The sequence below is a fragment of the Monodelphis domestica genome, chromosome 6, assembly GCF_027887165.1.
Source record: "Monodelphis domestica isolate mMonDom1 chromosome 6, mMonDom1.pri, whole genome shotgun sequence".
Taxonomy (NCBI): domain Eukaryota; kingdom Metazoa; phylum Chordata; class Mammalia; order Didelphimorphia; family Didelphidae; genus Monodelphis; species Monodelphis domestica.
In genome coordinates this window covers 13,544,115-13,688,293 of record NC_077232.1, presented here as the reverse complement: position 1 = coordinate 13,688,293, position 144,179 = coordinate 13,544,115, and the positions used below count along the sequence as shown (strand labels likewise).

At 37.3% G+C, this 144,179-nt stretch overlaps 1 protein-coding gene and 1 pseudogene across 2 annotated transcripts; both read right to left on the bottom strand.

Moving 5' to 3' along the window:
- Positions 33,278 to 33,397, bottom strand: VN2R649P (vomeronasal 2 receptor 649 pseudogene; annotated as a pseudogene).
- Positions 37,178 to 141,139, bottom strand: VN2R650 (vomeronasal 2 receptor 650). 2 transcript variants are annotated; one of them, NM_001102434.1, is given in 7 exon segments: positions 37,178 to 38,082; positions 49,959 to 50,082; positions 55,472 to 55,690; positions 78,214 to 79,020; positions 94,980 to 95,291; positions 95,294 to 95,303; positions 140,955 to 141,139. In NM_001102434.1, coding segments are annotated over 7 exon segments (2,562 nt in total).
- Between the last annotated feature and the right edge of the window lie 3,040 nt (positions 141,140 to 144,179).

Below are 144,179 nucleotides of genomic sequence, written 5' to 3'. Positions count from 1 at the left end.
AGAGGATATTAGTGAATGGGAAGTCCTTTTGGGCCTCTTTTTGCTTTGCAGTAAGCATGGTGGTTGGTGGGAAGGTGGGGGTTTTGAAATGGCTAATCAGCCATGGGCATGTGGTCTTTATTTTGTATCCTCTTTATTCCTTGATTTCTAGTGATCATTAATAAATCTCCAAAAATATAATATTTTTATTATTGAGACATTTTAATTTTTACACAAGGAGGTATGATCCTGGAACATTTTAGCAGCCCTCTCTTTTCTTGGGTGAGGTCTCCTAATCTATTTTCCATCAAATTGCTTTGAACCCTAAGGAACATTTCAAGATATCACAGAAACAAATAAGCAGAGTAGTATGCTTGCTCCCCAACAAGGGTATGTGTTAAATAAATAATATCACCTCTAAAACATTTCAAATGGCATATGTTTGTGAAAATCTTGGCATCAGACACTAATAAGTACAGTTTTCCAAATACTCCAAAGATGAAAATAATCAGCCATTATAAGAGGATTGTCAGTCTCCTATTCAATAATGATTGCAGCATGGCTTTGGACCCAAACAATATACAAGCAGGTACAAATTTAAATCCAATAATCATTGTTATAAAACAAAGATAGCCAGCAAATATGCACTGCAATTATCATTATGTTTAAAGCATTGTTGAAATAATATGAAAAAACAAGTGCACCCCTAAAGGGATCAAAGAAAAAAAAAGATCCTAAGTGTACAATGATCCAAGACAATTGTGAGGGACTTGTGAGAAAAAACACTATCCACATCCAGAGAAAGAATTATGGGAGAAAAAATGCAGAAGTAAAACAACTGCTTGATCACTTGGGTCAATGGGGATATGACTGGGGAAGTAAACTAATTGATCACCCTAGAGCAAATATCAATAATATGGAAATAGGACTTGATCAATGACACATGCAAAACCCAGTGCAATTGCTTGTTAGCTATGGGAGTGGGGTGGTAGGAGGAGAGGGAAAGAACATGATTCATGTAACTATGAAAACATATTCTAAATTAATTAAATAAAAAATAAACAAAAAAAATTGAGGCCCCAATTCTCTGACTCAGCGCCCCCCCCCCCAATCTTCCTCATACTACAAGTGATAACAAGCAATCTAACAGATTTTACATGTGCAGGCTTTTAAAATATTTTCTGTTAGATTTAAAATGGTTGAAGGCCTTAAACTGTAACAGTTAAAAGAGTGATGTTGTAAACTGTAGTGAGTTAAAATGGTGGAAGATATAAATTGTGATAGATATAAGACAGGGTGAGCAAATTTGACCACAGAAAATATGTTTCACTACAGTGTCCTGGTTTTTAAATCAAATATAAGGTGGTCGCCAGCAAAATATTCCCAATTATTCAAATACCCAAGTCAACTGGGTTTTATAGAGATGTTAATTAATACAAATGTGGAATTAAAGAAAAGAGAGAAAGAGAGAAAAGGGAAATAAGTATGAAGGGCCTTAAGCCAACATGGCCTAGACATGAGTCTTAAGAGAGAGAGATCAGTCAGTCAGTCTTTTAACACTCACCACAAGGTCTGTCTAAGCAAGGATTCTAGTGACACCAGGCCAGCTCCATCTCAGCTGACTTCACCAGAGAGAGTTCCAGCCAGAGTCCTCCTTAAAGAGCCTTCCAGCCAGAGACTGTTCCAAAGGGCCTCTCTCCAGAGCCTCCAGAGGGACAGAGTCCCCTCAGAGGAGCTCCAGCGAGACCTCCTTAGAGATTGTCCTCCAAGAGCTTCCCTTCTCCAGAGCCTCTCTCAAGAGATTCTTCCCAAGTGATCCTCGTCAGAGATCCTCCAAAAGGATTTTTTTCCAAGAGATTCTGCTTTTTCTTATATAGGGGTTTTTCTCCTATGTCACCTCCCCTAAGTCCTAAATCTACCAATCACTATAAACATTTTCCAAAGGACTGCCCATCTGAATTCCTGCTAAGTCGACTAATCTCCTCAGTAAGTCTGAACCAGTGAAAACACAGCTGAGTCAACTAATCTCATCAAGAGAAAACTTGCCTGACCCTTTTATGTACCTAGCATCTCATTGTATCAATTCTAAAAAACAGGCATGGCTCAAAGAACTCCTTGCCTTATTATAAGCATGAGTCCAAGTACTTTCATTGTTTAGCAAGGAGTTTTCTCCCCTAAAGCAATCTTAAGTATGGATGGAGTAGAGGTCCTCCCATTTCTGATCCTGGCGAGTTCTCACATCAAAATGGGGAATGTTTCCCAGTAGGGAATTTGTTCCAATGGAGGATTCCTTAATGTGGAAATTTTTAACATTCACAAGTCTGAGAAATTTCAAGATTTACATTTCCATATTAGTTCTTTGGTGGAGGAAAATCCAAACAAAAAATTTAAAAAGAAAGCAAAATATAGAATGTTTGATTTGGATTCAAGACCTCATTAGTTCCTTCTTTGGAGGTTATTTTCTTTTTATATTACTTTCATTTATTTTTCCCATTTTTATTCCAACTCTGTTATTTGATTTTTTTTAATCTCTTTTTGAGCTCTTCCAACATCTGAGACCAATTCCCATTTTTCTTTGAATCCTTGCATATGGCTGCTATGTTCTCTCTCCCCTATTGAGGCTGTGCCTTAATCTTTGTTTCCATAGAAATTTTCTATGGTTAGGTGTTTATTTGGGTTTTTTTCTCATTTTTCGAGCCTTTTTCTTTTTTACTTACTTACATCTAAAATGTGGGGTTTGTTTTGAGTTAGAGAAGATACTCTCTCAAACTTCAGTTTTTTCTAGCTGTTACCATCTTCTCTAGTTACCGTTTTCTGCAAATTTCAGTTCTTCCAGGGTCGTAGCCTGAATGATCTGAAAACTACTAATTTAGTTTCCTCTAGGAACTTCTTGTGGATTGTAGGACTCAGTGCAGTGTCAGTTTTTTTGCCCAGGGATTAGAGGCTTCACTGGAGGTTTGAATGGGCCAAGTGCTACAGATTTTGAAGCCTCCCTATAGGCTTGTAACAGGACTTGAGACTTCAAGAGTTTGGTGTGGGATGCTTTGCTGCTGGCTTTGGCAGAGTTCAGGCATCTCAAAGTTGATTTGTGGCCAGGTTTGGAACATGGCACAGTAGGTGGGAAGTGGGTGGTCTACACTCCTCTGTGCACAGTTTTACTTCTGGTTCCTCCTTATCCCATGAAAATAAACCCTCTCTGTCCACCTTTCAAATGGTTTTCCATAGGAGAACCACTTCATTCCATCCCCTTGTTGGCTTCATGACTCTAGTCATTTAAAGGCACTATTTTAAGGTTGGTTTGAGAGGATTATCAGAGCAGCTCCAACTTTCTAGTAGTAATTTCCAACTACTACTAAACCACCATTCTGACTCCTCTCCCTGTCTTTAATATTTTAAAATCCTATGGATATAGTTCCAAATTCCTCTCCAGAATGGTTGAATCAATTTCTAATTCTACCGATATCGCATTAGTGTCCCAATTTTCCCACTTCTCCATCAATCTGTGTCAATTCCCTTTTCTATCTTCATATCAAATCTAATAGGTATGAGGTGGTACCATAGAGTTATTTAAATTTGCATACATCTAATTAATAATGACTTAGATCATTTCTCCATATAATTATAGATGACGTTAGTTACTTCATCTGAAAAGTGCCTATTCATTTCTTTAGACCATATATCAATTAGGGAATGATTTAGATTCTGATATATTTTCAGTCAGTTCTCTTATGTATTTCAGAATTTAGGCACATATTAGAGAAACTTATAAAATAAATTTTCAATATTATGTATGCTGTTTTAACCTCTGTTCTAGTTTCCCTTTGTTTATCTTACTCTCTCCCCTTTTACCCTGTTCATTCTCAAAATTATTTTACTTCTGGCCACTGCCTCCCTCAATTTGTCCTCCATTCTATCCTCTCCCTTCTCTTATCCCTGTCCCCTCCTCCATTCCTCTAGACCATCTTGGTGAACCTAAGGCACCCATGCCAGAGTATACCAGAGAGAGTTGCTCCCTTCCCTCTTCCCATGTGCACTTGAGGACATTTTTCACATGATGCCCCTCTGCCCAGCCGCCCAATGGGAGTACTTCCTCCCTGCTCCATCTGGGGCACAGCATGGGACTCACATGCCATGTGAGGGTTACAGTTTGGGCACTTGGTATCTAAGGTTTCTAAAAGATTCACCATTAGAGATCTATGATAAGATGGATTTTTATACCTAAATGAGTCAATTCCAATGAGAGTAAGGTTCAAACATTCCCCTCTCCTGTTCCCCCACATTTCGTCCCACTGTAAAAGCTCTTATGCTTCTCTTTTGTGAGTTTATTTACCCTGTTCCACCTATCCCTTAACCATTCACCCACTGTGTTCCTCTTTCACACTTTAGTTAATGATTTTAGATATTATCCCATCATATTCAACTCACATTCATATAATTTGGCAATGTATTCTCTCTCTAACTGCCCTAATAATGATAAAGTTCTTAGGAATTACGAATATCATCTTCTCATGGAAGCACTTTAACCTTATTAATCCCCTTGTGAGTTCTCTTTCCTATTAACCTTTATTCATTCTCCTGGTGCTTATATTTGAGAGTGAGAATTTCTATTCAGTTTTGGTTTTTCTTCAGGAATATTAAAAGAAATGAATTTTGATTCTGGAAAGGGAAGACACTACTATTTCATCATTACCTATAACATTTTATTTCAATCTCTTCAATACTTCTTGGATATTTTTCCTCTCTCATGTGATAAGTGGCATTGTGTAGTTCTTCACCCAAAGGCTGTAGCTCATGACTAAGAGCAGTGTTCCCCTTTCCAGAACAAAAGGTCATTTCCTTTTGGGCAAGATTCATAGCTTTTATTACGTCTCCTGGAATGGTCAAATATTGTGGTGTTCTCATAGGAGCCTCACGATACAGGCACTGAGAATGAGTGTGATTGGATAAGCATAGTATTTTTTACCCCCACTGTTTACAAATGAATGAATGATTGAAGCTGGTGTGCTTATAAACCAGCATCAAATAGGTTAGTCAGCATACAGTTGTCAGGATGCAAAATTAAATTGATCAATTAGAAATCCCATTTAGGCCTCCTGGCATCTGTAGGACTGGGACCGAGGCCAGCATTCATACTATAGATTGAAGTTGATTTAATAAAACTCTCCTACGACGGAGACTCATAGCCAGAGGGATGTGTTAAAGGAAGAACACCAACAATTGCACCAAGGTTTTTATACCAGAATTTCAGAGGAAGAGAGTAAAGAACTAGGCAGCTGTTGACAAGCACAGAAACAGTGTGGTATCATAGTGGGGGTCATGAGGGGCATCCTTTCAAGGCCATATAGAAGAGGCGTCCCATGTTTAAAGGATAGTCATTAAGTGAAGTTTGAAGTTGGTAGAAACTAAGACTGTGCAAGTGATTGGATGCATCTCTTCATCAGGCCAACTGTGGAAATAGTCCATTGATATAAAGAATAGATAAGGAGCAGATCAAAGTTACAACTTCTGTTTTCTCAGGATATTTTAAGGTAATTTCCTCAACTGAGAAGGAAGAGAATGAGATGATATTGGAAGTTTGCAAAAGCAAGTGAAGGTTTTGATCAGCTATTGAAAGAAGAAAAGGAAATAACTTGGGAAGTAATCCACGGATGGCATCATCACAGGGACAGTCCAATTGGAAGAATAACAATCTCAATCTGGAGTGGATCCAATCTGTGACATTTTTAGCTGCTTTTTTTCATTCAGTGATTCACTGAATGTGTTTTTGCTAACTTCCCTCCAAATGCTAATCATTATTCTAGGAGATAGGGTTCAAAATAGAGAAATGAAATCATCATTTCTTATTTATATTTGATTCATAAGAAACAACTCGTACACTTTCACATAAACAGCACAATAAAATGACCATATAGAAACTAGGTAATTTCTGGTGTTTTGTTCCAGTAACTGGAAGGCTCAGGGTAAATTTCTTAGAGCAAGTGGTATTCAGGATCAGTTTTGAAGGATCCAAAGGATTTTGAGTGACTGAGTACACATGAGAATATCTTGCAGACAATTAACAATGCCTCCAGGAGAAGCGAAGGGGTGAGGGGGAAATTGTTGCCCTACTTTGGGGGAAACCTGAAATAGTCAAGGAACAGAGACCTCAATCTCAATATAAAGAAGTGTATATGTGTATGGGAATAGCAGAATAATTGGTGAGTGAGCAACCCTGAAAAGGGATCAGGAAGACTCCTCAGCAGATGTGTCAGGCCTCCCTGATAAACCAATACATCTTTGGTGTCTACACACACTCAGCCATGACTCCAAGAAGCTAGAGTATGCTCAGTGGCCACACACCAGGAAAACCTTCTTTTCAGATGCTCTAAACCAGACTGAGGATGACTTACTGGGATCAGACTTGTTCAGCAGTTAGTTTATGCCTATCTCAAGCACATGAAGACAATATCCAGCAGAATGGGCAGATGAGAATGTGTCACAGCTAATGCATGTGCTCTGGAGCAAAGGAAGAACAATAACAATTTAGAGGGCTAATTTATCCATTGGTGACCCAACAGGACAACAACTACATGAAGGAAGAAGGAGGTTCTTAGGTTTTTGAAATTTCATTTGCCACAGTCCCTACCTTTTAGTCCAATGTTTGTCAACTGATACAGCCTAATAAATCTGTTTTGAGTAAAATTGTACTGAATAACATTTGAGTAATAAATCATGGATTTCACTTTCCCTCAGTATTTCCTGGAATAAAATCTGACTTTTACAATAAATATTCATAAGATATTGCTTTTTAAAAAGTGATTTTAAAAAAAGGAACAGCTGGGTGGCACAATGGATGGAGAGTCAGGCCTAGAGGGAGGTCCTAGGTTCAAATCTGGACTCAGACACTTCCTAGCTGTGTGATCCTGGGCAAATCACTTCACCCCCATTGCCAAGCCCTTAGCACTCTTCTGCCTTGGAGCCAATACACAGTATTGATTCTAAAATGGAAAGTAAGTGTTAAAAATGTTTTAAAAAATAACCTGGTCTTTGAAGAATCAAAATTGTGACAATATTAAATATGTTACAGGGAAACAAGAACAGTGTACATAAGCTATGGAACAGGAGCATCAGTATTGACATATCTAATTTCTGACTGTTAGGATGCATGTACCTCCATTGCCCAGGGAGGGATTGGTTTGGGAACAAAAAAGAAAATGCATCTTGAATTTGTACTTAACTGGCTCACATTGCCCTGATGCCTCTCCAAAGTGATCACACAGAGGTCACATCTAGTTCACCATGATTGTCTGTGACTATTCAGTTATGAAATGAATATTAGGCACTAGAAAAAGACATTCCCTTGAAATAACTTAAATTGAATGAATAAACAATTTCTGTTCAGAAAAGATACATCACATATTGAGCAAATCAAGCCTAGATTGCAGAAGGAAGCAAATTCTCAGCTGGAATTGGAAGATAACTTTATACACAGAACATGATGGAATTTCTTAGCTCAGAGCATGGAAGGGAAGTTCTTGTACTTCATGCTTGTAGGGAAAAGGCACAGAGCAATTTGAAAATGGAACAGAGCATATCACACTCAAAGAGAATTTTCTGAGGTGAGAGAAAAAGAAATCTCTTCCATCAAAAATCTGCAGAGTGGTATTCAAATATAAAAAGGTGAATTGAGAGGGCAGGACTACTCGTTGGGAAGGTTTTTACTTGGTTCAGAACCATCAGAGGCAAAACAAATGAATCCAGAGAGCATTGTCTCTAGAGGACACAGTGAATTCCATTAAGGAAGGCAATTTTGCCCACTATCTGGAGCTTCTGTTTTCAAAACAGAGCCTACAACTTCTTGATCTTTGCTAATTGAATCACTAATGCTGCAGCAAGACACATTATAAAGGATTTGTCTATTTGAACCCCAAAGAGCAGATTGGTTAAAAATATGCAACAGTTCCTTACCTGTGGGACCTTATAGAGCCCCAGAATGGTGGCCATGGACATGGACAGTGCAGATGACATCCCTCCAATGACCGCCACTGACTTGTGCTGCCTGCCACAGCTATAATTAGGGATGGTCAGAGACCTCCCCGATAAATACGTCAAGGAGTTCTCCACAGCTACTTTGTTAGAGTGTTAGTTATTGAGTAACTGGTATCCCAGGGTTATGTTGGGCAGCAAATGGGGGTCCTTGTTGATCTGATCCACAGCAAATTGCAAAGTGAGAAAGTGTTGATAATGTTTGAGCATGAACCTAAAATGACAGAAAGTAAAGAAATGGGCAAAAGTTGACATGCACAGAAACAAGGTGTCATAGTGGAGAGACTGTGGGTCATTAGGGGAATCCTTTCAAAGCCATGAAAAGAGGTGACCAGTGCTTAAAGGGCAGCCATTAAGTGAGTGGAAAGAGGGGACAATGTAGAAGTTTAGAGGTTGGTAGAGATTATGAGTGAGCAACTGATTGGTTTCATCCTTAATCAAGGACTGAATTACACAAAGGCAAAAAGAATTCTTATATGAACTCTACATTAGATAGAGAGAAGACAGAAGGAGAAGATCAAAATTATGGTTTCTGTTTTTTCAGTATATTGTAAGATCCTATCATTAGCTGGGAATAAGGACAATGAGGTGTTCTATGAAGTTTGTGAATGGAAATGAACACACTGATGAGCTATTGGGAAGTAATACCGAAGTGGCCTTGTATCAAGAAGAGCCCAACTGGGATGACATAATACAATTTTGTAGTAGATCCAGTCTGCAGCATTTTCTGACTGCTTAGTTCATTCATTTATTCATTAAGTATGTCTGCAAACTTTCCTTTGTATGACAATCACTGTTCTAGGAGCTAGAGATCAACATAGAGGAATTAAATCATCCTCGATATTTCTTGCTTATATTTTACTGATAAGAAACAACTTGCATGCATACAAACACACCCAACAAAAATGGAAAATAGACACACAAAATGGATGAAAAGAAATATGGAAAATAGACTTTAAAGGACCCAAAAGATTGGAGTGACTGAGACACATGAGAACATCTTCCAGACACGGGGAACAGCTTGTGCTAAAATGTCATGGAAAGAAATGTGACTACATATATGAGATAGAGCAAGTAAATCAGTTTGGATTCAATGTAGAGTACTTCAAGGGGAATATTGTTCCCTTCTAAGGCAGATAAGCCTGGGTCAGAGCCTGAAAGGCTCAAAAGATGATTTCTTATTTGGTTTTACAGGCAATAATTAACCAGGGATGTTCTTTAGTACCAATATGGACACAAACTCTCATGTTATCAAATACTCTTCTGGCCATTCTGAGAAGACACAAATCATTCCACTCAAAGGTTCATCTCTACAAAAATATGATAAGGGTTCCTTTGCCATTTTATTTCATCTCCTTCTCCACAGAAGAGAATCCCACAGTCTCCAAGCAAAAGCATGCCATATTTACATCACATTAACCATTAGGAAGTGTTTGTCCATCATCAAATTTGAACCAACTCTCCTATTAATGTTCTTTGGCATAAGGCAAAAAAAAAATCATGTGAGTTTTCCAAATTAAATATCTTTTATATGTGATATCAATTATCACATTCCTCCCAATGTTTTTTTAAAACCTTTGGGCTTAAAGCCCTTCATTAGACTTCCTGCCTATTTGCTCCTTTTCACCAACTTTCTGTAGCATCTTCTACAATGCTGAAAGTAATGCGATACACCAAAAGGAGCCTGACTAGAGTTTTGTCCTGAGAAATGATTACATTCTTTGAGCAGGAAGAGAATTCTCCTGTTTCAGTCATTTCATAGTTCTCTAAATTTATCCAATATTTTTTTCCTGATTGTAACCACACATGAGTCTTAATATTCTTATCTTGCTGCTTTTGCAGGCAGAACATAAAGGAAATTTTACTCTACTAAGTTTCTCCTTATTTGATTCATTTGCTAACATCAAACCTTCCAAAAGTGTCCCTTGTCCTCAGTTTCCCATTCATTGGTTTATGAAACCTTACTAGTCCTGTGTCATGTGGAAATAGAATACGCTGCTCTCGTGTCCTTTACCAAGTCATAGGAAAGACTGTGCTTGAGTCATTGCATTTAGAGGACACCATGATTGAAATGAATGGGTCTTTCTCAGTATACAGAAAAGTGAGAGTTAATAGTTTTAATAATTTACATTAATAGTTAATAATTTATAGAGCCTACTGTGATAGCGAAGTTTCCTGCTTTATTCCCAGAGTACTCATATGATCAGAATAAAGGTGAGATGAAGAAATTCTAGCAGAGAAAAACATAATCAAGGATCGTTAACTAGGAGAAGGATTGAAAAGGAATAGAAGCGGCACCTGAGTAGCTCAGTGGATGGAGAGCCAGGCCTAGAGATGGGAGGTCCTAAGTTCAAATCTGGCCTCAGACACTTCCCAGCTGTGTGACCCTGGGCAAGTCACTTAACCCCCATTGCCTAGCTCTTACCACTCTTCTGCCTTAGAGCCAATACCCAGTATCGACTCCAAGATAGAAGGTGAGGAGTTTAAAAAAAAAAGAAAGAAAAGAAAAGGAACAGAACCTCAAAGGAAGAACATGAGGAGCCATAATATCCTATCATGTAAAATGAAGGAGAATTAAATATTAGTGAAATAAGTAGTTGTCAGAGACTTCCCAGGTTAAGGTTCACCCTTTAGCAAAACTTCTCCAGCAGGTTAGATAAGACTCACCAGAGGAATAAGAGATGCTCTGCATTCACCCATCTCTACCTGGAGCACAATGCCATGATCTCTGAAGACACTGTGATAACCTCCTAGAGGCAATTCCAATATCCTAGCCCAGCCCTATGTCCCCTCTTAACATTTCAAAACCATCAGAAAGTGAAGAAACAGCAGGAAAAGGGAAGAAGGGAAATCAGAGTTAAAAGTTTTGTTAATAAAAGAAATTAGATTTTATTCTACATCTCTAAAGGTTCAAAAAGAGCATCTCATTAGACAGAAGAGGAATTCTTTGGACAAATGATCATCTCCCATTTAGGATGCTTTGCTATGATAGTAAATGACAGGATTTTGAGGACAGAATCTTTTTTTTTTCAATTTTTTAAATCCCTACTTCATGACGTCCCATGGGGGAGAGATCATTCCACTGAGTGAAATTGTCCTGTCGTTTGTTGACAAAAATTGTCCTCCAGTTTGTGAGATGCTCCTAGGCTGTGAGGCTAATTAAAATACAGTCCCACCAATAGGGTCAGCAACTCAGAAATATGGATAACTGTATTTCACCAGTGTGGGAAAAAAAAAAACAAACCAACAACACCACCAAAAGAACAACTTGTGTTTTATGAGCACCAGTACAGTGTAGGAGGTGGACTAGATTGAGTTTTTATCTGTACAGGAACAGCAGATTTAAGTAAGGCTACATCAGTAGATGTGGCCCAAAGAGACTCCAGTATATCTGTAGGTATTTCAAAAGTGGAAGGCTCTTTTGCCTCCTGGTTTTCCGAGAGAAGTACAGGGAGTAAATTTAAAGATTTCTCTGCTACTTCCAATGTTAAGGAACCATCTGGGGAGCAGGTTATTGTGGCTCTGAGTTTGCATAGAAGGTCTCTCCCCAGCAAATTTAAAGGGGAGTCAGGCATCAAAAGGAAGGAGTGTTGTACCTCTATGGGTCCTATAGACACTGTTCTAGGGGCAAGTTTTTCAACTCTTTGGGGTATTCTTGATACTCCCACTACACTTTGTGAATCAACGGAATAACAATTTAAATCTGGTACATTCTTCAATACAGACCTGGTAGCTCCAGTGTCTAAGAGACAATCATAGTAAGTGTTACCCACCTTTAAGATAATATGGGATTCATTAGTATGGGGAGGGCAGTGGATAGGGACAACGGGTAGTAGGACATCAGGGTCTGGACAATCAAAGGTTGTATCCTCTGATTCCTGTGCCTCAGACCCCCCCCCCCCCCGACACCTTCATTGTGTTTGGGTTGTTCCTTCATTGTTTAAAGTGGGGAATGGTCTTAATCCAAACTTATGAAGTAGGGTCTGGGAAATTTTAAGGTTCACAACAATCAGGAGAATATGTGAAGGATGATGTATGAGACTCGATCTTCACAAATAAGGAGAAGAAGGCCCCTATGTCTAAGTCCCCTTCCTTTCTAAATGTGGAACTGTAATCTCTTTTTAAGTGACAAAGATACACCCCCATCGGGTAGTAAGAAAAAGAAATCTGTAAAAGTGGGAGGATCACAAATAGTCTAAAGAGGGGATAGCTGAGTACCTCAGTGGATGGAGATCCAGGCCTAGAGATGGGAGGTCCTAGGTTCAAATCTGGCCTCAGACACTTCCCAGCTGTGTGACCCTGGGCAAGTCACTTGACCCCCATTGCCTAGCCCTTACCACTCTTCTGCCTTGGATGGAAGGTAAGGATTTAAAAAAAATAGTCAAAAGAAAGAGAGCCCCACTTTAGCCAAGCCCATGGCCAAAATCCAAACTTGAGAGTCAAGGTGTATGGGAGTCAGAGAGGACTGGGGGGCTTGCTTCATTCAGCAATAGGCACATTCTCTGTTTCTAAATATTTTTCTTTTCTAATCGATCCTCAAGTTTTGCAGTCCCATGTGTTTGAGAAATTCTAGTGGGAGTCATGAGACAGGCCCCTATTTAGGATAAAGGGGGAAGTTAGCCAGAATAGGGCATATTCATGGGACATTTTTGTCTCCTGATTATTATTCTCTTTGGTCCCCCTGGATAGATAAGGAAAGCTGCCCATCTTCATGCCTCTAGAGTGCAAGTCAAACAAGTATGTTGACCATGTGTGAGATCGAGGGCATCTGGGGATCAATCTGCCTTGCAACTCTCCACCTGCGCCTCCTTCTTGAGTTAAACTCGAGGGACAAAATAAGTTTAGAACCTGCTTTTCTTCTTTCAGTTCCTAAAATATTAGCAGCTTCCCTGGGGTTTGGGATTGTCCAAAAGGCTCTCTAAGCTCTCTCAAGTTAGGCTTCAGGGCCTTCTGGAGTAATACTTTCATTTTCATGAAGCCAAATCTCTGCGATGACTCAATATTACCAGATTTTGAATCAGGCAAAGGCAAGTTGGACATGAGAAGGGTGGAAAGGGTGAATGAAAGGATGGAGGTCCACAAGATCCCAGACTGAGATGAAATTGACATTTTTCTAGCCTTGATAACATTAATTACAGTGCTTTGGGCAGTGGAAGTACACACTAAGCCATTGCTTAATGAATAAATCATACTCATAAAAATGGAGCTTTACCAATGCATTTAGGTTGATAAATCTCATTCTCCATAAGTCTGCCTATTACCTCAGTAGTGGATATCATGGGTTCAGAAGGGTAATCATGCCCCAGGCAACTGAGAAGGAATGTCAAGGAGGACACACAATTGAGCTCAGTTGGGATATCCTCCATAAGTAATTGGGAAACAATCTAGGAGAGAAATGAGAGTGAAGAGCCCAAGTGGACCACAATTAAAGTATGGTAGATGTGCAGGAACGCAAGTTTCTCTCCTAGATTCTGAATGACAAGATTTAATCATTCATCTGAAATAAACACATCAGGTGCTCCTACTGTGCCATGTACCTGGTCAACCCTAAAGACAAAATTCATGACACTCCAAGAATTCGATGGTGTCTTCGCTGTTTGTTTCTCCTCCTTATATTTTGGTAACACCCTAGTGAAATCCGTCCATTCTGGGAGACCCTCCTCACTGTCTTCCCATCAATTTCCCATTGTGGGACTTCTACTTGTCTTGGAAGGGTTTTTTTGTTTTTGTTTTTTATTGTTTTTTGATTTGGAAAATTTTATTTAATTAACTACTTTAGAATATTTTTCCATGGTTACAAGATCCATATGCTTTCCCTCCCCTCCTTCCTCCCCACCCCCCATAGCTGACATGCAATTCCACTGAGTTTTACATGTGTCATTGATCATGTCTTGGAAGTTTCTAGTTTCCCCCAAAATCACAAATTCACAAATTCACAAAATCACAAAACTCACAAATGTAAGAGTAGAGCACACTAAGACTTTCTCACCTACTGCTACATTTATGGTGTGATTCAGCCTCCCTATATTTTACCCATACACTTCAGGAATGATGATCTCCACCCTGATTTCCCCTTCTAAGGCCTTCATTATAACAAACTCCCACCTGGTAACACCTATTAAAAAAGTTTCTTTGTAAAATTTCACCCTTTTAATTAAGGGGTTTGCTTTGTAATGTTATATCAACTCATTGTTGTCACCCTGCCTGAGCTAACTACTTGGGATCCATTTCATGCTAAGTCCGGGATTAGGTACAGGCAAATTGGAGTGCAGCCTGTCATTATATCCACAGTGCCTAGCACAGTGCCTTGCACATAATAGGTGATTAATAAGTGCTGGCTGTCTCCTCATTCTCAAGGGCAAGATTTGGAGAGGATAAAATAATTCAGTCTAAAGTACAGGCTGCCAAAATATTAGCACATGGCTTCAAATTTGGACTGATGGACCAAAATCTGATCTTTTGTCCTACTTTTTTATGGCATTTGAAGCAATTATTCTTCATGCGTTGTAATAAAAAAGCATATTCTTTTAAAATGTAAAAGCCACTCTGACCTCATCATCTGCATAAAAGCCAGGTGTCCAGAGGAGTTCATTTTACATCCTCGCTCACCAAACTCTGTACTCAAACAATACAACAGTTCTACAAATTGCAGGGTTCACCTGAACATAGGAAAAATGCTTTTGAGTAAGGAGAGGAGACAGCTAAATGGGAAAATGGCAGCAACAATTTCAGCCCAGAGACAACAATTATTCCCTTAAAAGTTTGGAAAATAGAGCAAACTTTGTCGTAATCATGAAATCATGAGTAAACCACAGTCAGGCCATTTGCCAGCCCAGGGCAGCTAAGGAGATAAAAAAGGGGCTCTATCAACAAGGTAATTAGAATGGTCTATGGATCCTGACACTGGGGCCTCCCCACTGGCCATTCTACAGGAAGCATTGGTGTGGGAACTGATAAAGGAATGAAGCTGGAAACAAGGGCAAGGAGGGGCGTTAAACCTTAGCAGGAAAATCAGTGCAGGAAATGGAGTCTCTCTCTTTGCTCCTATCTCTCTGGCTGATCTGACTCTAACCATCCTGGGGCCTTTTATCTTATCTCTGGCAAGTGGCAACATGGAAAGAAGTGCAGAGGCTACAATCCAGGATCAGATTTCTACTTTAAGTTAGAAGGCTGGATACCTTGTTTCTCTCTTTCTTTCTCTTTACTAACAAATGCTTTTAAATATAAGCCTCCAAGATTATTTTTTTTAAAAAGTCCTCAGTAGTGCTCAAGCTCTAAAACAAGAAGTAACTATAGAGCTCTGAGCTCAGAGAAAGAGCAGGTTCTCATTTCCAGACCCCAAACTAATCTGAGGACTAGAAAGTGGAAACTAGAATGTGTGAAGTCAAAGGTTTCCTTGAACTTCTTGTATACTAAATCTATTGAATGTTCGCTGGTATGCACCATCTATATCCAGCAGCAGACTCCTGGCAAACCCACAAGTTTGTTGTTCAGAACCAAACCCAATTCAGAAACTTGCATAGCTCTGGCCAGGAGAGCAATGAACAGATTTGGGCCCAGATCAGACCACTGAGGGATTATTAGAAACCTGTAGGACTCCATCCTGCATTGTTCTGAGATTCTAAAATAAACTATACCAAAGACCTTAAAAAGGAAGAAGAAAGATTCAAGAGGACTCAAAATCAACCCAGAAATTCCTTCTTCAAGAGAGGAATGAGTAGTGAAAGTGAGAATACCATTAGAAAAAGCAGTAAAAGAAATTAATAATAAAACTTTAGAATGAGACTTAAAAACAACTTCAAGGAAACCTCAAAGAAAAACAGAGCTTGAGTAGAAATTCAACTAAAATTTCACAGAGAGAAAAAGCAAGAAAAGGTTTAAGGAGATAAAATGATTTTAAAATTGAATGAAATTTATAGTGGGAGAGCTATAGAAATAAATATGAACAAAGGAAAAAAAGGAATCTGAAAGAGAATTTTCAGATGAGAACAAGTATAAAACTTTAATCAAGGAAAAAAACTCCATAAAAATTTAAATGTCCCCCCAAAATGTAATGACTCCATGAGAAAAGTAGATATACAAAAATAAAATTTAAAAAGTCTAAAATTAGAGATATGTAAACCTTAAAATTTCTTAGACTTATAAATGTTGGAAATTTCACCATTGGGAAATTTCATACTTAAAAAATTTCCTACTTATAGTCTATTGGAATGTGAACCCCGTTGGCATGGGAGGGTCCTTCTCCTCCCTACTTAAGATTACTTTAGGACAGAAACCTTTTGCTAAACAATGGAAAGGGCTTTGACCTATGCTTAAGCATAGAACAGAAAGTTCTTTGAGTCATGATTGATTTTAGAATTGATACAATAGAGATACTTGGAATGATAGAACCAGGTCTTGGAACTTCCAATCTCTGCTATACTCAGGGTAACAGGATTTAGGAAGGGCTGCAGCAAAGGATCAAGATTTAATTATTTGAGAATATGACCTTCAACATACATGTGCAAAGCCACAGACCTCTGGGTGGTCCTGGGTTAAGCTAGAGCCACCATTGACACAGGGAAGACATGGACAGTGATTGGTAGATGTGAGAACTGAGGGGAGGGAACTTGGATGGTTTCCTTAAAGATAGAGGGGTCTAAGGACTGAGGTTGGAGAGGTTTTGCTCTGAGAGGTTGTGCTCTGAGAAGCTTGCTCTGAAGGAAGCTGGAGGTGGAGGCCCCCGAGACTGTTTCTCCATTTTGGTCACGTGAGTGATAGGGACTGATCTCTTTTCTTTGCCTCAGCTATCTAAAGGCTTGGGCCTTTTGGCCCAGCCTAAACAGAGGGGTATTTAAGCCCTATTCCCTTCTTCTTCTTCTTCTTCTTCTTCTTCTCCTCTCTCTCTCTCTCTCTCTCTCTCTCTCTCTCTCTCTCTCTCTCTCTCTAATACCTTTCTTCCTCCTGTTTGTAATTAAACTCCATAAAAGGTTGACTGCTGACTTGAGTTTTCCTTTAGGAACTACATAGCTGAATTCCTTGGCGACCTTAAATTAATATATATCAGTCTTTTAAAGTGATTTCCTTGTCACAGATAATAGAAGATAATTCAAAACAACTAAACTGTAAAACATTAATGAGAGGAGACTTCAGCATCTAAAAATATGATTAAGATAGATTCTAGATATTATATTTCCAGAAGTCAAAAAAGTGGCCTTTTTTCCAGTCAGAATGAGAGATAAAAGAATCATAATTGCCAAGCTCTCCCATTATCCCCCCCCAACTGTTAAAAAAAAACAAACTTTGAAATAATACTTCAAATTAAATTTTTGATTGGCTAAACGAAAAAAAAGTCAGTTTAAGAAATTTTCCAGCCCAAAACAAGTTAGGAGGTGGGAAGAAGTCTGAGATCCTGGGTCAGGGGATGGCCCAGATGGTGGCAGCTGTGGGCCTGAGAGGTAGCTAAGACAATAGCAGCAGTGATTTGAGGAGATTATAGCTCAGAGATAGTAAAAGGATTAAGAATCTACTCAGAAAGATATTATAGAAGAGCACTATGCTAATGCCAGGGAAAAACCTATGGACTGTTTGGGAATTTCATTGCAAATACCCAGTTGTGCATCCTAGCTCCAGGATGATGGAGAGTGTTTGCAGTTGAAAGGGAACAAGAGAATTAGACACAGGTCCAGGAAAGAGAGGAGAGCTGATACATCTTCCTGAAAGTGAACAAGTGAAGAAAACAACTCCTTTAGAAGTAGAATGGGCCAGATGGAAAAGGAGATACAAAAGCTTAGTTTAAAAGAATCCTTAAAAGTTAGAATTGAACAAGGGGGAAGCTAATGGCACCATAAGGCATCAAGAGACAATAATACAAAACCAAAAGATTAATAAATAGAAGAAAATGTGAGATATTAGAAGTAAATTAGGAGAACATAGAATAGTTTTGAAAGGAATTGGGGTTGCACTGTGGCCAAATGAACAGTTCCTGGACAAACTGCAAGGCCACAGTTGAGACAGATATCCGGGAAAAACTGTAAGATGTTCTACCCAAGGCCACAGCTGTTGAAGAGGGATATCCTGCTTATCCTCCCTTTAAGCTGCTCTCTCTATATATGCCCTCCCGGTTTTGCCCCGGTGAGGTTTTCCTTGGGTAACCAGCCTAGTGCGCACAAGGAATAATCCTCTCCCTGTTGTCTTACATTGTCTCTGCCTGTTCCTTTTCGGGGTTCTTCCACTTGGACCCTAACATATGGGGGCTCACGGGGACAGTAAGACCCCCTCCCCCAAGGAAACACCAATGCAAAGGGAAAGCTCTCCCAGCTCTTGTGCTGAAACCCTGAAGGTGAGTTGATTGATGAGTGAATGTGAGAGTGACTGTGAGGGTGATTGTGTAAGGGGGGACGTGGGCATTGGATTGGCATATGACTTAGTGGACAAATAATAACGGTGTCTCCCGGGCGATATAGGGATTGTAATATGTTAAGCCACTGGCTGACCCTGCCTGACCAGGCAGAGGTGACAGCCCACCTCCTCGCCCGTTTCTGAGTGAGGACTGGTGAGGTTTGTATTTCCTGCCTCCTGCAAGGGAACAGAATATCGGGAAGTGACTTGGCTAGAGGGAGGGAAAGGGTTTCACATGAGCTGAGAAACCAAGAGGCGGAACTTCAGGGGGTTGGAGTCCCCCCCCCCCCTCCAGAGAGGTTGGGTTTGAGTCCCTGGTGGGGAAATCTATTCCCCTGGAAGGAGGTCTCAGGGTGGACGCACCCGAGGCCCCTAGAGCACAAGGACACTGGGCCTTTTTGGCAAGGCCCAGTTATTATTTGTTGTTATTGTTTAAATGTATATGTTTATTGTTTAAATGTATATGTTGTTATTGTTTAAATGTAGCTCTGATATTTGGATTGTTTGTTTGTTTTTTTGACAGAATAATATATTTCCAACTTGGCCTCAGAGGGATGGAATTTGGTTGTCATATCAGTGAGTTTACATTTGGGACTCACTTTAAGATGATGACCAGCGAATTCATCCAGTTTTTATTTTTCCTATTGACTTGAGACTATCAGGGCACTCTCTCAGGAAAATATCCTGAAAAATGATGTCTAGATTTTTTTTCCAAAAACATATTCCAGGTAGGCCAGTAGTTCTGAATTTATGCCTACTAATTTATATTCAAGGGCAATGATTTCAAATAAACATTTTCTTCTGTTTTTCCATTATTTTGACATTATTTAATTGTTTCTTGAATTCTCAAGGCATTAACTTTCACTTGTGCCCAATTCTTATTTTTAAAGATTAATATTCATTTTTTCTTTTGTGTTCAAATATATTTTTCTCAATTACATATAATAAAATTTTTCAACATACATCTTTCAACATTATAAATTCCAACAGTCTCCTTCCATCTTCCCATTCAAAGGTGGTAAGCAATTTGATCTGTACCATACATGTATTATCATACAAAACACACTTACTTATTGGTCTTGTTTTCTTTTAATTTTTAAAATTTTAACAACAAATTTCTACCTAAGTATTCCAAAGTTATAGGATCCATATTGTTTCCCTCCCTTCTTCACTCCCCTCTACCAGAGCTGACAAGCAATTCAATCTGGGTTATACATAAATTATCATGCAAAAATTTCCACATTATTCATATTTTATAAGTGAATAATCTAATTAAATGAAAACCCCAAAATATGTACCAAAATAAATAAGTGGGAAATCATATGCTTTCATCTGCATTCTTACCCCAACAGTTCTTTCTTTGGAGGTGGAAAGCATTCTTTTTTAGAAGTACCTCAAAATTGTCCTGAATCACTGTGCAATGGTACCTTGACACACGAGTTTAATTCATTCCATGGCCAAGCTCATAACTCAATTTGATCAGGTGTCAAATTGAGATTACCCTAAATTTAAATGAATAAAACAGCAATTAATCTGTTCTGTCCCCCCCAAAATACACACAAATTCTTATCTATAATGACGGTGGGTCATTTGGGAATCTTTTCAAAGTCATATAAAAGAGGTGACCAGAGCTTAAAGGTAGTCATTAAGTGATGGGAAAGAAGGGACAAGTTTTATATTGAAGGTTGGCAGAAGTTATGAGTGGGCAAATGATTGGATCCATCTCTTCATCAGCCACTGGATTGAACGAAGAGGGAGAAGGCACAGTTAAAGCGCCTGACATCTGTTTTCTCAGTATATTTTAAGATTAATATCTTCAGCTGAGAATGAAGTGCATGAGGGGATATTGGGAGTTTGCAAATGCAAGTGAAGTTTTGAATTAGCTATTGTGGAAAGAATAGAAAATCAAGTAGAAAATATTACACACATTGACTTAGAGCAGAGAGAACCTGATTGAGATGACATAATATAAAATTTTTATTGCACTCAGACTGTATTTTGTGTCTTCTTTTTTCATTTTCTTATTCACTAAAAGAATTTTCAAGAACTCCCCTTTGATTCGCCAATCACTAGTCTGACTGCTAGGGATCAAAATAGAGAAATGGTTGTTTTGGCTTAAATTTGATAGTTAAGAAACAAATTGAACATGTACACACACAATAATAATAAAAAATAGAAACACAAATAGAGATACAAAGAAATTTCTGGGGTTTGGTAACAGTAACTGGAAGGCTCAGCTTAAACTTCTTTTAGCAAGTGGCATTCAAGATTAGCTTTAAAGCAGTCAAAATGTTTCAGGTGATAAAGATCCATGAGACCATCTCCTAGATATGATGAACAGCCTGCTTAAAGATACCATGAAAGAAAAAGAGACTCTATGTATGAGATGCAAAGAAATCAATTTGGATTCCATGTCAATTACTTCATGGGGGGTGTTCAAAAAATCTGCAAAAGGCAAGTAGCAACATTCCACCTGCTGTGCAGGTAAGACCCAGGGGAGGAAAAAGAAATAGTGCTCATTTCACATGCCTCAATTTGGAGATATTCTAGAAGAGAGCACAATGGCATTTCATTATCTCTGACATTTTATAATCTCCTAATGACAAATGCAAAATCACAACTATTACATCCCTTCCAAATATTTCAAAACCATCAAAGGATTGAGAAAGAGTAGGAAAGGAAAGAATAGAAAACAGAGTAAAATGATTTATATTAATAAGGAAAATGAGACAAATTTCTCTAAACCTGATCTCAAAAAGTTAAAAAAGACCATTCATATTATTCAGAACATGAATTTTCTGCACAAATATACTCTCCAATATAGATAACGTTGCTATGATAGTAAATGACACAATTTTCGAGATCATGGTCATTTTTATTTTTTAATCCGTCATTCATGGTAATACCTAATGGTGAGATTCTTTGATCCAGTGAAATTGTCCTATACACCAAAAAGAGCCCTACAATTTGTAGGACACTTCTAGGCATAGAAGTGGTAAAAACTTAATAGAATTCATACATTTTCCAAACAAACTAAAATACATGGCATTTCGGTCACTATAAACTTTGTATTGTTTGAGATTTTATATACAGTTTGGTGTGGAGATTAAATTTAACTCTCCCCTGCTTATGAAGATTAAATTAATTCTCCTCTGCCCAATTTTAGATTTAATCACAAGAAGTGTAAACACCTCATTTACACTTGAGTAAGGGAGGTCTGTGACCCACCTGTGTCATAGCGAGTGAGGAATCAGAATGGACTGACTATCCCCTGGGCAGTCCTAAACAAAGATTTAGTTGTAATTGGTAGAAGTAAAAGTGGAGGAAGACACAGGAAGTGATGCAAAAGAAGTGTCTTTTAAATGAAATTACAACTTCATGTGAGGAGTTCTTCTGGAGTTTGGAGTTCGAGTTGAAGGCTGGTGAAGAATATGCTTATGAGACCTTGGATTTGGAGTGACTGTTCTTAAATCTCTCCCTTTGGACTGACACGTGGTGAGTGAAAGTGATGACTCCTTTTCTGGGTTTTTGAAGAGACCAGCCTCATGAGAGACCTGCCTCTTCAGAGAGGCTCCCTGCATCCCCAGGTCCTCAGCTCAAGGCTGAGGCCCCTCTGGCTAAGGACTAATTATCTCTGCTTGGATTGAGCCAGGGATCAGAGAAAATACTTAGTGCTTAGGCTAGATATCTTACCCTATTCTCTGTCTGATTTTCTTACTTTCACTCTTCCTATATTTTATAATTAAATTGTTAAAATAAATCTCTTTGGAATTAATTAAATTCCTGGTGACTCTATTCTTAAATACTCCAGCCCAACCTTTTATAAGCCTCTCACATTTCTCCACATTGCATTGTTGTTATAGTTATAATAATAGAACTTCTATATGAAATAACAGACTAAACTGTCTTAAAGCCTAAACGCTGAGGCAAAGATAAATGTTTTATTTTTCCTTTTCCACTATTTAATCTCTTTCAGGCAATAAATCCTGAAGCCTTTGACTGAATAAAAGTCTGGACCGGGAGAAGGATTCTGACTTATTTTCCTTTTCTGCTATCTTAAATAATGTTGGATTCTTTAGTCTACCCAAACTTCATCCAAACATGACATAAATAACTGATCTAAGAACATCTTCAAGAGTCTGGGTCTCATAAGGAATACTGTCTTCCATAGATGGGAACAATAACCCTTGCTCAACCAAGAGAATTCTTGGAGAATATCATTTTGCCACCTGAGTGGCATCTTTGAGTGCATTCCCTCCCTGACATGTCTTCCTAACCTATGACCTAGGGGAGTTGCTTCCATCTGTAGGAATGGATTTGCGACTGTTTTTATTGTCGTATCCCATAGTTTTTATTTGTCTGCTTCCTGTGCTGTAAATGATAAAACCTATGAATTTTTAAGCTTCCTGAATACCAATTTTCTAGATCTTTCCTAGTCAAAGTCTTTGCTTTAACCAAAGCTGTGATGCCAAAAAACACCACAATTTTCCTGAGAAGGCCAATCAGTCTGAAATATGGATAGCTGTACTTCACCAGACCATGGGAAAAACTCAGAAATGGCAACTTAACTTGTATCTGCAGTACTTGAACTTGGAGAATATGTGAAGTAGGACTTGTCAATATGAGTCTCAGCCTTCAGAAATAAGAAGAAACCCCCTGTGACCAGGCTCTCTTCCTTTCTATATGTGGAACTGTAATCTCTTTCGAAGTGACAAGTATGCTTCTCCATCTGGTACTCAGAAAAAGAAAACTGAAACAGCAAGATCACAAGTAATCTAGACAAAGAGCCCCAGTTTATCCAAGGCCATGGCAAACACCCAAAGTTTATAAGGAGCCAAGGAGCAAGGGAGTCTTAGGTGACTGAGGGTCTTTGTTAATGCATCTATAGACATATTCTTTGTCATCAAATTTTTTTCTTTTCTAATAAATACTCAAGTTTTGCTCAGGCCCTCACAATTGGGAAATCATATTGTAAGCCATTAATCAAGGGTCTCTTTATGACAAAGGCAAAAGGTAAACAGAACAGGATATATTTAAGGCATATTTTTGCTTCCAGGAATTCATCAGATCCTGATTCTGTGTCAAGTTTTTGTTAACACTAAAGTCAAGATTCACAACACTCCAAGAACATGACCGTCTCTTCGCTGTGGATTTTTCCTCCATAGATTTTGATCACAACCCAAATATACCTGCCCATTCTGGGAGAGTCTTATCTCAGTCTTCCCCCTGATTTTCCAATGTGGTGCCACCACTTGTCCTGAAGAAATTCCCTAATTTTGCTGAAAAACATAAATTTAACAATTTAGCACAATAATGTTTCATCACTTAAGGCCAATATTTTCCATGTCATCCATCCTTCTTGTATTTTACCCGTACATATAAGGAATGATGACTACCCTGGTTTCCTTAATAATAAGCCTTCGTTATTATAAACTCCCATCTGGTAACAACGATTAAAGCAACAATTTGTTTTTAAAATTTCACCCTTTTGATAAAGGACTTGGAGTTGACTTTGCAATGTTTCATCAAGTCAGGGTTGGGACACTGCCTGAATTAACTACTTCAGAACAATTTCATTCCAAACCCAAAATTAGCTACAGTTAAAGTAGAGCATGAACTATGGTTTTATCCACAGTGCTAGCTCAGGGCTTTGCACACAATATTTGACAATTAAATGCAGGTTGATGTCTTTCTCTGAAGAGCAACATTGAGAGATAACAAAATGATTTGACTTATAAACCTTAAAATCTCTTAGACTTATGAATGTTGGAAACTTCCCCATTGGGAAATTTCATACTTGAAAAAATTTCCTACTGATAGTAAGAACTCTATTGGAATATGAAACTCCTTGGCATGGGAGGATCCTTCTCCTCCCTACTTAAGACTACTTTAGGACAGAAACCTTTTGCTAAACAATGGAAAGGGCTTTGACCTATGCTTAAGCATAGAACAGGAAGTTCTTTGAGTCATGATTGATTTTAGAATTGATACAATAGAGATACTTCTAACGACAGAACTAGGTCTTGGAAACTACAATCTCCACCCTACTCAGAGTAACAGCATTTAGGAAGGGCTGCAGCAAAGATCAAGATTTAATTATTTGAGAATATGACCTTCAACAGACATGTGCAAAGGGGGCAGACCTCTGGACGGTCCTGGGTTAAGCTAGAGCCACCATTGGCAGAGGGGAGAGATTGACAGTGATTGGTAGATGGGAGAACTGAGGGGAGGGAACAGAGATTTTTGGCTTAAAGATAGCGGGATCTGAGGACAGAGGAGATTGATGCTCTGAGGAAGTGGATGCTCTGAGGGGAGGGTTGATGCTCTGAAGGAGGTCTGAGAGGAGAGAGGTCCTGGAGGGAGAGCTCCTGGAGAGATCTTGATGGAGGCTGTGGAAGGAGAACTCAGGAGGAGTCAGGAGGAGAATTCTCTGGAAACATTTCTTGAAAGGAGGCTCTCTTGAAGATGGAGCCTGAGGTTGGCATGAGAAACCTTACCTAGAGAGATCTTGGGTGAGTGATAAAACCAACTGACTGATTTATCTCTTAGGACTGAGGTCTAGGCCTTATTGGCTTGAGGCCCTTCATTCTTATTCCTTTCTTACTTTCTCTCTTTTTCTAGTGATTAATCAGTGTATTATAAATTAAATTTCTCTATAAAACCCAGTTGGCATGGGCATATTCATAAATTGGGAATATATTCCCTGGTGACCATCTTATATTTATATAAAATCAAGACACAGTAGAAAACATATTTCAGCAGTCATAATTGATATATATATATATTTCCCTTGCTCCTAAACATTTTAATTATCACATTTTATGGCTCCCACTCTCTTATCTACAACTATTTAATGCTCAAAACTATTTTAAATCTAAGAGACTTCAGTCTAAAGTAGATGTTGACAAAAGATAAGAACAAGGGTTCAAGTGAGGACCTATAGACAAAATGTGGTCTTCTGTATTTTTATACTATATTGATTTTTTTAATAAAAGAAAATATTTTTAAAATATTTTTAAAATAAAAAATCTGTTTAAGCCCACAGCAAGCCCTAAAGTCACTGCCCAAATGAATGGCAAAATCCTGACCCCCATTAGAAGTTTAACTCATAAGCTCTAAAGCCCATAAGCCATCAGTGGAACTTGAGGTAGATGGACTCAGCAGTGGGAAGTGGCTTTCAGAGCTCCCAGTCCACAAGCTTTCATGACACCTTAGAAGAACTGAAACTTGCAGGGAAAAGGAACTAAAGCGGAGGGTAGCAGTGAGTTAAAACTGAAGTTTAAGGGAGTGATCCCTCTAGTATAAGAACAGAGCCCATCTCTAAAATGAAAATAAAAGTCAAGAAAAATATTGGGGAAATATTTTTAAAACAACACCTAACCATGGTTATGAGGAATATTGATCCTGATATTGATTGGTATTGATACTTATTGGTAGGCTATTACTTATTAGGAGATTCCATTGTTGTCCCTTGAGATAATCAAATGGATTTACAGCTGAGGAAATTTGCTGGAGACAAGATATAGAAAACCTGTTTATTTAACTCTAAAGATTGCAGGGAAAGGAGAAGGAAAAGGAAAGGTAGTGAGCATATTGATTATTGGTAGATGTATTTCCTTAAACTACAAAGTTCCAACTAATACCCTGATCCCAATTATTTCCCACAAGGGAAGTCTTCATGTCTGAATGAATTTAGATCTAACCTGACTTCCTAACTATCTGTAAATAATTTCTGTCTTACTAACCTATTCTAAAATTCTAAAAGCAAATTTTCAGTTAGAGTTTCTTAACTTAAAATAAAACTCCTGCAGCAACTTTTCCACTATTGATCAAAACAAAAGTTCATTCTTCTGGCAGAGCACAGGAGGCTGTCAACAGTCTGTGAACTGGACAGTCTTCTGTCTGAGGAGACCGGCGCCACCTGCTGTCCGCTTCTCTCTTTGCCGGAGAAAGAGTCAAACTTTCTCATTGTAGCCATCCTCTCTTTAGGGGTTCTGGGAATTCTATCTCTCTGATGTGAATGTTAGATTTTCTCCACCCTGATTAGTCTTTAAAATCCTAGCATCCAGGAATGTCTATACCCCTATTTAAAGATTTTGAGGAAGGGGGCCTATGCAGACATGTGCTAGCAAATGACAAATCAAAAACAATTGACAGGCCCCCTGGGCTGTCCTCAGTGAAGCTTAAGCTACCATTGGTATATGTGAGATGCAGGAAATGATGTAAAGAACTGTCTATATATTTCATGTCACTTCCTCTCTCCGGATCTCTCTTGCAGAGATGTGACTCTCTTTCTGGTTCGTGTGGCTCGTGGCAGCGTGCTGGATGTCTTAGTGGTTTGGGGGTTGTAGCTTGCTGGTGAGGTGAATGGAGAAGCTCTGTAGCATGGGTTCAGTGAGGCATTTTCCATAAGAATCCTGGGTGAGTGGTTAGACTGATTCCTCCATTCCTTAACCTTCTAAAGCATTATCCTTTTAGGAAGTCCATCATCTCAGAGTAGACCTTGTGGTTGGAAGTGAAGTTAGTTTTAATCTTCTGAGGTGGCCTTGTGACTGAGTTCTCTGAACTTCTCTTGGCTTAGGCTAGGTTGGGGAAATATTATATCCTTTTCTCTCTCTTCTTCTTCTTAATTTCTTCCCTCTATTGTAATTAAAAACCATAAAAATCCCAAACTGATTTGAGTATTTTATTGGGATTGAATTAATCCCTGTCAACCACTAGTATAATGTATTCAGTCAATAACCCTTAATTTTACCCCTTACACTGACCTACACGAAATTCTTTTCTCCCTTAAAGGCTGCCAGTAGAATTTATAGCTCTCTCTATGCTAAAACCTTACTTCTGACTAAAATCTATTCTTAATTAAACAGATTAGCTAATTCACTCTTATACCATAGAAAAAGATTCTGGTGTCAAAGAAGATAAAGGCACAAATTCAGAAGGGGATGAAAGCAGCTACATGCAAAACTAACACTGAAAGAACTTAATCAGATGTCAAAAATATGATAGGAGAGGTAGAGGAAAAATGAATAAGCAAAATTAAAGAGATGCAAGAAGAAAAATACTCCTTAAAAAGGGTCAAATAAAATTGAAATTTAAAAATCCAGTGAAGAACAGAGTGTCTTAAAAAGTAGGACTGGGGGGCAGCTGGGTAGCTCAGTGGATTAAGAGCCAGCCCTAGAGATGGGAGGTCCAAGGTTCAAATCCGGCCTCAGCCACTTCCTAGCTGTGTGACCCTGGGCAAGTCACTTGACCCCCATTGCCTAGCCCTTACCACTCTTCTGCCTTGGAGCCAATACACAGTATTGACTCCAAGACAGAAGGTAAGGGTTTAAAAAAAAAGTAGGACTGGTCAAATGATAAATGCAGTTTGAAAGCTTATGGAAGAAAATAATTCCTTCAAAATTAAAAAATAGAATTAGGCAAGTAGACACTATCAAGTTCATGAGACATGAAAAAACAATAAAAGAAAAGAAAAAATTGAAAAATAGAATAATACATAAAATATCTCATTAAAAAAGTGACCTGGAAAATAGATCAAGGAGAGTGTTATGAGTATCTGTTAATTAAGTAAGCAAAAAAGGATTATTGATAGGTTAGGTAATACATGACTTGAGAGATGAGTTTGAATGAGCTAGATTTCTTTAAGACAGAGCAGAATCTCAAGGAGATATGATGGGAAGAAAATGATCCCACGGAGCCTTCGGAAAGGAATTGGACCAAGAATTCACTCTTTGGACTTTCCTCACTAAGGAAGGTAGTTCAAGGAGGCTGCTCTATGAGTTGAAAAAAATCTGCTTGTTTTTTCTTGAAACATCTTAGCAGACAGGAGTGATGCTGCCTTCATGTTCACCAGCAGGTGGGAGTAGAGTATTATAGTTGAGTGAAAGTGTCTGTGGAAAAAATACTGACAAAAATACTGACAGCCGGACAGTCCTGTGTTATATCTGAGATGAGAGAAGAAATCCAGTTTATTCTATTTTGTTTACAAAAATTATATTCTAGTTTTTTGATAGAAAGATGGATATTTGGGGAATTTAGTTAGATAGTATAGAATAAGAAGGATCACTCTTGGTGATCTTCAATAGTGAGAAAGATAAGTTTGGGGAATCATTTAGAATTTATTAGTTATAGGAAATATTTTCTTATCAATACCTATTTTTCCTTTTACTTTCCCTTTTATACAACCTTTTAATATTTATAATAAATACGGTTATATATAACTGACCTGAACAGGAGTTTTTCTTCAACTACTTGAGCAGCCATTTTTCCTCAACTGAAAAACCCCAGATCAACTAAAGAGCCCATCCATATCACTATCAACTATTGGTAATAACAATACCAATAATTAATAAGGGTCAATACCCCTTATAACAATAGATAATTTAAGAAACAATGGGCAATCTCAAAGCAATGATAAAAATAAAAGATATCATATTAAAAGAATTTATTTTATTAATATTATATTATATACATATATAAAAATTATTTTAAAAGAAAAATTCACCTATACTTTTTAGCATTATGATGAAATGGAATTTGAAATAATTCAGCAATTAGCTCCTGAAATAAATCCCTCCATGACATCTTTCAGGAATGCCAGCACCAAATTCCAGAGTTCTCATGCCAAAGGAAAAATAGTGCAATTAGAAAAAGAGAATTCAAATATAATAGAGTCACAATTAGGATTACTAAAGATTTAGCAGTTTCCACATTAAAGATCAGAAGTCTTGGAGTATGATATTCTGGAAAACAAAAGACTAGGTTTCCAACCAAGAATCATTGACTCAGTAAAATTGAGTATATTCTATCAGAGGAAAATGATCATTCAATAAAACAAAAGATTTTTAAACATTCCTAACTATACTATAAAGCAGTGATCATCAAAACAATTTGGTATGGGCTAAAAGACAGAAAGGGGGATCAGTGGAACAGACTTGGTGTAAGTGACCTCAGCAAGACAGTCTATGACAAGCCCAAAGATTGCAGCTTTCAGGACCAAAACCCACTATTTCATAAAAACTGCTAGGAAAATTGGAAGACAGAATGGGAGAGATTAAGTTTGGTTCAACACCTCACACCCTACACCAAGATAAACTCAGAATGGCTGAAAGACTTGAATATAAAGAAGGAAGCTATAAGCAAATTAGGTGAACACAGAATAGTATACATGTCAGATCTTTGGGAAAGTAAAGATTTTAAAACTAAGCAAGAGCTAGAAAAAAATCACAAAACATAAAATCCATAATTTTGATTACATCAAATTAAAAAGGTTTTGTATAAACAAAACAAATGCAAACAAAATTAGAAGAGAAGCAACAAATTGGGGAAAAAATCTTCATAACAAAAACCTCTGAAAAAGGTCTAATTACTCAAATTTATAAAAAGCTAAACCAATTGTACAAAAAAATCAAGCCATTCTCCAGTTGACACATGGGCAAGAGACATGAATAGGCAATTTTCAGTTAATGAAATCAAAACTTTTAATAAGCACATGAAAAAGTGTTCTAAATCTCTTATAATCAGAGAAATGCAAATCAAAACATCTCTGAGGTATCATCTCACACATAAGCAGACTGGCTAACATGACAGCAAAGAAAATTCATGAATGCTAGAGGGGATGTGGCAAAGTTGGGACATTAATGCATTGCTGATGGAGTTGTGAATTAATCCAACCATCTGCAGAGCAATTTGGAATTATGCCCAATGGACACTAAAAGACTGTCTGCCCTTTGATCCTGCCATAGCACTGCTGGGTTTGAATCCCAACGAGATAATAAGGAAAAAGATATGTACAAAAATATTCATGGCTGTGCTCTTTGTGTTGGGAAAAAAATGGAAAATGAGGGGATGCCCTTCAATTGGGGAATGGCTGAACAAATTGTGGTATATGTTGGTGATGGAATACTATTGTGCTCAAAGGAATAATGAACTGGAGGAATTCCATGGAGACTGGAACGACCTCCAGGAATTAATGCAGAGCCAAAGGAGCAGAGCCAGAACATTGTAAACAGAGACGAATATACTGTGGTACAATCGAATGTAATAAACTTCTCCATCAACGACAATGGAGTGATACTGAACACCTTGGAGGAATCTATGAGAAAAAACATTATCCACATTCAGAGTCAAACTGTAGGAGAAGAAACACAGAAGAAAAACAAATGCTCAAAGTCATGGGTCAAGGGGATATGGCTGGGGATATAGACTCTAAATGAACATTCTAAAACAAACACCAAAAATATGGAAATAGGTTCTGATCAAGGACACAGGTGATAACCAATGAAATTGCACATCTTCTGCTGGAAGTGTGGTGGAAGGGGAGGGAGGGAAATAATGTGATTCTTGTAACCAAGGAATAATGTTCTAAATTGACTATATAATTTAATTTTTTAAAAGAAATTTTATGCATTTCTGATGAAAACACTAGACCTAACAGTTCTCAAAAGAAACATAAAAAAAGATTAACAAAAAAGACAAAATTTAGAGATCCAAGATGGTCAAACTACTTCTCTTACTATGTGGAAAAATATTCTTATCTTAAACTTGTTATCATTGTGAAGGCAGTGAGGAGGAATATACATAGATTGATGTTGCAGTAATAATTTGATTAAGATGGCATTTTATTCAAAGAAATCAAGGGGTGAAAAAGAAGATTGCATTGTCAGAAAAGGGAAGGAAGAGACAGAAGAGGATAAATTCTCTCACTTAAAGGGGCATGTGTGACAAGGAAATCACTTTTAAAGACTGATATATATTAATTTAAGGTCGCCAAGGAATTCAGCTATGTAATTCCTAAATGAAAACTCAAGTCAGCAGTAAACCTTTTATGGAGTTTAATTACAATAGGAGTAAGAAAGGAATTAGAGAGAGAGAGAGAGAAAAAGGGAGAGAAGGGAATAGGGCTTAAATACCCCTTCTGTTTAGGCTGGGCCAAAAGGCCCAAGCCCTTGGATAGCTGGGGCAAAGAAAAGAGATCAGTCCCTATTAATCACGTGACCAAAATGGAGAAACAGTCTCAGAGGCCCCCACCTTCAGCTTCCTTCAGAGCAAGCTTCTCAGAGCACACTGCAACCACTCCGGCCAACTCCGCAACCACCCCCCGAGTCTTCAGACCCCCCTGATCTTTAAGGAAACCATCCAAGTTGCCTCCCCTCAGTTCTCACATCTACCAATCACTGTCCATCAATTTCCCTGTGCCAATGGAGGCTCTAGCTTAACCCAGGACCGCCCAGAGGCTTTGCACATGTCTGTTGAAGGTCATATTTTCAAATGATTAAATCTTTGCTCCTTTGCTACAGCCCTTTCTAAATCCTGTTAACCTGAGTAGGGTAGAGATTGGAATAATTAAATTTTGATCTAGGCTGCAGCCCTTACTCAATCCTGTTAGGACTGAATAGGGTGGAGATTGATTCCAAGTATCTCCATTGTATCAATTCTAAAATCAATCATGACTCAAAGAAATTCCTGTTCTATGCTTAAGCATAGGTCAAAGACCTTTCCATTGTTCAGCAAAGGTTTCTGTCCTAAAGTAATCTTAAGAAGGGAAGAGAAGGAACCTCCCATGCCAATGGGGTTCACATTCCAATAGACTATCAGTAAGAAATTTTCCAAGTATGAAATATCCCAATGATGAAATTTCCAACATTTATAAGTCTAAGGAATTTTGAGGTTTACACATGAAAACTGCTGGAGTCAGAATCCAGATCCAAGCATACTATTTTTTCATTTTAGTTTATTGATGTTTTTATTTGGGGATTTTGGTTTAATATAAGTATTTTCTTACAACAGTGACCAATATGGAAGGATATTTTGCCTAATAATACAGGTATGTCTCAGATCAGATTGATTACCACCTCTGAAAGGGGAGAGGCAAGGAAGGGAGGGAGAAAATGTCAGACTTATGTCAGAAATCACATGCTGAAATTGTTATTAAATATAATAGGGGAAATAAATTATGTAAAAAATGAATTAAATAAAATGTAAAAGCCATTTTGAGTTGATCTTCTTTCTGAAAAATAGGAAACCAGAAGAGTTTGTTTCAGGTTTTATCTCACCAAAGTTGAAACTAATGAACTCTGATAGTTCTATGATATGAAAGGCGCAGCTGAATATATGGGAAATGCCTTTGAATGAGGAGTGGATACAGTTAAATGGGAAAATGGCAGGGACAATTTCAGCCTTAAGACTTACAACAGTCCTTTCCTTAAAATTTTGGAAAATACAATAAATCTTGTCTTAATTGATTAATCATGAATAAACCAGAGACAGGCACTTTGTCAGCCCAGGTCAGCATTAAATATAGAAAAATGGCTCTGTCCAATTCTTAGAAGAGAAGGAACATCAATATAGTTCCCATTGAATGGCTTTGAGCCCATAGAGACATTCAAGGATATCACAGCAACAAAAGAGATGGGCCCCATGCTTTCTGCCCACCAGGGTGAAATGGGTGAATAAATAGTATCATTTCAAAAACATTTCAAATGGAGAAAGTTTCTAAAACTGGCTTCAGACTCTCCTAAGTATTGTAAAAAGGGAGATTTGAACTCTGGACTCCATTCCCCAGAAGTCCTTTCTCACTTCCCAAAATGCCTTGTAACCTCACCAGGGCCGAGAGTGAGATGGGGTATTTAACCTGATTTTAAGGCTTCTAGGACTTCTTTTCTACTTCTACTTTGGAGCAGACGCGTCTCTCATGATGTGAGTGAAATTGAATTGGGCCTCTTGGCCCACCTAGAACATGCCTTTCTGACTTGTATTTTCTTAAATTCTCAACCCTTAATAAAACTCTAAAAATAATACTCCTTGCAGAAAGAAACTAATTTCCACCTTGCCTCAGTTCCCCCTAAATTTTTAATCTTTACAGTTTGTTTTCTTTAAAATATTCCTAATAAAAAGCTTTATTAGAGAACAAAATGGAAAAAACCTCCATGTTCACCAGGGCCTTCATCTTGGTGCTCTGCTATATGGGTGGGAAGGAAACACAGACATTACAGAACACCAGAATGCTGTAGTTATGTGGATTCATTAAAAGTTTATGCCAGAAACTGGCATAGCTTTGCCAGCAAGATTCTCCCTCCAGACTAGTGTCCTTGCCCACCCAGAGATTCTAGCCACCACAGGAGGATCAGCACTGTAGGTGGGGGAGGGGTCCTGGGACCTTCCTTCTTCCTTCTCCTTAAACCTGCATGTCCTGGAGTTCAGGTTTTTGGGGGGTGTACCTTTTAAGTTGGGTCCAGGAGCAGGGTTCTCTAGCTCTTTCTTGTGTGAAGATTGGATTTAGCTCTCTCCTGATTGTAACAATGAAGATACTTAGCTCTTCCTTGAGGTGAAGATTAAATTGTAATCCCCTGATTATAAAAATGAAGGTACTTGGCTTTTCCTTTATTGGGAAGATTGAATTGTAATCCACAATCTATTTTTAGATTTTAATCTACAAAAAGGTGGTAACTCAGTATTTTAAGTAGATCTACCCATTTTAACTACAAAAAGGTGTTAAGTAACTTCAGAAGGTGAAATAACCAGAAAGGTGTTAAGTAGCCTAAAAGGTATAATCTAACCAAAGAAGGTGTGAATTAAAGAGTGGACAGTCCTAGAGAAAACTGTCTGCTGTGATTTGTAGACATGAAGTTTAGGGGAGGTGACACAAGAGAAAAAAATCTTTAAAAAAGAGGGCAAAAGGCCAGAATAAAAGATATATACAATTCAAGGAGATTGAAGAGCTCTTTGGCTTGGAGGAGAGACTGGAAGACAGACACTTGAGGAGTGACCAGAAAACAGACACCCAGACTTCTTTCCATTTAGATGGTCACCATTGGTGAGTGAAAGGCTGATTTAGTGACCCTGCCTTTCTCAGAGGAGAAAAGGCCCATCATCTTGAGATTTTTTTTTTCCCCTTGGTTGGGGCTTAGAAATTCTAACTGATATCAGTAGAAGCCAGAGATCTCTACCCCTCTCTCTTTTTCTCTCTCTCTCCTTTTCTTTCTTCCTTATTATCTTCCCTTTATTATAAACAAATTACCATAAATTCATTTACTTTAGTAATTCATTTTGGAATTTAGAAATTAAATCCCTGGTGACCACCTAATTAATATATTTCAGTCTCAAACACAAAATAAATTTAACACTTGTTGTTAGATTTGGTTTTCAATCCACTGGAAGCACTATATTTTTGATTGGTGAGGAAGGGTTTATAGAGGTCTGAATTTTTGCTGCCTCTAAGCAGCCATCTTGACTCCACCTCTCTGATAAATCTCATTTTTCATAAATCTGCCTGCTATGTTACTAGTGGGGTCATAGGGCCATCCTCCCAGAGGCAATTGGGACATAATCCAGAAGAGAAAAGTACATCACACAACAATTGTCATATTTTAATTAGGGACCATTTTACTCTCATTCACAACAGGCCAATGTCAAGATTAAAGAATTTATCTGAAATAAACATTCACCAAGTCCTGATTTTGAATCAAGTATTTTTGGAACTAAAGAAAAGACTTAAAACACTCCAATAAATTGATGATTTCACTGTGGGTTTTTCCTCCATAGACTTGTGATCAAAATCTGGATATATCTGTTCATTTTGGGAGACTCTGGTTTTTGTCTTTTCATTAATTTCCCAAGTTAAGAACATCTCAGGTCTTCCACATAACCTCCAGTTTTACCCAAAATTATAATGTTCCCATGGAGCATATTAATACTTCATTTCTTATCAATACTTATTGCTACTCTTACTATATGACCCATTCTCCTTATATTTTACCCATGCAGTTATGGAATGATGCTCTTTGTCCTTATTTTCCTCTAAAAAGCTGTCATTCTAACCCAATCCTATCAGGAAATACCTATTAAAAGGATTTATTTTTAATAATATTACCATTTTCATTAACAAGTTCAAGTTTATTTCTTTTGTTGATAAGTCATATCAACTCATTTTGTGACCCTCCCTGAATTAGCTTCTTGGGACCAATTTCATTCCAAGTCCAGGATTTAGCTACTAGCAAATTGAAGCAGTCTACCATTTTATCCACAGAGTCTAGCTCTGTACTTTGCATGAAATAGTTGATTAATACATAATCCTTGACTTCTTGCTCTAAAGAGTAAAATTTGGGGGGGGGGGACAAAATGACTTGACCTCCATCTAAATAGATGTTGGCAAAATATTAGTATGTAGCTTCAAATTAGGGAAATCTTGGCTCCTACTCCTTCATTTTTAAGGAATGCCAACAATTTTTGACATCTCTTTTTCCAAGGTACAAACTTCATTGATACATATATGGTATTCTTCTTGGTCCTCAGAACTATTTGGGTTCCTTGTTCTCAACTCTCTTTGTCACGGGGTAGGAAAAATTGTATGTGTTTAACTCAGAAACAGAGGGACTTAAATTTTTCCCAGACTTATGGGTCTTAAAAAATTTTCTCTCCTAGAACATGGGGACCTGAAATAAGAGAATTCAGGAGTACAATAAGGAAATATGTGATGTCCTCCACTTACCCAGGAAGTAAGGAAAAATCTTTCACCTTAGACTCATCCCCTGCTAAGGAAATTGCAAAGGCTGAAATCCAAAATAGAGAGTCTAAGTTTGAAGCTGCCACAAGGTTCATAGGCATGTGGTATACTTATGATTGTACTGTAAGATTGTTTTCAGGTCAGTTGCTTTTCTAATGATAAATATGACATTTTCTCATATTTTTTTCATTCTTCTTTTATTTTTTCTTGATTATTCATGGAGTCATTAGCTTCAATTTGTCCAAATCTTATTTTAAAAGAATAATATTCTTCAGTGATCTTATATACCTTGTTGTCATTTCACCAATTCTAATTTTTAAGTTCTTTTCTACAGTGAATTTTTATAAATATTTCCTTTTGATTATAATAGAAGCATCTTTTTAATCACTTCTCATGTAACAACATTTTTATGTTTCTTGTCATTTCAATGGGTAATGGAAGAAATGTAAAGCAGTAGAGAATTTGGAATTTGAGATTTTAAAACTAATAAAATAAGCCTTCTGAAATTGAATTGCAAGACATATACAGAAAAAATATTTTTAAATGAAGGAAAAAACTGAATAAGTTCTGATGCATGATCATTTTCTCATTTTTATTATGTCTTATGGCAATCAACTAGTGTTACATTCAAAGTATCATTCATGAAACGACAGGAAGAGAACAATTAGGCTTTGGCAAAAGATTGTCCATAAGAGATTATCATCATATGATAAAATAATTTATAGAAAGGAATCAAAGGCATAATAGCTTACTGTAGCTTGTTATACATGCAAAATCATCCTATTCAGTTGGGTCTTCATAATTCGTCAACAAATCATCTCTCCCATATGTACAATTCATCAAACAATAGCCAATAGATGTAATGACTGATATGACCGAGATAAACATATTGGGGAAATAATGGACTTCCAGCTTTGCAAATCTTTTTAAATCAGAACCCTGGATAGGCTTATGCATAAGGAGAAATGTGATACAAACTCAACCAAGAATTAAAAATCAAGCCTTCATATTTTTAAATTCATTAATTATTCCATAATTATATTTGTCATCCCTATTGTAGGTGTCTGCTCCATATAATGTATTTCTATATAACTACTTTTAATTCTTCCTCTATTAAAAAATCAGGCAACATGACTCCATTCAAAATAGTACTTGATTCCAATGAGAAAGAAAGAAATAACAACAGAAAATAAAAGGTATACAAGCTAGGCTATTTTTTAAGACTCTAGGAAATTAAGAGCTGCATCTCTATGATTGGTGAGGAAGAGATTGAGAACACATTGCTCCTCAGAGACTAACTTTGTTTTTCAATATCTCCAGAGTATTTCTGTCTGACCTCAGAAGGATCACATAGCATTTGGGAGCAAAGAAACAAGTGAGAATTCCAGCACTGGAGAGTAAGATGGAAAAGATCTCCACGGCCACCATGGCCTTTCCCTTAGTGCTCTGATATGTGGGCAGGAAGGAAATCCAGACACTGCAGAAAACTAACATGGCAAAAGTCAAATACTTGGCTTCATTGAAAGTGTCTGGCAGTTTCCTTGCCAGAAAGGCCATCATGAAGCTAACCAAGGCCAGGAAGCCCATGTAGCCTAGAACAGAGTAGAAGAAAAAGAGCGATCCCTCATTGCACTGAATGACAATGAGGGAAGCCTCGGAGTGTATATCCCTCTCAAGGAATGGGGCATGTGTTCCAAGCCAGATGCCACAGAGACACATTTGGATAAGAGTACAGATACAAATGAGAAGATAAGACGTTGTGGAGCCCAGCCACTTGCGGAGCCCACTCCCTGGCTTGGTGGCCGCAAAGGCCAGAACCACAGTTAGAGTTTTGGCCAAGATAGAAGCAATGGCCACGGTGAACACCACTGCAAATGAGATTTGTCTCAGCAGGCAGGTGGCTTGAGTGGGAAGACCAATGAAGAGCAAGGAACAGAGGAAACAAAGGGTGAGGGAAATGAGAAGAGTGTAGCTGAGACTGCGGTTATTGGCTTTGACTATGGGGGTGTCTCTGTGCTTCACAAAGACTCCAAGGACTAGAGCAGTGAGCAGGGAGAAGCAGAGAGCTGCAGAAGCCAGAACCATTCCCAGAGGTTCTTCATAAGCCAGGTAAGTTATCGTCTTGGGGAGGCATCTATCTCTCTCCTTGCTTGGGTGCTGATCTTCAGGGCATTGCAGACACTTCTGTGCATCTACAAATAAAACAAAAATGAATCTCTTGTTATATATAGTTTTATTTCTCCAGTAAATCACAAGTTTAGTCATTCTACATGAAGCTCCATCTTTTCTTCCTACTACTCCTCCGGCAGGACAAGAATTTTAGAGGCTCAATAAGATATACCCATATTTCAGTATCTCCACATCTTTACATATGGATAAAATAATGTATTAAATTATTGCTTTACTATCATTTCCTTAATAAACAAAAATTAAAGTGTCTCTAATCCATTTAAAAATCAAACCTTTTACCATGAGGCCTAAATCGATAAGTAACCAATTTAAATATAATCATCTATGTTCAAAATAGAAATGAGAAAATGAAATATTTTATTATCATTTTTCATAGATAGACCACATATCATTGAATAAATGAGATGAAAAAGGGTTTTTATTTGATTATGATTATTTTAATATTTTATTTTATATAAGTTTTATACAAGTTATATTTTATGTAATTTCAAGTCTTCTGAGTCATTTTGGGCACATGATTACGGTGATGTAAATATTCTTCAATTAAAGTGACTACTGTTAGTTTTGAAAAAGATCTTGACTTTTTCATCAGAACCTAGATTTTGCATCTATGACAATGACTCCATAGATTCAAGTTTAGTAAATATAAATTTCAACCCTGATATCTTTATAGTTTCTATGCATCTGGGTGATATTTCTATTGTATACATATTAATTACTATAGCACCCATGACTATTCCCCATACTAGGTGGATATCTTGACTATGTACATAAATATTTAAGTCTTTCTTTCATTTTTGGCTCAACTATTAATAAATGGTATGATCATGAACTTTGTTATTTATTTAATCTTATGTGATTAGGCTAGAAAGTGAAATTTAAAGACATAAGTGAAAGCTTATTGAAAAAGAAACTTGATTAACTAGCATTTAATCAAAATGTGGTACCTTAGAAATAATTCATCACTCAATAAAATGGATATAGTAAACAATCATTTTTGATAATATTAGGGGAAAAACATCTTTCCTATCATCAAATCTGGGATAAGAATATGTAATAAATAAAAATTAATCTTGGAGACTATATACTAAATTTATAAGTATTTATTAGTAAAGGGAAATAAACAGATAAAGAAGATATCACCAACAAATTCCCCAAAGTTAGTAGCCATGTTACTTCCCCTTCAGCAGATCCTGGATTCCCAATGGGCCCTGATCCATTTTATAAGTTGGGGCCGAGGGGCCCAGCTACCCATATAATTGTGCCAGACAAAATGAGACCTGGCTAGGAGCTGGCTTGAGTGGAGGAAGATATGGGAGCCCAAGAGACTGTCCCTCTACATCCTACCTTAATGTACCTGTGCCAACTATGAGTTATACTTTTATGTTATTTTCATACAATATATATAAGAAAAATGAATCAGGAGTAGGTAGAAAGAAGGGTGACAAGTCACCCTACATAATTTATATTTGGAGTACATCCACTCAATATCCCAATTTCATTCCAGTGTCACCACCACAAAATTTATAACATCCTCCTCATTACACCCATCAGGAAATGGAGGCAGCCATAAATGTTCAGCATATTGGACCCTGGTTATTTCATTCAACCATGACAATCAAGAGATATTATATAAGAAAATTAAATAAACTACAATATGGTATTCAATCTCATGTATTCTATTCTGGTTATGTACTGGAAAAAAAGCAAAATAAGGGAAAAGGGAAATAGGTTGTGGTGAACCACACAGTTTATGTATCAGTTATAAATATTAAGTAATTCTGAATGTGGAAGACTTATCAAGGGAGTCATAAATTGTTGTTTTTCCTAATATGCATCACTCCTTATAATTGTATCATATTGTGAGTATATTGTTTTTATATTCCGAAAATCTTTTATATTATAGAGGCAGAGCTAAGATGGCCGCAGAGTAGCAGGAAGTGCCAGACTCTTCTCACAATCAATCATTACAAAGCATCTCAAAAAGACAAAAATCAAAATCATATGAGTGAAGGGGCTCTTTCATGTGGCATAGCCTTGAAGATAGGCAGCTTTTGGACATTTCCACACTATATGGGTATAAATTACACCTAACAAAGCTCAAGTTGATCACCCTTCCATTATACCACCTACCATGCCAGAGTCAGAGTGAGCACCAGGATAATCTCTAAATTCTCAGAGAGTGTCTGAGGGCATCATAGACGTACTCCTGAGGGCAGTGAAAGGCCTTGGCAGTGAGACTTGGAACCCAAGGCTGAAGAACATGGAACCTGGGCACAGAGATAAGGAAGAAATGGTCTGCCCAAAACAGATGCCACAGAGACTTGAAAAATAACCTCCAAGCAAAACACTTTATAACTGTCTACACAAATAACTGCCTGACCCCCTCACTCAGACTTCAGGCTGGGATGAGAAGATAATACAGAGACAAAAATTAAGACAGAAAAGACCACCAACATGCAGAAACCACAATCCATAAGAACAAAAAGAAACAATCTGCAGAAGAAAAAGTCTTTGATCTTTGGTAATTTCGATGGAGAAAACAGCAAAATACAGAAGCAACAGCAGAGAGTGACAAACAAGCAAATGCATAAAAACTTTCATTAAAAAATGGAAATTGGCCATAAGCTCTCAAGGAACTCAAAAAGTAGTTCAAAAACCAAGTAAGAAAAATAGGAAGAAAAGTGGGAAAAATAAATGATAGTAATTCAAAAAGAAAGTAACAGTTTAAAAGACAAACTTTCCCACTTGGAAAAGAGGCACAGAAATCATGTGAAGTAATAAGCAAATTGTAGACTAGAAGTGGCCTGCTAGAAGCCATGAAAAGTGGGATAGACCAAACTGAAAAGGAAAACCAGAAGACCATAACTAAAAATCAGTCTTTAAATACTAGAATTGGGCATGTAGAAGCTAATGATCTTGCAAGGCAGAAAGAATTGACAAAGCAGAATCAATAGAATGAAAAAATAGAAGGAAACTTGAAATATCTCATAGAAAAGACAATTGACCTGGAAAACAGATCCAGGAGAGACAATTTGAGTATCCTTGTTTGCCTGGAACAAATTAAAGCCTTCACATCATATTATAAGAAATTATCCAAGGAAACTGCTCTGATATTCTTAATACAAGAGGGCTAAATAGACATTGCTATTATCTATAGATCACTCCCTACCTTAAATCCCCAAAAGAAAAGCCTCAGGAATGTTATAGACAAGTTCAAGATCTTGAAGGCCAAATTAAAAAAAATATTGCAAGCTCCCAGAAAGAGACAATTCAGACATCACGAAGCCCTAGTCAATATTACACAGGATCTAGCAACTTCCACAATAAAGGACAACAAGGCTTGGAATATAATATTCAGAAAGAATCTACAACAAAGAATCACTTACCCATCAAAACTGACTATATACTTTAGTGGGAAACTATGGGCAGTTAGCAAAATAGAAGATTTCCAAGCTTTCTTTAAAAAAAGACCATAACTAAGTAGAAAATTTGATGTTCAAATATAAAATTCAAAAGAAACATGAAAAAGTAAACAAGAAAGTAGGAAAAAATTTAAGGGCTTCAGTAAGGTAAAATTGTTTATAATCAATATGGGAAAATGATATTTGTAACTTTCAAAAATTTTTCACTATAATAATAGATAAAAGAATTGATCCTAGGCAGAGACTGGGGTACTAAGTTGTTTAAGATTATATGTAAAAAAGGGGAAAAGTGGAATAGAAGATTGCACCCAGAGAAACTTAAAGGAAGAAGAAAAATAGGATGAACTATATCACATAAAGAAGCTTATGGGGGGCAGGGGAGAAGAACACTTATAAGAAGGAGAGGAAGAGAGTGATAATAGGTAATACTTAAACCTTACTCTCAGTGTAATCAGGAGGGAAGAAGAGCCAGAACTATTGGAGTATTGTGAGATTTTAAATGGTTGAGGTCTTAAACTGTAGTGAGTTAAAATGGTGGATGTGATAGATATAAGAGAGGGTGAGTAAATTTGACCTCAAAAAATATGTTTCACTACCGTGTCTTGGTTTTTAAATCAAATATAAGGTGGTCGCCAGGGAAATATTCCCAATTATTCAAATACCCAAGTCAACTGGGTTTTGTAGAGATTTTTAATTAACAATACAATGAGTAATCAAAGAAAGAGAGAGAGAGTAGAAAGGAATAAATATGAAGGGCCTCAAGCCAATATGGCCTAGACCTGAGTCTTAAGAGAGAAATCAGTCAGTTTTTTAACACTCACCACAAGGTCTGACTAAACAAGGATTCTAGTGACACCAGGACAGATCCATCTCAGCTGACTACACCAGAGAGAGCTCCAGCTTGACCTCCCTAGAGATTTGTCCTCCAAGAGCTTCCCTTCTCCAGAGCCTCTCTCAAGAGATTCTTCCCAAGTGATCCTCATCAGAAATCCTCCAAAAGGATTTCTCCAAAAGGATATCTATATCCTCAAGAGATTCTGCTTTTTCTTATATAGGGGTTTTTCCTCCCATGTCACCTCCCCTAAGTCCCTACATCTACCAATCACTGCAGATGCTTTCCAAAGGATTGCCCATCTGAAGTCCTGCTAAGTCGAACAATCTCCTCAGTAGATCTGAATGAGAGAAAACCCAGCTGAGTCAACTAATCTCATCAAGAGAAAACTTGCCCAACCCTTTTAGGTACCTAGCATCCCATTGTCTCAATTCTAAAAACAGGCCTGGCTCAAAGAACTCCTTGCCCCACCATAACCATGGATTCAAGTACTTTCTTTCTTTAGCACGGAGTTTTCTGCCCTAAAGCAGACTTAAGTACAGGTGGAATTGAGGTCCTCCCATTTCTGATCCTGGCGAGTTCTCACATCAAAATGGGGAATGTTTCTCAGTAGGGAATTTGTTCCCATTAAGAATTCCCCAATGGGAAAATTTTTAACATTCACAAGTCTGAGAGATTTCAAGATTTACAGTATAGAATTCTATTTTACCCCACAGGGAATTTGAGAAGGAAAAACCAAAGTGGGAGGAAAGGGGCAGGGAGCATTCAAAGTGAAGGAAAGGCAGTGGCTAGATTTAACAGACCTTAAAGAAAAATAAGAGGGGAATAAGAAGGGAGGGGAGGAAAGTAATTTAAAATAAGTGTTTGGAATAAGGGGACTGAAAGAAGAAAGAGCTGGACGAAAAGAGGAAATAAAGATGATGTGGAATACACAGGTAGTAATCATAACTCTGAATGTGAATGGGATGAACCTACCCATAAAGTGGAAGCAGAGAGCAGAGTGTATTATAGACTAAAATCCAACATATGTTGTCTATGAGAAACATACATGAGGCAGGTAGACACACACACCAGGAAAAGGTAAGAGGTTGGATCATAATTTATTGGGAATCAACTGAGAAAAAGAAGTTAGGAATCTTAATCATGATATCTGAAAAAGCCAAAGTAAAAACAGAACTGATTAAAAGAGATAAAGAAGATAATTACAACCTGATTAAAGCAGTATAGACAATGAAGAAATAATACTCAACATGCATGCACCAATAGTATAGAACCCAGATTTTTAAAGGAACAACAATTGGAGGTTAAGGAGGAAATAGATAGTAAAACTATACTAGTGGGAGAACTGAAGCTTTCTCTATCAGAACTAGATTAAACAAACCAAAAACTAAATGAGAAAGAGATAAGAGATGTGAATGAAATGAGATGTGAGTGAAAATAAATAGGGACAAAAAGTAATACACCTTTTTTCAGGAGCACATGGTACGTTCACAAAGACTGACCTTGTACTAGGGCATAAAAACATTGCAAACAAGTGCAAAAAAGCATAAATAATAAATGCATCTTCTTCTTTCAGATCATAATGCAATAAAAATTATAATTACTAAGAGTATATGGAGGGGTGAATCAAAAATTAATTGGAAATTAAATAATGCAATTCTCCAAAATTGGTTTTTAAAAGAAAAAATTAATGATTTCATTGAAGAGAATGATAATGAGGAAACAAGATATCAAAATATATAGGATGCAACCAAATAAGTACTCAAGGGAATATTTATGTCCCTGAGTGCATATATCAACAAATCAGAGAGGGAAGAGGTCAATGAATTGGGCATGCAAATTAAAAATAACTAGAAAGAGAAAAATTAAAAAGTCCCAGATAAAAACTAAATTGGAAATTCTAAAAATCAAAGGAGAAATTAATAAAATTCAAAGTAAAAGAACTATTTATTAATAAATAAGACTAGGAGCTGGTTCATTTTAAAAAAAGAAATAAAATAATGTACTGTACTAAAAATAAAAAGGGCAACCTCACCTCTAATAAAGAGGAAATTAAGGTAATTATTAAGAACAATTTTGCCCAAATACATGGCAACAAATATGACAATATAAGTAAAATGAATGTATATTTACATAAATAAAACTTTTTTCCATCATATTCAGCTTTCCTTGCATTAATACCATCATCTGTTTCATCTCTGAGACCCTGAATACCATTGTAAAAACCATCTTGATTTTATAGACAACCACAATAAAAATCCATTTATATTTATATATAACAGCAACACCCACCAAAGCCACAGGTAACTGTGAACACACTATCTGTAGTGACAATTGCATTATTGGCCATATCATATCCCAATTTAACAATCCATACATACATCCTGCTATAACACTAAACAATTTATATGGTATCATCAGCAAATAACCATAGACAACTCCCATTAGTGCCTGTAACATGTTACCGGTCATACAAGAGTAATGAGGGAATAACTCTGGATATAGGAAGGGTTGTGTAAAATTACCTTCCACTTTGAAAACCCCAAGCCTCTATCAAAGATCTTCACTTCCACAGTGGTCAGCAGGTTGTTCTGAGTGATAGACATAACTGTGGTGCTGAAGGACAGCCCACTCCAGCAAGCACCTTAAAATTCTACAGCCTGCTGGCACTTGATTGACAGCTTCAGGAAATTCCAAGCCTCTCAGCTCAAAGTTTCCTCTCAAGTGTCAGTAAAAAAAAAACTGAAACAAGTTTGAAAAAAATCCCTTACTCCCTTGCCCCAAAAGTAACCTAAGTCCAAACCACCTGTCTCAGCCAAACTGTAATTTAGAGTGGTTTGGGGATGGAATTAGATGTTTTAATGTAGGCCAGTATCCGAAGGACAACTGTTTTGGGAAGGCTAACAAGTCTAGTCTAGGCAGAGCCTGACCTGAGGTAACAAAGATAGATCACTCTGTAACAGAGACATATTGTAGGATTTATTCAACAAGAGATGGTGAAAAGGGGTTTGGGAATAATCCTAAACTAATGTCAATTATCTAAAACTTCACAGATCTAAATAACACTTCATAGAGATTTCTTCACAGATTTTGAGCTACAATGATTCTTACCTATCTGTCTAAGATCCAAGATCCTAATATAACTAAACCTATACTAACCCCCAAACCCCCTTCTGATGGTGGAAGAGGTAGTGGGTTTGGGCAGTTAGGCAGGACAGGACCAAGGAGAGGTCTTGGATCCATATGGATCTCAGAGCTAATCTAACAGACAGATGTTTCAGGATCACACCAGGAAGCTCTGTAGATACCAGCCAGCAGGGAAGCAGGGAAGACTGAAAAGATAAGATAGAAACTGACACAAAGAGAAAACAGCCAGTCTCTCCAGGTCAAAAAGAGAGGTGGGGAGATAGAGGGAGAGGAAACAGAGAGAGAGAGAGAGAGAGAAGAGAGAGAGAGAGAGAGAGAGAGAGAGAGAGAGAGAGAGAGAGACGGAGAGAGAGAGAGAGAGAGAGAGAGAGAGAGAGAGAGAGAGAGAGAGAGAGAGAGAGCACTCAACTATTACTTAGCGACAGCTTAACTCTTCCCCTGCAGAATTCCAGAATCTTTTACTCTGCTTCTCCATATCCCTGATGCTGTAAGGAAAGTGGTAACATTTGAAGAAAAGTGGCATGAGAACAGCAGGAAGATTCTTGAACTTTGGAAGGGGTTTAGTTTGACAGCAGGACAGTTAGGGGGCTCTCTGGAGACTCTCTGGAGGAGTCAGCTGCAGATTTCTTGGTGGTTATCCTTTCCTGATTCCCATTTGCTGTTTTTCATCAAGGTCATTCTTGGTGAACCTGATCAAGCTACAGAGACTGTGAGATCAAGTCTGAATCCTTTTGGATCTAAAACCTTCCATGGTTTTAGCAAAGGATTACCCAGACCCTTTTCTTAATTCTGACAAAGAGGGGTATAGTTGAATTATAGTTAAGAATAGAGACTGTAGGTTTGGGTTAGAGAGAAACAAAGTAGAAAATTTTCTAAGAAGAAATCTCTTTGAAGAGATTATTAGATCTGGTGGGGACAGATAGATTAAAATTAGTTTAGATAATACTAAATCTCCTTTTCACCTTTCCTTTATTTATTAAACCCAAACTGTCCTGTGATTATATATTATCTGTGTTTATTAGCTCAGGGTCTGCCTCTGCCTGCCTTGGGCTAGTCTACCCTTCCCAAACCAGATTACTGGCCCTAGAATATCATGCCTGATCCTAAAAGTAAACTCAGATAGTACATATATATGTATATATATATATATATATATGTATATATATATAAGTGTATAAATAGTTATATCACTGCAGACCCACTTCATCTGCTCTCGTACTTATAACACCACCAAGATAAATTCAGAATTGGGTAAAAAAATTTAAATATAAAGAAATAAACTATAAATAAATAACATAGAATGATGTAGCTGTCAGATCTATGGAAAAGGAAAGAATTTAAGACCTATCAAGGAATAGAGAATATTATGAAATGTAGAATGAATAATTTTGATTACACTAAATTAAAAAGATTTTGTACAAACAAAACCAATGTAGCCAAAATTAGAAGGGAAGAAACAAATTGGGGAAAAAATTCTTTATAACAAAAACCATTAACAAAAGTCTAATTTCTCAAATTTATAAAGAACTAAATCAGTTGTACAAAAAAAATACAAGCAATTTCCCCAATTGATAAATGGGCTAAGGACATGAATAGGAAATTTTCAAATAAAAACATCAAAATTGTCAATAAGCACATGAAAAAGTGTTCTAAATCTATTATAATTGGAGAAATGCAAATCAAAACAACTCTAAGGTATCATCTCATACCTAGCAGGCTGGATAATATTAGAGCAAAAAAAATGTAATAAATGTTGGAGGGGATGTGGAAAAATTGGGACACTAATGCATTGCTGGTGGAGTTGTGAATTGATCCAACCATTCTGGAAGGCAATTTGGAATTTTACCGAAAGGACTTTAAAAGATTGCCTACTCTTTGACCAAGGCATAGTACTGCTGGGTTTGTACCCCAAAGAGATAATAGGGGAAAATACTTGTACAAAAATATTGATAGCCATGCTTTGTGGTGGCAAAGAATTGGAAAATATGGGGATGTCCTTTGATTGGGGAATGGCTGAGCAAGTTGTTGTATCTATTGGTGCTGGAATACTCTTGTGCTAAAAGGAATAATAAATTGGAGGAATTTATGGTAGCACATGGTAGTGCAATCAAATTTAATGGAATTCTTTACTAGCAGCAATGCAATGATACAGGACAATTCTGAGGGATTTCTGAGAAAGAACAATAGCCACATTCAGAGAAAAAAACTGTGGGAGTAGAAACACAGAAGAAAAACAACTGCTTGATCACATAGTTTGATGGGGAAATGATCAATCTATTGCAAATATTTATAATATGGAAATAGGTCTTGATCAATGATACATGTAAAGCCCAGTTGCATTGCTCATTGGCTATCTGAAGGAGGATGAAGGAGGAGAAGGAAAGAATATGAATCATGTAACCATGGGAAAATATTCTAAATTAACTTAATTAATTAAAAAGTAATATAAAATAAAATATCTTAAATTTTTGAAATTTTAGAAATCAGAGTTAATAGAACTTTTTTTCCTTTTATGGTATATATCAGTCAGTCAGTGCCCTTAACATTGTTATAACTATATCCTTCTTTTCATAGCAAGTTTCTATAATCAGGAAAAGTCAGCAGTAGAAGTTTGGTGAGTACAATATTAAATCTATTAAATAATAGATTGATACTAGACCAACTCTGAGTTCCTATAATGAAATGCAAGGATGAAAACTTTTATAATTATAATCATCAAATTATATATGGATTATAGCCTCCTAATGGGACAATTAGACAAATCAAAAAGACAAAAAAGAAATGCGATGAAAATGTTTTCTAATTAAACAGAATAGCAAAATTTGAGAAAGGAACAGGATTAGGCTGTTTTATTTAAGAACTACATACATGAGCATATGATTGAATTCCAAGTTATTTTATATTATATATATATATATATATAATATATATAAAAATTCAGACTTTGTCTTTTAGTAATCAGTTCTTAAATATAGATTAAGGATCTTACATTTAAAATTGTAGAACTAATTGTAAAGAAAGTTAAATTATTTTCCCATTTTAATGTATCTTTCTGATCATTTTGAAAGACAGAAGAGTTTATTTTACAACTTATACCCTCATGCATTTTTAAAGATTTTTATATCTGGCATGGTATTAAGATACAGAAAAAAATAGCAACAGATATGTAAAAAAAGTAATTCTCTGCCACTTCAGATATGGAGAAACAAATTTGAAACAGTACTGGATTATATTGTCTAGTCATTGCCATATTTTGTCAGAATTTTCTAGGAATCTCAACAAATGGGTTAGAAACAGAAAAACAGACCCTTTCACAGCTGCTCTGAAAAGGAGGCCTAATCCAGAATGTCCAAGAGACGACATTTCTAAGGATCAGCTGATAATCAGAACTAGTTCTGTTGATTAAATGGATATTGGGATTGGGTGACTAGTATGGAAAGAGATTTAATTTTTCAGATATTGATGATCATAATTATATTGCTTTAACCTTGCGTTTCGTGGTTTTTATGTTTGCTGAGTTTTGTTGTTTGCCTTGGCGATATGAATCTCTGTCTTCAAAATTAGTTCTTTATGAGATCTCTAATCCATTTGATCTGTAGGTTGACTTATATTTTGATTATGAAAGTATTAAAAACACACAGCTTTGACTTATAGATAATTGATTCCTTGAGGAAGTATCTTTACCCCTCCTTCATAAGTCAAAAGATGAAATTTAAGGAATTAGAACTGCAAGTGGAAGTGAGAATTGATATAAAGTCACCAATTTCAGGGCAGCTGGGTGGCTCGGTGAATTAAAAGTCAGACACAGAAGCAGTAGTCCTGGGTTCAAGTTTGGACTCAGACACTTCCTATAGGTGTGTCCCTGGGGAAGTCACTTAACCTCCATTTACAAGCCCTTACCACTCTTCTGCCACTGAACCCATATATAGTATTGATTTCAATATGGAAGGTAAGGGTCTAAAAAACAATTTTAAGTCACTGACTCTTTCTTTTGACTCAATTCTGGATTTAATTTAGTTTCAATTCTAATCAATTATGGATCTAATTCAGTTTGTGTGTTGTGAGAAAAATTCATTCAATTAAGCAAATTGTGCAAAATCCTTATTTGATTGCTTGAATAGGGAAGATTGAATAGGGAGTAGGGAAGTTAAACTACCTCTAAGCCACACCTTAGAGATGCTTAAATAAGAACCTCGGTTAGGCTGACCAAAAACCCAAAGACTGATGACAGGAGCTTTCTTATAATTATACATCTAAAGCAAACTATATATATTTTCTAAAAACTGGCCCCATACTGAAAACTGGACCCAGAAAAAAAAAGCAATTTCTTCTTGGGCAAGAACTTTGCCTTTTATTGTGTCTTCTTGACTTCTCTAATATTGTGCTGTTCCCAAATCAGGTTAAGATTCAAAGTAAAAAAGAAAGAAATCCAATGTCTCTAATTCGAGAGGACCATTTGTCTTGAGGCACCCACCTGTCTGATTGGAAATTTCCCTGTCAGAGCACAGAGTACAGTCGAAACAGCATATGGGCTCCCTTTCACGAATTATCTTCTTGAAACCAGGGCCACAGCTCACACTGCATATGGAAATTGGAGTCTGAGTTTCCATCAAGAGAAGAGAGAAAATATCATGGTAAGAATGACAGATGAAAGACAGATACACTGAGGCAAGGATGATTCCAGATCTCTCCCAAGGAAGGCATTTAGAATAAGGATTTTCAGTGATTCCGAGCAAGAATGATATATATCTCAATGGAAATTTCCTTCTTTTTTCTTCCATCGCTGCAAATCAATGTTTGCCCAAGTCATGGTCACACACAGATGCTCCACAAAGCACAATAAAGTGCCTGATTTTTTAAACTTTTATGTGGCCGCCACATTTTCCATCGAGTACATCATACTTGTACATCTCCAAAGTGCATTTCATTTTCTACAAATACTTCTGAAGTAATTCAGTGGCCAGGCTGGTGGAGGGAAACTTTTTCACCAAATAGTCCCTATTCTTTCTTTTTTGGTGAAGAATCCTGAATGTTTCAATGAGTCACAACTTTAGACAGGTTATAATATAATAATTTAATTAAACCATACAGCATGATTGAATCTAAGAATCAGGTGATTTGATTGGTTTACATTGTTTTTGAGGCTGGCATTTAGAGTTAATTCTGGAGAATATTAAAGGGTAGGATTTTTTGAATGACACAGAAGAATAAAACTGAAGCTGAATATAACTATATATATATATGTATGTATGTATGCATATATATGTATGATCTACATTAGAAAAGGACATAACTACAACATTTAGATTTGGAGATGTGTCAGTTTCTCATTTGTGTCCATCTCTTCCTAGCTCTTCTTGGAATTTTCTTGGTAAAGATGTTTTGAATGAGTTTAGTATTTCCTACTCCAACTGACTTTAAAATATGAAAAAATTGAGGCATATGGGGTTAAGGATCTTGCCCAGGGTGATAGCAGTAGTAAAACGCTGACTATAAATCTGAACTGAGGAAAGGGGTCTTCTTGACTCGAGGCAGTCTGTCCATTGCACCAACTTATCTAAATTAAGAATCTCTAAAAGAGAGTTGCATACTGGGAGTTAAGATGACAAAGTAAAAAGATAATGCACTCCTCCAACACACACACACACATACACACACACACACACACACACACACACACACACACACAATCTAATTGCCTGAAAACAATGTAAAGTCAAAGGAAGATGTCTCATTGGGGTAAGAAGACAGAGTAGCCAAGGCAGCCCAATATCTGTGGGAAATGGAAGAACTTAAACCAGTTCAACATGCTTTGATTCTGCCAGAGGCCACAAAGCTCTATCCAGGGAGCAGACCCAGTCCAAGCCATTCAACATGCATATATCAGGCAGAGAGGGCAAGGAATGGAACCCAGCCAACGTAGGCCATGTGAAAGGGGTAGTGAAGTAAAAGAGGACAAGAAAGCTACAAAAACTCACTTAGCTTCAGAGTGCCTGAGGCAGAAAGGGAGCAGAGTAGGGGACTGGCAAACTGCAAAAACTTACTCATCCCCACATGGCAACAGAATGCCTGAGGCTGCAGATCCCAAAGCAATGGAGTGACCGAGTGGGAAATCTGCCTAGCTTAAACCACTCAACAGGGGCATTGAAGGCAAAGGCAGGAAGGAACACAATTCTAGATGACAGAAGAGTGTCTTGAGCAGTCAATCCCAGAGCGGGTAGTTTGTCCAGCCAAAGGCAATTGGCAAGAAGAGGAAGTAGCAGAGTAGGGACCCATCCAGCCCATAAAACAATAAGGGAACTGGTAACACAGGGTGTTGAATCTGGTTGGACAAAAACAGCAACAAGCCTCCCTATGGCAAGCTAACAGAGCCACATTCTCATTGGACTCAATGTGGGAAACAAAGGCAGGCTAGCCTACACTAAATTTTAGAGAATAGTACTCTGCAATTTATAGCAGTGCTCCCTCTACCCCATGAACTGAGAAGACCCTCGAAATATAGATGAGAAAACTGGAGGAAGATGAGCAAAAAAAAAAATCCTTATCTTAGAAAATTATCTTAGTGGCAGCAAAGATAAAAATATGAACTCAAAAGAAAACAATAATTTTTAAAAGGGAACATGTGAAGCTTCAGAGGAAAGTGTGAAAGGATGCTTTGTCCCCCAAAAAAATGCCTGAAAGAACTTGGCAAGTCAAAAAATTAAATAATAAGACACTTGACAGAAAAACTCTATAAATGGGGGGAAAGTCTCCTGAAGAAAGCAACTCCCTATAAAATGAAATAAGTAAAAAGAAAATGGACACAAAATAACACATTGAAAAAAGAAGACCCTGAGGAATAGAGAGGACAAAATGAAAATTCAAACCAAAAAATACTGAGGGGAAAAAACTCTTTAAAAAGTAGGATCAGTCAAGTGAAAAAGGAAGCACAAAAACTCAAGGAAGAATATTAGACATTAAGTTAAAATTAACATTATACAAAGAGTTAATGAATCCATATGACATCAGGAAATAATGAGATAAATTTTAAAAATTAAAAATAGAGGAAAATCTAAAGTGCCTCTCAAGAAAAATATCTGACATGGAAAATAGAAGGAGAGATAATCTAAGAATCATTGGAATACCTAAGTGTTACAGTCAGAAAGTGAGCCTGGACATCATATTATAAGAGATCCTATGGAAATATTTTGCTGATATCCTTGAGCAAGAGAAGATAATGGAAATTGAGAGAATCCACCAATCACTTCCTGAAAAAGATCCTCAAATAAAGTACCCCAGGACTATTATTACCCAAGTCCAGATCTCCAAAAACAAGAAAAAAGTATATAACAAGTATTCAGAAGGAAAATATTCAACTATCAGAGAACCATAGTCAGTATTTCACAGGACCTAGCAGACCCTATTTTAAAAGCTTGGAAGTCATGAAATATGATATTTAAAAAGGCAAAAGGTTTAGTACTATAATCACGAATTATATACCCAGCAAGACTGAAATTCATACTATGAGGGGAAACAGAATTTAATTAAATAAGGAATTTTAGACATTCTGGACCAAAAACTCAGATCCAAAAAGAAAATTTAATAAGCAAATTCTACATTCATAAGATGGATAAAAACCCAAAGCAATAACTTAAGGGTTTCAATATGGCTGAATTGAGGACATTCATACATGGGAATGTGAAATTAAATTAAACACCAAATTAGAAATCATTAAAATCAAAGAAGAGGTTAATAAAATGGAAAGTAAGAAAAACACTGAACTAATAAATAAAACAAGGCATTGGTTTTATAAAAAAATAAAGAAAGTATGTTAATCATTAGCTAACATGATTTCAAAAAAGAAAGAATAAAGCCAAATTACTAGTATCAAAAAAATAAAAAGGTAAAATCACAATAAATGAAGAAGAAATTATACCAATTATTGGAAGATATTTTTCTAGCTATCTGCTGTTAGGGGTAAATTTTATGCTTGAGATTGAATATATTTTAATTGGTCTCCAGGGATTTAAATTATAAATCCCAATGAAATACTCAAGTCATAATAGAATTTTATGGTGGTTTATTTATAATGGAAGGAAGAAATTAAGAGGGAAGAGAGAGAGGGGGAAAGGGAAAGATAGCTGCCACAGCCTGGTCTCAACCCAGCATAAGTTCAGAGGCCTCAGCCAAAGGGATTTTCCAGAGGTTGTTGCCTCCAGAAAAGCCAAGGAAAGGGGGTCCCAAGAGATGGGCATTTCCAGAAGCTGATTTCTCCAGAAAAGCCAAGGCAAGGGGAGTCAGCCTTATCACTCACTACATTATTATCTAAGGGAAGCAGTCTGAGGTCTCACACTCAAGTTCCTTCATGAGCAAGTTCCACAGTCCAGCCCCTCTCACAGGAAGTCATGAGAAATATAAAGGCAGTTCTTTACATCTCTTCCTGTGTCTTACATGTACCAATGGTTGCTTAAACTTGGCTTTGGACAGCCCAGGGGGTCAATCAGTTGTTTCTGATTTGTCACTTGCTTGCTCACGTGAGTCATCTTACTCCCCCACACTCAATCCTTAAGTGAGGGTGTCTACATTCCTGGTTGCTAAAATTCTAAAGACTAAACAGGGTGGAGTTATCACTCTTTGCAGATGATATACATAGAAAACTCTAGAGAATCAACCAAAAAACTAATAGAAATAATTAACACCTTTAGCAAACATTCAGGATAAAAATTAAATACACATAAATCACCAGCATTTCTATTTACTACCTATGAAGCCCAATAACAAGATATAGAAAAGGAAATTACATTAAAATAACTCTAGACAATAAAAAATATTTAGGGGAATACCTACAATACAATTCTGCAACTAAATGAACAAAAATATAAAATATTCTTCATACAAATAAAGTCAGACCTAAAATATTGGGAAAATACTAATTACTAGGGGGCAGCTAGGTAGCTCAGTGGATTGAGAACAAAACCTAAAAATGGGAGGTACTAGGTTTACATGTGGTCACAAATACTTCCTACATGTGTAACTCTGGACAAATTATTTAACCCCTAGTGCCTAGTCTTTAGCACTCTTATGCCTTGGAAACAATACGTAGTATTGATTCTAAGACATAAGGTAAGGGTTAAAAAATATACTAATTGCTCATTGACAGGTCAAACCAATATAATAAATATAATAAACCTACCTAAAATAATATACCTATCCAGTGCTATACAAATAAAACTATCCCTAAAAGTTTGTAGAAGTAGAAAAAATAAAATTCATCTGGAAGAATGAAAGGCAAAAATATCAAGGGAATTGGTGAAAAAAATAAATAACGGAAGGAGGTCTACCTATACCAAATCTCAAACAATGCTATAAAGCACTAATCATCAAAACAATCTGGTCCTGGCTAAAAAATAAAGTAATGGGTAATAGAATAGATTAGGTAATCAACATACTACTGTTAATGTCCATACCACTTAGTGTTCAATAAACACAAAAATGCAAACTTTGGGTGAAAGAATTCACTACTTGACAAAAATTGCTGGAAAACTGGAAAACAGTATGGCAGAAACTAAGCATGGACAAAAATCTCACACCATACATTACAATAAAGTCAAACTGCTAAACATGAGCTTCAGTTTCTTGACATATTTCTGGGTAATTTGAGGGAAAATACTTCTCTGGAATCACTGGGGACAGAGCCCATGGGCCTTGTCACATTCCTTTCCAGGAAGGAAAATGTACACTGGATGGACTCAATAATATGAGATTTCTCCCAAACATTTCAAATAGGGGAAAAGATATGTAAACTTTAATTCCCATTTTGAACCATTATCAATGGGATTTAGGATATGTGAGACAGTATCCCAAAAGACTAGAAAGTCATCCTGGTCCCAGAAAGCTTAAAGGGAATCCTAATTTAAGAGGAATTATCTTCTTAGTAGATATTGAGAGATAACAGGTCCAATTAGTCTCATCTTAGGAGCTCATATGATTCACCAATTAATTCCTTACCTGAGGGAACTCTTCTGGCCAAGCAATGTCTTCTTCATTAATAATTAATCCCTTATTAAAAGGACTGATTTCTCCAACTTTCACCAGTGTCTCCATAGGAACAGGAAAAAATTGAAAATTTAGGACATCATATGTCTCTGCCATGATCCTGGATTCATCCCCACATACTTCATCATTGGCACCAGGGACAGGATTGACACACTTCAGATAGTAGTGGAGCTGAAGGCAAGGACAGTAATTTATTACTCCTTGGGGAAAGAAGGATTCATTAATGTCCCAATACTTGATTATCAACATAAAATGAGCTATGCATTTGGAACTTGACAAAGTTATCATTCTCTCTTAAAATTCTTCATACTGAGCTCTCTTAGCTTTCTGCACTCAATTTCTCTTTTTCCCTAGCAAATCATAGCAATAGAAGAACAGAAAGGCCAGGAAACAAACATGAATTCTAGATAATGAACTTACCTCAAAAGTAATTTTATCTTTTCTCCACTAAATCATAATTTTTTTTCATATATCTTTGCTATCTGGCATTATAATTTCTTTTGTAAAATCCATACTCACAGGGAACTTAGTGTCTTAGACAAGGACACCCCCAGTACTTCTTCCCCATCAGATTCCTAGATCATTAAAAACAAACTCTTTTCTGTATTTCCTTGCATTTCCCAAAACTTTTAACAATTCCTCGTACATAGTATCCCCAGCAACCTTCATTTTCCCACTAAACTTATCTCTTCCTCATAACAGTGGGTATTTAAAAAATGTATGTTAGCACAATGATTTTAATAGAAATCTGCTAACTTTTTTTTAAACCCTTACCTTCCATCTTGGAGTCAATACTGTGTATTGGCTCCAAGGCAGAAGAGTGGTAAGGGCTAGGGAATGGGGGTCAAGTGACTTGCCCAGGGTAACACAGCTAGGAAGTGTCTGAGGCCAGATTTGAACCTAGGAAATCCCATCTCTAGGCCTGGCTCTCAATCCACTGAACTACCCAGCTGCCCCCTATATGCTAACTTTTTAAAAGTCTCTTTTAAAAAGTCCATATTAATAAACAAGAAAGAGGTAAAAGAGGTGAATGAAATCTTAGAAAAATTAGAATTAATAGACATATGGAGAAAAATAAATAGGGACAAAAAGGAATACACCTTCTTTTCAGCACCACATGGCACATTCACAAAAACAGATCATACACTAGGTCATAGAAACATGGCACTCAAATGCAGAAAAGCAGAAATAATAAATGTAGCCTTGTCAGATCTCAAGGCAATAAAAATATTGATCGACAATGGTACATGGAGAGCCAAATCAAAAATTAATTGGAAATTAAATAATATGATACTCCAAAATGAGATAGTTAGAGAAGAAATCATAGAAACAATTAATAATTTCATTGAAGAAAATGACAACGGCAAAACATCCTTTCAAACCTTATGGGATGCAGCCAAGGCAGTACTTAGAGGAAAATTCATATCCCTGAGTACATATATTAACAAATTAGGGAGGACAGAGATCAAGGAATTGGAAATGCAGATCAAAAAACTTGAGAACGAACAAATTAAAAACCCCCAGAAGAAAACCACACTAGAGATCCTAAAAATTAAGGGAGAAATTAATAAAATCGAAAGTGACAGAACTATTGAGCTAATAAAGAAGACTAGAAGCTGGTACTTTGAAAAAACAGACAAAATAGACAAAGTACTGGTTAATCTAATTAAAAAAAGGAAAGAAGGAAGGCAAATTAACAGCATCAAGGATGAAAAGGGGGATCTCACCTCCAATGAAGAGGAAATTAAGGCAATCATTAAAAACTACTTTGCCCAACTATATGGCAATGAATACACCAACCTAGGTGATATGGATGAATATTTACAAAAATATAAATTGCCTAGACTAACAGAAGAAGAAATAGTTTTCTTAAATAATCCCATATCAGAAAAACAAATCCAACAGGCCATCAAAGAACTTCCTAAGAAAAAATCCCCAGGGCCTGACGGATTCACCAGTGAATTCTATCAAACATTCAGAGAACAGTTAATCCCAATACTATACAAACTATTTGACATAATAAGCAAAGAGGGAGTTCTACCAAACTCCTTTTATGACACAAACACGGTACTAATTCCAAAGCCAGGCAGGCCAAAAACAGAGAAAGAAAACTATAGACCAATCTCCCTAATGAATATAGATGCAAAAATCTTAAATAGGATACTAGCAAAAAGACTCCAGCAAGTGATCAGAAGGGTCATCCACCATGATCAAGTAGGATTTATACCAGGGATGCAGGGCTGGTTCAACATTAGGAAAACTATCCACATAATTGACCACATCAACAAGCAAACCAACAAGAATCACTGGATTATCTCAATAGATGCAGAAAAAAGCCTTTGATAAAATACAACACCCATTCCTACTAAAAACACTAGAAAGCATATGAATAGAAGGGTCATTCCTAAAAATAATAAACAGTATATATCTAAAACCATCAGCTAATATCATCTGCAATGGGGATAAACTAAATCCATTCCCATTAAGATCAGGAGTGAGTGAAACAAGGATGCCCATTATCACCTCTATTATTTGACATTGTATTAGAAACACTAGCAGTAGCAATTAGAGAAGAAAAAGAAATTGAAGGCATTAAAATAGGCAAGGAGGAGACCAAATTATCACTCTTTGCAGATGACATGATGGTCGACTTAAAGAATCCTAGAGATTCAACCAAAAAGCTAATCGAAATAATCAACAACTTTAGCAAAGTTGCAGGATACAAAATAAACCCACATAAGTCATCAGCATTTCTATATAATTCCAACACAGCTCAGCAGCAAGAACTAGAAAGAGAAATCCCATTCAAAATTACCTTAGACAAAATAAAATACTTAGGAATCTATCTCCCGAGACAAACACAGGATCTATATGAACACAACTACAAAACACTTTCCACACAACTAAAACTAGACTTGAGCAATTGGAAGAACATTAACTGCTCATGGGTAGGACGAGCCAATATAACAAAAATGACCATCCTACCCAAACTCATCTATCTCTTTAGTGCCATACCCATGGAACTTCCAAATTTTTTTTTTACTGATTTAGAAAAAAACATAACAAAGTTCATTTGGAAGAACAAAAGACCAAGGATATCCAGGGAAATAATGAAAAAAAATACAAAGGACAGGGGTCTTGCAGTCCCAGATCTCAGACTATATTATAAAGCAGCGGTCATCAAAACCATTTGGTACTGGCTAAGAGACAGAAAGGAGGATCAGTGGAATAGACTGGGGGCAAGCAACCTCAGCAAGACAGTATATGACAAACCCAAAGATCCCAGCTTTTGGGACAAAAATCCACTATTTCATAAAAACTGCTGGGAAAATTGGAGGACTGTGTGGGAAAGATTAGGTTTAGATGAACACCTCACACCCTACACCAAGATACATTCAAAATGGGTGAATGACTTGAACATAAAGAAGGAAACTATAAGAAAATTAGGCGAACACAGAATAGTATACATGTCAGACCTTTGGGAAGGGAAAGACTTCAAAACCAAGCAAGAATTAGAAAGAGTTACAAAATGCAAAATAAATAATCTGGATTACATCAAATTAAAAAGATTTTGTACAAACAAAACCAATGTAACCAAAATCAGAAGGGTAGCAACAAATTGGGAAATAATCTTCATAAAAACCTCTGACAAAGGTTTAATTTCTCAAATTTATAAAGAACTAAATCAATTGTACAAAAAATCAAGCCATTCTCCAATTGACAAATGGGCAAGGGATATGAACAGGCAGTTCACAGCCAAAGAAATCAAAACTATTAATAAGCACATGAAAAATTGCTCTACATCCCTTATAATCAGAGAGATGCAAATCAAAACAACTCTGAGGTATCACCTCACACCTAGCAGATTGGCTAACATGACAGCTATGCAAAGTAATGAATGCTGGAGGGGATGTGGCAAAGTGGGGACACGAATTCATTGCTGGTGGAGTTGTGAATCGATCCAACCATTCTGGAGGGCAATTTGGAACTATGCCCAAAGGGTGATAGAAGACTGTCTGCCCTTTGATCCAGCTATAGCACTGCTGGGTTTGTACCCCAAAGAGATAATAAGGAAAAAGACTTGTACAAGAATATTCATAGCTGCGCTCTTTGTGGTGGCCAAAAATTGGAAAATGAGGGGATGCCCGTCAATTGGGGAATGGCTGAACAAATTGTGGTATATGTTGGTGATGGAATACTATTGTGCTAAACGGAATAATAAAGTGGAGGAATTCCATGGAGAATGGAACAACCTCCAGGAAGTGATGCAGAGTGAAAGGAGCAGAACCAAAAAAACATTGTTCACAGAGACTGATACATTGTGGTACAATCGAAAGTGATGGACTTCTCCATTAGTGTCAATGCAATGTCCCTGAACAATCTGCAGGGATCTTAAAAACACTATCCACAAGCAGAGGATAAACTGTGGAAGTAAAAACACCGATGAAAAGCAACTGCTTGACTACAGGGTTGGAGGGGATATGACTGAGGAGAGACTCTAAATGAACACTATAATGCAAATTCCAACAACAGGGAAATGGGTTCAAGTCAAGAACACATGTGATAACCAGTGGAATCGTGCGTCGGCTATGGGAGAGGGAAAGGTGATGGGAGGGGAGGAGGGGAGGAAAAGGAAATGATCTTTGTTTCCAGTGAATAATGTATGGAAATGACCAAATAAAATAATGTTTAAAATTTTTTAAAAAAAGGAAAAAAAAGTCCATTTTAAGTCTATGGAGTGGTTGATCATGTTTTCTTAGGGATGAAGGACAATATGATATTCATGATGATAAAGTTCAAGGTATAGAAGGAAAAGGAATTACAAATGATTAAGTGGTTAAACAATTCACAAAAAATCAGTGAAGAAAAATAAAAAGGGGGCCCCAAGTCAAGATGACTGCATAGAGGCACAAAAGTTCAGACCTCCAACAACCCTTCCTCACCAATTAAAAACTAAATGCTCCTAGGGGCCTGAAAACCAAACCTAACAACAGGACAGAGCTAAGGAACCCTCCTGATGGACTAAACTTAAAAGCCACCCCCCACAAAATCCTGAATTTGAAAACACTGAGGTCTAAGGGGAAGGAGGAAGGAAGGTCCCAGGACTCCTACAGTACTGAGCCCCCAGCAGTGACTGGAATCTCTGGGATGCCAATGGCACTAATCTAGAGGGAGTACCTGGTAGACAAAGCTGTGCCAGGCTCAGGGCTTTAAATAAAGTAGCAGGGAGAAGCACAGAGCAACCAGCCTATTCACAACAGAGACACTCTATATTGTCCTCCCTTCCTGAAGTTTTAGCCTAGGGGAGCATCCAGATATGAAAGATCAACTCTGCTGGGATTAATCTTATCAAGCCTTCAGAGGGCAGGGAAGGTCAAGCCCCAACACCCCTCCCCCACAGACTACTCTGAGAGCTCTGCTGACTAAGCTTTAATGGTGAAGTTTGACAGAAAAGCCCAAACCCACAGATCCAGCACATGATGAGAAGAGCAAGAGTGCAGGCAACTACAGGGGGGAAAGAAGGGGCAAATAAGATCTAACAACAGAAAAAAGAAAAAAAAATTAAAATTGACATCTGCTATCTGGGCAATGAACAAAGAACAAATGTAGCAGAGGAAGATCAAGGAACACCAAGTAAAAATACAGAAACTCCAACAAATTGGACACAGGCTTTGGAAGAACTCAAAATACAATTCAAAACATAATTAAGAGAGGCTGAAGACAACTGGGAAAAGAACTTAAAAAGCAAGATAAGTCATCTGGAAACAGAGGCATTTGAACTAAAATGAGAAAACAATGTCTTGAAAGTCAAAATTAATCTGTTTGAAAATGAGGCAAAAGAGATGAAAGATGAGGCAAAGAAGATTAAAGATGACCTTCAAAAAAAATCAGACCAGAAAAAGAAGGATGACCAAAAAAGCCAGGGTTGAAATTCAGTCTTTAAAAACCAGAATACAACAATTAGAAGGAAGAGACTTCACAAAGCAGCAGGAAACTATAAAACAAAATCAAAACAATGAAAACAATTAAGGAAAATATGAAATATTACATTCACAAAACAAAAGATTTTAAAAAATAGTTCCAGGAGAGACAACTTAAGAATCATTGGTCTACCGGAAGACCATGACAATATAAAAAGCCTGGACATCACCCTACAGGAAATCATCCAAGAAAAATGCCCCAACATTGTAGAACAAGAGGAAAAGTGCAGATTGAAAGAATCCACAAATCACCTCCTGTACTTAATCCCCAACTGACAACATGCAGGAATGGTGTAGCCAAATTCAAGAACTACCAGACCAAGTAAAAATATTACTAGCTGCTAAGAAGAAGTCATTCAGATACCATGGAATTACAGTGAGAATAACTGAGGATCTGGCTGCATTTACACTGAAGGACCAAAAGACATGGAATATGATATTCTGGAAAGCAAGGGAACTAGGTATACTACCAAAAATCAACTCTCAGTAAAACTGACTATATTTTTGCAGAGGGAAGTATGGTCATTTAGTAACATAGAAGAATTCCAAGCATTCCTAAAGATAAGACCAGACCTGAATAGAAAATTTGGTGCCCAAATTCAGAAGTCAAGAGAATCATCAAAAGGTAATTAAGAAAGGGGGGAAAAAACAAAACAAAAAAAAACCTTTTTTAAAGGACCCAATAAGTTAAAATGATATGTATCCCTACATGAAGAGAGGATATTAGTAACTCTTAAAATTATTATTATCACCTGTGTAGGTAGAAGAATTATACTTTGAGGGAACATTGACAAACTATATAGGATGAAGTGCCAAGACATAAATATGTATATAGACATATGTATGCATAAATATATTTATATGCATATATATAAAACTAGAGTTTGTTTGTTTTTTAAAGAGGTTAATACTAAGAAAAATGGGAAAAGAAACAAAGTGGGGTGATTTAGATGTCACAAAGAAGTGTATGCCAAGGGGTGGGGGAGAACATCAATACACTGGAAGGGTAAAGAGGTTGGAGATAGGAAATACTCAATTCTAACGTACATTGAAATTGACTTGGAGAGGGAAGAAGAATCAAATACACTGGGGCAGAGAATTAATTTGCGCCCGATAAGTGTAAAAATAGACTCGAATCCAGGACTTCAATCACCAGAAATCCTTGCTCCACTTCCCCCAGAATGCCTTCTAATATCACTGAATTCTCACCTGGGCCGAGAGCGAGATGGGGTATTTAAACCTGGTTGTGAATAGGCTTGGCCTCTTTTTCGACTTTCATTTTAGAGCAGACGCGTCTCTTTCATGATGTGAGGTTATCTTGTCAAGGCCTCTTTGGCCTAGACATGTGCTTTCTTATTCTGTATTTTCTTTAATCCTTAACCTTTCATAAACCTCATAAACATATAATACTCCTTGCAGAAAGAAACTAATTTCTACCTGCCTCAGTTTCCCAAAATCTTAACTCTTACATAGGGAAGTAGACAGGTAACAAATGGACTGGTGGGGAGGGAAGCAATACAAGGGAGGGAGAGGGTCGGAGTAGTCTAAAAAGACTGTAAAGAAAATAAGAAGAGGATAATAAGGGAGGGTGTGGAAAAGGGAAGTAAAATAAGGGTGGGAATTAGGAGGACTGACTAAAAACTGAACACTGGTGTAGAAGTAAATAGTGAAAGGAGGAAGAGTAAGACTAGGATTAGAAATCAAAATGTTGGGAAATACACAGCTGGTAATCATAATTCTGAATGTGAATGAAATGAACTCATCCATAAAGCACAAGAAAATAGCAGAGTGGATTAGAAACCAAAACCCTACCATATGTTGTCTACAAGAAACCTACATGAAAAAGGTAGACACTCATAGGGTAAAAGTAAGAGGATGGAACCACATATACTGGGCATCAACTGAGAAAAAGAAGGCAGGAGTCACAATCATGATATCTGACAATGGTAAAGTAAAAATAGATATAGAGGGTGATTACATTCTGATAAAAGGGAGTATAGACAATGAGGATATATCAGTATGTAACATGTATGCACCAAATGGCATAGCATCCAAATTTCTAAAGGAGAAACTAGTGGAGTTCAAGGATGCAATAGATAGAAAAACTATACTAGTGGGAGATCAGAACCTTCTTCTATCAGAACTAGATGAATCAAACAAAAAAATAAATAAGAAAGAGGTAAGAGAAGTGAATGAAAACTTAGAAAAATTAGAGTTAGTAGATATATAGAGAAAAATAAATAGGGACAAAAAGGAATACACCTGCTTTTCAACAGCATATGGTACATTCACAAAGATTGACCATGTGCTAGGGCATAAAATCATTGCAAATAAGTGCAAAAGAGCAGAAATAATAAATGCAACCTTCTCAGATCATACTGCTATGAAAATGATATTTAGTAATGATACATGAAGAGACAACTCAAAAGTTCATTGGAAATTAGACAATATGGTTCTCCAAAATCAGTTAAAGAACAAACCATAGAAACAATAATTTCATTGAAGAAAATGACAAAGATGAGACATCCTTTCAAAACCTATGGGATGCAGCCAAAGCAGCATTCGGGGGAAATTTATATCCTTGAGTAAATATATTAATAAATTAGGAAGGGCAGAGGTCAATGAATTGGGCATGAGAATTAAAAAACAAGAAAGAGAACAAATTAAAATTTCTCAGATGGAAACTAAATTAGAGATCCTAAAAATCAAAGGACAAATTAATAAAATTGAAAGTCAACGAACTATTGATTTAATAAATAAGACTAGAAGCTGGTACTTAAAAAAAACAAATAGAATAGAATAAGTATTGGTCAATCTAATTTTTAAAAGGAGAGAAGAAAAACAAATTGACAGTATTCAAAATGAAAAGGGAGGCCTCACCTCTAATGAAAAGGAAATTAAAGCAATCATTAAAAACTATTATGCCTAATTATATGGCTATAAATAGGGAAATCTAGGTGATATGGATGAATATTTACAAAAATATAAATTGCCTAGATTAAGAGGAAGAAATAGAATCCTTAAATAATCCCATATCAGAAAAAGAAATCAAATAAGTAATCAAACAACTTCCTAAGAAAAAATCCCCAGACCCAGAAGGATTCACAAATAAATTCTATCAAATATTCAAAGAACTAATCATAAAAACTATTTGACAAAATAAGCAAAGACAGAGTTCTACCAAATTCCTTTTATGACACAAATATGGTACTGATTCCAAAGCCAGGAAGGTCAAAAACATGAATGTATATAGTGAATATAGATGTAAAAATCTTAAATAGGATACTAGCAAAAAGACTCCAGCAAGTGATCACGAGAGTTATTCATTATGACCAGGTAGGATTAATACCTGGAATGCAAGGATGGTTCAATATTAGGAAAACCATCCACAAAATTGACCATATTAACAAGCAAACTAAGAAAAATCACATGATTATATCAATAGATACAGAAAAAGCCTTTGACAAAATATAACACTCATTCCTATTGAAAAACACTAGAAAGCATAGAAATAGAAGGGCCTGTCCTAAAGATAATAAACAGTATATATCTAAAACCATCAGCGAACATCATCTACAATGGGGATAAATTAGAAGCCTTCCCAATAAGATCAGGAGTGAAACAAGGAAGCCCATTATCACCTCTATTATTTAAACTTGTACTAGAAACACTAGTAGTAGCAATTAGGGAAGGAAAAGCAATTGATGGTATTAAAATTGGCAGTGAGGAGACCAAACTATCACTCTTTCAAAATGTCATAATAGTCTACTAAAAGAGTCCAAGAGAATCAACTAAAAAGCTAGTCAAAATAATCAACAACTTTAGAAAAGTTGCAGGATACAAAATGAACCCACATATGTCAAAAGCTTTTCTACATATTTCCAACACATCTCAGCAGCAAGAATTAGAAAAAGAAATTCCATTTAAAATACTTAAGAATCTATCTGCCAAGACAAACACAGGAACTATATGAACACAACTACAAAACACTCTCCATACAATTAAAACTATATCTAAACAATTGGAAACACATCGACTGCTCATGGATAGGACAAACTAACATAATAAAAATGACAATCCTGCCAAATTTAATTTACTTATTTAGTACCATATCCATTGAACTACCAAAATCCTTTTTTACTGAAATAGAAAAAACCATAATAATATACATGTCAGATCTTTGGGAAAGGAAAGATTTTAAGACCAAGCAAGAGTTAGAAAAAATCACAAAATGTAAAATTAATAATTTTGATTACATTAAATTAAAAAGGTTTTGTACAAACAAAACCAATGCAACCAAAATTAGAAGGGAAGCAACAAATTAGGAAACAATCTTCATAACAAAAACCTCTGACAAAGGTCTAATTATGCAATTCTATAAAGTGTTAAATCAATTGGACAAAAATCAAGCCATTCTCCAATTGATAAATGGGCAAGAGATATGAATAGACATTTTTCAGATAAAGAAATCAAAAGTATTAATAATCACATGAAAAGTGTTCTAAATCTCTTATGATCAGAGAGAGATGCAAATCAAAACAATTCTGAGGTATCACCTCATATCTAGCAGATTTGGTAATATGACAGAAAAGGAAAGTTATGAATGCTGGAGGCAATGTGGCAAAGTAGGGACATTACTGGACTGCTGGTGGAGTTTTGAATTGATCCAAACATTCTGGAGGGCAGTTTGGAACTATGCCCAAAAGGTGCTAAAAACTGTCTGGCCTTTGATCGAGCTATAGCACTGCTGGGTTTATACCCCAAAGAGATAATAATAAAAAAAGACTTGAACAAGAATATTCATAGCTGCACTCTTTGTGGTGGAAAAGAATTGGAAGATGAGGGGATGTCTTTCAATTTAGGAATGGCTGAACAAATTGTGGTATATGTTGGTGATGGAATACTTTTGTGCTCAAAGGAATAATAAACTGGAGGAATTCCATGTGAACTGGAATGATCTCCAGGAATTGAGACTGAGTGAGAGGAGCAGAACCAGGAGAACATTGTACACAGAGACTGATACACTGTGGTACAATTGAATATAATGGACTTCTCCATTAGTGGCAATGCAGTGATCCTGAGCAGCGAGGAGGGATCTATGAGAAAGAACACCATCCACATCCAGAGAAAAAATTGTGGGAGCAGAATCACTCAAGAAAAACAACTACTTGATTACACAGGTCGAGGGGGGTATGACTGGGGATGTAGACTAAATGATCATCCTAGTGCAAACATCAACAACATGGAAATAGGTTCTGATCAAGGACACGTGTAAAACCCATTGTAATTGCATGTCAGCTAAAGGAAGGTGGGGGAGGAGAGGGAGGGAAATAATGTGATTCTTGTAATCAAAGAATAATGTTCTAAATTGACTAAATAAAATTTTCAAAAACTGAAATAAAATAAAATAATTTTTAAATGAGATGAAGACAAAAAAAGAAAAAAGGAAAAGAAATAAGAAGGATAATTTCCATTCAAGAAAATGTAATAATAAAATGTAAGATACTTCTCTTTTAAAGGAGGTCAGGAGCTGAGAGCTGGGCTCAGTGACTGAACTTAGTTGAGCTCAGGAGCTGATCTGGAGGGTCTCTCTGTACACTAGAGTTTTGCTTGGGACAAACCTCTTTGTGAATGATAAAAGACTGACTAGTCTCTCTTAAAGCTTAGGCCTAGGCTGGCCCCAGCTGGTATAGGCCTTCTCCTACTATTTCCTCTTACTCTGTCTTTCTCTCTTTCCTCAAATTCCTTCATTTGTATTAATTAAAATTTTCATAAAACCCAGCTGACTTGGGTATTTCATATTTGGTAATTTTTCCCATGGCAACCACTTATTTTTTATTTAAACCCACATTTTCATGGTCACATGTCCCCTTCTGAGTCTATGCCTTGTTTTGTGTTTTTTTTTTGTCTCCATAATAATTTTTTATTTTTAGAATTTTTTTCTATTTCCTCATTTTCCCAGTCTTTGAACCTTCTTTTCCCATTTGGCCTATTCTACTTTTTAAGTTTTGAATGGGGATAAAAAAGGAATATACTTTCTTTTCAGCAATACAGGGAATCTGAACAAAAAATTGCCTATATACAAAGGTATCAAAACTCCACAATTAAATGCAGAAAAGCTAAAATAACAGATGCATCCTCTTCAGATTATAATTGTAAGAGAAGAGAAGAGAGATTCTGCATTGAGGAAAGATCAGTCTCTTGAAGAGACCAGCTGAAGTGAGAGTGGAAGAGGGGAAAAGGAAAAGCTGAGAATTCTCAGGAACAATTAGAAGCTTGAAAATCCAGCTGGCAACTCACTTCCAGCTGCGGAAGGTAGAGGAGAAAGGTAGGTTCCCTGAAGTTGAGAAGAAGCCTATTTCTTTGTAGATCTACTATGCCTTCTGAAACTCTGAACACCTCCAATAAGATTTTCAGTTATAGTAGTCTAAAATCCTCAGGTGGGATTGTGGATTAGGACTTTGAACAAAGCCATCCACAGACCCTTTTCCTAAGATTTATCTCCCTTTCTCTCTCTCTCTTATATGTCCTTGGACTCATACTTTCAGGGTGCTAGTTGAGAGTAGGGGCAAGAAAGCAATTGGCAAAAGGGAGAGGCCAGGGCTGAGAATCTTGTGACCTTCAGACTCTGAGGGGGGGGGCAACTTGCTAGCGGGGACAATCCATAGGGCTTCCCTTTTTACTCACTTTCCTGCCTGACATCCCTGACATCTCACTCCTGCTTGAACCTCAATAAAATATTTGACATCTAGGAGTTTGTTTTGGGCCTCTTTTTAAACAAAATAGTTAAGGGGGTTGAAGATTTGGGGTTGGGGGTGGGGTCACACTTCTACCCCAGAGAGGGTTGAGTTTCAGATCCCAGTGATTCAAGATTGTCTGACCGAAGGAACTGACATCTTTCCTAGGCATTTGACCACTTCTAAGACCCTGAAAAGGGCTGACATTTAATGTCTCTGGAGGAAGCAGAGGCATAAGAGGTCATCTTGACTCTTAAGGACCAATTTGCCCTCAGGAGCCCTGGGCTCCTCTGAGGGAGGCAGCCTCTCATCTCACTGAGTCAATCCCACTCTAGCCATCTCCCATCAATCTCCCAGAAAATATCTCTCTGGAGACATACTCCTTTTTTCAAGGGGACAGAGCCTGTTTTCTCTCCCCCCAGAAATAAAGGAGGAGAAGAATAAATAGAACAATCCATTCACTCTCTCTCACTGCTATTCCCTCTTCCTCTCCATTATCTCCTCTCCTTCTTAACATAATACAATAAAAGTGATCACCAATAGAAGTCTGTGGAAAGTTAAAATAAAAATTAATTAGAAGCTAAATAATCTAATTATAAAAAGGGGTAAATCAAAGAACAAGCTATAGAAACACTATATATATTTTTTTTTCACTAAAGAGAATGACATTGAAAAGATTATAATCAAAATTTATGGGATATAGTCAAAACAGTTTTTAATGGGGAAAATTTATATCTCTGAGTGCTTATATCAATAAATTCGAGGAAAAGCAGATCAATGAATTGGGTATTCAACTAGAAAAACTAGAAAATACATAAATTAAATATCCCTACTTAAGGTTAAAATTGAAATACAAAAAAATCAAAGGAGAAATTAATAAAATTAAGAGAACCATTGACTTAATAAATAAAACTAGGAGTTGGTGTTATAAAAATCATATAAAATATATTTGGTTAATTTGATTTTTAAAAGAACAGAAGAAAATAAAATATCAAGTATCAAAAATGAAAAGGATATGTTCAACACCAAAGGAGAAGAAATTAAAATAATCACTAAGTACAATTTTGCCCAATTATCTGACTATAAACCTGACAATCTGGATGAAATGGATGAATATGAAAACATAAATTGCCCAGATTGACAAAAGAAGAAATGTAATACTTAAACAATCTCATCTCAGAAAAAGAAATTGAACAATGTTATCAAAGAACTCCACAAGAAGATATCCTCAAGGCCAGATGGATTCTCAAATTAATTCTATCAAACATTTACAGAACATTTAACACCAATACTAAATAAATGATTTGTCAAAATAGGCAAATGACAAGATATCATAAGAATTATTTTTATGACACCGACATGGTGCTGATACCTAAGCTAGGAAGACAAAACCCAGAAAAAAATTTTCTAAATGATTTCCTTAATTAACATCAAAGAAAAAATCTTTTTTTTTTCAAATTTTAAACATTATTTTATTTGGTCATTTCCATACATTATTCACTGGAAACAAAGATCATTTTCTTTTCCTCCCCTACTCCCCTCCCACCACCTTTCCCTCTCCCATAGCCGACGCACGATTCCACTGGTTATCACATGTGTTCTTGTCTCGAACCCATTTCCCTGTTGTTGGAATTTGCATTATAGTGTTCATTTAGAGTCTCTCCTCAGTCATATCCCCTCCAACCCTGTAGTCAAGCAGTTGCTTTTCATCGGTGTTTTTACTCCCACAGTTTATCCTCTGCTTGTGGGTAGTATTTTTTTTAGATCCCTGCAGATTGTTCAGGGATTGCATTGATACTAATGGAGAAGTCCATCACCTTCGATTGTACCACAATGTATCAGTCTCTGTGTACAATGTTTTTTTGGTTCTGCTCCTTTCGCTCTGCATCACTTCCTGGAGGTTGTTCCATTCTCCATGGAATTCCTCCACTTTATTATTCCTTTTAGCACAATAGTATTCCATCACTAACATATACCACAATTTGTTCAGCCATTCCCCAATTGACGGGCATCCCCTCGTTTTCCAATTTTTGGCCACCACAAAGAGCGCAGCTATGAATATTCTTGTACAAGTCTTTTTCCTTATTATCTCTTTGGGGTACAAACCCAGCAGTGCTATAGCTGGATCAAAGGGCAGACAGTCTTCTATCACCCTTTGGGCATAGTTCCAAATTGCCCTCCAGAATGGTTGGATCGATTCACAACTCCACCAGCAATGAATTCGTGTCCCCACTTTGCCACATCCCCTCCAGCATTCATTACTTTCCATAGCTGTCATGTTAGCCAATCTGCTAGGTGTGAGGTGATACCCAGAGTTGTTTTGATTTGCATCTCTCTGATTATAAGGGATGTAGAGCAATTTTTCATGTGCTTATTAATAGTTTTGATTTCTTTGGCTGTGAACTGCCTGTTCATATCCCTTGCCCATTTGTCAATTGGAAAATGGCTTGATTTTTTGTACAATTGATTTAGTTCTTTATAAATTTGAGAAATTAAACCTTTGTCAGAGGTTTTTATGAAGATTGTTTCCCAATTTGTTGCTACCCTTCTGATTTTGGTTACATTGGTTTTGTTTGTACAAAAACTTTTTAATTTGATGTAATCCAGATTATTTATTTTGCATTTTGTAACTCTTTCTAATTCTTGCTTGGTTTTGAAGTCTTTCCCTTCCCAAAGGTCTGACATGTATACTATTCTGTGTTCACCTAATTTTCTTATAGTTTCCTTCTTTATGTTCAAGTCATTCACCCATTTTGAATTTATTTGCTGCTGAGCTGTGTTGGAATTATATAGAAATGCTGATGACTTATGTGGGTTTATTTTGTATCCTGCAACTTTGCTAAAGTTGTTGATTATTTCGATTAGCTTTTTGGTTGAATCTCTAGGATTCTTTAAGTAGACCATCATGTCATCTGCAAAGAGTGATAATTTGGTCTCCTCCTTGCCTATTTTAATGCCTTCAATTTCTTTTTCTTCTCTAATTGCTACTGCTAGTGTTTCTAATACAATGTCAAATAATAGAGGTGATAGTGGGCATCCTTGTTTCACTCACTCCTGATCTTAATGGGAATGGATTTAGTTTATCCCCATTGCAGATGATATTAGCTGATGGTTTTAGATATATACTGTTTATTATTTTTAGGAATGACCCTTCTATTCATATGCTTTCTAGTGTTTTTAGTAGGAATGGGTGTTGTATTTTATCAAAGGCTTTTTCTGCATCTATTGAGATAATCATGTGGTTCTTGTTGGTTTGCTTATTGATGTGGTCAATTATGTGGATAGTTTTCCTAATGTTGAACCAGCCCTGCATCCCTGGTATAAATCCTACTTGATCATGGTGGATGACCCTTCTGATCACTTGCTGGAGTCTTTTTGCTAGTATCCTATTTAAGATTTTTGCATCTATATTCATTAGGGAGATTGGTCTATAGTTTTCTTTCTCTGTTTTTGGCCTGCCTGGCTTTGGAATTAGTACCATGTTTGTGTCATAAAAGGAGTTTGGTAGAACTCCCTCTTTGCTTATTATGTCAAATAGTTTGTATAGTATTGAGATTAACTGTTCTCTGAATGTTTGATAGAATTCACTGGTGAATCCGTCAGGCCCTGGGGATTTTTTCTTAGGAAGTTCTTTGATGGCCTGTTGGATTTCAATTTCTGATATGGGATTATTTAAGAAAACTATTTCTTCTTCTGTTAGTCTAGGCAATTTATATTTTTGTAAATATTCATCCATATCACCTAGGTTGGTGTATTCATTGCCATATAGTTGGGCAAAGTAGTTTTTAATGATTGCCTTAATTTCCTCTTCATTGGAGGTGAGATCCCCCTTTTCATCCTTGATGCTGTTAATTTGCCTTTCTTCTTTCCTTTTTTTAATTAGATTAACCAGTACTTTGTCTATTTTGTCTGTTTTTTCAAAGTACCAGCTTCTAGTCTTCTTTATTAGCTCAATAGTTCTGTCACTTTCGATTTTATTAATTTCTCCCTTAATTTTTAGGATCTCTAGTATGGTTTTCTTCTGGGGGTTTTTAATTTGTTCGTTCTCAAGTTTTTTGATCTGCATTTCCAATTCCTTGATCTCTGTCCTCCCTAATTTGTTAATATATGTACTCAGGGATATGAATTTTCCTCTAAGTACTGCCTTGGCTGCATCCCATAAGGTTTGAAAGGATGTTTTGCCGTTGTCATTTTCTTCAATGAAATTATTAATTGTTTCTATGATTTCTTCTCTAACTATCTCATTTTGGAGTATCATATTATTTAATTTCCAATTAATTTTTGATTTGGCTCTCCATGTACCATTGTCGATCAATATTTTTATTGCCTTGAGATCTGACAAGGCTACATTTATTATTTCTGCTTTTCTGCATTTGAGTGCCATGTTTCTATGACCTAGTGTATGATCTGTTTTTGTGAATGTGCCATGTGGTGCTGAAAAGAAGGTGTATTCCTTTTTGTCCCTATTTATTTTTCTCCATATGTCTATTAATTCTAATTTTTCTAAGATTTCATTCACCTCTTTTACCTCTTTCTTGTTTATTTTTTGGTTTGATTTATCTAAATTTGATAGTGGTTGGTTCAAGTCTCCCACTAATATGGTTTTACTGTCTATTTCCTCCTTCAATTCTCCTAGTTTCTCTATTAAAAATTTGGATGCTATAACATTTGGTGCATACATGTTGATTAGTGATATTTACTCATTGTCTATACTCCCTTTTAGCAGAATATATATTTACCTTCCCTATCCCTTTTTATCAGGTCTATTTTTGCTTTGGCTTTGTCGGATATCATGATTGTAACTCCTGCCTTCTTTCTATCAGTTGATGCCCAAAAGGTCTTACTCCAACCTTTAATTCTAACCTTGTGAGTGTCAACCCTCCTCATATGTGTTTCTTGAAGACAACATATAGTAGGATTTTGGGTTCTAATCCAATCTGCTATTTGTCTACGTTTTATGAGTGAGTTCATCCCATTCACGTTCAAAGTTATGATCATCATTTGTGGATTTGCTGGCATTTTGATATCTTCCCCTTGTTCTGACCTTTCTTCTTTAGCTGTCTCCTTTTGAACCAGTGATTTACTTTAGGTCAGTCCCCCTAGTCCCCTCCCTTGAGATGTTTCCCTTTCTAGCCCCTCCCTTTTTATGCTCCCTTCCCTTCCCCCCTCTCCTTCCCTCCCTTTTTTTAATCCCTCCCCCTCCCCCTCCTTAATTTTCCTTTCTTTCTTGCCCTTATGGATAAGATAGAATTCAGGATCCCACTGGATCTAGATGTTCTTCCCTCTCAGATTTGATTTCACTGAGAGTAAGGTTTAAGTAATTCCACTTCACGCTCTCTTCCTCTCCTTCTCATATGAGAGTTCTTCCCCTCCCCTTCCCATGTGTATCTTTATATGGGAAAGATTATTCTGTTAAGGCCCCCCCCTATTTCTTGAAGTAAATCTTAGTATTATTGACAGTTCCCCCCTCCCTTTTCCTTTTTTTGCCCCAACTTTCCCCAAATCTTCTTAATGCCCCAATCTTTCCCTATGCATGTTTCTTCTAACTACTCTTATGATGCTTCAATTTATGAGAGTTACACAAAACATTTTCCCCACATATTGATATATATAATTTGATGTAAATGTAGTCCTTATAGAAGAGAGTTTCACTTAAAGAAAAAGATAAGATTTATCTCCTTTTCCCTTTCTTTCATATTTACCTTTTTATGTTTCTCTTGCTTTCTGTGCTTGGATATCGAACTTTCCACAGAGCTCTGGTCTTTTCTTAGCAAATGCTTGGAAATATTCTATTTTGTTGAATGCCCATTCTTTCCCCTGGAAGTATATAGTCAGTTTTGCTGGGTAGTTGATTCTTGGTTGGAGACCCAGCTCTCTTGCCTTTCTAAATATCGTGTTCCATGCTTTGCGGTCTCTTAGTGTGTTAGCCGCTAAGTCCTGTGTGATCCTTATGGGAGCCCCCTTATATCTGAAGCTCCTCTTCTTGGCTTCTTGTAGAATTTTCTCCTTTTCTTGGAAGCTCTTGAATTTGACAATTACATTCCTAAGGGTTGTCTTTTGGGGATTTAGTATAGAGGGTGATTTATGAATCCGTTCTATTTCTATTTTGCCCCCTAGCTCCAGAAAGTGCGGGCAATTTTCTTTTATAATCTCCTGTAGAATAATATTGAGTTTATTGTTTATCTCTGGTTTTTCTAGGAAACCGATAATTCGGAGTTTTTCTCTTCTCCCTCTGTTTTCCAGATCAGTGACCTTCTCAGTGAGATATTTTATGTTTTCTTCTAATTCATTAATTTTTTGGGTTTGCTTTATTGATTCTTGCTGTTTTATCATCTCACCTTCTTCGAGTTGCTTGATTCTGGTTGTTAGGGACTGGTTTTGCTTTTCAGCTTTGTCTGCCCTTCTATTGGATGCTTCGAGCTCTTTTTCCAATTGAGCAGTCTTATCTGTCAGACTGCTGATCTCTTTCTCCCATTTTTATTTCCAGGTTTCCATCTTTTGGATAAGTTCCAGTTTGAGATCTTCCAGAGTTTGTTGATAGTTTCCATTTTGGGAGGCATGTTCTGATTTTTTGGGGGGTTTCCTCCTCATTCTCCTCTTTTCCTTGAGTACTTCCACCATAAAAGTTTTCAATAGTCACTTTTTTCCCTTTCTTCCTGGAGGCTTGATTTTGGGCCATGTGAGCCATCCCTTTGATGGTTTTATTCCCCTTTCCTTTTTGCTCTGGGGTCTAGGTTATATGGGCGGTTTTTCTGTGAATTTAGGTTGCTTCAGACTAGTTCTTCCCAGCCTCCGAGGTTTCTTAGAGCCCTGGGTCCCTGATCACAGCCACACTGCCCAGGTGTTCAGCTCCGCCCAGATAATCAGCGCATGGTCCGCCCCTGGTGTTTAGCTCTGGGGAGATGTTCAGCGCAGCCACCCCAAGTACAGCTTCGCTGACCCCCGTGCTCAGCCCTGGGTTCTCCAGTGAAACCTCCCTGAGATGTTTTTTTCCTGGCAGTCACGAGATCCCAAGGACCCTGGAGTGCCCCCTCCCAGACAGAGATGTTCCCCACTCACTCGCTGTCCCAGTGAGTGCTCAGGTATCTCACTCTGGTTTGGTGGGGGAGGTGAGGTGGGGGAAAGGCGGCTCAGTTCACTTTTTCACTTTTCTGTGCAAGCTTTCCCTCCTTCTTATTATAGTGTGGAAATGTTCAAGCCCCACGTACCTTCGCCTCTGTGGAGTACTGGGGTGTCCTGTTCCACCAAAGGTGATTTTTATGCTCCTTTGATGTAGTCTGTTTCGTTCGGTGCCGAGGAGAGGAAGCGTGTGGCGTCTAGATTGCAGCCATGATTACCCGGAAGTTCCAAAGAAAAAATCTTAAATACTGGTGAAGAGACTATAATAACATATCACAAGAATTTTTCATTTTGACCAGGTAAGATTTATACCAGGAATACAGGGCTGGTTTCATATGAGGAAAACTATCAGTATCAGGTCATATCAATAACAAAAATAACAGAAATCACAAGACTATCTCAATAATGCAGAAAATACTTTGACAATAGTCATTCCTTTTAAAAATACAGAAAGCCAAGGAATTTCTAAAAATGATAAGTAGTATCTATCTAAAACCAACTGAAAAGTATAATCTGCAATGGGAATAAATTAGAAGCCTTACCATTAAGATCAGGATTGAAGGAAAGATGCTCATTATCACCGCTACTGCCACTATTATTTAATATTAAGCTAGAAATGCTACTTTTAGGGGAAAAAAAGTAAGAGAAATTGAAGCAATTAAAGTAGGCAGTGAGGAAGCTAAACTATCACTCTTTGCTGATAATATAATGGTAAACTTAGAGAATACTAGAGAATTACCTAAAAAACTAGTTGAAATAATTAGTAACTTTAGCAATGTTGCAGGATACTAGATAAACCCACATAAATGAATGGCTAGAAAAGCATCAAGCAAATGGATAGCTATGTCAAGCATCAAGATAAAAACAATTCTACTAAAATAACTCTAGACCATATAAAATACTTTGGAATTGACTTGCCAAGAAAAACACAGAAATTATATGAACACAATTACAAAATACTTTTCGCTCAAATGGTCAGATCTAAAGAACTATAAAAATATTATTTGCAAGTAGGTCAATAGTATAAAAATAACAATTCTATCTAAATTTATTAATTCAGTGCCATGCCAATCAAACTCCCAAAAATATTTTATTGGAAAATATTTTAAAACATTTTATAGAAATAAAAAATCAGTAACAAAATTCAACTGGAAGAATTAAAAATCAAGGATATCAAGGCAACTATTGGGGAAAAAATGTGAAGGAAAGGGTCCTAGCAGCATAAAATCTCTAACTCTACTATAAATTTGTAATTCCAAAAACAATGGGCTAGCTAAGAACTAGAATGATGGATCAATGCAATACATTAGATACAAAAATATACAGAGGTAAATAACCCCAGCAAACTACTATTTGCAGATAAGAGCTCACTATCTGACAAAAACTGCTTGAAAATCTGGAAAATAGTATGGTAGAAATGAGGTATAACCTAGTATCTTACAGCCTACACCTCAAATGGGCTGATGATTTAGTCATAAAGGATGATACCATAAAAAATGGGGAACATAGAATAGTTTAGCCATCAAATCTATAAATCTATGGAGAAGGTTAGAATGTATGACCAAATAAAAGATAGAGAGCATTATAATATATAAAATGAACAATTTTAACAATATTAAATTTTAAAAGGGCTTTTTTTGACAAACAAAAATAATGTAACCAACATTAGAAGAGAAACAACAAACCTGGTTAAAATTTTATAACAAATTTCTCTGATAAAGATCTCACTTCTGAAATATATAGGGAACTAAGTCAAATTAATAAGAATAAGTAATTCTCCAATTGAAAATGGTCAAAAAATATGAACAAGTAGTTTTCAGAAGAAAAAATAAAAGTTATCAAAAATCATATGAAAAAATTCCTAAGTCACTTTTAATTAGAGAACTGCAAACTTTTAAAACTCTGAAATATCACCTCACACCTATCAAATTGGCTAATATGCAAATGAAAATGCAAATGTAAAATGTTGGAAGGGATATGGCAAAATTGAGATGCTAATGCACTGTTGGTGGAGGTATGGGCCAATCCAAACTTTCTAGAGGGAAGTTTAGAACTATCCTCAAAGGGTTATAAAACTGTGCATATGCTTTCTAACAAATATACTACTAGAAGTTCTAGATACCAAAGAGATCTAAAAGGAAGCTGAAAAGACCTAATTATATAAATTGTTTATACCAGATTTTTTTTGTGGTAGCAAAAATTGAAAATTGAGGGGATTTCCATCAACTTGGGAATGATTAAACAAATGATGGTATATGATGGTGATGGAATACCATGATGCTAATATGATGCATTTACTTAGTGGTTTTGGTTTTTTATGCATATTCATTTGCAACAATGAAAAATATGGAAATATATTTTGCATGACAATACATAAACCCAGCAAAAACAAGTAATTGCAGTATTGCAGCAAACGTGTCCAAGTACAAATATCAAATACTTTGTTTTCCATATAGCTGTTGTTAAAAGTTAAAATAATATTGATCAATGAGAAATCCCATGGAATCATTATGGCATTTGCAAGATTGAAATCAAGACCAGCATCAATACCCTAATTTGAATTAGATTCATTGAAACTCTCTTGCCACAGAGACTCATATCCTGAGGGATGTGTATGAGGAAGAATACCAACAATATTGCAATAATTATTATATAAGAATTGTAGAAAATGCCTATTGAGAAAATCCCATTGTTTTACCCAGAATATAACACATGTGAAAAGAGGTCAGAAAAATATTAAGGAATAAGAAGTATTCATGAAATATCAGGTTATTGCTACATCATTCATACAACAAATCTAGCCACTGAAGGATGTGAGCAACCTGTTCTAAGTTCAAAGGTAGAAGAGAAAAGATACCTTCCAAGAAAGAAGTGGATAGACTCCAAGTTCCAGTGTCTCTTTTATCTCCATCTGAAGCATTTGGTGGATAGCATGAGCCAATAAATACACTTCATTGTAAATATTAGAACTCAATGTCATTATGATGGTGTCCAAATCATGAGTAGATACATCTGCCAGGGAAAAACCTTCCAGGCACAAAGAATATACCATTTTTACAGGACTTTCTTCAGAAATTCTACAATGAAACACTATCTCCCAGAAAGTCTTTAGGAAAATGTCCTCAGAGTTTACAGTGGAATTTATGCTTCTTAGGAAATCTCTGAAACCAGGAATCTCTCTCTTGGCTTGAGAAAATATTATTGTGCCATGTAAATGGCTCATAGTTTTAATATTAGTCTCTGCAGAAATATCCCAGGAAATGGTAGTGACCAACATCTTCCCATATAGTATATATTGAGTCATAAATATAGAAAATGATAGAAGGCTATATGTATTTCCATAGATAAAAATCACTTTTGATGATGATCCTATGATTTTAGGAAATATTATATAATCTTCCCTATTTTCTTCGTTAAACTCTTCAGGAACTTTTTCCTTAAAAGCTAGACACATACTATGCATAACCATTGCCTCTTCCAGATCACGGAAGAACTGTTGCCCTCTCAGGTTATCTGAAAAAAGAAGTCCTATCCAAGTCCAGCCAAAATATAGCATCAATTGGACCACTGCCAGGTGTAAAGTAGATTCCTTGCTGCCCATCTGATAGACATATGGATACTGTACTTTATCAATCAGGACAGGATCAAATGGGCCATAAGTGATCTAAAAAAAAAGAATAACAGAAATGCTAATTTTAGAAATCCCACAATCTTTTTATTTGTATCTCAAATGTATCTCATGTGTATCTTTTATTTTCATCAGAGCTTTATAAACACCAGGTATTAATAAATGCTGAATTTTTAAATGTGACATTTTGAAGGGAATTCTAAATCTGTACCTGACCAAGAATATTTTTCCAACGTTTCCTTAAGCAATTATTAAGTATATGTTGGAAAATTTCCAGTTAGGGAAAAAAAATGGACTCCTCAGTTAAATATTGGAGTGAAGTTATCTATCCTTTCTAACTTATCTCATGTCTTCTTTGGCTCAAGCATCAACCATTCCTTCTTTCAGCCTTTTTAGAGTGAACATTCTACTCCTGTCATGATTCAGGGAGGAACACATGGTCCCATAGTCTTGCATAGGAGGAAAACTTCTCTAGCCCAAACTCAATCATGGATATAAGACGAAGACTTTCTTAGCCTGAAATCAACTTTCACGGTTGTCATTACATATTATCCCTACTTTTTTGATAAAATCACCTAAAAGAAAACCCAATTAAGAAACTTTAATCAGATTATATTCATTGTTTACATATATTATCTATAAGTAAATATAGTCATTGTTTATTGTAAAATTGTATATTTATTGCTTTCATAGAGTTGTACACTCTGCATGTAATACTATTAGATAATCAGTATTATAAGAATAGATTATAATAGTAATAGAAAGCAAACATTTCAATCATTGATTCAATAATCATATATGAGAATCTGAAATTAATACTCATTGTGTGAATAAAATAAAAAGGAAAAATACTCTGGAAGGCCTTGACAAAAAATCCTTGCCAATGGGAATTTTGTGTGCCTTCAACATCATGGATCGTGTCCACATGATCTAAGAGATTCATGACCTCTGATTTGGCTTTGAAACTACAGTGATGTTGGCTGTTACCACATATGGAATGCAGATTATGTAATTGCCTAGAGTATTAGAACACTTTACTTTCTTGAAAAAAATCTTCTAGCAGATGAAATTCTGGTTTGCCCATTGAGAAGAAACAATGAGCTGATCCTTGTGATTGTGTAATATGACTCTTGTGCTGACTATATATATGTACTTTTCACTTCATCAGCTCTGGGTATTAAATATAATGCTGGGTGTGTCTATTCCTTGGTGTTATGATCACTTATCTATCAATAAATGTCAGTTAGACTGAGATAACCACTTTCCAGTATTTATTTTTCTTTTATAAAGGGCCACCTCAGATGGACTGTAATTTGGACTGAGATTCCTGGTACCTGAGCTCCTTCAGGATAATCTCCTGGGGACATCCCAGGAAAACCCCAACTCAAGAGACACTAGTAAAGGAAATCAACTCATTTAAAATCTCTCCTTCTGAGACTGGTGAACAACCTTAGCTGTAATTTGGCTCAAGACAAGTTTTATAGATACTTGCTGCTTTTTCTCTTAATACATTTTAGTTGTTATATGTTATTCTTCAGAATTTTGTTGGGCTTGACAGTTATCTTATAACCAGCTTGGATTTTTTTTGTGGGTTTGAGATTTTGTTTGGGTTTGGGGGTTGAGGTTCATTCAATCACCACTATTTTTACAAGTTGATAAGATTAATTCCTTCACCAATTTTAGAGTTCTTAGCAGAATCACAAATTATCTTGATTTCCTAGAGCTTACAACAAGAGTTCCAACATTTAGTGTGTTTGTCTGTGTGTGTTTAATTTCAAAGGGGCTGATTGTGCAGGAATAAGATAACTTTATACCTCCAATTCTGAGTGGTCTATGAGTGTCTGTTTAAACTTAGAATTGTTAAAAGTTTCTCTGACTTTATGTATGTGAGTTTCCATCTACTGAGTGATTTGATTTTAAAAGAAGTTTCAAAAAATGTACAAGTTTTAAATAAGCAATCTAATCAGTTAAAGAATTGGACAAAACCAAACAATAAAATGTAAAATCTGTAGGGACCACAATTAAGAATTATAATAGAGATACATCAGACTTTATAGCCAGCAATATTCCAGCCTGCTCTCAATTTCCTACATGTCCTTCACTTCTGCCAGAGCATAATCAGACAACTAGATTTTTTTCTTTTTAAAATGAAATAGTCCAAAATGAGACGAGGCTTGAGAATATCTCTATATCATCACCAATGGGATTGTTACTATTTTAAAGGAAATATGTACTCTTTCCATATTCCAAACAAACCTAGTGAATTGGTAGTTGAACTTGTTACTGCCAGTTAATGTTTACATAATCAAATACCACATTGAGTCTCTGAAACACCTCATTCTTTAAGATTATAACTATTTTTTATGAAATCTTCTCCATAATTAATTAAATGTATCTGCAGATCCCAACCCAAGTTCTTGTTCAATTGGAATTCTCATTCTCTTTAAGTAAACTCATGTGCACCCTCATTGAAATTAGGGAGTGCAGAAATTATATCTGCCAAAGTTCTTATGATTTTTATATTTGGCATTAAATTCCTTATAACATCTGGACTTCCAGGACTTCAGGTCAGGATGGCAGCTTAGAGAAAGCTAAAGTTCGGTGCTCCAAAAACCCTTCCTTACCGATCTCAAACAGAATGCTCCTAGGGCATCAAAATTCAAAACAAACAGCAAAATAGACCCCGGAAACACTCCTCCTGGACCTGGATCAAAAGGTATGGCCCCCCAAGAGTTGGAGCCCAAGATCATTTGGATCTAAGGGGAAGGAACGGGAAGGTCCCCCCCAACCCAGAGTGCTGAGTCCCAGGCAGCAGCAGGAACCTCAGGGCAGGCAGGGGGGCCTCGGGAGCTAGTTGTTCTGAGGGCTTCCCCCTGAAAACGACCTGAGCCAGTCATGGGGGCACCCAGACAGCAGGGAGACAGTGAGAGACAGTGGGAGCCTGTAGCCCCCTGACCAGATCCTTCCATCTGGGTCTTACTGAAGGTCGCTGCCTGAGGGCATACTCAGTCTGAGGTTAATCCTATCACCAGCCCTCAGAGCTCCAGGAAGCCATGGCCCCTCCCCCCTCAGAGTGCGGAGGCACAGAAACAAGGGCCAAGCCATAGAACAGACAATCTGCCTAGGGCTAAAACCTCTGAACGCCAGACAGAGATAAGAAAAGCTAATACTCCCCACTCATATAGAGATGGCAAACTCCACAGAAGCACAAAAAACCCAAAATTCAAAAAAAAAAAAAACAAAAACAAGAAGATGGGGCGACTTTGGACATATTTTATGGAGCAAAAATACAAAACACAGAGGAGATAGAAGAGGAAACACAAGCAAATACTCCGAAATCTTCCCAAGGAAATTGAAACACTCCACAAACCCATGAAGGATTTGAATCGGAAATGATCAAAAAGATGGAAGCCTTCTGGGAGGAAAAGTGGGAAATAATGCAAAAGAAATTCACGCATCTACAAAACCAGTTTGACCAAACTGAAAAGGAAAACCAGGCTTTAAAGGAAGAACTAATAAAGCAAAGCCAAAAGTCCAAGAAATTAGAAGAGAACATAAAATATCTCACTGAGAAGGTGACAGGCCTAGAAAATAGAGGGAGAAGAGATAATTTAAGAATAATTGGAATTCCAGAAAAGCCAGAAATAAACAGCAAACTCGACATCATAATACAAGATATAATCAAAGAAAATTGCCCAGAGATTCTAGAACAAGGGGGCAATACAGCCACTGACAGAGCTCACAGAACACCCTCTACACTAAACCCCCAAAAGACAACTCCCAGGAATGTAATTGCCAAATTCCAAAGCTCTCAAACAAAAGAAAAAAATCCTACAAGAAGCCAGAAAAAGACAATTTAGATATAAAGGAATGCCAATCAGGGTCACCCACAACCTTGCAATTTCTACTCTGAATGACCATAAGGCATGGAACATGATCTTCAGAAAGGCAAGAGAGCTGGGTCTTCAACCAAGAATCATCTATCCAGCAAAACTGACTATATACTTCCAAGGGAAAGTATGGGCATTCAACAAAATAGAAGATTTCCAAGTTTTTGCAAAGAAAAGACCAGAGCTCTGTGGAAAGTTCGACACCGAAAAACAAAGAGCATGGAATACCTGAAAAGGTAAATATGAAGGAAAGGGAAAAGGAGAAAAATGTTATCTTCTTCTTTTACTCAAACTCTTTTCTATAAGGACTACATTTATATCAATCTATATATACTACCATGTGGGTAAAATGTTATGTGTAAATAGGGGGAAAAGAAAGACCAAATAAAATAATCTTTCTCACACAAATATTCACATGGGAAGGGGAGGGGAAGGAAACTCCTATAAGAAGAAGAGGAAGAGAATTTTTACTTAAATTTTAATCTCAGGGAAATCAACTCTGAGAGGGAAAAACACCCAGATCCATTGGGATCTTGAATTCTATCTTACCCAACAAGGGTAGGGAGAAGGGAAAACAAAAGGGGAGGGAAAGAGAGGGGGGAGGGGAATGGAACAAAAAGGGAGGGACTAAAAAAGGAAACATATCAAGGGAGGGGACAAGGGTGACTGATTTAAAGTAAATCACTGGACTAAAAGGTAGAGCTGAAGAAGAAAGTTAGAATTAGGGCAGGATATCATAATGCCAGGGAATCCACAAATGACAGTCATAACTTTGAACGAGAATGGGATGAACTCACCCATAAAATGTAGACAAATAGCAGAATGGATTAGAATCCAAAACCCTACCATATGTTGTCTTCAAGAAACACACATGAGGCGGGTTGATATCCACAAGGTTAGAGTTAAAGGATGGAGTAAGACTTTTTGGGCCTCAACCAACAGAAAGAAGGCAGGAGTGGCAATCATGATATCTGACAAAGCCAAAGCAAAAATAGACCTGATCAAAAGGGATAGGGAAGGTAATTATATTTTGTTAAAAGGGATTTTAGATAATGAGGAAATATCACTAATCAACATGTATGCACCAAATAATATAGCACCCAAATTTCTAATGGAGAAACTAGGAGAATTGAAGGAAGAAACAGACAGTAAAACCATATTAGTGGGAGACTTGAACCAACCATTATTAAATTTAGATAAATCAAATCAAAAAATAAAAAAGAAAGAGGTAAAAGAAGTGAATGAAATCTTAGAAAAAATAGAATTAATAGACATATGGAGAAAAATAAATAGGTATAAAAAGGAATACACCTTCTTCTCAGCACCACATGGCACATTCACAAAGATTGATCATACATTAGGTCACAGAAACATGGCACACAAATGCAGAAAAGCAGAAATAATAAATGCAGGCTTTTCAGATCACAAGGTAATAAAAATAATGATCAGTAATGATACATGGAAAACCAAATCAAAAACTAATTCGAAATTAAATAATATGATACTCCAAAATTGTTTAGTTAGAGAAGAAATCATAGAAATAATTAATAATTTCATCGAGGAAAATGACAATGACAAGACATCCTTTCAAAACTTTTGGGATGCAGCCAAAGAGCAAAAAGACTCCAGAAAGTGATCAGAAGGGTCATCCACCATGATCAAGTAGGATTTATACCAGGGATGCAGAGCTGGTTCAATATTAGGAAAACCATCCACATAATTGACCACATCAACAAGCAAACCAACAAAAACCACATGATTATCTCAAGAGACGCAGAAAAAGCCTTTGATAAAATACAACACCCATTCCTATTAAAAACACTAGAAAGCATAGGAATACAAGGGTCTTTCCTAAAAATAATAAAGAGTATATATCTAAAAGCATCAGCTAATATCATCTGCAGTGGGGATAAACTAGATGCATTCCCAATAAGATCAGGAGTGAAACAAGGATGCCCATTATCACCTCTACTATTTGACATTGTACTAGAAACACTAGCAGTAGCAATTAGAGAAGAAAAAGAAATTGAAGGCATCAAAATAGGCAAGGAGGAGACCAAGTTATCATTCTTTGCAGAAGACATGATGGTCTACTTAAAGAATCCTAGAGATTCAACCAAAAAGCTAATCGAAATAATCAACAACTTTAGCAAAGTTGCAGGATACAAAATAAATCCACATAAGTCATCAGCATTTCTATATATCTCCAACACAACTCAGTAGCAAAAACTAGAAAGGGAAATCCCATTCAAAATCACCTTAGACAAAATAAAATACCTAGGAATCTATCTCCCGAGACAAACACAGGAACTATATGAACACAACTACAAAACACTCGCCACACAACTAAAACTAGACTTGAGCAATTGGAAAAACATTAACTGCTCATGGATAGGACGAGCCAATATAATAAAAATGACCATCCTACCCAAACTTATTCATCTATTTAGAGCCATACCCATTGAATTCCCAAAAAATTTCTTTACTGATTTAGAAAAAACCATAACAAAGTTCATTTGGAATAACAAAAGATCAAGGATATCCAGGGAAATAATGAAAAAAAAAATACAAAGGACAGGGGTCTTGCAGTCCCAGATCTCAGACTATATTATAAAGCAGTGGTCACCAAAACAATTTGGTACTGGCCAAGAGACAGAAAGGAGGATCAGGGGAATAGACTGGGTACAAGCGACCTCAGCAAGACAGTATATGATAAACCCAAAGATCCCAGCTTTTGGGACAAAAATCCACTATTCAATAAAAACTGCTGGGAAAATTGGAAGACAGTGTGTGAGAGATTAGGAATAATCAACACCTCACACCCTACACCAAGATAAATTCAAAGTGGGTGAATGACTTAAACATAAAGAAGGAAACCATAAGTAAATTGGGTAAACACAAAATAGTATACATGTCAGACCTTTGGGAGGGGAAATACTTTAAAACCAAGCAAGACATAGAAAGAATCACAAAATGAAAAATAAATAATTTCGACTACATCAAATTAAAAAGCTTTTGTACAAACAAAACCAATGTAACTAAAATCAGAAGGGAAAAAACAAATTGGGGAAAAATCTTCATAAAAACCTCTGACAAAGGTTTAATTACTCATATTTATAGAGAGCTAAATCAATTGTACAAAAAACCAAGCCATTCTTCAAATAATAAACAGGCAAGGGACATGGATAGGCAGTTTTCAGATAGAGAAATCAAAACTATTAATAAGCACATGAAGAAGTGTTCTAAATCTCTTATAATCAGAGAGATACAGATCAAAACAACTCAGAGGTATCACCTCACACCCAGCAGATTGGCTAACATGATAGCAAAGGAAAGTAATGAATGCTGGAGGGGATGTGGCAAAGTAGGGACATTAATTCATTGCTGGTGGAGTTGTGAACTGATCCAACCATTCTGGAGGGCAATTTGGAACTATGCCCAAAGGATGATAAAAGAATGTCTACCCTTCCATCCAGCCATAGCACTACTGGGTCTGTACCCCAAAGAGATAATGGACAAAAAGACTCATACAAAAATATTCATAGCTGTGCTCTTTGTGGTGGACAAAAATTGGAAAATGAGGGGATGCCCATCAATTGGGGAATGGCTGAACAAATTGTGGTATATGTTGGTGATGGAATACTATTGTGCTAAAAGGAATAAAAAAATGGAGGAATTCCATGGAGACTGGAACAACCTCCAGGAAGTGATGCAGAGTGAGAGGAGCAGAATCAGGATAACATTGTACACAGAGACTAATACACTGTGGTATAATGGAATGATATGGACTTCTCCATTAGTGGCGGTATAATGTCCCTGAACAATCTGCAGGGATCTAGGAGAAAAACACTATCCATAAGCAGAGGAAAAACTGTGGGAGTAGAAACACCGAGGAAAAGCAACTGCCTGACTACAGTGGTTGAGGGGACATGACAGAGGAGAGACTCTAAACGAACACTCTAATGCAAATATTAACAACATGTCAATGGGTTCGAATCAAGAACACATCTGATACCCAGTGGAATCACGCATTAGCTACGGGGGGTGAGGGGGAGGGAAAAGAAAATGATCTTTATCTTTAATGAATAATGCATGGAAATGATCAAATAAAATATTATAAAATTTAAAAAAAATAGATGCTGAAAGACCCTTCTGAGTAAAGATCTGGCTTTATTGTGACAAAAGAAATCACATGGCCAGAAGTCTGCAGGTTTCCTCCCAATTCAAAATCTGGAGCACCATTTTGCAAATTGCACGTGCTTTTATAGTTTCCTGTCTGTACCTAACCCCATCCTTACCCCTAACCTCCACATTTCCCTGGCCCCTTCAGGAGGCCTCCAAGAGGTGTAGAAGGCGATTTCCTGAGCTCTGAGGAGCTTCAAAGAGCTATCAGGGTTTCTGGAGCTCCTTCTGGAGCTGGGGTTTCTAGAGCTCCAGAGCCTTCAGGTGATCCCCTGGTTCCTGTGTGAGCTACCTTGCTCAGAGTACCTTGTGAATGGATTAACATAATAACTCACTTATGATTAATATAATACACTTAAAATTATTCTAACAATATAAATAACTTAATAACTTTAATTACCCACTTAGTATCCTATAACTACTTGCCTAATCTGGTTATATACACAGATATTTGCATGAGACTAAATTCTTACTCTCAAATCACAGTGTTACAAGGTATCAAACTAAAGAGATTCTTATACTAATAGAAATGAGGAAATTTTCTTCTTATAGATTACCGTGAAGCATTGTATTTCTGAGAATAGTTGTCATACACATGTAACCATCAATGTTGCTAATATTTCTATAAACTACTATAAAAATATTCTCCAGTTTCTGCTCGCTTCATTCTGCATCATTCCCACTAATCATCCTGGGATTTTCTAAAAGCATCCTACTCATCATTTCTTATACCCCTATAGGATTCCATCAAAATCATATAGCCCAATTTATTCAGCTATTTCCCATTTGATGGGCAATACTTTCATTTCCAATTTTTTGCAATCACAAAAAAGAGTTTCTTTAATATTTTGGTATGTAAAGGTCTTTTATTCTCTTCCTTTGATCTCATTAGGTAATAGATAGAATCGTGATATTGCTGGGTAAAAGAATAGGTATAGTTTTACAACTCCTTGGATACAGCTTCAAATTCTTCTCTAGAGGGGTTGGAACAATTCAAAACAACAATAAGAGTGTTAGTGTCCCAATTTTTCCAAATATGCTCCAACATTTGTCATATTCCTTTTCTGTCACATTAGTATCTGGAAGGTGTGAAGGGGTAGCTCACATTTGCTCTAATTTGCATTTCTTTAATAATACTAATTTAAGAGTAGTATTCAGATATTTATCTACAGCTTTAATTCTTACATCTGAAAATTACATGTTCAAATCCTTTGATCATTTATGAATTTGGGAATGATTGGTATTCTTAGAAATGACTTAGGGCTCTAAATATTTCAGGAAAAATGTTCTTTTTCAGAGAAATCTGCTATAAATTTCCCCCACCCACTTTGCTGCTTTCCTCTTCATCCTAGTTATATTCACCCCATTTCTTTGAAATCATTTTATTTTGATATAATCAATATTATCAGTTTTACATATTTTAATGCTCTATATCTTGTTTGGCCATAGATTCTTCACTTATACATAGATCTCATAGGTAAAGTTTTCCATGCTACCTGATTTAGCTTGTGTTATCATGTTTATCTAAATTAGTTTTACCATATCTTTCAATATGGTGTTAGCTGTTGATTATACCTCATTTCTGCTAAACTACTTTCCAGTTTTCCCAGCAATTTTGTCAAATAAGGATTTTTATCCAACAAACAATTTCACTTACATTTCACTTTGAATATGAGCATATAATTGGGCAAAAGGATTCCTAATAATAGCTATAATTTCATCTTCTTTGGGAAAAAATTCCCCCTTTCATTGTGGTTATTGGCCATTTTACATTTTTCTTAAATTAAAAAATTCATCTATATTTTATCTTTTGCTTTTTTCTTTTCCAAAAACAATTGCCCAATTCATTGACTTTTATTTTCTCTACTTTAATTGAGGTATTGAGAGATATAATTATTTTCCTAAATACTGCTTTGGTGCTGACCCATAAATTTTTATATGTTGTCTAATTGTTTTCATTTCCTTTAATGCTATTATCTTTCCAACGATTTGTTCTTTGACCCGCTCATTCTTTAGGATTAGATTTATAGGATCTAACTAATTTAGAGTCTCTGTTTCAGTAGCTCCTTATAGAGTATAAAATTTTATTACATCATGGTCTGAAAATGAGACTTTAAAAATTCTACTTTTCTTTACTTGGTTATATATTTTTGGTCAGTTAAAAGCATTGCAAGTTTTTAAGAATATGTGATATACAGCTGAGGGAAAAGATTCCTACAATTCCCATTTGATTTCCTTCCATGTTTTATCATATTGAAATTCTCTAAAATTCTATTCACATACTTTATTCTTTTCTTCTTTATTTTCTGATTAAATTTATGTAGTTTTAAGAGGGAAAGGCTGAGGTCCCCTACTAACATATTTTTATTCACAATTTTCTCTTATAATGAACTTTTAAATATTTGTATGTGATACTATTTGGTACATATGTATTTAGTATTCATATTACTTTATTGTCTCTCTGCCAGGAACAGACATTCTTCTAACTCATTGATAGTTTTGAGGCTTTTCAGTTACCCTCAAGTTAGTTTAGCCTGTCTGGATTTCTAGGAACAGTACACACTACAAATTCTTGGAGCTATACTGGACAATTATATATATATATATATATATATATATATATGTATATATATATATGTATGTATATACATATATATATATACATATACTTAAATTTCCCAAATAATGATAAAATTCTGAGATGTTACAACTATCATCTTCCCACAGAAGAATGTACTTTAACCTCATTGATTTGTTTATAATATCTCTTTCTTGTTTGTCTTTTTATAATTCTCTTGAGTTTTTTATTGAAAGGTCAAAATTTTCTAGCCAAATCTTGACTTTGATCAAGAATGTGAGGAAGGGGACTTCCAGGTCAAGATGGTTACTGAGTAGAAGCAGAGCTCTTCTTCTCCTCTCCACCAATCAAGACAGAGTGCTTCAAATAGACAAAACCAAAATCAAAGGAGCAAAGGAGTTCCAAGGTAGGACACATCACAGTAGGTAGGCCTTACAGAAAGTTAGGACATTTCCACGATAAAAGGGGGCAAAATTTCCCCCACCAAGGAGCAAGCTCACCAACTTTCCCCCACTTCACCTACCTTTCCAGAGTCTGAGCAAGCATGGGACAAACGTCTAAGTTCTAGAAGGGAGGCTGGCTGAGGTCAACACAGCCTTACCTCTAAGAGAAACGACTCAGAACACTGGGAGGCTTAGGAAACATGAAGATGGGGATTGTGGAGGTTGGGGAGAGGGGGTGGTTCACAGGAAAAAAGGCAATAGAAAACCATAAAAATCCCTTGGGGTAAAACCTCTCCAGTGCTCAATAAAGCGACCTCCTTACACTCTACATGCAGACCTCTAGGCAACCTCTAAGTTCTCTGGGGCCTGACATGCCCATAAGAACAGCAAGACTAGGGACCCCAGGAGGCAGAGGAAACATGGAGATCAGGCACAGAGCTTGAACAGAAAAGAGAGGCTCAAAGGAAAACACCACAGAGACCAGAAAAATAGCCTCTGTACAAAAATCCCTCCAGAGCTCAATACAGAGACTTGCCTACACTCCACACCCAGACCCCTGCAAGGCAATCTTTAAGTTCTTGGGGGCTGTCCCTTCCACTGAGAGCAGCTGGACCCTGCTGAGGACTGGGGAAAAATATATTCAGGGCAAAAACCTCTCCAGAGTCCAATATAAAGATCATCCACATTCCTCACTTAGTTATCTGCCCAGAAAGAACAAGGCAATGGCCACCAACTCCCTGGAATGAAAATCCATGAATACCAAAAAAAAGGGGGGGGGAGGAGTAAGATAATTTAATAGACTTTAAAAAATAAAAGGGGAATAAAAAGGGAGGGGAAGAAAAGAAGGGTGGAGAGGGAAATAATTCAAGTGGGGGAGAGTGTGTGGGGTAGCATAAAAAGACCCTAAAAGAAAATTAGAGAGTAATATGAAGGGAGAGGATAGAAAGGAAAGTAAAATAAGGGTAGGGTTTAGGGGGACTGATTAAAAACAGAATACTGGTATAGAAGGAAATAATGAAAGAGGAAAGAGCTGGACAAGGAGAGAAAATGAAAATGTTGGGTAATACACACGTAGTAAACATAACTTTGAATATGAATGAAATGAACACACCTATGAAGCAGAAGTAAATGGCAGTGTGGATCAGAAACCAAAATCATGCCATATGTTGTCTACAAGAAACATATGTGGAAGGTAGTTATGCATAGAGTAAAAGTATGCAGATGGCGCAAAATCTATTAGGCATCAACTGATGAAAAGATGGCAAGAGTCACAATCATGATATCTGACAAAGCCAAAGTAAAAATAGATCTAGTTAAAAGAGATAGGGAAGGTAATTATATCCTGATAAAAGGCAGAATAGACAATGAAGAAATATCAGTGCTCAACATGTATGCACCAAATGGCATAACATCCAGATTTTTAAGGAGAAATTAGTGGAACTCAAGGATGAAATAGATGGAAAAACTATACTAGTGGGAGATCTGGACCTTCCTCTATCAGAACTAGATAAATAAAACCAAAAAATAGATAAGAAAGAGGTAGTGGAAATAAATGAAATCTTAAAAAAATTAGAGTTAGTTAATATGTGGAGGAAAATAAATAGGGACAAAAAGGAATACACCTTGTTTTCAGTAGCATATGGTACATTCACAAAGATTGACCATGTGCATAAAAACATTGCAAAAAATGCAAAGGAGAAGAAATGATAAATGTACCTTTTCAGACCACAATGCAATAAAAATAATAATTAGTAAAGGTATAGTGAGAGGTAAATCAAAAATTAATTGAAAATTAAATAATATGATTCTCTAAAATCAGGTAAAGAGCAAATCATAGAAAAAATAATTTAATTGAAGAAAATGACAATGAAGAGATAGCCTTTCAAAATCTATGGAATTCAGCTAAAGCACTGCTTAGGGAGAAATTTATATTCTTGAGTTCACATATTAATAAATTAGAGAGGGTAGAGGTCAATGAATTGGGAATGCAAATTAAAGAAATTAGAAATAAATAAATTTAAAATCCCCAGATGAAAACTAAATTAGAGATCCTAAAAATTAAAGGAGAAATTAATAAATTTGAAAGCTAAAGCATTATTGAATTAATAAACAAAACTAGAAACTGGTACTTAAAAAAAAAAACAAATAAAATAGACAAAGTACTGGTAAGTTTAATAAAAAAAAAAACGGATAGAAGAAACCCAAATTGACAGAATCCAAAATGAAAAGGGAGACCTCACCTCGAATCAAGAAGAAATTAAAGCAATCATTAAAAACTATTTTGCCCAATTATATGGCAATAAATATGGCAAACCCCAGGCAAATTGTGCGTCATATATGGGAGGTGAATGATAGGAGGGGAGGGAAGGAACATTAGTTTTTTAACCATGGAAAATTATTCTAAATCATATAGTGAAATAAATTTTTAAAAAGAATGTGACAAAATCCTCTATTTCAGGCTCTAAGATTTTGGCACATAAAATAATTTCTTGCTCCTCAGAAGATTAAAAACGTCTTTCTCTCTACAAAGAAGGAATCAGAAACTATATTGATCTATGTGCTAGCAACAGTGCTAGCAAGATTCTGAGCAAATTTAAGTTTACATCCCTCAAGTATGACATCTAGGTGAGAAAACAGATGTAATGCTAGACCTAGAGTCAGAAAAGGGCATCTTTCTGAGTTAAAATGTGGCCTCAGACACTTGTTAGCTGTGTTTGTCACTGTTTGCCTCACTTTCCTCAACTGAAAAATGAGTTGGAAAATTAAATTACATACCACTCTAGGATTCTTGCCTCAAAAACTCTAAATAGAGTCAGAAAGAGTGGTACACGTCTGAAAGGATTAAACAACATTAACAAAAATCCTTAGGATACAGATATTCAATATTCAGCTGAAGAGGATTCCTTGATATTAAATAAACATAAAAACTTACTCTGTGCCTCAGTGCTTTGAACAATTTTTCTTTCCAGATCTCCTACCTCTTGTAGTCACTAAGGCCATGAAAGTCCCAATTCAACTGGGAATCTATACTCGCTGATACAGCAATGTTCAATGATTTCCTTCAGTATTTGTTTGTATCGAGAAGACATTGAAGAGAAAAAACTAGATGGATATTGTGTGGCTAGAGGATAAAGTTTTGGTGTGATCCCACCTCTCTCTCTCTCTTTCCTTGAATGCAGCTGCTGAAGCTGGCTTTGAGCCAGGCAGGAGAATTTACACACATCATCTTACTTTAGTTAGGTAGTTAGGTTTTGTATTTTTTTATTTCTTCTACTTCAAGTGATTATTAATAAATATTATAAATTAATACTTGGAGTTATTGATACTAATGTTTATCTTACAAGAGATACATACAAACGTAGATGACTGTGTATATATGTATATCAGAATAATTTGTGAATGAGCAGCCCTGAAAAAGGTATGAAGTCCTCAGACCAGAGGTGCTAGTCCTCCATGAAAACCCAGTACACCAACACTCCTTTGTGGCTCCAATAAGCTATAATATGCAGTGGCCACACACCAGTAAAACCTTCTTTGTAAACAATCTAAACCAAGTTAAGGATAACTGACTGGCTTCAGATCTCATCAGTTGGGATGTCTACCTCAAGCATGTGGAGATAATATCCACCAGAATGGGCAGATGAGAATTCATTCCAAAATGGCCATGAAGCAGCTAAAGCATGTGTTATGGAGCAAAGGAAGAACAACAACAATTTGGAAACATAATTTAATTAGGGTTTCATTTGTGACTCAACAGGACAACAACAACTACATGAAGGAATAGGAAGTTTTTATATAATTAATTGAAATTTCATTCAGCATGATCCCTACATTCTAGCACAATGCATGTCACATGAAACAGGCTAATAAAAATGTTTAATATAGAATTGTACTCAATCTCATTTGGTTTACAATTCAGGGATTTCACTAATCCTGACTTGTTTCCTGAAATAAAAATTAATTTTTGCCTTTTAAAAGCTGATGATAAATCATTATGATCTTTGAAGGCTAAAAATTGTGAAAATACAAAAAGATCATTTAAGGACACAAGGACACTATAAACAAGCTATGGTATAGAACATCAGTGAATCTATTGACATCAATCATTCCTTACTTTTCTACTACGTGTGCCTATCTCCTCTGCCTATAGAGAGAGGGATGGGTTTTGGCACAGAAAAGATGATGACATCATGAATTAACACTTACTCATCTATTAATTCTGTTATGCTGCCTTGATGTCTCTCCAAACAGATTGCACAGAGGTCATAGGTGATATATCGTCATATTCTGGTACTATTCAGTTACACTTGATGAAGCCTCACGCCCCAGAAATTTGTTGAATTGAATGAATAAGCAATTTCTATTCTGAAGGGATAGATCACATCTTTAACAAATCAAACCCAAATCCTAGAAGGAAGAAAATACTTACTAGAATTGGAAGATATCTGTAACACAGAATTGGATAGAATTTATGAGTATAAATGCTGCAAGGAAGTTCTAGTATTTCATACTTGTCATGAAAAGGCACAGATCAATTTGAAAATGGAAAGGAGAGAGAAAAAGAAATCTCTTACATCTTAAATCTACAGAGTCGTATTCAAATATAAAAAGGTGAACTGAGAGGGCAGGTCTACTCATTGGGAAGGTTTTTACTTGGTTCAGAACCATCAGAGGCAAAACAAATGAATCGAGAGAGCATTGCCTCATCTAGAGGACACGGTGAATTCCATCAAGGAAGACAATTTTGCCCACTATTTGGAGCTTCTGTTTTCAAAACAGAGCCTACAACTTCTTGATCTTTGCTAATTGAATCACTAATGCTGCAGCAGGACACATTATAAAGGATTTGTCTATTTGAACCCCAAAGAGAAGATTGATTAAAAATGTGCAACAGTTCCTTACCTGTGGGACCTTATAGAGCCCTAGAATGGTGGCCATGGACATGGACAGTGCAGATGACATCCCTCCAATGACAGCAACTGACTTGTGCTGCCTGCCACAGCTATAATTAGGGATGGTCAGAGACCTCCCTGATAAATACGTCAAGGAGTTCTCCACAGCTACTTTGTTAGAGTTTAAGTTATTGAGTAACTGGTATCCCAGGGTTATGTTGGGCAGCAAATGGGGGTCCTTGTTGATCTGATCCACAGCAAATTGCAAAGTGAGAAAGTGTTGGTAATGTTTGAGCATGAACCTAAAATGACAGAAAGTGAAAAATGGGCAAAACTTGACATGCACAGAAACAAGGTTTCATAGTGGAGAGACTGTGGGTCATTAGGGGAATCCTTTCAAAGCTATGAAAAGAGGTGACCAGTGCTTAAAGGGCAGCCATTAAGTGAGTGGAAAGAGGGGACAATGTAGGAGTTTAGAGGTTGGTAGAGATTAGGAATAACCAACTGATTGGTTTCATCTTTAATCAAGCACTGGATTATACAAAGGCAAAAGGATATCTTATATGAACTCTACATTGGATAGAGGGAGACAGAAGGAGAAGATCAAAATAATGGTTTCTGTATTCTCAGTATATTGCAAGATCCTGCCATCAGCTGAGAATAAGGATACTGAGGTGTTCTATGAAGTTTGTGAATGTAAATAAACACACTGATGAGCTGTTGGGAAGTAATACCCAAGTAGCCTTGTATCAGGGAGAGCTCAACTGGGATGACATAATATAATTTTGTAGTAGATCCAGTCTTCAGCATTTTCCGACTGCTTAGTTCATTCATTTATTCATTAAGTCTGTCTGCTAACTTTCCTTTGTATGACAATCACTGTTCTAGGAGCTAGAGATCAACATAGAGGAATTAAATCATCCTCAATATTTCTTACTTATATTATACTGATAAGAAACGACTTGCATGCATACAAACATACCCAACAAAAATGGAAAATAGACACACAAAATGGATGAAAAGGAATTGGAGGCTTTTTGATAGAGTAACTTGAAGACACAGTCAATTTCTTGTAGAAAGTGGTACTCAAGATGTGCTTTAAAGGAACCAAAGGATTGGAGTGACTGAGACACATGAGAACATCTTCCAGACATGGTGAACAGCCTGTGCTAAGATGTCATGGAAAGAAATGTGACTGCATATATCAGATAGAGCAAGTAAATCAGTTTGGATTCAATGTAGATTACTTCAAGGGGAAGATTGTTCCCTTCTAAGGCAGATAAGCCTGGGTCAGAGCCTGAAAGGCTAGCAGACCTCAAAAGATGAATTCTTATTTGGTTTTACATGCAATAATTAACCAGGGATGTTCATTAGTGCCAATATGGACACTAACTCTCATGTTATCAAATACTCTTCTGGCTATTCTGGGAAGACACAAATCATTCCACTCAAAGGTTCATCTCTACAAAAAATATGATAAGGGTTCCTTTGCCATTTTATTTCAGCTCCTTCTCCATGGAAAAGGACCGCACAGTCCCCAAGAGAAGGCATGCCATATTTAAATAACCATTAGAAAGTGTTTGTTTATCATCAAATTTGAACCATCTCTCCTATTAATGATTTTTGGTATAGGGCAAAAAAAAAAAAATCCATGAGTCTTCCAAATTAAATGTCCTTCACATTATATATATATATATATATATATATACACATATGTATATATATAAATTATCATGTTCCCCCCACCCAGATTTTTAAAACCACTAGGATTCTTTAAAATTGAATACCCTATGAAATGTCTTGAAACTTCAGCATACTTCTTGCCCATTTACACAAGTTTTCTTAGCATCATCTACATCCTGGGACCAGAAAATAATGCAGCACTCCAGAAATGGCCTGATTAGAATTTTTGAATTTCTTAGTTGGATAAAATTCTACACTGATGGTAAGATTCTTAATGATTTCTCTTTTCTAGTGTCTTAGGTAAGTACTCTTAGATCCTTTGATCAGTTTCCTGTGTAAAGATAGAAAGACTCTCCCAACCCAAATCTTATCTGAGGCTGACATAAATAAATGATCCCAAGAACTTCTTCATCAATATGGCTCTGATAAAGAATACTTTCTTCCAAATATGGAAGCAATAACTTCTCAACAAAGGATATTCTTGAGGAATATCATTTTGCCACTTGAATCCCAACTTTACCCTACAAGAGTTTTTTTTCAGTCTGTAAGAATGAATTCATGATTCTTTCATTTGAGATCTCCTGTGTGTATAGATTTTCTATTTTCCTGCTTGTTAAACTGCACAATGATTTTAAAGCCTTTGATTTTATCTGTTTCCTGAGTACCAATATGATAGACATTTCCAAACCCAAGTCCTTGATTTAACCAAATCTGTGAGGCCATATAAAATATTACTCTACTGACAGAGTCAATCAGTCAAAAATATGGATTAATATATTTTACCAGGCAAGAAAAAAAAAACAGAAATAGCAACTTACTCCTTGTCTGCAACAATCCATCTAGGAGAAGATGAGAAGGTTATCTGGAAATTATTAGGCTCAGTGAATGAAAACATGGAGAAAAAGCCTGCTATGACTAGGTCTCCTTCCTTTGTATATGTAGGATTGTATGGTCTCTTTAATTGGCAAGCATGCTCCCCTATCTGGTACTCAGAAAAAGAAATCTGAAAAACCAGGAGGATCACAAATACTATAAAGAAAGGGAATCCTAGTTTGCTCAAACCCATGGCAACTATCCAAAATCAATAAAGTACCAAGGAATCAGGGAGTCTAAGATTACTGAAGTTCTTTTTTCATTCAGCTATCGGCACATTCTCTGAGACTAAAGACTTTTCTAATAGATGCTCAAGTTTTGCACGGTCCCTAATACTTGGGAAATCAGTGTCTGACATGAGACCGGCCCCTGTTTAAGACAAAGGGTTTCAGGGGATATTTATAGGACACTTTTGCCTCCTGGATATTATTCTTCTTGGTCCCTCTGGACAGATAAGGAAAGTTGCCACATCTTCAGACCTCTGGAGTACAATTCAAACAACTATGTTGACCAGTGTTTGAAAGTGAGAGCATCTGGGAACCAATCTGCCCTGCAACTCTACACCTGCAGCCTCCTTTTTGAGTTAAAAACTCAAGGGACAAAGTAGCTGCTTTTCTGCTTTCCGTCCCTGAAGTATCCGTAGCTTCCCGGAGTTTTGAGATGATCCAAAAGTCTCTCTGATCCCTCTTGAGCTGGGTTTCAGGATATTCTGAAGTAATACTTCCATTTTTACCAGGCCAAATCACTGCAATGACTCAGTATCACCAGATGTTAAATGAATCAGAGGAGAGTCTGACATGAGAAGGGCACAAAAGGAAACGTGAATGATGCTGACAAGATCTAATAAAAATAGAATCTTGATGATGTTTTAGATTAAAGTTTCCTTCATCAAAAATCTGCCCATACCTCTCTCTAGTACAGGAGTCCCCAAACTATGGCCCGCAGGCCACATGAGGCCCCCTGAGGCCATGTATCTGGCCCCCACCACACTTCCGGAAGGGGCCCTTCTTTCATTGGTGGTCAGTGAGAGGAGCACTGTGTGTGGCAGAGTCACTCACGTACAGTATTACTTCCGGTGGCATAATCTTTGCGTGGTGCCTTGTTGTGAGAGTAACTGAAGGAGAACGAGGCACCGCACAAAGGATTATGTGGCTGCACAATGGAAGACATCAGTATGGTGAGCAGCAATCTGGGGAAGAGGATTCCACACTGTGTGCACTGCTGCCTTATGGTCCTGTGCAAGGTGGGACAGACCCATCCCAGCCAGTGCTGCAGCCTCCACTATCCCAGTGTCACAGGCCCAGAACTGCCTCCAGTACTGTATACACACATTGGATAGGGGTGATCTGGCCTGTGACATCAGCGGGGGGCCTCTACTGTGAGAAGCCCACCACAGCCACTGGGTGTGTTATAAGACACCCTCTGGTTTGGGGGCATCCAATTAATATAAGACAGTGTCTTATTTGGGGGGGGAAACATGGTAGTACAATGGCCCTCACACTCCCCCAGATGCACTACATATCATAGAGGCCATTATGTTGTGCATCTGGGGGAGTATGAGGTTGCCATTTTACTATATGGGGGGACTGAGGCATTTGTTTTTCATATTTCGATCTATAATTTCAGATCCATGAATACAGACCTCAAGAGGACACACACTACTGTCATGCCGTCTTTTTTCCTGCTGTGGAATCTGATTGCATGGGACTTACCCACAGATCCCAGTGCAGTTCACACAGGGTAGCATGAACTGGAAAGTTGGTGGAGGAACTGGCTCTGTAATTGTGCTAGTGCCTGCACCGCACCAGTGTGAGCCTGAGGTAAAAGTGGAGTTCCACCAATATGGCCCCTGGTAAGGCTGAAATGATGTGGACTGGGAAGGCTGCATTGATGGACACAGATCAGACTGCATTGATGGGCAATGCAGTTGGTATGCCTCTGTGTGGACAAAATTATTGTTGGTATATTGTTTTTGTAGGGCTGAATATATATATATATATATATATATGTATATGTATTTTACTAATAGCAATTTGGAATCTCTTGGAAACAAAGTCATAAAGAAAGAGAAAAATTGACTCAGAGTGTAGGATATTCAAAGAACAGTGGACTTAACATTACTTTTTCATGCAGTACAAGGAAAGAGTTGTGTGTTTGATATGCCAGAATATAGCATCTGTCTTCAAAGAATACAATTTGTGTTGACATTATCAAGCTCACCATGAAGATGAATATGATTGTTTGGTCGGAGATGTGAGAAAAGATAAAATATTAAAACTGAAAAATACATCGACAACTCAGCAAAATACTTTAGTGAAGCAGAAGCAGCTAAATATTTCATCATTGTGAGCAAGTTTTCAAGTTGCTCAGCTAATAACATGCACTGGCAAACCATTTGTGGAGGAAGAATTTGTTAGAGTGACTTTTTTCTGTTTCCAAAGAGATGTATCCAGAAAAGGCAGACATACTTAATGCAGTTAGTCTTTCAGGATCTACAATTACATGAAGGATTGAAGAAATGGGAGACAATTTACAGAGGTCTGTTCAGCTGCCTCTCTGAGGACCCAGGGTCTCTCTGCCCAGGTGTGGCATCATGGACAGAATAAGGAGATGAGACACACCGTGCATTCAACCCACGTATGTAGGCATCACACACAGTGCTCTGCCAGAGTATCACGGTACGTTTATTATATAGATTTTTTGGTACACACAAACATAATCAATTCGCTACATATGTGACATTCTACAGTTTGATTGGATATTATCAAGTCACCTAAATAACACTCTTGTGATGTTACTACAACAAAAGAAATCTGTGATCTTTTACCAGGTTTCTATAACACTGTAATAGATATGATTAAAGTGAATAAATCCATTTGTAAGTTAGTGCCCCTTGACCTGCTGAGAGGATCTTTGTGCTTTTGGTCAGCTTTCACTATCCATCATAATTGAACTCCATAATAATTTGAACCCCAAAGAGCAGATTGGTTGAAAATATGCAACAGTTCCTTACCTGTGGGACATTATAGAACACTAGAATGATCACCATGGACATGGACAGTGTAGATGACATCCCTCCAATGACCTCCACTGACTTGTGCTGCCTGCCACAGCTATAATTAGGGATGGTCAGAGACCTCCCTGGTAAATACGTCAAGGAGTTCTCCACAGCTACTTTGTTAGAGTTTAAGTTATTGAGTAACTGGTATCCCAGGGTTATGTTGGGCAGCAAATGGGGGTCCTTGTTGATCTCATCCACAGCAAATTGCAAAGTGGGAAAGTGTTGGTAATGTTTGAGCATGAACTTAAAATGACAGAAAATGAAGAAATGGGCAAAAGTTGACATGCACAGAAACAAGGTGTCATAAGTGAGTGGAAAGAGGGGACAATTTAGGAGTTTAGAGGTTGGTAGAGATTAGGAGTGAGCAACTGATTGGTTTCATTCTTAATCAAGCACTGGATTATACAAAGGCTTATATGTACTCTACATTGGATAGAGGGAAGACAGAAAGAGAAGATCAAAATAATGGTTTCTGTTTTCTCAGTGTATTGGAAGATCCTGCAATTAGCTGAGAATAAGGATACTGAGGTGTTCTATGAAGTTTGTGAATGGAATTGAACACACTGATGAGCTGTTGGGAAGTAATACCCAAGTGGCGTTGTATAAGGGAGAGCCCAATTTGGGCTACTACAATTTTGTAGTAGATCTAGTCTGCTGCATTTTCCGACTGCTTAGTTCATTCATTTATTCATTAAGTATGTCTGCTAACTTCCCTTTGTGTGCCAATCACTGTTCTAGGAGCTAGAGATCAACATAGAGGAATTAAATCATCCTAAATATTTCTTGCTTATATTTTACTGATAAGAAACAACTTGCACGCATACAAACACACCCAACAAAAAAGGAAAATAGACGCACAAAATGGATAAAAAGAAATTGGAGGCTTTTTGATAGAGTAACGTGAAGACTCAGTCAATTTCTTGTAGAAAGTGGTACTCAAGATGTGCTTTAAAGGAACCAAAGGATTGGAGTGACTGAGACACATGAGAACATCTTCCAGACATGGTGAACAGCCTGTGCTAAAATGTCATGGAAAGAAATGTGACTGCATATATGAGATAGAGCAAGTAAATCAGTTTGGATTCAATGTAGATTACTTCAAGGGGAATATTGTTCCCTTCTAAGGCAGATAAGGCTGGGTCAGAGCCTGAAAGGCTAGCAGACCTCAAAAGATGAATTCTTATTGGGTTTTACAGGCAATAATTAACCAAGGATGTTCATTAGTGCCAATATGGACACAAACTCTCATGTTATCAAATATTCTTCTGGCCATGCTGAGAAGACACGAATCATTCCACTCAAAGATTCATCTCTACAAAAATATGATAAGGGATCCTTTGCCATTTTATTTCAGCTCCTTCTCCACCCCACATACTCCAAGAGAAGGCATGCCACATTTAAATAACATTAACTATTAGGAACTATTTGTTCATCATCAAATTTGAACCATCTCTCCTATTAATGATCTTTGGTATAAGGCAAAAAAAAATCAAGTGAGTCTTCCAAATTAAATGTCTTTTATATGTGATGTCAATTATCATACTCCTCCCCCGCCCCTCAGTGGTTTTTAAAACCTTTGGGCTTCTTTCTAATCTATTGCCCTGGGAAATTGCTTAAAGCCCTTCATCAGACTTCCTGCCCATTTGCTCCTTTTCACCAACTTTCTGTAGCATCTTCTACAATGTTGGGACCAGAAAGTAATGCGATACACCAAAAGGAGCCTGACTAGAGTTTTGTCCTGAGAGACAATCACGTTCTTTGTGCTGGAAGAGAATTCTCCTGTTTCAGTCCTTTCATAGTTCTCTAAAATTGTCCAATGTTTTTTTTTTTCCTGATTGTAAGCACACATGAGTCCTAATATTCTTATCTTGCTGCTTTTGCAGGCAGAACATAAAGGAAATTTGACTCTACTAAGTTTCTCCTTATTTGATTCATTTGCTAACATCAAACCTTCCAAGAGTGTCCCTTGTCCTCAGTTTCCCATTCATTGGTTTATGAAACCTTACTAGTCCTGGGTCATGTGGCAATAGAATACGCTGCTCTCTTGTCCTTCACCAAGTCCTAGAAAAGACTGTGATTGAGTCATTGCATTTAGAGGACACCATGATTGAAACAAATAGGTCTTTCTCACTATACAGAAAAATGAGAGTTAATAGTTTTAGTAATTTACATTAATAGTTAATAATTTATAGAGCCTACTGTGATAGCAAAGTTTCCTTCTTTATTCCCAGAGTACTCATATGATCAGAATAAAGGTGAGATGAAGAAATTCTAGCAGAGAAAAGCATAATCAAGGATCATTAACTATGAGAAGGATTGAAAAGGAACAGAAGGGGCAGCTGGGTCGCTCAGTGGATGGAGAGCCAGGCCTAGAGATGGGAGGTCCTGGGTTCAAAGCTGGCCTCAGACACTTTCCAGCTGTGTGACCCTGGGCAAGTCACTTAAACCCCTTTGCCTAGCTCTTACCACTCTTCTGCCTTAGAGCCAATACCCAGTATTGACTCCAAGACAGAAGGAAAGGGTTTAAAAAAAAAGAAAAGGAACAGAAACTTGAAGGAAGAACATGAGGAGCCATAATATCCTACCATGTAAAATGAAGGAGAATTAAATATGAGTGAGAAAAATAGTTGTCAGAGACTTCCCAGGTTAAGGTTCACACTTTAGCAAAACTTCTCCAGCAGGTTAGATAAGACTCACCAGAGGAATAAGAGATGCTGTGCATTCACCCATCTCTACCTGGAGCACAATGCCATGATCTCTGAAGACACTGTGATAACCTCCTGGAGGCAATTCCAATATCCCAGCCCAGCCCTATGTCCCCTCTTAACATTTCAAAATCATCAGAAAGTGAAGAAACAGCAGGAAAAGGGAAGAAGGAAAATCAGAGTTAAAAGTTTTGTTAATCAAAGAAATGAGATTTTATTCTCTAAACGTTCAAAAAGAGCATCTCATTAGACAGAAGAGGAATTCTTTGGACAAATGATCATCTCCCATACAGGAAGCTTTGCTGTGATAGGAAATGACACTATTTTGAGGACAGAATCTTTTTTTCTTCAATTTTTTTAACCCCTACTTCATGACATCCCATGGGGGACAAATAAGGAGAAGAAGCCCCCATGTCTAAGTCCCCTTCCTTTCTAAATGTGGGACTGTAATCTCTTTTTAAGTGACAAAGATGCTTCCCCATCTGGTAGTCAGAAAAAGAAACCTGTAAAAGTGGGAGGCTCACAAATAGTCTAAAGAAAGAGAGCCCCACTTTAGCCAAGCCCATGGCCAAAGTCCAAACTTGAGATAGAGTCAAGGAGTAGGGGAGTCAGAGAGGACTGGGGGGGGGTGGCTTGCTTCATTCAGCTATAGGCACATTCTCTGTTTGTAATATTTTTCTTTTCTAATCAATCCTCAAGTTTTGCTGTCCCACATATTTGAGAAATTCTAGTGGGAGTCATGAGACAGGCCCCCTTTTAGGATAAATGGAGAAGTTAGCCAGAACAGGGCATATTCATGGGACATTTTTGTCTCCTGAATATTATTCTCTTTGGTCCCCCTGGATAGATAAGGAAAGCTGCCCATCTTCATGCCTCTAGAGTGCAAGTTAAACAAGAATGTTGACCATGTCTGAGATCGAGGGCATCTGGGGATCAATCTGCCTTGCAACTCTCCACCTGCGCCTCCTTCTTGAGTTAAACTCGAGGGACAAAATAAGTTTAGAATCTGCTTTTCTTCTTTCAGTTCCTAAAATATTAGCAGCTTCCCTGGGGTTTGGGATTGTCCAAAAGGCTCTCTAAGCTCTCTCAAGTTAGGCTTCAGGGCCTTCTGGAGTAATACTTCCATTTTCATCTAGCCAAATGTCTTTGATGACTCAATATTACCAGATTATGAAGCAGGCAGAGGCCAGTTGGACATGAGAAGGGTGGAAAGGGTGAATGAAAGAATGGAGGTCCACAAGATCCCAGACTGAGATGAATTTGACATTTTTCTAGCCTTGATAACATTAATTACAGTGCTTTGGGCAGTGGAAGTACACACTAAGCCATTGCTTAATGAATAAATCATACTGATAAAAATGGAGCTTTACCAATGCTTTTAGGTTGATAAATGTCATTCTCCACAAGTCTGTCTATTACCTCACTAGTGGATCTCATGGGTTCAGAAGGGTAATCGTGCCCCATGCAACTGAGAAGGAATGTCAAGGAGGACACACAATTGAGCTCAGTTGGGTTATCCTCCATAACTAATTGGGAAACAATCTAGGAGAGAAATAAGAGTGAAGGGCCCAAGTGGACCACAATTAGAGTATGGTAGATGTGCAGGGACCCAAGTTTCTCTCCTAGATTCTGAATGACAAGATTTAATCATTTATCTGAAATAAACACATCAGGTGCTCATACTGTGCCACGTACCTGGTCAACCCTAAAGACAAGATTCATGACACTCCAAGAAATCGATGGTGTCCTCGCTGTTTGTTTCTCCTCCTTATATTTTGGTAACAGCCTAGTGAAATCTGCCCATTCTGGGAAACCCTCATTGAAACGAAGGGGGGTTGCACTATGTCCAAAAGAACAAGGTCCAAGAAACTGCAAGGCCATAGTGGATAGACATCCTGGAAGAACTGCAAGGCCACAGTCGAGACAGATTTCCTAGGAAAACTGTAAGACTCTCTACCCAAGACCAACGCTGTTGAATCCTCCCTTTAAGCTACTCTCTATAAATATGCACTCTTGGGTTTGCCCTAGGACGGTTCTTTTGGGGAACTGTCCTAGCGCTAGTAAATAAACCTCTCCCTGCTGCCTGTTGCATTGTCTCTGGGTGTTCCTTTGTGGGGTACTTCCACTCAGACCCTAACATATGGGGGCTTGCCAGGATGGTAGTAGGGCCCTGATAGGAAACACCAGGACAAAGGGAAGGCTCTCCCAGCCCTTGGGCTGAAACCCTGAAGGTGAGTTGATTGATTGATGAGTGACTGTGAGAGTGAATATGAGAGTGATTGTGTAAGGGGGGACGTGGGCAAGGGATTGGCATGTGACTTAGTGTACGAATATTTACCGTGTCCCCTGGCTTGTAGGGGGCCGTCCTATGTTAAGCCACTGGGTCACTCTGCCTGACCAGGTAGAGGTGACAGCCCACCTCCTCACCCGTTTCTGAGGGAGGGCAGGTCGGTATAGCATTTTTGCCTCCCGAGAGGTTGCAGGTCAGCGACTCAGCTAGAGGGAGGGAAAGGGTTTCACAAAGAACTGAGAAGCCAAGAGGTGGAACTTGGGGAGGTTGGAACCCTCCCTGCCTCCAGAGAGGCCAGGGTTCAAGTACCTGGTGGGGTAGTCTAGTCCCCAGGTAGCGGTCTCAGCGGAGCCTCAGCACCCGAGGCTCCGCAAGCAGGAGGACACTGGGCCTTTTTGGTAAGGCATCAGGACAGGCGGGGAGGAGCCTTGAGCAAGCTCCCTCCCCGCTCCAAACATTGATCAGATTAACTAAAAGGATTTTTTGTCTGTCTTTTTGTCTGTCTGTTATCGTGTGATTGTCTTTGGGTTATGCGCCATTCTCACCAGCAAGGGTATGAAGATGGGTCAGAATCAAACTACCCCCCTAGACCTTGTCCTGAGCCACTACCCCGACTTTAAAACTTGGGCACAGAATCTGGGAGTCTCAGTTAAAAAAGGAAAGTACAAACCTTTGCAATTCAGAATGGCCAACCTTCCTGAGTGGGTGGCCCCAGGGAGGGACATGGGAGAAGGACCCCAATCCAATGCTTATTGAGCACAAAAACTCATGGTTAGAGGTTTCTTTTGTTAAACCTTGCAATGCATGATGGTTTCAGTGAATTTGAGAATTGTCTAAACGTGATTGATTGCCAGTCTGACATGGAGAGGAATGTTTATATGGACAGAAATTGTAGTGGCTACTTTATAGATGCAAAAGTCATTCAGGAAAAGTTATGTTGTTGTTAAGAAGAACTTATTCTAGAATTTGAAATTGGGAAGCCTTCAAATCAGATTGTTTAATGTATATGCTGTCAGAATTAGCAGCAAGAACTCATATGACATGAGAAGTTTTTTTTTTTTGGCATTGGTTAATCTGTGCAGCAGGATTAATAATGTAAGTGTTAAGAATTTTGGTATTTTTCAAAAGAGAATTTCTAAAACGGTGTTGGCTTTGACTAAGGTTATGTGTATTGTTTTGGGGGGAAAAAAGAAGGAAATTTGCACAATGTATAGAAAGGAATTTGTGATCCAGAGGTGGACATGTATTCAGATACAAATTCCTGGAAAGTAATGAAGTAAATACAAATAATGTGTGCATACATACTATAGAGAATTCAGTTTTACACCTAAATAGGTTAGGGGTATATGATATGCAAACTGTATGTCCTTAACGAGACTACCGTGACAAGCCCTTCTTGATATTAGGGCTTGTCGTGGGGATTACGTACACTTCAGTATAGTACTTTTCCTCTACTTACAGTAAAGGCAAAGAGGAGGAGCCAGAAGTAATAAGAACACTGAATAGAGTTACTAGTTGATACTATGAATTCTAGTGTGGAAGAGATGCAACAAAGTATAAATTGGAATAATGTTGATGGACTTTAATTAGGAATGTAGCAATGTTTTGAGCTTTAGACAGGTTTGAGAGAAGTGCAGGTAAATGCTTTGCACCTCAGTTTGGTTGCACTGAAACATTGCTAAAGGATTTTATCACAGTTATTGGAAGTGTGGAGTTCAAACTGAAATCTACTGAGAGTAAATTATTTTGAAGGGAGTTTGATACATTCAAACTTTTAAAGTCATAGTAAGCTCACTGATTAAAGACGGATGGGATAAGGTTCCTAAGTAATAAACTCTAAACCAAGGGGAGCAGCCTTGGGATACATTGCTTGGCAGTTGTTAACCCCTTCCTTGCATACAGGGAGGAGAAAGGAGTGCTTGTAATTATTCCACACTGATACTTAGGGACTGAAATAGGGATCTAAAAAGGTAAAGTGGGCTTTAGCAGTATAGCCTAAAGAGGGGGTTTTCCATCCTTATCTATCTTTCTGTCATAAGAGGTTTCAAGGGAAAATGAAAATGGGTTTAAGTGTTTAAACTTACCTAAAATGGGTTTTTGTTTAAAATTATCAAATGACTTTCATCTCAATGGTTTTCCTCCCAGTGTATTAATGCTGGACTAAATTTATTATTACCTTTAACTTCTTGGTCTCAACAATAGATAATCAGCCTGCTTGTCAAAAGCTTGCTTTAAGGTTTACGGTCCTTACAAGGTTTCATATCTCCAAATTTGGAATAGATCCTGTAACACTAAATGCTTTATGAGATTGTTTTTAGAAATGTTCTGTGAGTTGCTTTTGAACTATGCATTTTAAGTATTGTTTGGATGTAAATAAAAGCTCATTGTTAACCTAACTCTACCATAGGTTTTGTTCAATACTTCGTGGTTACCTCAGTTTACCAATTTGTTCTATGAACTGTAATTTACAACGGATATGCCCTATCTTAAAGATGGTTCCATGATGTATTCCTTTAAATCAGAATTCTTTTGGGTTACCAATCAAAAACTGAAGTGATACCAAGGGGATGGTTCTTTGCCTTATGATGGTAAAAGAACATCAGAGAAAGTGTGGAGTTATGTTGGGTTTGAATTTGGAAGAAAGAGGGACTTTTCTCTAAAGTCCATGAAAGCCTGAGTATCCCAGTTTGTGACGGAAAAATGGAAATTGTGTTCTGCTTTTTAAGCAGAGGGTTTTGAAGGAATAGAGAGGGAGAAGGTGAAAGAAAACAGACAGATGTTCTACTCTTATGAATGGATTTTTTTTTTTACTTAGGGATAATTTAACTTAGGGATAATTTCTAGAATTGATGTATGTAGTTTTGTAAAATCACAAATACTTCTGGAGTTTCTCTGAAAGTTCCTTGGGGAGGTTCCTTACTAATCTTGTCTTAGTTCCTTTAGATGGCCTAAGGACAGGAGTTCCTGTTCAGGTTTTGTGGCTAAAGTGAGATATATTAATTATTGCCAAAATACATAAGAATAATTGAGTGATCAGCCTTGTAGGGATAGCAAAGGCTTGTTTTGGGGGTATGGAGATGTTTTTCTGGTCTGCTGATAAGCAGTATTTCTCTCAGCTGAAATGGGTGAGACTTGTCTTTTACTACAAACAAAGGCTTCTGGGATTTAATGGTGACAAAGTACACTGAGGACAGTGAATGTCCTAGAATGGTTACAGAGGCATTTCCTGGGCTCACCTAGGAATAGGACCTTTTCTGACCATCTAGGCTATTGATTACCTGCATGTGAAGCCACTCACTGGGTCCTTTGGGACCTGAGGAAATATTTCCCTTCGTAACAATATCCCATGATCAGCACATAAGGCAAATTTTGATATTAAAGTTTCCATTTCCTCAAACAAGCCTAATAATTGAACATTCTCAAATTGTTAGGAATATACTTTGAGAAGAAGAGGCTGTGTGGTTCCCCTATGGCAGGGCCTGCCAGATGGCAGGATTCACTTACCAGAAGTTTATTCATAGATGGCTTGTATTTGCAGCCTTGATTTACCGCAGTTGAAGTTTGGTTCTTGAGCTTGGGAATATAGATCAAAGCTTTCTTGAATTTCTCCAGCATCTGGGAAATGGAAATTCATCTGTAAAATATTGTGACTCCAGTATTTATAGATGTTATTATTAATGTGTACTTTGCAAAAGGATATCCTTTAACAGAAACATCACATACCAGCTCTGCAAACAACTCAGGAATCCGATTTCCTAAAGGAATCTGTTCCTGTCAGAAGATGATTTCTGATGATGGAGTCTGTTGGCTAAGATACCCAAATGCAAATGTGTAATGCCAATTACTGGTGTACTAATGTTCTGTTTCTATCTGGTATTCTAGTACTTCTATCTTAGGGGCCAGCTCTCCCCCTTCTGACTTGTCTGCCAATCAGGGGAAGCAGTGGCTGGACACCCTTCAGATCTCCAAGCAGGTCTCCATCAACCTGGGACCCTGGAATTCACTGAGGACAAGCCCCTAAAAACCCTGTGTCTGCAGCATTTCCCTCCCTGTTCAAGTTTTGGCTACTCCCCTGTGTAATATGTCTTCATATACATTTATAACCTTGGCAACTGTTCCAGCCTGAAAGCCCTGGACATTGCCTATAGCCAATCCCTCTCTCCTGACCATAGGCAGGGACAGCTCTACACCCATTCTCAGCTCTGAAGAAGCTACAGAATACTTGGACCTTTGCCCTTTTTCCCTTAGATACTTGGAGAGGGGAGGGGATGGAAGAGCAGGGGGGGCACTGAACCAGGTGGGGCCTGAGATTCTGGCCCTCCTGGAGGCTGTGTGGTTCCCCTATGGATGGCTGGGCCTGCCAGATGGCAGGATTCACTTACCAGAAGCAGTGGGGAGACAGCTAGCAAAAAGAATACATGACACCACACATAGGAGAGGCACAAAACTGAGTGATATACTGGACAGAGACTTTTTCTTTCATACTATGCACAGAATATGCAAAGATATCACTTAGAGATGTGAAACGTGTGTGCAGATTAATCAAAAGGGGTAAACGAAAGAACCAGGGGGCACCAGGTGAAGAAGGCTGGAGCCAGGAGATCAGGGAGGTAGACTTTACAGAAATCAAGCCAGGGACATCTGGGTACAGGTGCCTTTTAGTCCTGATAGACACCTTTTCAGGTTGGGTAGAAGCCTATCCAACAAAACATGAATCTGCCTCAGGGGTAGTTAAACCTCCCCGAACCTCACTGCCAGACTACCATATTTCGACATTTCCCCATCAGGTGCTTACTGGGCCTGCACCTCCTCAGGACTGACCCCTTGCATCTCCTCCACAACCTTGTCCCAGGACCCTGAGCTTTGTATCCTAGTCACCATCCTGCCCCGAGTACTATACCATCCTGGGACGGAGCTGCTGGACTATTGGGAACATCAAAGAATCGGCTGCCAGTAATGGGAACCTGTCCGTGCACTGACCCTAGCCAAGCTCTTTGGCTTGGCAGGGATTGGCACAGGTATAGCCTCCCTCTTTCAAACAGCAGACCTAAGGCACCTACACACTGCCGTAGAGGCGGACCTCTGGCGTACAGAAAAATCACTAGACGCCCTCAAGAAATTGCTATCCTCCCCTTCAGAAGTCGTCCTCCAGAACTGAAGGGGCCTTGATCCTTTGTTCCTCAAGGAGGGGGGCCTCGGTGTCGTCATCAAGGAAGAGTGCTGCGTGTATACGGACCACGTGAGGATAGTCAGGGAGGCATAGCCCAAGAACGCAAATGCACTCACACCCCACCTTGGTACCAGCAAGCATTCATGAAATCCCCCTGACTCACCACCCTCATCTCCACTATAGCCGGACCGGTGTTAATTCTCTTCACTTTTCGACCTTATATAGTCCACCGACTGGTCCACTTTATGAAGGACCAGGTAGGTTCACATCGTCCAGCTCATGGTCCTCAGGCAGCAGTATCAGGCCCTGACACCTCCCCCCCACCCATGGCTACGCTAATGCCCTGCCCCTGGAGGTCTCCGCTTGCCCCTGAATAAGCATCATGAAATAAAAAGAACTGAGGAATGAAGGGAAGGGGGGTTGCACTATGTCCAAATGAACAAGGTCCAAGAAACTGCAAGGCCATAGTGGATAGACATCCTGGAAGAACTACAAGGCCACAGTGGAGACAGATATCCTAGGATAACTGTAAGACTCTCTGCCCAAGGCCACAGCTATTGAATCCTCCCTTTAAGCTACTCTCTATAAATATGCACTCTCGGGTTTGCCCCAGGACAGTTCTTTTGGGGAAGTCCTAGCACTAGTAAATAAACATCTCCCTGCTACCTGTTGCATTGTCACTGCCTGTTGCATTGTCTCTGGGTGTTCCTTTGTGGGGTACTTCCACTCGGACCCTAACATCATCACTGTCTTCACATCAAGTCCCATTGAGGGACTTCTACTTGTCTTGGAAGGTTTTTTGTTTTTGTTTTTTATTTTTTTTAATTTGGAAAATTTTATTTAATTAACTACTTTAGAATATTTTCCCATGGTTACAAGATCCATATGCTTTCCCTCCCCTCCTCCCCCCCCCCATAGCTGACATGCAATTCCACTGAGTTTTACATGTGTCATTGATCATGTCTTGGAAGTTTCTAATTTCCCCCAAAATCACAAATTCACAAAATCACAAAAATCACAAATGTAAGAGTAGAGCACACTAAGACTTTCTCACCTACTGCTACATTTATGGTGTGATTCAGCCTCCCTATATTTTACCCATACACTGCAGGAATGATGATCTCCACCCTGATTTCCCCTTCTAAGGCCTTCATTATAACAAACTCCCACCTGGTAACACCTATTAAAAAAGTTTCTTTGTAAAATTTCACCCTTTTAATTAAGGGGTTTGCTTTGTAATGTTATATCAACTCATTGTTGTCACCCTGCATGAACTAACTACTTGGGACCCATTTCATGCTAAGTCCGGGATTAGGTACAGGCAAATTGGAGTGCAGCCTGTCATTATATCCACAGTGCCTAGCACAGTGCCTTGCACATAATAGGTGATTAATAAGTGCTGGCTGCCTCCTCATTCTCAAGGGCAAGATTTGGAGAGGATAAAATAATTCACTCTAAAGTACAGGCTGCCAAAATATTAGCACATGACTTCAAATTTGGACTGATGGACCAAAATCTGATCTTTTGTCCTACTTTTTTATGGCATTTGAAGCAATTATTCTTCATTCATTGTAATAAAAAATCATATTCTTTTAAAATGTAAAAGCCACTCTGACCTCATCGTCTGCATAAAAGCCAGGTGTCCAGAGGAGTTCATTTTACATCCTCGCTCACCAAACTCTGTACTCAAACAATACAACAGTTCTACAAATTACAGGGTTCACCTGAACATAGGGAAAATGCTTTTGAATAAGGAGAGGAGACAGCTAAATGGGAAAATGGCAGCAACAATTTCAGCCCAGAGACAACAATTATTCCCTTAAAAGTTTGGAAAATAGAGCAAACCTTGTCCTAATCATGAAACCATGAGTAAACCAGAGTCAGACCATTTGCCAGCCCAGGGCAGCTAAGGAGATTAAAAAAAGGGGGTCTCTATCAACAAGGTAAACAGAATGGCCTATGGATCCTGACACTGGGGCGTCACCACTGGCCATTCTACAGGAAGCATTGGTGTGGGAACTGATAAAGGAATGAAGCTGGAAACAAGGGCAAGGAGGGTAGAGTTCTCTACCTTAAACCTTAGCAGGAAAATCAGTGAAGGAAATGGAGTCCCTCTTTTTGCTCCTAGCTCTCTGGCTGTTCTGACTCTCTAACCATCCTGGAGCTTTTTATCTTATCACTTATCTCTGGAAAGTGGCAACATGGAAGGAAGTGCAGAGGCTACAATCCAGGATCAGATTTCTACCTTCAGTTAGAAAGGCTGGATACGTTGTTTCTCTCTTTCTTTCTCTTTACTAACAAATGCTTTTAAATATAAGCCTCCAAGATTGTTTTTTTTTTAAATAACAGTCCTCAGTAGTGCTCAAGCTCTAAAACAAGAAGTAACTATAGAGCTCTGAGCTCAGAGAAAGAGCAGGTTCTCATTTCCAGACCCCAAACTAATCTGAGGACTAGAAAGTGGAAACTAGAATGTGTGAAGTCAAAGGTTTCCTTGAACTTCTTGTATACTAAATCTATTGAGTATTCGCTGGTATGCACCATCTGTATCCAGCAGCAGTCTCCTGGCAAACCCACAAGTTTGGTATTCAGAACCAAACCCAATTCAGAAACTTGCATAGCTCTGGCCAGGAGAGCAATGAACAGATTTGGGCCCAGATCAGACCACTGGGGGAATATTAGAAACCTGTAGAACTCCACCCTGCATTTTTCTGAGATTCTAAAATAAACTATACCAAAGACCCTAAAAAGAAAGGAGAAAGATTCAAAAGGACTCAAAATCAACCCAGAAATTCCTTCCCTAAGAGAGGAATGAGTAGTGAAAGTGAGAATACCATTAGAAAAAGCATGGATCATGAAAGAAATAATAAGACATTAGAAGGAGACTTAAAAACAACTTCAAGGAAACCTCAAAGAAAAACAGAGCTTGAGCAGAAATTCAACTAAAACTTCACAGAGAGAAAGAGCAAGAAAAATTTTAAGGAGTTAAAATGATTTTAAAATTGAATGAAATTTATGGTGAGAGAACTGCAGAAATAAATATGAACAAAGGAAAAAATGAAAGAGAATTTTCATATGAGAACAAGTATAAAATTTTAATCAAGGAATAAAACTCCTTAAAAATTTAGATGCCCCCCAAAACGTAATGACTTCATGAAAAAAGTAGATATACAAAAATAAAATCAAAAAAGTATAAAATTAGAAAAAATAGAAGATATTTCAAAACAACTAAACTGTAAAACACTAATGAGAGAAGACTTAAGCATCTAAAAATATGATTAAGACAGATTCTAGATACTATATTTACAGAAGTCAAAAAAGTGGCCTTTTTTCCAGTCAGAATGAGAGATAAAAGAATCATTATAGCCAAGCTCTCCCAATACCTCTCCCCGTTAAAAAAAAATAACAACTTTAAAATAATACTTCAAATTAAATTTTTGATTGGCACAAACAAACAAACAAACAAACAAAAAAGTCAGTCTAAGAAATTTTCCAGCCCAAAACAAGTTAGGAGGTGGGAAGAAGTCTGAAATCCTGGGTCAGGGGATGGCCCAGATTGTGGCAGCTGTGGGCCTGAGAGGTAGCTATGACAATAGCAGCAGTGATTTGGGGAGATTATAGCTCAGAGATAGTAAAAGAATTAAGAAACTACTCACAAAGAGATTATAGAAGAGCACTATGCTAATGCCAGGGAAAAACCTATGGACTGTTTGGGAATTTCATTGCAAATATCCAGTTGTGGATCCTAGTTCCAGGATGATGAAGAGTGTTTGCAGTTGAAAGGGAACAAGAGAATTAGACACAGGTCCAGGACAGAGAGGAGAGCTGATACATCTTCCTGAAAGTGAACAGGTGAAGAAAACAACTCCTTTAGAAGTAGAATTGGCCAGATGGAAAAGGAGATACAAAAGCTTAGTTGAAAAAAATCCTTAAAAGTTAGAATTGAACAAGGGGGAAGTTAATGGCTCCATAAGGCACCAAGAGACAATAATACAAAACCAAAAGATTAATAAATAGAAGAAAATGTGAGATATTAGAAGTATAGACATATGGGTACAGGTGTCTTTTAGTCCTGATAGACACTTTTTCAGGTTGGGTAGAAACCTATCCAACAAAACATGAAATTACCTCAGTGGTAGTTAAACCGAACCTCACCAAACCTCACTGCCAGCTGCTGACTTTGCCTTGATTCCTGACCACCAGATGACGAAGCCATTGCCTTCAATGCCTCATTCAATTCCCCCCAGGAGGATAACTCCCAAGGTTGCAACTGGAGCTACTGTGAAGTAGGCCTGACCATGCTTATATCCAGCCAAGCTATATGTGTAGGTAACTTTTCACAGGGTAGCCACTGGTGCCTTAATGACCCCCCTCTCCCTTCCTCAATAGGGTATATTCACCCTCTCTGTCTATATTCCCAGATCTTTTCTACAAAAAAAAAGTTCTTTTACTCTGTTACCATGTTGATTCTACTCCACCAGAATTCTTCTTAAGGTCCATTTCAAATTTATTTGGAGAATAAAGCCAGAGAGGTTTGAGGTTTCCTTGCATATACTCTGCCATGTAGGCTCCACTTCTCAGCTTTAACTTCATAAATGAATATTTTCTTTTATTTAAAATGGAAAAGAAAGTAGCCCAAATTCTCTAAAAATCTTGTCGAAGATGGAATTTTGTCCATATGTCCATATTTGAACTCAGGTGCTTAAATTTTGCCATACTCTACTACAGACTATAGTCAAGTCATTATGTCCTCTTCTAATCTTGCTTTGAGAACAAGAAGTCAGCCAGCATTTATTCTTCACCACACATTTTGTGTCATAGTTTGGATGAAGCCCACCCAGATGCAGTTCGGCAATTCACTTGTAAATTGTCATTGTAGGATGTGCCTGGGGGCTGCCTGCAAGGTTATAGGACTTGTTCACGGCCACATAGTTAATATAGATGAAAGGCTGGGGGTTGGTCATGTGTCAATGTAACTGAAGGTAATCATGGTCTAAGAATTAAATTGTTCTCATGTAGATAATTCAGGAGGTGTCACAGCAATGAGTTGATAGAACATTACAAAGAAAACTCTAATTCTTTAATGAAAAGACTGATATCTTAAAAATAAATAGTTTTAATATTAATTAATAATTACATAATGGGGTTTCTAATACTAAGGGCCATATAAAGGAAACTAGTATAGAGTTCTGTATTCCTTATATGCAGGTAAAAAAAAAAACACAAGTAGACTGGATCACATGATATCTGTAGAAATAAAAGATGAAGTGATAGCATACTCTGTGGTTACATTTGCCTGTACAGAGAAATCAGGGATTTCTCAAGGTTACGTGGTAATCCCACAATAAGAAACTAATGGGAAGACTGAGAATAGTGTCTTCCAGAATGGGCAAGTATATCTGGATTATCAAAATCTCTGGCAGAAAAAATGATGGTGAGGGTATCATCAATTGTTGAAATTCTTTTTATTACTATTATGCATATATTAATTCAGGGTTGATTTAGTGTATACTTTCACAGGCCAAAGCTTTGTGGTTAATGTATTCAAGGCTAGATTCAACACTGTCTAGGAACATTGGTCCATGTCATGGAAACTATCACTCTCTCTTCCTGACTTTTCATCTAAAGCTAGAATCTGCCTGATGTAATATCTGAAAATATTGAGTCATTGCAGAGAATTAGTTTGGTGAGAATGGAAGTATCACTCCAGAAGTCCTTAAGCACACAATTAAGACAGATAGGACAGCACTTTGGACATCTCAAACCCCAGGGAAGCTGCTAATACTGCAGGGACTGAAACAAGGAAGCAGGTGACCAAACTTATTTTATCACTTTTTTTAACTCAGGAAGGAGGATGCAGGTGAAGAGTTGCAGGTCAGGACGGTCCCCAATGATCTCACTTTCTGACTCTGGTCAACGTGTTTTTTTGACTAACACTCCAGAGACATAAAGCTGAGACCATTTTCACTCCCTATCCATAGGGAACAAAAGGAATAATATCCAGAAGGTAAAAAGTCCGATAAATATACACTATTTGGCTATCTTTTCTGTTTAACCAAAACAGAGGCCTGTGTCGTATCTCATATTAGGATTTCCCTAATTTGAGGGACTGTTCAAAATAGAACAGTTTAAAAAATTATTAAAAAATCAAAACCTTTAGAAACAGAAAATGTGCCGATAAATTCTTGAAAACATATCCGCAATCCTATTCGATTTCTCTACTCTTAGACACTTCATAGATTTTGGAATTTGGCCATGGATTTTGGCAAATTGGGGCCATTTTTATTTAAATTACTTGTGATCCTGCTTTTTCAGTTTTCTTTTCCTGAATATCAGATGGGAGAACCTCCTTGTTGCTTAGAAAGAGATTACAGGCCCACGTATAGAAAGGAAGGAGACAGTTATAGAGGCCTTCCTCTGTATGTATCTGAAGTGTGAATTGCATATTGACAAGTTATTTTTCAAACAACTTCCACTATGGAAAGCTCCAGAAACAGGACAGGTTGTTATTACAGTATTATTTTTCTCATTGGTGAAATGTCATTGATATTCCTGACTACCTGGTCTTTCTGGTAGAATTGGGTTTTTTGTGCCCTCACAGCATTGAGTAAAGAAAAGATTTTGGTTTGATGTTATAAGGAAAATGATATTGAGGAAACTGGTAAAATCATAGGCTTTTATATAGTGTATTGTGCAACAAGCAGCCAGATAGAAAGTATGTATACACGGTATGTGGTAACATAGATAGCGAGAAATGCATCACCATGGATGGAAGCAACTCATTGAGGACAATGATTGAGGAGACATAGCAGGGAGGGAAGAAAAGGCTGCTAGTCCCAAATATAGAAAGTCAGATTTCTTATCAGAAACATAAAGATGAAGACGTTTTGGGGATCACTTACTTATAATGATCTGTTTGGATAAAATTTGCCAGGGGAAGTCTCTGAATCTGATGTAACAGACTGAAAGAAGGATCTATCATTGGCTTACTAAGGCATCAGAAAAGAGAACTAATTCAGAATTCAACAATCACTCTACAGATTTATCCAACCAAAACCTTCACACCTCATCTGTCTGAAAGAGATTTAGTGATGGAAAACTACAAAATGTTTATCTTTCCCTACGAGCTGTTATGGGGTTTAGGTGAACTTGGTGGAATTGACTTTCTATGGAGTTTTATCATTATAATATAACAGCAAAAGATAAATAAAATATCAAATAATATTAAGCTTTAAATGACCACAAGTATTTAGATGCCTGAAAAAACTGTCAATTAAGAATATTGCAAAATAAGCTATATCGGAGATGATTTTTTGGTTCAATTGTTCCCCTTTTGCATAAGATTGTTCTCTTGGAACCTTTAGAGATTGAGTACATATAAAATCCCCTCATTTCTTTTTATAAACCACAATTGCATTGCTCTGATTTCCCTATTTTTCTTTAATACTCTTTTTCAAACTTCTGATGTTTAGGTTTAGGAGAGAAAATAGTGATGTAATCTGATTTGAGAATTGCCATCAGATGGTCATCACAATATCCTCCAAGAAAATGGCATCATGCTGTCTTCTAGGATATATCCAACCTGAGTTGGGTTAACTGCATGATATTTCTTATTCCTCCTGCATGGTCAGCAAGTGGAATTTTACTAAAGCCTGGGCATGCAAAATCTCTCACAACTATTTTCCTTCCTCTCAATTAATTCTTCTCCATTATATAGGAAAAGATATTATGGCTCCTCAAATCCTTCCGTCCCAGTTGTACCTTTTTTTTAGTCCTTGCCTTGGTTTATAATTGTCTTCTTTTTTGCCAGAATTCCTTCATCTTCTTTTTATTCTGAACATACAACTCTGAGGATGGAGAAAGTATTTCAGCATTCTCATTAGGTTTTGTTATGACTACAGTATTTCTTAAAACTAATAACTCTCAGGATTCCCTTTCTTAAAATTTTCAAAGTTAGTTACTGACTACTCTTCTGCATATAATGGGAAGGAGCCCCATCTTTTCCATCAATGTGTCCCCCAAATGCAATAACTCAAAAGTCCCACCTTTTCTAAGGGCTTGGTGAAGTACAAGAGAGCAATCCAACCTATTTTCAGATGGCCAAGAAATCTTTCATATCAGGATCACAAGGAGGAGCTAATGGCCCCAGAGCTGGGTCTAGAAGGAAAATTCACTTTTTTTTAATTCATTTAGGGATGTAAGATGGTAACTTCCTCCCACTGAAATCTGATGTCACAGTTGGCATTACACATCATCCCTACCCTACTAGTAAGAACTGAAGGAGATTAACTCTCCTCCACTCCACAATTCATTAAGTATCCAAATTCCTAGTCTCTAACCCAATACTTGTTCCAGCATTAGATCTCAAGTCACCAGATTTCTCCCGGCAATAAGGGAATGTTTGACATTATCCTAAACTTCATCATGAATTTTTGTAGAATGAATTAAAATAGCTTGTGAACAGTGATTTAATCAATCTAAAGTGACCCAATCAGCAAGGATATCTTGATACAGATTGCCAAACTGACCCCCTTATAAGTTGAACCCAGTATGGTCAGGTGTCTGGAAAAATATAGTCTCATTCTGACATCTTCATCATATTCAGTGAGAAAGGGAGAAGCTAAATGAATGGTACTTCCTCATCCTATGACATGTAATCTCATAAGTTATTTTTAGGTTGGTACCTATGATTAAAATTGGAAAATGTTGCCTACAATCATGGTAATGTCATGATCAGAAGTGCAACTAGGAAATGTTCCTATGTTGTCACCCCAGTTTCAAAGCAAATTCTTTGTCCTGAGTACCATTCACTAGGAAAGTATACTTTCTCTTATTGATAGAGTACTTGCCATCTCACAACTATCAACCTGACTCATATGAGAGAATAGGAAAATACAAATACTGCTAATAATTTTCAAAAATTGGCACACTAGTGGATTGTTGGGGTAAATGTGTTCTAATCCAACCATTTTCAAAAGAAATTTGGAATCCTGTCTTATATGTTAGGAAACTGTGTATACCATTTGACCAAACAATACCACATTTAGATTTCTTTCCCAAGGTAAATAGGAAAAAGGTAAATGAAAATTATTTTCCTAAAATATTCCTAGAGATTCCCTTTCTGGAGGCAAAGAATTGCGACTGATGGTATGTCCATCAATTGGAGCCTGACTGAATAGATTTTAGTATAACTTTATGATGAAATACATCAGTATGAGTAAGAAAAGAAAAGCAAGTTGATTTTAGGGAGAAAAAATGCCTTGTGTGAAGCAATGTAGAGTAAAATTAGCAAAACCAAGAGAAATCTGTATACACTAATAGCATACAGAGAAGAGTCTTAATAGTAACTGTATGATTAAATCATTCTGAGTAATATAATCTTTCAATTACCAGTTTGAAAAAGAAAACATAGACGAAAAATTGAATAATAAAGATTTTTAAGTATATGTAGAATTAATTGGTGATTAAGTATTTAGTATTCTTTATTGCCTATATGCTAGGAGTAGACACACTTATAACTCACTGATTGTTCAATTAACCTCAACGTTTTTTAACCTGTCTCCTGAGACCGGATATGAGCACAGTGCATATTACTTTTGACAATCACACAGGAGAACTGGGAGAAGGCGAGCCAGGAAAGCTGGATCAACATTCCTCAAAAGAGCTTAGCAAGCCCTTATAGCAGAGGTAATTATTCTTCCAGAAAATCCCATATGCCCCTCTGCCTCTGAATATACTCTCTTTAATTTCCCAAATAATTTACTGATTTGCTTCTGATTCTTCTTCTTTCCTCCTTTTAGAATTCTCTTAAGATTTGTTATTTTTGGGTCAGAATTTTTTTTTATTTTTCTTAACGCCTTACCTTCCATCTTGGAATCAATACTATGTATTGGTTCCAAGGCAGAAGAGTGGTAAGGGCTGGGCAATGGGGGTTAAATGACCAGTCCAGGGTCACACAGTTGAGAAGTGTCTGAGGCCAGATTTGAACCTAGGAACTCCCGTCCTGACTCTCAATCCACTGAGCTATCCAGCAGCCCCCTAGGGTCAGAGTTTTTATCCAACTCTGGTCCTTCCTCAGAAATCCTTGATGGCCTCTATTTTTGCTTTACATCCATGATTGAGGCATCTTGGTGGCATCAAAAATAGTGTGCTGGACTTTGAGGCAGGAAAACAAATCTTTGTGAGTTCAAATCTGGTCTCAGGTACTTATTAGCTGTGTTCTCCTAAGAAAGTCACTCATCACTATTTGCCTAAGTTTCTGTATATGAAACATGAATTCGAGAAGGAAATTGAAAACTACTCGAGGGCCTTTGCCTAGAAAAATCCCAAATTGGGCAGGAACAACATCTGAAAGGATGGAGCAACAACACAACAGCAGCAGCAGAAACTTTAGAGTGCAAATATTGAACATTTCTGCTGAACCCAACTCCTGGAGTTGATTTGGACAGACAATGTCATCATCTGGCTCAGTGGCTTAGAGCAAGTTTTCTGTCCCGCTGTAGCATACCAGGCATGTCAGCATCTTGGAAATATGGTTGATGTTTTGTTATTGTACCCTATATATTCATTTACCAGACACATGGTCAGATCACTTGGTGATCATTATATAGAAAGGGACAGTCCAAAGGACTAGCAAATTCCTGGGCTGGGAGTGGCCAGCTACAGTGCCCTGGCTCTGATAATATTCCTTTACAAAGCGCAGGTTGGATTAATCTCCTCCAATTTGATTTTGTCGTTGTCAATTCAACCAATGTTAAAACCTATATCTTCTCACGTATTCATTTATCATCCCCTACTTGACATTCCTAAAGTCTCCAATAAAAACTGGGGAACATGTGTGAGCCGCCCTCTTACTTCTCCTGCACTTGCACTTGCTCTTGCTCCTTGAACCTCCTAATCATGCTATGGCCTATAATGGCCTCCTCATGTCTGACTGACTTATTCAGCACAGTTGCTCCTCACATCTCCCATTAATCTCTTGGCCATCTGGTCCATGGGTGATGTTCTGGAGTTCTCTGCTCCATGCATGTTCTCTTGTTTCACATACATGTAATTTCTCCACTTGCTTTCTCTTTCTAGAGAGGTAATTATGGAGCTTGCGACTCCCCATATGTTTTAACTTCTGATCTCTGAGACTTTATTCCTGTGTCTCTTCTTCTGACTGCCTCATCTACCTTACATCCACGTTCCTCTAGCCAAGAATTTCCTTTTCAGGTCACCACCAACAGGTTCTTTATATAGGAGCTGCTGGTGGATCCTATACCAGCCTTCTCATTTCTCCCTTTTGTAATCACGAAGGTCATGACCATCCCTCTCAAGGGTATATAAATTTATATATACCTACATATATCAGAATAATTTGTGGATGAGCAACCCAAAAAGGATTCAGCAAACCATAATACTGGAGGTGCTAATCCTTCCTGAAGACCCAATATACCTTTGGTGTCTGCCTACACTCACTCATGGCTCCTAGAAGCCCTCCCATTCAAAGTGACTCCACACCAGTAAATCCTTATTTGCCAAGAGTCTAAATGGGGCTGAGGATAACTGACCAGCCTCACACCTATTAGCCAGATAGGCTATATCTACCTCGGCCCACGAGGGGCTGCCCCATCAGAATGGGCTGATGGCACCAATTTGTTCCATAGGCCATGAAGGCAGTTAAAGCAAGTGCTACAGAGCAGAGAAAGAGTAGCAACTTGTGAGCATCATTTAATTGGTGTACCCATCTGTAACTGGAAATGGCAACAAGAACTGCAGAAAGTAATCGGGATCATTTTATGTTTTGGAAATTATCTTTTTCTTGTACTATGCCTATCACATGATACTGCTCAATCAATGTGGTTTGAATGGAATTATCCTGAATCACATTTCTGGAATTATGCAATGATTTCCCTGATCCTGACTCTTGAAATAAAGGCTAATTTTTATACCACCATTCATCAAACTCTGCTAAAAACAAGTGATGATCGATCACCATGATTTCTCAGGAATCCAAATTGTGAGAATACCAAAGGATAAAGAGAGAAACAAGTAAAACATGAATACTTTGTGGCAGAGAAGCATCATTGAATTGATTAAAATCCATAGTTTCTTTCTTTTCTAACACATATCCCCATCTTTCTTGCTATAGAGGCACTCTTAGGGCTTGCAAGTAAAAGGCATCTTGTTTTAGTATTGAATCAGCTCTTCATTCTGTCTGCTTGCCCTGATGGCTCTCTATTGTAGTGTATTTTTATGAATAAAAATTTAATATTTAAAATTGTGTTTGAAAAGAATTTCAGGAAAAGAAATTTGCTAAATCCTTGAATCCAGAAAAAAAAAAACTCTTCAAAGAAAAATGCTTGCAGAAACCTACACTGCATCAAGAAGATACAGAATGAAGATTTGGGTACAATTGATTGAACAGAAGGGGATTTAACATTTCTTGTAAATGTACACTTTTATGTCAAAGGGGACTGCCCCCTAATTTGGCTTTTTGTCAATGTGCCTAGTAAATCACTGCTTTTTCTTTCTCTCTTTTCTAATTCTAATTTATATAAATCAGTATTTAGAAGGTTTTAGGACTACAAGATGATTCTGTTAAAAGATAAATGGGGAGAGTAGTCTCCCAATGATCATGGGGGGATTGTGAAGATTGCATTTAGCTCTCCCCTGATTGTAAAAATGAAGTTATTTAACTCTTCCTTAATTGTGAAGATTAAATTGTAATCCCCTGATTGTAACCATGAAGGTACTTAGTAATGTACCTTCATGGTTACAATCAGGAGAGCGCTAAATTCCATCTTCACACTATCCAGACCACCAAGAGGTTTTATTTTCATCATAATATTCTCTGAGGATCCAGTTAGAAAAAGCATATCAGGCACGTGATCAAGACTAACTAGAAATACATTAAACTGATGGGCAAAAAATTTGTGTACTGAAGGATATATTACATATTTGGCAAAACAGGCCCTAAATGAGGAAGAAATTTCTCAGCTAAAATTTAAATATCCCTGTTAACACAGAAATGGATGGTACTTGTTAGCATAGAATACTGAATGGATGCACTAGTGCTTCATACTTTTGGGGGAAACGTATAAATCAATTTCCAAATAAAAAGAAATGTTCTTCATCCTGGAAGTTTTATGAAGTGAGAGGGGAAAAAAATCTTGCTTCTCTCTAAAATTTTCAGAGGTTTATTCAAATATATAAAGGTGAACTGAGAGGATAGGATTTTAAGTTCGGAAGATTCTTTACTTGACCCAAAACTATCCCTAAAAACAAATACTTCATTATGACATCACCTCATCTGAAAAATACAATGAGTACCTTCAGAGAGGGGACTTTTTCCTTTTTTGTATTTCTAATTTCATGTCTGTGCCTAGAGCTTCCTGATAAATGTGAACTGTATCAATGGTGCCATTTGGCTATTTGAATGACAAAGAGCATCCTGGCTAAAAATACACAACTGTATTGCCTCTCTTACCTGTGGGACTTTATAGAGTCCTAACATGGTAGCCATGGCCATGGACAGTGTAGAGGACATTCCACCAATGACAGCCACTGATTTGTGCTGCATTTCACAATTGTAGTTAGGGATGGTCGGACCGTTCCCTGACAGCCAAATCAAAGAGTTCTCCACAGCTAGTTCATTAGAATGGAAGTTCCTGAACAACTGGTATCCCAGAGCTATGTTGGGTAGCAAATGGGGGTCCTTGTTGATCTCATCCACAGCAAATTGGAAAATGAGAAAATGTTGGTAATGTTTGAGCATGTATCTAAAGTGACAGGAAGAAAATAAATAACTAGATCTAACTTGACAGAAACAGCAAAGTTTGATATTAGAAAGAATGTAGGTCATGAGTGTTATGTTTTCAAGGCTACATATATATAGGGCATGACTAATACTTAAAGGGCAGTCATTGAGTGAAGGGAAAGAAGGTGCTGGTGTAAAAGTTTATACATTGGTGGAAATTAAGAGTGTACAAAAGACTGGGTCCATCTCTTCATCAGACATTGGAGTATATGAAGAAAGATTGGGAAACAGTGTGAATAGTACATTGTCAAAAGAGTGTGAGAAGGAGCAGATCAAACTAATGGCTTCTGTTTCCTCAGTATATTTTAAGGCGATGTACACAGCTGAATCTGAGGAGAATGAAGTGATACTGGAAGTTGCTAATGCAAGTGAGGATTTGGAAGAGCTGTTGTGGGAAGGAGAGGAAATCACTTAAGGAGCAGCACATGGAAGCACACTTATAACTTTTGGAATGAAAGCAGTGTGCAAGTTCTTGTGCCTTCATCAAATCTGTTTAGCAGCACCTAAGTAGGAATGAAGCAGAAGTTACTAGGAAGAATCAGGCCTGGCATCTGCCAACGCTTAAACGACAATTAGTGCTATCCAAGAAGCCATCCCAGAAATTCCACAGTGGATAAGACTATCCATCTGTTCCTTCCTCTGCTTTTCTCATTCATTTATTAGTTAAATATATATTTACAAAAAGCCTTCTATGTGCCAATGACCATTCTTGGAGCTTGGAAAGTAAATGTGGAAATTAAATCAGACTGTGATTTTCTTCCTTATATTTGATTGGTAGGAAATAAGTTGCACACATACAACATAAACAAATGCAAGCAAAGTACAAAGTAGATACAAAGAAAAGTGTGGGGTTTTGTTATAGTAACATGAAAACTCAATGTAAAATCCTCATAGAAAACAGTAATCATGAATAGCTTTGAAGGAAACAAAGGATTTGGAGTGACTGAGTAGACATGAGAGCATCTTTCAGACCTGGGATACAGCCTGTGTTAAGGGAGCACGAAAAACCGTGATTTCACGCATGAGATAAAGCAAGTAAATTCATTTGGAGTCAACGTCAGTAACTTGAAAGGGATTGTTGTACAATAAACCTTCAAAGGAAAATGAGGCCTGTGTGATTCTGAAACTCTATAAGACTTTAACGGATGAGTTCTTACTTGGTTTTGAAGGCCTGAATTAGGTATTGGTAGTCCTTTGTGACTAGAACAGAGGAATAATATGTGCAGAGTTTTGTTATCAAATACTGTTCTGGCAGCTCTGTAAAAACTAGAACCGCTTCTACCAAAGGTGAATCTTTCCAAGATATGTGAGGTCCTCTGCCCTTTTATTTAACTCTATCAGTATCCTGCAGTCTCTAAAAGGAAATCATCCCATATTTATATCACTGACCATTAGGAGGTATTTCTTTCCATTAATCCCAAAATAATTTACTGGCAAATTTAAACAAAATTTCCTATTCATAAACTTCACTTAAAAGTAAAAAATGAAGTGAGTTTCCAAAAGTAATCATATTTTAAACATTATAATATATAATATATTATTTCAATGTATTATTTAATATTAAATATATTATATCATTTATAACATTTCCCCCCAGTTTTCCACCTTCTCCCCAAACTTTTGCAGCATTTTCTACAATCCTGGGATCAGAAAATAACAGAACACATCCAATGTGGCTTGACTAGATTTTTATACTGAGAGACTCTCACATTTCTATAACATAGGACAATTCTTCTCTTTCCCTCATTCACTAAATTTCTTCAATATGTTTTTTCTCTTCATAACCATGCTTCAGTCCTAGTACTCTGGTGTTGTTGATCTTGAAGGCAAAATTAATAATGGATATAACCCAGCTAAGTTTCTCCTTATGTGATTATTTTGCCATCCTCAAACCTTCCAATACTGTACATTTTCCTGAGTTACCATTCATTGTTTTATCAAAGCTTCCTTACCAGATACTCCTCATGCATATACTTCACCAAGCTCTGGCACAAGGTGGGACTTGAGATATTGCATTCAGGGAACATATTGCTTTATATGACTGGGGTCCTTCCAATTATATGCAGAACAGTGATCAGTAACTAACTTTAAAGCTATTAAAAAGAGAATTCCAACAGTTATTAGTTTTAAGGCATACTTTCGTCCTAACAAAAGCTCCTGGGATTGTTGAACTATCTTCTCCATTCCAAGTGTTGTATGATCACAATAAAGATGAGACAAAGAAATTCTGGCAGAAAAGAAGAAAGTCATCAAGGATGTTTATGCAAAAGAAGGACTGCCAAGAGAAGAACTTTGAAAGAAGAATATGAGGAACCATAAAAATCTTACCATGCAAAGAGGAGAATTAAAGAAGAGCAAGAGAAGTAATTTTGCCTTTACATGCCCATACCTTGGCACAATTACATCCGCTGAGAAGCTAAGTCCCACAGGAGGATTAAGGAATATTGTGCATCTCCCATATCTCAGTTTGGAGATATCCTAAAAGTCTACACAATTCCATTATCTCTGAGGACATTGAGATGACCACCTATGGACAATACTAAATTCAGATTCAATCTCTATCTTCTTTCCTCAAATTGCAAAACTATCAGGAGGTTGAGAAATAATAGAGAAGGAAAGGACAGAAAGCAGAGGAAAAGATTGAGTTAATAGGAAATGAGAGGAACTGTTTAATCCTGATCTAGAAAGGCTCAAAAAGAGCCATCTCGTTAGCTAGATAATTCAGTGGAGTGAAAGGGTCCTCTAGTGTATATTTCCTAGACACACAGGTGGTGAAAACTCAATATGATTGAAGAATTGGTTCACACATCTAATGTACGTTGCATTTGTGATCATTATGAACTTAAGATTGTTTGGTACTTTAGGTATACGTGCCTATTATATTACAAAGATAGAGCTCCAATATGAAGTCATTTGACTAAGTTGTTCTAGTGTCCATAAAATCTTAGAGGGAAATAGAAACATTTTGTACTTTTCCACTGTTAAATCTCTTTCAGGAAATAAGATTTGAAGCTTCTAGTTGGATAAAATTCTGGAGTGATTGGAGGATTCTGAATTGTTTCTCTTTTCTGGTGCCTTAGTTAGTTAATGATGGATCCTTCTCCCAGTTTGCTATATAAATCTTGAGTCTCCCCCTATGAAAATTTCATCCAAACTTGTTCAAAATGCCATGCCAAAAACTTCTTCTTCAATATGCACCTGATGCATTTTTACATATTTAGAATCAATAACCTTTTCTCAAATATGGGCATTCTTGGGGAATCTAATTTTGTCACCAGAATCCCAACATTGAGTATATTCCCTCCCTGCTATGTCTCCTTAATCATTGCCCTGGTGAGTTCCTTCCATTTGTGGTGAAAAATCCCAGACTATTTCTATTGCCATATCATGTGGCAATATAAATAGATATTTATATACCCTCTTGCTTGCTACACCGTATACAATGAAAAAACTTTCTGATCAGCTTCCTTAATACCCCTTCCCTAGAAATTTCCAAACCCAGATCTTTGCTTTAACCAAAGCTGTGAGGCCAAATAAAACACAATTCTGCCCACAAGAACAGTTGATCAGGAACATGGATAATTACATTTCACCAGTCAGAAATATAACAAAGAATAACAACTTACTTTGAATCTGCAGTTATCCAGCCTGGAGAAATTCTGGAAGAAAATTTGAGAATTGAATCTTCAGAAACAGGGAGAGGAAGCCCCCTATAACCAAGTCCCCTTCCTTTCTATATGTAGGACTATAATCTCTTTTTAAGTGACAAGGATGATTCCCCATCTGGTATGCAGAAAAAGAAAACTGACAAAGCAGGATCACAAATAATCTAAAGGAAGACAGCCTCAGTTTACCCAAGCCCATGGCCAATATCCAAAATGTAAAAAGATTTAAGGACAAGAGAAGTCTAAGATAATTGGGCAGGTCTTTTTTCATGACTCTGTGAACATATTCTCTGTAACAAAAGATATTTCTTTACTAATAAATGCTCTACATTTTTCAACAATCCCTCATACATTGGAAATTCTAATGTGAGACATGAGACAGGACTCTGTTTAGGATGAAGGAAAAAGATATACAGAATGGGGTATATTTATGGGACAGTTTTACCTCCTGGATATTATCCACCTGATTTCCTGTGGGTAGGCAAGGAAAGTCATCATATCATCATGTCTCTCCAGTGGTAGTCAAAAAAATATGTTGACCAAAGTCTGAGACTGAGGGCCTCTGGGGACCACTCTGCCCTGTAGCTCTTCACCTGCATCCTCCTTCCTGAGTTAAAAACTCATTGTACACAGAGACTAATACACTGTGGTATAATCGAATGTAATGGACTTCTCCATTAGTGGTGGTGTAATGTCCCTGAGCAATTTACAGGGATCTAGGAGAAAAAAAACACTATTCATAAGCAAAGGATAAACTATGGGAGTGGAAACACCGAGGAAAAGCAACTGCCTGAATACAGCGGTTGAGGGGACATGACAGAGGAGAGACTCTAAATGAACACTCTAACGCTAATATTATCAACATGGCAATGGGTTCAAATCAAGAAAACATGTAATGCCCAGTGGATTTGCGTGTCGACTATGGGGGGTGGGGGGGAGGAAAAGAAAATGATCTATGTCTTTAACGAATAATGCTTGGAAAAGATCAAATAAAATATAACTTAAAAAAAAACTCAAGTGACAAAGTAACTTTTAGAACCTGCTTCCCTGCTTTCAATCCCTAGAGCATTAGCAGTTTCCCTGGGGTTTGAGATGTCCACATACCTATTTGATGTATATCAGTACTGTATTTAGACTTCAAGAGTAATGTATCCTCTCTGGCCAAACCAAATCTCTGCAATGACTCAATATTTCCAGATATTGCATAAAGCAGAGACCAGTTTGACATGAGAAAGGCAGAAAGTGAGAGAGTTAGTGTCAATGTTGAGGGTCACAAATTAATAAGTAATCTAGAATTGGCATATATTCTATTGAACTTGTAAGAGAGGAAACAGACTGAATCTGCCAAAGAAAGAAGAAAATCAGACTCATCATACTGGGAGACCATCTTGAGTGGGGAAAGGGCAAGAAGGAGAGAGAAATTCAAAGGAAGAACAGAGGAACTGAGAAGATCAAGACAGCTGAACTCACTTCACTTTGGGAAGCCTACAAGAGAGGTTGCTTTGAGCAAACCTCTGAACCTAGAGCCCCATTCTGTAAATCCTGATCCCAGTATCCAGTGAAGATAAATCAGAAGATCTTCTAAATCCCTCTAGACAATCCTTTGAACTTAATAATAACTAGAACAGATAAAAGTCAGGACAACTCTCACAATTGACCCGGGGTGGGGGGGTCAGGCAGACAAAGCCTGACCCTGAAAGATTTTGGGTGATGGAGTTCAATTGTTATTATTAGGGACTTCCTATTTCCCTCTTTCCCAATCACCTTATCCCACAACTCACTTTCCTTACCTTTTATATATTCTTTAGAATAAATAGCTGTTTATAAGATCAAGTGCCTGCTTCATAGTAATCAAGAAGAGAGATTCAGAATCTGGGGGTAGGAATATTATACTTCTCTCCTCAGAGAGGGAGAAGCCTTCTTCCCTGTACTTCTATTTCAACCAAATCTATGAGGAAAGGACTTCCGGTCAAGATGGCGGCTTAGAGGCAGGAAAGGTTTAGACCTCTAAAAACCCTTCCTTACCAATCACAAACTGAATGTACCTAGGGCACCAGAATTCAAACTGAACAACAGGACAGACCCAGGGAACCCAGGGAGCACCTTCAAAGCAACCTGAGACAGTCAGGAGAGCCCAACACAGATGGCAGGGAAACAGAGAGAGACAGGAAAAGCCTGTAGCCCCCTGTCTGGGTCCTTCAATCTGAGTTTCACCAGAGGTTCCAGCTTCAGGGCAAATCCAGTCCAACCCAGCTTATTCTAATTCCATCAGGAGCCCTCAGAGCTCAGGGAAGCCAGGACCCCTCCACCCATAGAGTGCAGGGTCTTCTGAAAGGACAGAAACCTCAGGGCTGGCAAAGGGGTTGCTCCAAAGGGCATACCTTGAAAGTAACCTCAGCCAATCTCAGGGCATCCAACACAGGCTGCAGTGGAGGTTTTTTGCTTCGGGGCACATCCAGCCGAACAGAGCTGAACTTAATCCCATCAGGAGCCTTTAGAGCTCAGGGAGGCCAGGACCCCTCCACCCCTAGAGTGCAGGGTCTTCTGAAAGAACAGAAACCACAAGGCCAGCAAAGGCACTGAGGTACCTTGCAGATAGTGCTGTGCCAGGTTCAGAGCGTGGAAGTAAGGCAGCGGAGAAGCAACTGGAGGGAACTGAGAGCAGTAACACCTGAAACATAGGCAGGCAGGGGAGGGCAGACCTTGGGCTTCCCCGGGAAGACAGAGCAGCTGCAGAAAACAGACAATTTGCCTGGGGCTAAAGCCTCAGATCATCAGACATATACACTAAGAGCCAGTCCTCCTCACTCAGATAGAGATGGCAAACAGTACAGAAGTGCAAAAGCCTCCAAACACCAAGAAAAGCAAGATGAAGGGAGTGACTTTGGACACATTTTATGGAGAAAAAATACAAAATACAGAGGAGATAGAAGAGAAAAACTAAGCAAATGCTCTGAAACCTTCCAAAGGAAATGGAAATTCTCCAAAAACTCTTGAAGAATTTAAATTGGAAATTATGAAAAGATGGAAGCCTTCTGTCAGGAAAAGTGGGGAATAATGCAAAAGGAACTCAACAATCTGAAGCACAAAAAAAAAAAAAAACGCAACTACAGAAACAGCTTGACCAAACTGAAAAGGAAAACCAGGCTTTAAAGGTCAGAATCAGGCAACTGGAAGACAATGATCTTGCAAAAGAGCAAGAATTAATAAAGCAAAGTCAAAAGACCAAGAAATTAGAAGAGAACATAAAATATCTCACTGAGAAGGTGACAGGCCTAGAAAATAGAGGAAGGAGAGACAATCTGAGAATAATTGGCCTACCAGAAAAGCCAGAAATAAATAGTAATCTCAACATCATAATACAAGATATCATCAAAGAAAATTGCACAGAGATTCTAGAACAAGGGGGTAATACAGCCACTGACAGAGCTCACAGACCACCTTCTACACTAAACTCCCAAAAGACAACTCCCAGGAATGTAATTGCCAAATTCCAAAGCTTTCAAGCAAAAGAAAAAATCTTACGAGAAACCAGAAAAAGGCAATTTATTTATAAAGGAATGCCAATCAGGGTCACACAAGACCTTGAAATTTCCACTCTGAATGACTGTAAGGCATGGAACACGATTTTCAAAAAAGAAAGAGAGCTGTGTCTTCAACCAAGAATCCACTATCCATCAAAACTGACTATATACTTCCAGGGGAAAGAATGGGCATTCAACAAAATAGAAGATTTCCAAGTTTTTGCAAAGGAAAGACCAGAGCTCTGTGGAAAATTCGACATCCAAACACAAAGAGCATGGAATACCTGAAAAGGTAAATATGAAAGGAAGGGAAAGGAGAAAAATGTTATCTTTTTCTTTTATTCAAACCCTCTTCTATAAGGACTACATTTATATCAAATTATATATATATATATTAATATTTGGAGAAAATATAATGTGTAGCTGTCAAAAATTGTATGCATTATTAGAGTAGTAAGAAGAATCACGCATAGGGAACATTTGGGGCATCGAGATGACATGGAGAAAGGGGGGATAGAAAGAAAAAGGAGGGGGGAATTGTTGATAGTACTAAGATATACTCCAAGAAATAGGGGGGAAAACTAAATAGAATAATCTTTCTCACACAAAGATTCTCATGGAAGGGGAGGGGAAGAATTCTCCTATAAGAAGGAGAGGAAGAGAGTTTTTACTTAAACTTTACTCTCAGTGAAATCAACTCTGAGAGGGAAGAGCATCCAGATCCATTGGGATCTTGAATTCTATCTTATCCAACAGGGTAAGGGAGAAGGGAAAACCAAGGGGGGTAGGGGACAAGGCAACACAAAAAGGGAGGGAAAGAGAGGGGAAAGGGGGAGGGAACTGAAAGGGAGGGGCTAGAAAGGGAAACATATCAAGGGAGGAGACTAGGGAGACTGATTTAAAGTAAATCACTGGCTTAAAAGTTTATAGCTAAAAAAGAAAGGTCAAAATTAGTGGAAGATATCAAAATGCCAGAGAGTCCACAAGTGACAATCATAACTTTGAATGTGAATGGGATGAACTCACCCATAAAATGTAGACGAATAGCAGAATGGATTAGAATCCAAAACCCTACCATATGTTGTTTTCAAGAAACACACATGAGGAGGGTAGACACTCACAAGGTCAGAATTAAAGGATGGAGCAGGACCTTCAGGGCCTCAACTGACTGAAAGAAGGCAGGAGTTGCAATCACGATATCTGACAAAGCCAAAGCAAAAATAGACCTGATTAAAAGGGATAGGGAAGGTAACTATACTTTGTTAAAAGGGACTTTAGATAATGAGGAAATATCACTAATCAACATGCATGCACCAAATATTATGCCACCCATATTTCTAATGGAGAAACTAGGAGAATTGAAGGAAGAAATAGTAAAACCATATTAGTCAGAGATTTGAACCAACCACTATCAAATTTAGATAAGTCATATCAAAAAATAAACAAGAAAGAGGCAAATCTATGAGGAAATACTAATCTGTGATTCTGAAGGCATCCAGAGTGGGGTTCACTAGGGAAAGAGAGAGGAAAAGCCAATCTATACTCTCTCTTCCTCCCTTGGCTATATTACTTCTCTATGTCACTCTGGTCCTGAAATTAGTGGTAAGAGACTCCATTCCTACTCCTTCCATTACAGTGGCATCCCACAATACAAAAGAATTCATCACTAACAGTCACTGACTGGCAATTGGAAGTGACTGTTTAGGAGAGTCATCTTGGGGACATAGATTCTGAAAATAACAACAAACAGGATCAAGGCCTACATCTTGATTTCTATACATTAGAAAGAGAAAAGAGGGATAAATAGAGGATAGAAACAATGTTCCAGAAAATGATGTGGACACTTCTGGTGGTAGCCATATTATCACATTGATGGAACTATTCCATCTTTAGCACCATCACTGGTCTAGTATATGACAAAATACTGGGATCAGATATCATTAGAAATATCAATGAAATTGTTATCCCTCCCTGATGGATAAGGTACTCTTGCTGTTCTCTGGCAATTATACAACATTATGAAGAAGGGGATGAAGATAATTCTGGGCAAAAAGAATATAATGAACAACAACATAGATAATAGGCTAGAGCTTTTGTTCTCCCAAATGTCAACAATTATAGAGATATGCCAGGAATTCAATATGAAGAAAAGTGAGAAACTGTGCAAGGAAAAGGAGCTAACTATGGGGGAGGATATTAAGGAGGCTGGTAATGATACAGACATATCATTTGCAAGGACATTGAGACATTTGCAAGGACATTAACAACAGTTCTGACAGTGGGGTTGTGCACTGAGAAAACCAGGGTGGACAAACAAATGAAGAACTTGAGGAAGTCCCAGCAGCACCGAAGATCATGCCTGTCAGAGATTTTGCTAAAGTAACCCCAGATTCAGGTATTCTCCATGCAAAAGTACACAAATCTTTTTCCATTCAGGATTTGCATTCTCTGGAATTGAGAATGCCAAAATTTTGTGTAGGGCCATTTAGATATTTAAAGGAGCTAAGAAAAAAAGCATTCAAACTATATGATCCTGATTTCCAGGATGTAGAAATCTTATTATCATAACTCTTTAGCCCCCAGGAACATTCACAATTCATTAAGAAAATGAGAGAAGACAATACTCTGACAAGTTGGCCTGAATATTTTGAGGATTTTGATTTTTCAAGACCATCAAACATGACTTTCCTTAAAAAGACTAGGGAAGATATATTAGAGGTGATCAAGTCCTTTTGTACAAGATGAAATTCTTGGGGAAATTTTTATAGATTGATGCAGGAGCAGATAGAACATCTATCTGTCTACACTGACAGATTGATGGAAAATGAGGTAATTTTGGGATACGGACAGGACAGCCAAGAATGTATTCCCCATGTAAAGAGATAATTTTTAAGGGATATTCCAGAAATCTCAGTCATTTCTTCAAGCATTTTTGCCTAAATTTTTAATCTCTATCTCTCCAAGATCTGAGAGACTCTGACATATACATATACAAGACCCATACAGAACAACAAAAAGAGAAAGAAGAATTAAAGCAGAAGCTAGAAAAGACCAAGGAAACTGTTAGACAGAAAGAGTTAGAGGAGACCAAGAATGTAGCTACTATCAGGATATTCCCATATCAAAATCTACAATACCAAAATAGGGGGCAATGAGATAATAGGAAATTCTTTTTATGCCAGAGAGTGGGACACATAGTAAAATTATTCCTGATGAAATAAAAATATGAGCAGGGATACAACAGAGGTTCACAATATCAGAACAGGATTACACAGAACAAAGGGTACAATAACGATGCAAAATAACAGACATACCAAGATACATACAAACCCAAATGCTGTGACCACTGAAAGGAGACAACTCCTGATATTGAAACCATATAACACCTGCTTACTCAGGCAGCGAAATACCAAAATGTCAGATTCAGCCTAGGTTTCTTCTCTTACAAACTGCCATACATTAATTGGGGTCCACTTTGGCTCTTTACTCTCATCCTCACTAGACAAAAGTCAAAATTTTATAATCAACTGGAATTATATATTCATCAGGACCTGATTGATTCTGTGCCAAGTTTTCTTTACATGAATGACAATAATCTTAACACACCAAGAAATCAATAATGTGCTCACTTTTGGTTTTTCGTCCATAAATTTTGATCACAACCCAGATATACCCAACCTTTCTGAAAGAGTCTTACCTCAATCTTCCCATCAATTTCCCATCATGGGACCACCACTTACCCTACATGCATTTTCTAATTCCTCAAAACAAGATGATATAACAATGGAGTATGCTAACACTTTGTCACTTACTGCTATGCTACTATGTGACCCAACATCATTATGTTTCCACAAATGTTGGGGAAGGATGATCTTTACATTATATTCCTTCATAGGGAATTCACTATAACAACCCTCCTCTGGTAATACCTATTAAAATAAGAAAGAAAGAAAAGAATGTAGAGGCTTTTCCAAACAGGAATTTAAAGCATGTCTACTTTAAAAGGATATCTTTTGACTGCATTAATCCTTTCATTTATTTCACCTGTGTTCCAGGGGGAAAATTCAGCTCCCTGCAACTCTTTAGCCAAATTTGAGATTCCTCATTATGGGGAAGCAGTTCAGTGGCTCAGTAAATTGAGAGCCAGGCCTAGAGACGGAGGTCCTTGGTTGGAATCTGGCCTCAGACACTTTCTGGCAGTGTGGCCCTGGACGGGTCATTTAACCTTCATTGCCTAGCCATTACGAATCTTCTGCCTTCGGACAATAGGCATCTAAATAGGCAAAAAACCCCAAGGAACTTTAAAGAGGCTGGAGGTTATATTTTTAAGGCATTTTGGACTACAATGTTTTATAAAAATCTCTGTATTCTATTGCATTGTGCTGATTGTTTTGTTTAAGATTTAACTTTGTAATTTTAAGTTCATATATTACTGCATTCAAAACTATTCTGTTATACTGAATCATTTTAATGTACTGGGTTTTTAACTACTGTTAAATTCTGTTGCTTTTCCCCTATTACTCTACTGAACAAATATTTTTGAGTACACCCATATAAAAACAGCTTTTCTATTTTTGATTTTAAACTGTCACATAGAGGATAGATGGACTCCATCAGAAAATTGTTACAACAACCTTTGGAAAATAAATGAGCTAAACATCTCAAATCGATTTTAAGGGTTCTTTAGACATGATTTTTAGAATTTTTCTTCACAATCTCTGGTCATTTTGCATACCACGAGGTAAGGCTCATTTTAACAGCTGAAGTGAAATACAAATTTAACCCCCATCCTTCCGCATTTATAAGAATGTGAATGGAAGCTGGGCAGTTAATCCCAGGGCATTGTACCCTAGAAGCCTCCCCCCCAAAAAAGGGGAGCATGTCTCATTTGTAACTCTTCAGCTCACTACTTAACTTCCACCAGAATGATATCTAGATTTCTTGATGATGTTCTAAACCCAAAATAAGTTTTACTTTGTTTGAAAATGTTTACCAAGGTTGAAAGATTTGCTATGTTTGTAAAAATTGTGACAAATATCTATCAATTCATAGGCTTTTAAAAATGCCATAGAGCAACTTATGTGAAATATGATAGTGTGTTTGTTTGCTATTGTAATTAACTGAACTATTGAGAATTTGGGGGATACTGACAACTATATATTTATACTACTATTCGATTCATTTGCTTGAACTCACAGTAGATCATGGCCAGATATGAAGAAGAAATGGATCTCATTTTTGGTATGAAAGCCTTGTATTCTATATTTTCTTAGCTAACACTGTGTCAATGATTAAAAGCTACATTTTTGAATTTTTAAAAACTCTTTTATTATATTTTTCATGCATGTGCAAAATGTTACTTCATTTTTTTTATTTTTTCTCTCCTTTGTATATTTCAAGCACATGTCAACAGTACTAAGATTTTCTTTAACTTTTTGATTTTGCAGTAACATAAGTTTAAAATACATTTGCTATAATGTCAATGCATGCCCCAAAAGCTTGGGACTATAAAAATGATGCCACTAATTGTTTTTAAAAAATTATGGGCCTTTGCTTAATGATTCTGTCTGATTCCAGGACAAGATATACACAAAAGAGCCATTGCATAGGGGCAAAGCTAAACCAATCCAGGATGGATTGATGCACTTCTAAGGCAATACAGAGTACTTGAACCTAGTGTGAAGATTCAAGGTTGCAATGTTTAACATACATTAAGACATAGGCCTTCCTTGTATCCACAATCGCACTAAAAATACTTACAGACGAGTATCCCAAACTTGGCTCCTACTTGGATCCTATAATCTCATCCCTTTTCTGTCTTTTCATAGTGTGGCAAACTTTCTGTGGTCCTGGCTACTGACTGGGTAAATGCATCATTGCTTAGATCAGTTTAATTGGGCCCTGATTCAAGGACCTGTTATAGATTTATTTTTCCTTTACTTAGAATTTTTACACATAAGACTTTGATAGTCTATATTTTCATCCAGAAATTTTCTTTTTTTATTTGGATTTTTCTGATGTCTTTTTAATTTCTCTTTCCAATTGATTCATAAACCTCATAACTCAGCCATGCATCCCCAAGTGATCCTGTGTTTTTCAATCACCCCCTTAATGGGGGAATATAAAAATATTATTATTTTAAAATGCAAAGTTTAAATTTCTTTTGAGAGTATTTTAGGTTAAGAAACATGCTACCTCTCTGAATCCAGAAACTGTTTGGAGAAGACACCATGAAGTTGCCACCAGACCACAAGCTGCATGAGAAGATCAAGAATGAACTTTGGGGTGTGGTTGATTAAACATTTATTTGTATGTATACTTCCATTCCAAAGGGGACTGCCCCCTAATTGGCTTTTGTCAATGCATCTAGCAATTATTGGTTTTGTTCTTTTTTTCCTCTTATCCTCAAATTATTCTAATTTGTAAGTTGATGATGTTAAAACTCCTGACTTCTGTTTTCTCAGTAAATTTTATGATTAATATCTTCAACTGAGAATGAAGTGAATGAGGGGATTTTAGAATTTTGCAAATGAATGTGAAGTTTTGTGGAAAGCTGTTGTGGAAAGATGAATAGAAAATCAAATAGGAAACATTACACATTGACTTAGAGCAGAGAGAATCTGATTGAGATGACATAATATAAAATTGTTAGTGCCCTCAGACTATAATATTTTGGGTCTTCTTTTGTCATTTATTTATTCATTAAATATGTTTTTAAAACTCCCCTTTGATGTGCCAATCATTATTCTGACTGCTGGGGATAAAAACAGAGAAATGGATACTTCTTGCTTAAATTTGATTATTAAGAAACAACACACAATAATAATAGAAAATAGAAACACAAATAGAGATACAAAGAAATTTCTGGGTTTTGTAACTGTAACTGGAAGGCTCAGCTTAAACTTCTTTTAGCAAGTGCCATTCAAGATTAGCTTTAAAGCAACCAAAAGATTTCAGGTGATAAAGATCCATGAGACCATCTCCTAGATATGATGAAAAGCCTGTTTAAAGATGCCATGAAAAAAAATGAGACTCCATGTATGAGATGCAAGTAAATCAATTTGGATTCCATTCATGGGGATGTTGTTCAAAAAATCTGTAAAGGCAAGCAGGAAAATTCCACCTGCTTTGAAGGTAAGACCCAGGGGAGGAAAAAGAAATAGTGCTCATTTCATACACTTCAACTTGGAGATATTCTAGAAGAGAACACAATGGCATTTCATTATCTCTGACATTTTATAACCTTCTAATGACAAATGCAAAATCAGATCTATTACATCCTTTCCTAACATTTCTAGACCATCAAAGGATTGAGAAAGAGTAGGAAAGGAAAGAATAGAAAGGAAAATGAGACAAATTTCTCTAAACCTGATATCAAAAAGTTCAAAAAGAGCATTCACATTATTCAGAAGATAAATTTTCTGCACAAATATACTCTACAATATAGATAACACTGCTGTGATAGTAAATGACACAATTTTTGAGATCACAGTCATTTTTATTTTTTTAATCCATCATTCATGGCAACACCTAAGGGTGAGATTCTTTGATCCAGTGAAACTGTCCTATATACCAAAAGGAGCCCTACACATTGTAGGACATGTATAGGCATAGAAGTGGTGAAAACTTAATAGAATTCATACATTTTTCAAACAAACTAAAATACATGGCATTTTGGTCACTATAAACTTTGTATTGATTGAGATTTTAGATACAGGTTGGTGTGGAGATTAAATTTAACTCTCCCCTGCTTGTGAAGATTAAATTAATTCTCCTCTGCCCAATCACAAGAAGTGTAAACACCTATTTACACTTGAGTGAGGGAGATCTGTGATCCACCTGTGTCATAGCGAGTGAGGAATCAGAATGGACTGACTGTCCCCTGGGCAGTCCTAAGCAAAGAATTAGTTGTAATTGGTAGAAGTAAAAGTGGAGGAAGACACAGGAAGTGATGCAAAAGAAGTGTCTTTTAAAAGAAATTACAACTTCATGTGAGGAGTTCTTCTGGAGTTTGGAGTTCGAGTTGAAGGCTGGTGAAGAATCTGCTTATGAGACCTTGGATTTGGAGTGACTGTTCTTAAATCTCTCCCTTTGGACTGACACGTGGTGAGTGAAAGTGATGACTCCTTTTCTGGGTTTTTGAAGAGACCAGCCTCATGAGAGACCTGCCCCTTGAGAGAGGCTCCCTGCATCCCCAGGTCCTCAGCTCAAGGCTGAGGCCCCTCTGGCTAAGGACTAATTATCTCTGCTTGGATTGAGCCAGGGATTGGAGAAAATACTTAGTGCTTAGGCTAGATATCTTACCCTATTCTCTGTCTGATTTTCTTACTTTCACTCTTCCTATATTTTATAATTAAATTGTTAAAATAAATCTCTTTGGAATTAATTAAATTCCTGGTGACTCTATTCTTAAATACTCCAGCCCAACCTTTTATAAACCTCTCACATTTCTCCACATTGCATTGTTGTTATAGTTATAATAATAGAACTTCTATATGAAATAACAGACTAAACTGTCTTAAAGCCTAAAAGCTGAGGCAAAGATAAATGTTTTTTCCCACTATTTAATCTCTTTCAGGCAATAAATCCTGAAGCCTTTGACTGAATAAAACTCTGGACCAAGAGTAGGATTCTGAATTATTTTTCTTTTCTGCTATCTTAAATAATGTTGGATTCTTTAGTCTACCCAAACTTCATCCAAACATGACATAAATAACTGATCTAAGAACATCTTCAAGAGTCTGGGTCTCATAAGGAATATTGTCTTCCATAGTTGGGAACAATAACCCTTGCTCAACCAAGAGAATTCTTGGAGAATATCATTTTGCCACCCGAGTCCCATCTTTGAGTGTATTCCCTCCCTGACATGTCTTCCTTACCTGTGACCTAGGGGAGTTGCTTCCATCTGTAAGGATGGATTTGTGACTGTTCATATTTTCATATCCCATAGTTTTTATTTGTCTGCTTCCTGTGCTGTAAAATGATAAATCCTATGAATTTTTCAGCTTCCTGAATAATAATTTTCTAGATCTTTCCTAATCAAAGTCTTTGCTTTAACCAAAGTCGTGAGGCCAAAAAACACAACAATTCTCCTGAGAAGGTCAATCCGTCTGAAATATGGATAGCTGTATTTCACCAGACCATGGGAAAAACTCAGAAATAGCAACTTACTTTGTATCTTCAGTACTTCAATTTGGAGAATAAGTGAAGTAGGACTTGTCAATATGAGTCTCAGCCTTCAGAAATAAGAAGAAACCCCCTGTGACCAGGCTCCCTTCCTTTCTATATGTGGAACTGTCATCTCTTTCGAAGTGACAAGCATGCTTCTCAGAAAAAGAAAACTGAAACAGCAGGATCACAAGTAATCTAGACAAAGAGAGCCCCAGTTTATCCAAGCCCATGGCAAATACCCAAAATTTATAAAGATTTAAGGAGCAAGGGAGTCTTAGGTGACTGAGGGTCTTTGTCCATGCATCTATAGACATATTCTTTGTCATCAATGTTTTTTCTTTTCTAATAAATGCTCAAGTTTTGCCTGGTCCCTCACACTTGCAAAATCATATTTTAAGCCATTAGCCAAGTGTCTCTTTATGACAAAGGCAAAAGACAAACATTACAGGATATATTTGAGGTATATTTTTGCCTCCAGGCATTCATCAAATCCTGATTCTGTGTCAAGTTTTTGTTGACACAAAATCAAGGTTCACAACACTCCAAGAACATGACGGTCTCTTCGCTCTGGATTTTTCCTCCATAGATTTTGATCGCAACCCAAATATGCCTGCCCATTCTGGGAGAGTCTTATCTCAGTCTTCCCCCTGATTTTCCAATGTGGTGCCACCACTTGTCCTGAAGAAATTCCCTAATTTCTCTGAAAAACATAAATCTAACAATTGAGCACACTAATGTTTCATCACTTAAGGCCAATATTTTCCATGTCATCCATCCTTCTTGTATTTTACCCATACATATAAGGAATGACGACTATCCTGGTTTCCTTAATAAGCCTTCGTTATTATAACTTTCCATCTGGTAAAAACGATTAAAGCAACAACAATGTGTTTTTAAAATTTCACCCTTTTGATAAAGGACTTGGAGTTGACTTTGCAATGTTTTATCAAGTCAGGGTTGGGACGCTGCCTGAATTAACTACTTCAGACCAATGTCATTCCAAACCCAGAATTAGCTACAGTTAAAGTAGAGCATGAACTATGGTTTTATCCACAGTGCTAGCTCAGGGCTTTGCACACAATATTTGACAATTAAATGCAGGTTGATTTCTTGCTCTGAAAAGCAACATTGGGAGATGACAAAATGATTTGACTTCAGTCTAAAGTAGATGTTGACAAAAGATAAGTACAAGGGTTCAAGTGAGGACCTATAGACAAAATTTGGTCTTCTGTATTTTTTTATACTATACTGATTTTTTCAATAAAAGAAAATATTTTTTAATATTTTGAAAATAAAAAGTCTAAAGATGGAGCCAAAATGGTGAAGTAGCAGTGAGGAATGCTGAAACCTTAATGAAAATCCTCTCCAACCAATCGCAAAATAATGCTTCAAAATTAATACTGGAATGATAGAAGCAACAATGAGATAGAATAAAGCCATTTTCCTGAAGAAAACAACAGGGAAGTTAGACAGAAAGCATGGGTTTCTTTGGGGGCTAGAAAGGGAGCCTTCTCCCTAGCAAGGCCACACCAAGGAGCACAGGCACAAGACAACAATAATTCCCCTCCAACTCCACCCCTACTTCTCAAGGATCTCAACCTGCTCCCAAGACAACTTCAAGACCCTTAAGATGCTGCTGAAGCCAAAAGCAAAGCATTTCTGTTCCCACCTCTTGAAGATCTCAGTCTTAGCACAAGCCTGCAATGAGGTCCCAAGGTCTAATATAACACATGTGGCTGGTGCAAGCAGAAGGGGTGGCCCAGAGCCCCTGCCTAAGACTGCAGTAAGGCCTGGAACACCAGCTCTAGAAAGTCCATAGCACACCCAGCTGCTTCAAGCTGAAGGGCAGACCCAGAGCTCCTGTCTGATATAACAATGAGGAATTCGACCCCAGCACAAGACAGTCCTCAGTGTCCCTGGCCAGTTTAAGCCTACAGCAAGCCCTAAAGTCACTGCCCAAATGAATAGCAAAATCCTGACCCCCACCATAATTTTAACTCATAAGGTCTAAAGCCCATAAGCCATCAGTGGAACTTGAGGTAGATGGACTCAGCAGTGGGAAGTGGCTTTCAGAGCTGCCAGTCCACAAGCTTTCATGACACCTTAGAAGAACTGAAACTTGCAGGGAAAAGGAACTAAAGCGGAGGGTAGCAGTGAGTAAAAACTGAAGTTTAAGGCAGTGCTCCCTCTAGTATAAGAACAGAGCCCATCTCTAAAATGAAAATAAAAGTCAAGAAAAATATTGGGAAAATATTTTTAAAACAACACCTAACCATGGTTATGGGGAATATTGATCCTGATATTCATTGGTATTGATACTTATTGGTAGGCTTACTTATTAGGAGATTCCATTGTTGTCCCTTGAGGTAATCAACTGGATTTACAGCTGAGGAAATTTGCTGGAGACAAGATATAGAAAACCTGTTTATTTAACTCTAAAGATTGCAGGGAAAGGAGAAGGAAAAGGAAAGGTAGTGAGCATATTGATTATTGGTAGATATATTTCCCTAAACTACAAAGTTCCAACTAATACCCTGATCCCAATTATTTCCCACAAGGGAAGTCTTCATGTCTGAATGAATTTAGATCTAACCTGACTTCCTAACTATCTGTAAATAATTTCTGTCTTACTAACCTATTCTAAAATTCTAAAAGCAAATCTTCTGTTATAGAGTTTCTTAACTTAAAATAAAACTCCTGCAGCAACTTTTCCGCTATTGATCAAAACAAAAGTTCATTCTTCTGGCCCAGCACAGGAGGCTGTCAACAAAGTCTGTGAACTGGACAGTCTTCTGTCTGAGGAGACCGGCGCCACCTGCTGTCCGCTTCTCTCACTGCTACATGCAAAACTCACAATTTGAAAGAACTTAATCTGATGTCAAAAATATAGTAGAGGAGGTAGAGGAAAAACAAATAAGCAAAATTAAAGAGATGCAAGAAGAAAAATACTCCTTGAAAAGGGTCAAATAAAAAAGAAATTAAAAAATCCAGTGAAGAACAGAGTATCTTAAAAAGTATGACTGGTCAGATGATAAATGTAGTTTGAAAGCTAATGAATGAAAATAATTCCTTCAAAATTAAAAAATAGAATTAGCCAAGTAGAAGCTAACAAGTTCATGAGACATGAAGAAACAATAAAATAAAAACAAAAAAATGAAAAATAGAATAATACATGAAATATCTCATTGAAAAAAGTGACCTGGAAAATAGATCAAGGAGAGTATTATGAGTATTTGTTAATAAAGTAAGCAAAAAAAGGATTATTGATAG

Excerpts from the sequence above, each read along its gene's own strand:
- VN2R650 (XM_016422773.2), bottom strand. The coding sequence starts at position 97,718 with ATGGGTTTGAGCAAACTAGGATTCCCTTTCTTTATAGTATTTGTGATC. Across the intron at positions 79,021-94,979 it reads GGCTCTATAAGGTCCCACAG|ATCACTTATGGCCCATTTGA; the intron begins GTAAGGAACTGT and ends CTTTTTTTTTAG. Across the intron at positions 38,083-49,958 it reads GGAAATTTCCAATCAGACAG|ATGCACAGAAGTGTCTGCAA; the intron begins GTGGGTGCCTCA and ends TTTTATTTGTAG.